This window comes from Zootoca vivipara, chromosome 13 (genome assembly GCF_965207765.1).
Source record: "Zootoca vivipara chromosome 13, rZooViv2.hap1.1, whole genome shotgun sequence".
NCBI classification, from domain to species: Eukaryota; Metazoa; Chordata; class Lepidosauria; order Squamata; family Lacertidae; genus Zootoca; species Zootoca vivipara.
This window is the reverse complement of record NC_142596.1, coordinates 44,936,947-45,079,382: the sequence shown is the minus strand read 5'-3', so window position 1 is coordinate 45,079,382 and position 142,436 is coordinate 44,936,947. Positions and strand designations below refer to the sequence as shown.

Genomic DNA, 142,436 nt, shown 5'->3' with positions numbered 1-142,436 from the left:
AAGTCAAACCATTGCGTTAGCAGCACAAAAGTGACTTTCCTATGGCACAAGCTTGGGCAGTGTGTATGGAAGTTCTGGACTGCCCAGACGATAAGACATCCCTCTTAGCCTCACTAAGAGAAAAGCGATGACAAACTTAGACAGCATCTTAAAAAGCAGAGACATCACCTTGCCGACAAAGGTCCATATTTTTCCCAGCAGTGATGTATGGAAGTGAGAGCTGGACCATAAAGAAGGCTGATCGCCGAAGAATTGATGCTTTTGAATTATGGTGCTGGAGAAGACTCTTGAGAGTCCCATGGACTGCAAGAAGATCAAACCTATCCATCCTGAAGGAAATAAGTCCTGAGTGCTCACTGGAAGGACAGATCCTGAAGCTGAGGCTCCAAGACTTTGGCCACCTCATGAGAAGAGAAGACTCCCTGGAAAAGACCCTGATGTTGGGAAAGATGGAGGGCGCAAGGAGAAGGGGACGACAGAGGACAAGACGGTTGGACAGTGTTCTCGAAGCTACCAACATGAGTTTGACCAATGTGCAAGAGGCCGTGGAAGACAGGAGTGCCTGGCGTTCTCTGGTCCATGGGGTCACGAAGAGTCGGACATGACTAAATGACTAAACAACAACTTAGCCTCACTCATGTGGTCCAAAGGAAAGCAGAGCAATACACTTGACACCAGCTTGGCTGCAGGAGTTGCAGGAAGGAGACGCACAATGCGCCATCCCACCGTCTTAGGCACTTCGCTCTGGATTTGTGTAGTTTATTCTCCCGAACACACCCCACGAAGCAGCAGAGGTTTTTTTTATCTTTAAGCAATTTATTGAATTTTCCAAATAAACACATTAAAAACGATACACAAAACAAACATTCAAAAAACAAATACCACACACACAATGATCTTTTTAGCAATTCTTCTCAATTCTCTCATTCCCAATGCTCTGCAGAGCTTGACTTCCCTCCCTCCCCTCATTTGGTTTTCTTTTCAACTCTTATCTCGCAGTTCCTTTATTCAATCTATTTAAAGTCAATTCGTAGGATTTATTTCAGTCCTGCAAGTGTCTTTAAACTTCTACAGTTCTTTTCCATATAGTCCACAAATTTACTCCAGTCTTTTTGGAACCTTGTTTCCCCCTGGTTCCGGATCCTGCTAGTCAGTCTTGCTAATTCCGCATAGTCTATCATTTTTGTCTGCCAACCTTCAATCGTTGGTAATTCTTGAGTTTTCCATTTTTGGGCTAACAAAGTCCTAGCCGTGGTTGTTGCATACAAGAATATTATATAGTCCTCCTTTGCAATCTCTTGTCCAATAAGTCCTAATAGGAATGCCTCAGATTTTTTTGGGAAAAGTATACCTAAGAATCCTTTTCAGTTCATTATATATCATTTCCCAAAATCTTTTAACTTTTTCGCATTTCCACCACATATGATAAAACTCTCCCTCCTTCTCATTACATTTCCAGCACATTTTATTACTCATCCTATACATTTTAGTCAAATTTGCTGGTGTTAAATACCATCTATACATCATCTTCCATACATTCTCTTTCAGGGCGGTACATGCAGTAAACTTCAATGTTTGATTCCATAATTTCAACCACGCATCATACTCAATATTATACCCGAAATCCTTTGCCCATTTTATCATCACATCCTTTGTCAATTCATCCTTTGTATACCATTCTAACACCAAATTATACATTTTTGACAACAATTTTGTTCTGCCTTCCAACAGTTCTATCTGGAATTTAGACCTTTTGTCGAAGCAGCAGGGGTTGAGGATCAGAGTTTTCCTTCTCCTACATGGGCTACCTTCCCAGGTTGATGAGCCCCACCTGCCCCTCACTCCCCTCTACAGCACGTGCAGAAACCATCCAAACGGAGGCAAAAAGGACATGGCTGGGAAACCCTATTGCAAAAATTCAGAGAAGTGTGAACTTCAAAGGAAGGCTTTCTTTCACTTGTGTCTTGCGTCTGAAAGTACAGATTTAAATGCAAACAGATTGGATTTCTCTCTGCACCCCGCCCCATTCCTACTTCTGAGTAGTCGTGGCTCAGGTGGTGTTGTTATATCAGGGCTGGAGAACCTGTGGGGTGCCAAATGTCACCAAACTACAACTCCCACCAGCTCCAGCAAGCATGACCAATGCCCAGGGATGATGGGGGTTGTAGTTCAGCCACCGGAGGGCCACAGGTCCACCACACCTGTTGTAGATGCACCTGTGGTCTGACTCAGTCTAAGGCAGCGCCCTGCGTTCCAACTATTGACTATTCTGCATACGTGACAAATTCACCTTTGCCCACGGCAGCAGCAGAGAAACAACATTTGTGTGCCCTGCCTTAATGCACATGTAGCCCCGCACCGTTAAACTTTCATGGCATCCGATGATTCTTCTTTAATGGAAGTTTAAATTATTTATCTTTTCCCCTCTTGGCAAGCCAGGCTGGGTCTCACTCCCCCTTCGAGTTCATCTGCCTCTCGCTGCTGGCGATGTAAGTTATATAGAGAGGTGCAGGGGGAATCTCTTGTCTGGGAAACCGATAAGCAAGAAAGCTCATGGGGTTTTTGTGGGGGTGGGGAGATCACAGAAGTTTGAATGGCTCCTTAACCAGAGACAGTCTTCTTCGGAGCTGATCCCCAGATTTGCTTTTCGAAGGCAAAATCCATCTGCCGAGAGCAGATTTCATGCACAGAAATGGGGATTCGGAATATTTTTAGAGCCTATTAATATGTAATGACTCTCACAGCCTAGACAACCTGTCTGAGCTTCTGCAAAGCAGAGCTTTCATTTCCTTTTGATGTGGAAAAAGTCTAGAGCAGGCAATGGCTTCCTTACATGCCTTGGCCTGGTCTGGGAGCTGGAAGGAAGCTTTTGCCTGCCTTTGTTTATTGGGCAAGTGTTTGCGTGGACCAAGGGTGGGAGAATTGGTCCATTTCGGGTTTTCTCTCCATGGCTCTTTCCCCCAATCTTAAATTCGGTTCTCCACATTTCCATGTCAGCTTGAAAATTTGTTTTTCTAAAAAGCCCCCGTGAAAATCCACCACCGTTTTGGTGCGAATGTCTCCTAAGAAACACGTTTTGGGCACGCGATTTCCCCCTGATGTGCATTTTGAAATTTATTCATCGCTAAGAGATGCAGTTCCCTAGATGCACACTTTAAACAACTTCAGTGCACAGTGCATGGCTGGAGAACGGCTTTGCAAAATTCAGAGAAGCGTGGGTTTTGAAGGATGGCTACGTTTCAGCTCATCCATTGTTTCTGCAAAGGCAGGTTTGCCTTCAATAACAAACTGACTTGAGTTTCTCCCCCACGCCTAGTATAGTCTTACTGAGCCCCTCCAGGCTGGTGTTTATTTGCAAGTGTATTCTGCCACATGCCACTTACACAATAGAAATAGAAAGCGGAATATAACCAAAACATTAAAAGGAGTGAGAGTGAGCAATGTACGGACTGTTAGGGGGGAAAGTGATTTGATCCGGGAGGCGTCTTCAGTCCCGTCAATAGTATCCAAACGCGATATCACTCGAGAAACCAAGAGACTAATACTTGAAGAGAGGGTATTGTGGAAGGAATTAGCGGAAGAGGGTGAAAACACCTCTAAAATACCTCTGGAATTTAAAAACCTCTGGAAAATAAAAAACGCTGTCTGTGACAACAGCAGAAAAACGAGGAAAGGATGGGTAAGAAGGTGAAGAATAGGTGAACCTCCCAATACAGCGACACCGGTGGTGACTAGAAGGAACGCACCCAAGATTAAATAAAATAAAATATCAACCAGAGAGTGCTAATTTCTACTGGATGAATAGAAAACAACTAAGGGTGAGAGTAAAATAAAATTAGCTAACATTTGGCGCCCTAACAGGTGCGATCAGTATTGAAAGTGGAATGGCATATAAATGGCCCAATAGCAGCCAGAATCTTAGTGGCAAGGAAATGGAAGAGCGAGAACTTGCCCACAGTAACAGAATGGCAAGTACTTGTGCTCGAATATTTGCAGCTGGCAAAATTAACCAACTCAATAAGGGAAGTACCACCACAAAAGATATCAAAAGAATGGAGTGCTTATAAAAGGTACCTAAACCTATACTATCCAAACAATTGTTTATTAGCAGAAATAGAGTGACGTTTGAAAAACAGAAAGAAGAAAGGAAAAAGGGAAAAGGAAATGGAAAAACTAGAACACCAACCCGTAGTACTGAAAAAATATGATACTGTATAATTAGGAGGTCTGGAAGTAGTTATGAAACAATAGGAAAAGAAATATCAGCTATAAGCTGTTCACGTTGCGAATACAGCTTTTTGTGTTGGATTATGCATTATTTATGTAAATTTTTCTTTTTGTAATTTCTTATGTAATTTTTGTTTTTGCTGTGAATTTGTAGAATGGGAAATCATTTCATACAATGCAAATCGAAGACATATTTGTACAGATTTGTTTTTAAACAATAAAGTTTATTTTAAAAATTTTAAAAAATAAAAAATAAATAAATGCCCCCAATAGCACCACGAGCACAAGTCATCCCAATTGCACCATAGAAAGGATGTCTGGAGGGGCCCATGACACGTCTCTGTTTACCTAACAACAGGGCTTTCAGGAGATCTACTCTAACTTAGACCACTAATAATAATACTGTAATAATAATAATAATAATAATAATAATAATAATAATAATAATAATATTTTATTTATACCCCGCCCATCTGGCTGGGTTTCCCCAGTCAGTCTGGGCGGCTTCCAACAGAAAAATGAAATAAAATAATCTATTAAACATTAAAAGCCTCCCTAAACAGGGCTGCCTTTGCCTTCCCCCAAAGCACCCTGGGAACTGCAGTTAAGAGTGCTGGGAATTGTAGGTCTATAAGGGGAAAGCTACAGCTCCCCGAATTCCTTGGGAGAAACCATGTGCTTTCAGCATGTGGTGCGGGTGTGATGGACATTGACCGTTGTCTATTGTGTATTAGGGTCACCGTGTACACCAGAAAGTGCTGCGAGTGCAAATCACGTACCTGAAATACTCTGTTTCCACAGTCAATAATTTGCCTTTCTGAACCAGACACAGGGAAATCTGAAAACAGAGGGAGTGTTTTGAACCCCTTTTTTGTCTTTGGTGTTCTCAGGTTGCCAACGACATCCTTCTTGAACCTTGGTTCCGAGATCGAAACGCACTCCAAGCTGCTCCGATGGCAGAGCATCTGTCTTGAATGCAGAAGGTCTCCGGTTCAGTACGTGGCAGCGTCTCCAGGCAGGATGGGGAAAACCTGTGTCTGAAAACTTTGACTCGGTATAACCCTGCATTCCTATGTCTCGCAAGCTCTGGGCAGACAGGAGAATGATCAGACTTCCCTAAGTTACTTATTGGCTTTTGGGGAGAGAGAAAAAATTCCGACAGAACATTTCAGCTTTAAAAATAAAAACGTCTGCACACCTAAGTTTGGAAGATGCTTCTTACTGAGTCACATTGCAACAGAAATCTGTAACTCAACGGGGACCGATTAACGTCACTGCTTTTGGCTGGCAGCGAGTCGCGCATCTGTCAGAGTATTGGAAAGCGATTGATTTTGCAACGTTAGAGGCCTGGAGGGACCAAAAGACTGTTATGTGATTGCGAAGCAAAAGTCAGCAGACGCCTTTGTGGAAGGAGGCGATGGATTTTTACCATGTTCAAAAGAGGGCATGTAGGACATGTTGCTGTAAGGGACATTGGTTTAATTATTAGCTCTCTTCCCCCTGCCTAGGATCAGGGGGCATAAGGGCTCTGTGCAGGTGGGACTCCTTGAGACATTGAAATGGAGCTGGCTCTTGGTGGCAAGCTAGGGGATTGCCAATGGGCATACCCAGTTATTTCAATAAAAGAGGGGTGAGAATCCTCAGTCCTGTGGACAAAATGCAGCCCTTGATCCCTTTCCATGCAGCCCAGGTGTCAGACGCAGGTCAGCACAAAAGACACAGGGCTCTGTTGTCAGTAAACAGGTAGGTAGCCGTGTTGGTCTGAGTCGAAGCAAAATAAAAAAATAGGCCAAACCCTACGCCAAAGGATAAATGGACATAAATCTGACATCAGGAACCACAAGACAGAGAAACCAGTGGGAGAACACTTCAATCTCCCAGGACATTCTATACAAGATCTCAAAGCAGCTGTTTTATTACAGAAAAATTTCAGAAACAGACTGGAAAGAGAAGTTTCTGAATTGGAACTCATTACCAAGCTTAAAACCATGGAGCCACCTGGGATGAACAAAGACATAGGATTCTTATCTCATTATGCATGATCAAGCTTTCTTTAGCACCTCAGCCCTTGTTTTTTCCCCGCAGGACCAATTGCAGCCATCATCAGTCGTTAACAGCCATCAACAGGTTTACCACTCCTATCAGCCCATCACCCATTCCCACCCCCCCACCACCCTCTGTATATACATAAGGGTCTGGCTCTTCTGTTTCAAGTGTATCTGAAGAAGTGTGCATGCACACGAAAGCTCATACCAAAATAAAAACTTAGTTGGTCTTTAAGGTGCTACTGAAGGAATTTTTTTATGTTGTCAGTAAAGTTAGTGCTGTGTTCAAGGACAGTAAAAGTAAAGGTAAAGGCCCGCTGGGTGGTTAAGCCCAGTTGAAACCGACTGTGGGGTGCAGCGCTCATCTCCGCTTTCAGGCCAAGGGAGCCGGCGTTTGTCCACAGACAGCTTTCTGGGTTAGGTGGCCGGCTTGTCTAAACCGCTTCTGGCACAACGGGACACCATGACGGAAACCAGAGTGCATGGGAACACAGTTACCTTCCTGCCGCCGCAGTACCTATTTATCTACTTGCGCTGATATGCTTTGAAACTGCTAGGTTGGCAGGAGCTGGGACAGAGCAACGGGAGCTCACCCCGTGGCAGGGATTCGAACCGCTGACCTTCCGATTGGCAAGCCCAAGAGGCTCAGTGGTTTAGACCACAGCGCCACCTGCGTCCCTGTTAAAGGAAACAGCATAGAACTAAGCAACACTCCCCAGCTGGTCATGTCCCTGTAGAGCAGATTAGGAGAAGCACCTGACCTCCGTCTGCCTTACCTCTTCTCCTTTCCCTCCCAGGAACCCCCAGTAGCCCACCTGCTGGTAAGCTAGCCTAGGGGCCCCAACCTATTTGGCGAGCCACTTATGATACCATTGGAGCAGGTGGGTGCCATTTGGGTTCTGTTCCGGGACCATAGCTGCCAAGTTTTTGCTTTTCTCGCGAGGAAGCCTATTCAGCATAAGGGAAAATCCCTGAAAAAAAGGGATAACTTGGCATCTATGGCCGGGACCCCGAACGAAACCTCTGGCATGACCTTCCCACAAAGTTCTCCCTCAACTCCATCCACTGTGGGAGTTTTCCCTGAGCCCAGGCATGATCTTCGTCCCTTATTATGGATTCCGAGGACGTCCCTCCTGCAGCTCCTTTTCTGCTAACTCACCCAAAGCAGCCGAGCTCAGGAACCTGAAGTGACCCCTCTCTCAAAACAAAAAGCTCCTCTAAGCAACTGTGGGCATCTGAAGAGCAGCCTTTCAACAAGGAACCAGATTCTTTTGGAAATTGCTCTCTGCCAAAGTCATCCTCTTCTGTTCCCTCTCCAGCCGCGTTTGCGTGTTAATTTATAAAGTGCAAAGGGAGTTCATCGTAACAAAAGCCCTCCCAAGTTTCCAGAACACAATCGTGCTTTTATAGTGGCGGCGCCTCTTCTTCTGGCGGGAGAGTGACGCCTTTTCCTCCCGTAGGAGTTTAAAATGGTGTCCTCGACCTTCATTCCTTCCCTTTCTCTGTGAGGTTTCCCCTCACGGTCTTCTTCAGAGGATCATAGAATCATAGAATTGTAGAGTTGGAAGAGACCACAAGGGCCATCCAGTCCAACCCCCTGCCGAGCAGGAAACACCACCAAAGCATTCTTGACATATGCCTGTCAAGCCTCTGCTTAAAGACCTCCAAAGAAGGAGACTCCACCACACTCCTTGGTAGCAAATTCCACTGCTGAACAGCTCTTACTGTCAGGAAGTTCTTCCTAATGTTTAGGTGGAATCTTCTTTCTTGTAGTTTGAATCCATTGCTCCGTGTCCGCTTCTCTGGAGCAGCAGAAAACAACCTTTCTCCCTCCTCTATATGACATCCTTTTATATATTTGAACATGGCTATCATATCACCCCTTAACCTTCTCTTCTCCAGGCTAAACATACCCAGCTCCCTAAGTCGTTCCTCATAAGGCATTGTTTCCAGGCCCTTGACCATTTTCGTTGCCCTCTTCTGGACACGTTCCAGCTTGTCAGTATCCTTCTTGAACTGTGGTGCCCAGAACTGGACACAGTACTCCAGGTGAGGTCTGACCAGAGCAGAATACAGTGGTACTTTTACTTCCCTAGATCTCCTATTGATGCAGCCCAGAATTGCATTGGCTTTTTTAGCTGCTGCATCACACTGCTGACTCATGTCAAGTTTGTGGTCTACCAGATCAAGGATTCTGAGTCAGAAGGAGAATTGAACTCAAGGCCAGCTCTGGATGTACTTCCACAGGCCAAGTCCATGGTAGTGGCGCCCCTTCAGCCTGAAGGTGTCAAACTGCCATGTTCTGACTCCAAGGACTCCATGGCAGAAGCAACACAACAAGTCTCTCCCACACTCCATTGGAGAAAAAGATGGCTGGAGCCCTTTGACTAAAAAGGCACCTTTCAGCTTGCAATTGGGACAGAGGAAGGAAGGAAGGAAGGAAGGAAGGAAGGAAGGAAGGAAGGAAGGAAGGAAGGAAGGAAGGAAGGAAGGAAGGAAGACTGTTGCTGAAGCAACGTCAGCACTCTGCTCACATTTAGTATTCAGCCTGAGTCAGGCACAAGGATGCTTTTTGAAATATACTCGGAGTCGAGAGTGAATTTCATGCTCTTTATTCAGCTTGTGGTAGCAATAGAGGAAGAAGAGAAGAATGACTCTTTCCCAAAAAACGTCTGCTTATATACATTATTTACACAAGGGGCCTTGCCTGATTGGCTACTTCAGGGCTGCACCTGTGGGCCAATCAGGTTCTGGATTGACTTCTGCCAGCAGCCTGATTGGCTGCTCCTGTAGGCCAATCAGGTCACGGATTGACTTCTGTCAGCAGCCTGATTGGCTGCTTCTGCAGGCCAATCAGGTTGCTGATTCACTTCCACCTGGAGCTGGATTGGGTGGCTCCTGCGGACCAATCAGACTGCTGCATTGTGGATCCTATTGTTCTAGGATTCAGTTCAGTACATAACACTTTTCCTCAGAGGAAGGCTCCAGAAGGACTGAGTTCTCTGCAGCTACATAATTTCATGTGCTGCATGTTGGTGTAATGTGAACAGTGCTTGGCTCATGTTTGAGCCAGCAACCCCCCACCCTCCCATGGAAGACCTCTGCCGGCGATTGCGTGATCACGCTGGCAAACGAGGGCACACACTACGGTACATCTCATGTGCGCATGTGGTTGTTGGAAGGTCAGACAAAAGAGCGCATGCACCTCAAGAGTCCTGCAGGGCGAGTGGCCAAGCTCAGCGGCGAAGCCTCTTGTCCCCGGGCCCAGCCCCCAAGCCAGCACCATCAGATCATGAGGACAGTTGCCTTCAGCTGAGATTTTCCTAAGCGTATCTGCATGCATCCATTTCGCAGAGGAGCAGAAATCCTCTGGCTGTCGCCTCCGTCAATCCTGTTCTGTTTGTAAAAGCAATACTCTTCAATGAGTGAGCTCCAGGCCTTTGATTGGCCTGCGGGAGACCCCCTGACTTTAGCAAAAGGGAAATGAGAATGAAGAGGAGCAACCTACTTCTAAATGTGACTTCAAGCCCCAAGGGAAACATTATGAACGCTCCAGTGAGAGGGCAATGCGGTGGCTTCTCCCCCCCTCCCCCTCCTGCTCCCATTCCTGATTTTTCATCTCAATTACAGCAGCCCCAGAAAACCACTGGAGGTTGCATCTCTAAGGGCCAAAAGCAGACGACAGTTTTTTAAAGCTGCAAAATGGTGCTTGGCGTGATGTGAATGTTCTCTTCCAAGAAAGATTTGAGGCTCAGAATAAAAGAGACCTGTTTTTAGGAATGGGTTGGGGAAACAGTCGGTTTCTTTTAATTTCTCATTTTCCCACTGTAAAGTTCAGTCTGCTACATCTCTGCAACAGTTTGTGAATTCTTATCTTTTTTTATGTCCTCACAAAGGTTTGTCAACATCTTAGTGCAATTTTCTCCCAATAGACACATTTTCGTATGCAGTTTTGCCTATTGTACACATTCCCCCAAATATAATGGGATTTTTGTGCATTGTTTTTCACTATTACCATATATGCGCTCCTATGCACAGACTACCCTAGTGTATGCACATTGTGTGAAATTATGTGGCTGGAGATATACATTGCAAAATTCAGAGAAGTGTGGATTTCAAAGGATAGCTTTGTTTCAGATTCCATGACATTTCAGAAAGTGCCAGTAGATAAGTCTGCCTTTAAATGAAAATAGAATCAAATTTCTCCTCCATCCCTAATTTGCTGCCTTACTCTGGTCTCTCCAACTGAGAAAAAACTAACTCAAAACACGTCCTGAACTTTTCTGAATAGCCTTGATTCCTCAGGCGGTGAAATTCAGAATGTGAATTGATTTTGTTCTTTTAATAGGACAGCTATTGTGTCACCTTAGAAACATCACATTAATTAAAAAAAGGCATATCAAAACAGTTGAAGGCATAAAGAGAAAAATAAAATAAACACATCAATGTTATCGATCCCGGAGAAGGGTGGTTGATGAGATGCCGTGTGTGTATGTTCTTCAAACGGATGACACCAGCATACAACTTTGAAAACGTTTGCCAAGAAAACCTCATTATGATTCCACCTCTCTCACACACTTTTAAAGCAGGGGTGGGGGAACCCGAGGCTCTCCAAATGAATATTGGTAAATACTTTGGATTCCGGTTCAGTTCACGCACATCCAACATGGCTGAGGGTCAGGAATAATGGGATCTGTAGTCGTTGGAGTACATGAACTGGTTGGGTGCAGAGGAACAGTGAGAGGAACCCATTGGGGAACCCACAAGGGAAGAAGGCTCAGAGCCCAAGGGATGGTGGTGGGATGATAATGACTGGTCAGAGGGAGAAGATTGGGAAGAGGTGTTGGAAACTAAAGATGTAACAGGGCTTAGTGAGCTGGGAGAGTCTGTGGCAGAGAGAAGAACTCCAGAAACAGAAGCAGGAGAGGGAGGCCAAGAGGCAGAGATGAGTCAGGCTGGTGAAAAGGCATGGGTGTCTCATCCTCCTGCTGTGACAAGCTCCCCTCTCCCTGATCTCCCAGAACCAGAAGAGGCATGAAAAGAGCAGAGAAGAAGTTGGCTGCACACAGGAACAGTCTCAGATTGCTTGGGGAAAGCCTTGGAGAGGAGGGGACCTAGGTGGCTGTGAGGACTTTCAGTCTCGGCAACTGACTTTTCATGGAGTAAGACCACAAGGAATGAGCTGCTCTGCTCCTTAGGTCTGACACTCAACCAAGTCTGCTTTTGCTAATAAAGAGTTAATTCAAACTCTGAATGGTGTGATCACTCCTGTGGCAACAGCCAAATCCAGAGGGTTCCCGGTCCCTGTTTTAAGGAAGTCCCCACACCTAGTTTAGTTGAATAGCGGTGTATTCAGCCCCAGGCTAAGGCATTTGTCCCATCAGCAGAAGCATTTCTCCTTGCCAATTTCCCTCTCCCTCCACTGTATTATGGGGGGTTCTCCTGACAACTCCACCATAGCTTTCCTTTTGGGGGGGGGGTTGTCACGTTGGGAGGAAGAGGCTTCCACTAGTGCAACAATTTAGATGAATCAGGCCCTAGAGATTTAATTCCTCTTTGCTTTTAAGGGAAGGAAGGAAGGAAGGAAGGAAGGAAGGAAGGAAGGAAGGAAGGAAGGAAGGAAGGAAGGAAGGAAGGAAGGAAGGAAGGAAGGAAGGAAGGAAGGGAGGGAGGGCCTTTCCTTAAAAGGAAGCCAAACTTCTTTAAGAGGAAATTTCAACGGCAATCCTAAATACCCTTCAAGAGGGAGTAAACCCCGACAAAGACAGGAGGACTTAAACCCTGCATTCTAGGCTTAGGCCATAAACAATTCAGTTACTGTCCCTCCATCTTCCCCAAAGAGGGCGACTTGCCAGCCGCCACCTGCCTCCCACTCCGAGCCCAATTAACTGCTGCGTAAGCAGAACTGCAGCCTTTTTCTTTCCCAGAGCACAGAACCAGCGCTTTGAGAATTAGGGTCACTGCTGTAATTAACAGCTGAGCTCATGGAAAAGGTGGCCAAGCGTTGCAGGCAGCTTTTGCAGGCTGCAAGCAAATGAAAAAGAAAAGCAGGTCACTTTTTTTTTTGCAGCTGTCAGGTGGCAGCCCTGATGGCACAAGGTACGTGCAACCCCTTTTGCCACCCCCTACCTCCCTCAGCAGCAGCAAAGGCTGCTCATTCTTTGGTCACAAGAAAGCGCCAGCAAGTGCCCATATTTTTTCCATTCAGCATTTGCATTTATGTTCATAGCTGGTGGCCAATGCCAAACGTCCATACCTTCCAAGTGTCCCTATTTCCCAGGGACAGTCCTGGAATTACAGAAGCCATCCCAGTTTCTGATTTGATCCCAGAATGTCCCGGTTTCCTTTTTTCCTCCTGTCCACATCCCAGAGAACAATTAAAAGTGATGTGTGTTTGTGTGTGCAAAAACAGAGTCCTGTTTATCCTGAAAATAAAAAACAAAATCCCTGCACCAAATGAAGGAGGCTGGCATATGAAGCCCTTCCTATGCTTTTGAATGAAAGCATCACCAATCCAATTCTTCCATTGCAATGCTTCTGCAGCCAGCAAGAAGTCGTTTTATATTTGTAAGAAGCTGAACCTACATTTGGACAAGCATATGATCGTGAGCCACTATTTGGGTGTAACATTTATTGTTTAAAGTCTGTTTGAAGAAAGGTCTGTTGTTAAAGCTTTGGAATATTTATTCCAAAAGGAGTTGGTTTTCATTCATCCTATTGTTTCAGGCTGTGCAATATTGATATCTGCACTAAGATCTACAGAAGGAACAAGGATGGGTCCTATTTTTATTTTTGACCTTTTAAAGCCCTATGCGGCTTGGGACCCTCGTACCGACGGGACCGCCTCTCCTGGTATGCCCCGCGGAGGACCTTAAGGTCGAGAAAAAACAACAATACTCTGGAGATCCCGAGCCATAAGGTGGCTAGATTGGCCTCTACTAGAGCCAGGGCCTTTTCAGTATTGGCCCCAACTTGGTTGAACGCTCTTTCCCAGGAGACCAGGGCCCTGTAGGATTTGTCATCTTTCCACAGGGCCTGCAAGACAGAGCTGTTCCGCCTGGCCTTTGGGTTGGACTTAGCCTGACCCCTGTGTTTTCCTCCCTCATGGCCTGGATTTATGGACTACTTGAAATGAGGCTGCATTTTAAATTTTAATACTGTATTTTAATCTGTATTTTAATTAATTGTTTTTATGTTTTATTGTGGTTTTGTTGGTGTGAGCCGCCCTGAGCCCGGTTTTTGACTGGGGAGGGCGGGGTATAAATAAAATTATTATTATTATTATTATTATTATTATTATTATTATTATTATTCGTCTCCTATTCGCTGAGAGTCCCGGCTGTAGAGGCTGCTTAGGAAGCAGCAGCATTGGGCAAGGCATTCCTTGGAGACCAGATCTGCTACCCCTGTAGATTCTGCCGCCGGAGGTGCTTGCTTCATAGGTGGGCCGGCCCTGCTGGGAGGCATAGCTGCCAAGTTTTCACTTTTCTCGCGAGGAAGCCTATTCAGCATAAGGGAAAATCCCTGTAAAAAAGGGATAACTTGGCAGCTATGCTGGGAGGGCACAGTTGTGTCTGGTGTAGGTGCTTCCATTGATGTTTCCATTGCTGGAGGAGGCAGTGAAACAGGCACATCTTCAGAACAGCTCGGTTCCCATTCAGAGAGAGCCCTATAGGGAAAAGGTATTCGTACATCCAAACAGAAAACACTTCTCCCTTTTCCTGCTATTTCAGCGCTTTCTCAAAATACCTTATGCACCCTCCGGCCCAAAAAAGGCTGGCGAGCCAAATAAATGCCCAAACCAATAACAGAACCTTGCGATCCACCAACCAGAGCCAGGTGCAAAATCATGGCTCGTCATTAAGGACCAGGGTGCCTCTGAACACAAGCTCGGTTTCAGATCCAACCTCACAAGTCTGTTCCTGCAAAAATCCGCTCCTGGTTTTCCCCATAACAAAGCATTATTTCCCCTGCAATCTAACTCACAGAGGGGAAGCCTGTCATCTGTTGTCATTGATTGCGTATGCACTGTACATTTAGTTCTTTTCCCAAATAATCCTGGGATTCATAGTTTGCTCAGGGTGCTGGGAATTGTAGCTCTATGAAGGGGGAGCTACAGTTCCCAGGATTCTTTGAGGGGTGTGTGCCAGGTGCTTTAAATATGCTGTGATGCCCATCCATTCTATTTAATCCACCTTTAAAGCACATGGCTTCCCCCACAAGAAACCTGGGACTTGTAGGGTGCTGGGAATTATAGCTCTATGAAGAGGAAACTGCAGTTTCCAGATGCTATAAATGCAGTGCTTTTTTTCGAGGGGGGACACAGGGGTACACATACTCCCAAATATTCCTTCCTCTGCGAGGAAGACCTTTCATTGCCTACAGACAGCCACCCAATCTTAAACAGCTCCTCACCCACAATAATACCACCACCAGACTTAACATGGACACTGGTACCAGAGCCTGCAATAAACCCAGATGCCAACTTTGCTGCCACATACACCCGGACAACACCATTACTGGCCCCAACAACATCAAACATACTACCTCAGGACTTTTTAATTGCTCATCTTCTAACATTGTGTATGCCATCAAATGCCAATGGTGCCCTTCAGCTCTCTATATTGGACAAACAGGCCAAACCCTACGCCAAAGGATAAATGGACATAAATCTGACATCAGGAACCATAAGACTGAAAAACCAGTAGGAAAACACTTCAATCTCCCAGGACATTCTATACAAGATCTCAAAGCAGCTGTTTTATTACAGAAAATTTCCAGAAACAGACTGGAAAGAGAAGTTGCTGAATTGCAACTCATTACCAAGCTTAAAACCATGGAGCCACCTGGTCTGAATAAGGACATTGGATTCTTATCTCATTATACATGAGAAAGCTTTCTTTAGCACCTCACCCCTTGCCTTTTCCTGCAAAACCAATTGCAGTCGTTAACAGTCGTCAACAGGTTTACCACTCCTAAGGGCCAATCACCCATTCCCACCACCCTTCTGAGTAATACCCCTCCCCACCCTCTGACTATACATAAGGGTCTGGTGACTTCCATTTCAGTGTATCTGAAGAAGTGTGCATGCACACGAAAGCTCATACCTATGACAAACTTAGTTGGTCTCTAAGGTGCTACTGGAAGGATTTTTGTTATTTTTGTTTTGTCCCTAATATTTTGCGAATCTCTGAATGTTTGTCCATTTACTGTATCTATTTTCCCCGATTTGAACTATAAAATGGTGATTTTCTTGAGTCAAAATGAGTCTAAACATTTTTTTAAAGAAAAAAGCACTGTATTGTGCATACACAGCCATTGGTAGACAATTGGGAGTCAGAAGCCTATCCCGGTTTGCTGCAAGACACTCAGAGATTTGACAATAGATACTGAAATCTACTAAAGAGGACAGCGGTTCTCCTCCCTTGTCATCCTGCCAGTTCCCCACGGGGCTTTGTCTAAATCCAGAGTGGCTTTCGGCAGAGCCAGCCAGTTTTCCCTCAGCCATGAGAGTCAGAGGTTGAAATATAGTTCATGTCCAGAATTAGGGACAATAAAGCAATCTATAATAGACTGATGTCAACATTACTAAAAGTTGTAAATCAAGCAGCGTGGATTAAGTACTGCTGCTATTAGCAAGCCTACAGTTAATAAATACCCCTGCAGATCCGGTAATTACTTCCAGCTCAGCGCCTTTACACTTGGTAGATTATTTCTACATCAGCTTCTCTTTGCTAAAGGACTTGCTTCTGTCCAGAGATAATGGGAAATGCAGAACGCAATAAGATGAGGGTGGGTGTGTTTGTGTGTGTGGCACGGTGCGTTGTGGTAGTGCTTGCAACAAAGTTTGTGAAGTTACACACAGGCAGAGGAATCGGGATTTCCACCAATTCCCAAAATTTACATCGTTTCCCATGGTGAAATTCACCTGCAGCCGATTCTGTGGTTTCTTCCATCCAAATCTTTGCCCATTCAAGAATTCGTTGTGTCACAATAAGTAGGGACTCGCCGACATTTGCATTTTGGTTTCTTTGTTTTCTAATCGTTTCCATTTTAAGTTCGGTTTCTGACATTTTCTGTATGTGTGCATTAAAGAAAACAACAACTCACCTTTTCCTAATATATGCATGTATGAATGAAGTTTTGCCTAATAGGCACATTTTTGCAAACAACTTTCCCTAAAATGCCACATTTTTTAGATGTCATTTTCCTCGATGGCCAGGGTTAATGGGAGTTCTAGTTCAATCACATCTGGAGGGCAACAGGTTCCCCACACCTGATTTTTATGACTGTGTTATGTCTTCTTGGGTGGAGGGGGGAATAATATGTATGAAAGTGTTCTGATCTATAGTAATTATGATGCATTATGATGTATCTTGACATATTTTTACCGTATGTTTTGCACATGATTAGTTTTTCTGATTTAGTTTTGCCAACGTAAACTGCTTAGAGAGATTTATTTAATTACCCAGAAGTTGGGATTGTAGTAGTAGTAGTATTTTTGTATGGTTTTGAATGCAGAGTTTGTGATGTATTTCTTTAGCCCAGACATCCCCAAACTTCTTCCCTCCAGATGTTTTGGACTACAATTCCCATCATCCCTGACCACTGGTCCTCTTAGCTAGGGATCATGGGAGTTGTAGGCCAAAACATCTGGAGGGCCGCAGTTTGGGGATGCCTGCTTTAGCCGATGTTATTTGAATGAGCATATGAAATCTCTGCTCAGTGATGAAACTCCCTGGGTGACCTTGGACCAGTCATTATCTGGGCCACACATTTACCACCCCTGATGCCATTGGCAAACTTCAATTTTCCTTTGAATACGCCCTCCCCCAGCACCCTGCAAGGAGTAGGGTTCTTCCGCTGTGTCCTTTTATAGGATCAGATCTCTTTGAAGGAACTAATGCCAGCTCTCCAAGATGCTGGACTCAAGACAGTTTCAACTTCAGACTGCCTTTTCCAACCTGGTTCTCTCCAGATGTTGTTGGATTCCAATTCCAGCATGTGGGGGGCGAAGAGGCAGATTTGGGACATCAAACGTCATCCCAGCTTGCATGGCACACAATACTAACTTTCTTGGGCCACATCTTTGCATTTCTGTAACCAGTTAATTCCCACCCACCCACCCAGAAGGAAAGCACCATATCAGCGCACAAAGCAAAAAGATTTATTTTTGAAATGTTAAGTGGCCTGCACCTGGTGAGAAATGCAAGTCTTTGCAATTTCCATCTCTATCCCAGGCTTTTCTTTATTTTGCCCTTCTTCCATTCTGCGGTTGTGCAGGGAAAGGGGAGCAGCCCACTTATTGGGAGAGAAATCGTTTGCAGCTTTGAAAGCATTGCCTGGTAAGGTAAACAGGAATTTTGCCATATGCAAAATCTGTTCAAGAGGCAGTTTTATACAGCTCTACTGGCAGCAGGATGAAAACTGTACAATAATGTTCTCCCGGGGGCATTTGGGTTCTACACAGTTACATACCTGACCTTCCTCAAAGATTGCTAGGGGTAAGGACAGGAGAAGGGAAGAAAACTAGATTCTTCATCGGGGATGAAGAAGAGAGAAGAAGAAGAAGAAGGAGGAGGAGGAGGAGGAGGAGGAGGAGGAGGAGGAGGAGGAGGAGGAGGAGGAGGAGGAGAAGAAGAAGAAGAAGAAGAAGAAGAAGAAGAAGAAGAAGAAGAAGAAGAAGAAGAAGAAGAAGAAGAAGAAGAAGAAGAAGAAGAAGAAGAAGAAGAAGAAGAAGAAGAAGAAGAAGAAGAAGAGTAGTTTGGATGTGATATCCCGCTTTATCACTACCCTAAGGAGTCTCAAAGCGGCTAACAATCTCCTTTTCCCTTCCTCCCCCACAACAAACACTCTGTGAGGTGAGTGGGGCTGAGAGACTTCAGAGAAGTGTGACTAGCCCAAGGTCACCCAGCAGCTGCATGTGGAGGAGCGGGGAAGTGAACCCGGTTCCCCAGATTACAAGTCTACCGCTCTTCACCACTACACCACACTGGCGTAGAGAGAAATTATCATAAACACACACCTGTGGGAGGCAGAAAAGGAAGCTAGCCGGGTTCCCAAGCGTCTACTTTCACTGTGCAAAGCACCAGAAATAAATTCTTTATCACTTTCCCCACAGCAGAAGTGGGCGTTTGGGAAACCTGAAACCAGTCTTTTTATATCCAGGTGGAAATCTTCTTTCTTTCCAGTTTGTGCAACATTTGGCAGGGAAGAACACCCCACTTAAGAGCGTATGCATTGCTGAAGAAAGAAACAGGGGTTCAAGGGCAGATGGAGAGTTGGAGGGAAGGGAAAAAGTGAGCGAAGAAGAAAACAACACCTGTGGTCCTGGAAGCCCTAACTCCAGGTTTCGAATATGTTGCAATTAATGTACAAAGCAGTCAGGTACGGACCTGCAGAGGTCAGCTGAGGACAAATAGAAAGCAGAGAACGTGGGTTGTCAGGTGTGGCGTGGGTGAGCCTTAAATCAACGTCACCTGTTTGTAAGTGAGGACCAGCTGGGTAGCTCAGTTGGTTGGAGCATTGTGTTGATAAAGCAAAGGTTGCAGGACTTAGGGCAGGCATCCCCAAACTGTGGCCCTCCAGATGTTTTAGCCTACAACTCCCATGATCCCTAGCTAAGAGGACCAGTGGTCAGGGATGATGGGAATTGTAGTCCAAAACATCTGGAGGGCCGAAGTTTGGGGATGCCTGCTCTATCACAATCAGTGTAGACCAGTGGTGGCCAAACGTGGCCCTCCAGCTGTTTTGGGACTACAACTCCCATCATCCCTAGCTAACAGGACCAGTGGTCAGGGATGATGGGAATTGTAGTCCCAAAACAGCTGGAGGGCCACGTTTGGCCACCACTAGTGTAGACAATACTGAGCTCTGTGGACCATTGGTCCAACACTATATAAGGCAACTTCCTATGTTCCTACCTTCAGTTAACCCAGGCACCCCCCCAAACTTCGGCCCTCCAGATGTTTTGGACTACAATTCCCATCATCCCTGACCACTGGTCCTCTTACCTAGGGATCATGGGAGTTGTAGGCCAAAACATCTGGAGGGCCGTAGTTTGGGGATGCCTGACTTCAAAAAATATTTCCTGTAGCACAAATGGATGAGCCTTTGCCTATTAATGACTAAAATGAGGTATATTCCATTGAAATATTTAAAAAGGTCACGCACAAACCGTTTTAAATTTTTTATATATATGCCGTTTTACCATTTCATAAAATTGTATTAACAATTCTATATATATTTCGTATCAAATTTGGACACACCACCACATTCCACAATGGGGAGTGTTCTTAGCAACATAGGGTATACAAATGTCACCCCTGCGCAAGGTAAAAGCCCCTTTTGGGGACCTCAAAACTCAGCCAGCAGACCCTGCCGGGCATGCTGGGAAAAGAACCTACAGGAGAGGTAGCAAAACATCGTCCTCTAGCGGCGTCTATACTGTTACTGCAGCTAAAAAAAAGCTTCCTTGTGTGTTTGATGACCCTATATATATAATGTTGTATATATGTGATTCTAAAGCTTGGGTTCAATTTTATATCTGCTTACAGTGACTTCAAAAATGGTCAAAAAACTGATAAATAAAATTTTTTAAATCATTTTTGCGTGAGGTTTTTAAAAATCAAATCTCTTTGAAAGTAAGATTTTATCTAATCTTTAATGAAAGCTCGTCAAATTATGATACAGGGAAATGAGGTTGTAAAAAAGTCACCATCCAGGTTCAATCCCTGTATGGCAGTGGTTTTTAACCAATGGCTTAAGTGCCAACGATTTCAGTGGGGTCACGGTACAATTTTAACTTAAGTCTGGATCTAGCCCACGGGGTTTCAATGCATGCCTAGGGTTGGTCTTTCTATATACCTGCCTGGGTTTCTGAGCTTGCCAGTAGCTCTGGGCTGGAGGACTTCTCCAAATCCAGACACTGAAGTATCCACACAGAAGGAAGACTAATAAGAATTGTGCTCCTTGCATAAACTCAGGAGGAAGCCGTTGAAATTCAGCCGGGCCTCCTCTGCCTCTCTCTTCACACCACTGTTTCTGGCTCTGGGTGAAATTACTCATCTCCACTCTGTAAGCAGATACTCAGCAACTAGCGGTGGAACCATAATTCTCTTCTTTAAAAGGTTTCCATTTCAAAGGATTCCAGGTGGCGGAGAATATACAGTACAGTGTCCTGAGAACACAGGAAGCCTCTCCAGATGACCTGTGTAGAGAACATTCCTCCCAATTTGCTCACACAAAAATTATATAGGGCACGACACTATAACCAGATTTTACTGAGCATTCGTTCTGATTTGTTGGTGGGACAGTTTTGTGACAATGAGCACTCATTCCGATTGGCTTGCTGGGTGTTTCCACATCTTCCCAGGAGTCATTTGTTCATCTTGCACTTTTCAATGCATATTCCCATCACTTTCCAAACTGCAACAAGTCGTTTCTTTAATTTTTAAAGTGGATTTGTTGTTGCCCTGGGGCAGGAGTGCGGAATCAGATGTTGCTGAACTAGAACGGTTAAACGATGTCCTGTCTTTTTTAAGCATTTGGCCAGTTGTTGTTGTTGTTTAAAAATACTTTTTAATGATTTTCAAAATTGAAAGGTTATACAGGATTATGCAAAATGCAATGTTATCAAACAGGATCTGGTGACAGAGCGCAGAGGAAATAAATGTCATTGTGCATCTGTAACAGTGAAACTGGACGCCTACATCTGCCCCAGCTGCAACAAAACATGTCTCTCCCATATCGGTCTCTACAGCCACAGCAGGTGCTGTCACTCTCCAACGGTTCGACTTTACCCACAAAGGCTCACTCCTCCATTGTCTCCCGAGACAGACGGATGCCAGCATATACAACTGACATTTGTTCTGATTTGTTAGCAGGGTGGTTCTATGACAAGGAGCAGTCATCCTGACTCGCTTGAAGGGCGCACACACATTAATTGTTTGTGAATTCCAAACTGCAGTGCATTTTTCTATTACATTCCTAATTGCAAAATGTCTGCTCAATGTGGCCAAATGCTGTCCTGCAGCGAGCAAAACCCACCAGGCCCTGATCCCAGACACTCAGTCCTGTTTCCCTCTCCAGAGTTTGTGGCAGGATCGCATCCTTTGTCTTGCTGGTGCCTCCCTTATTTTACTCCACGCTGCATTGTATCTAACTTATTTTGTTCTCTTTTGTTCTATTATAATGTGTTTTATGAGCTTCCTATTGTATCATGGACCATAACAAGAGAGATTTGGTTTGAAGTGAATTCGCTGCACTGCAGTAAAGACCATTACACTCATAGAGTGTAGTGGCATTTGCGGACGAGACCAAAAGAAATCCGGGTGGGTGGGTGGGCTGTTAGTTAGGCTGAGTCATGGGGCATGCCTTGAATTTGATTGACAGCCACTTCTTACTTACTGACCACGTTAGTTTCGCTTTTCCCCACTCTGGAAAAAGCTTGCGAATCTCCCGCCCGCCCTCTGCTGCCTTTAGGCTTAGTCGACACTGCTTGCCCGTTCGCGGGGGTCGCCTGTATTCAGGGGCCCAGTAGGAATTTTCCCACTTGGCTGATTGGCTGTTGCCATTTGGTTTTTGCCTACTGTCAAGTAATTTGTCACAACTTGTTAGGTTGGCCGTTAGGCTTTAGTTAAAATGGTATAGGAGGTGCATGGTATAAAATGCCTCCCCCCCCCCTACTTGCTCCTTATAGAAGTATTCTGTTAAAGGAATCCTGGGGCTCAGGGACTCTAGTCCATTCATCCTGCCATAGGCAAGGATGGTGCAGCCATTACAGAGCCGAGCCTTGGGGAACACTCCTTGGGGGAAGGAGAGTGCTTGTGAACCGTACCTCCAATCCCTTGGGGTGTTTACTTGACTTACCAACCACTAGGTAAGTCGGAGCTGGTCCTGACCCAAATGGTCAGATGGAATTGGTCCTGCCCAACAGGGCAGATGGTATGGTCCTGACCCAATGGGGGTCAGATGGAAATGGACCTGTCCCTTAGAGTGGACAGATGGATTAACCAAAGCCTAAGCCAACGCTCAGAATTAAAATGTATTTTGAATAAAGTTTGCGGAAACCTAAATTTCCAAGGATGGGCTTGAAACCGTCTGCAAAATGCTGACAGGCTGGAGGTGCCTGGAGGCTGCCTTTAAAAAAAAAAAAAATGTGTATATGCAACTATTCAGTTAACTAATCCCCAGGATGACTCATGGCAATTCAGAAGGGAGGAAAATTATTAGAAAACTCCATGGATGAGCAACAGACGTGAAACTCCAGGTTCAAAGGGAGCCTCTCTCCAAATACATGTTGCTAAGGGAAGAAGACCAAACTGCGGGAGGCAGTGCAAGACAGGAGTGCCTGGCGTGCTATGGTCCATGGGGTCACGAAGAGTCGGACACGACTAAACGACTAAACAACAACAACAAGGGAAGAAGAAGAAGAAGAAGAAGAAGAAGAAGAAGAAGAAGAAGAAGAAGAAGAAGAAGAAGAAGAAGAAGAAGAATTTGGATTTGATATCCCGCTTTATCACTACCTGAAGGAGTCTCAAAGCAGCTAACATTCTCCTTTCCCTTCCTCCCCCACAACAAACACTCTGTGGGGTGAGTGGGGCTGAGAAACTTCAAAGAAGTGTGACTAGCCCAAGGTCACCCAGCAGCTGCATGTGGAGGAGCGGAGACGTAAACCCGGTTCCCCAGATTATGACTCCACCGCTCTTAACCACTACACCACACTGACTAAGACAGGCATCCCAAACTGTGGCCCTCCAGATGTTTTGGCCTAGAACTCCCATGATCCCTCGCTAAGAGGACCAGTGGTCGGGGAAGAGGGGAATTGTAGTCCAAAATATCTGGAGGGCTGAAGCTTGGGGATGCCTGGACTAAGAGGAAGGGAGGCCTGTTTCCTTCAGACTCTGCCTGTGGTCTTCCTGGAGGCATCTGGCAGGCCCACGGTGTGATAGGAGGCCAGAGTAGATCACCCAATCTGCTCCTGGTGTTGGACCCCAACTCCCGTGAGTCCCAGCCAGCATGGTCAAAGGTCAGAGATGATGAGAATCCAACCTCATCAGGAAGGCATCAGGTTGAGGGCTGGATGGGAGGCTGGTCCCGTGACATGTTGCCGCCCGAGGTAAAGAACAAAATGGCGCCCACCTGCTTCCTCATTCCCCCAACAGAAACCAACCTAACTGGGAGGTAACTCTCGACACTGAGGTGTTTTAATGAGAATTGAGCGGAGGGAGCAGGGGTCCCAACTTGAATAAAACACCTTATTTTTCCATTTATTAGACGAGGTTTTTGGACTCAAAAATAGTGTAAAAAAAAAACTGGGGTTGTCCAATACACGGATAGTGCCATGCGGGGGGGGGGGGAGAGAGCTGGTTGGTGGGAGCACAATTTCCCGTGGTGCCGTAGCGAGCGGGAAACGATCTAGGGTAGGCATGTCCAACGTCTGTTTTGGGGGCCTAATCCAGCCCACCGGTCGGTTTAATCCGGCTCCTGTGGTAGTTTATTTCCTGGGGTAAAATCCTAAAAAAACCTCAACAACTTCAATCCCAAAAAAAAGCTCAACAAAAAAAGCTCAACAAATGTTGGCCCTTTGGTTGGCCCTCACGGCCCTTCACTTCATCAAATCTGCCCCTTTTTGAAAAAAGTTTGGACACCACTGATCTAGGGAGTGTTTTTTGCCCGCAGCTGCTTGGGGGGGGGGAGAAGCTCAACACCTTTGGGCCATCTCCCCTCATTTTCTTAAAATTGAGTCCCCAAAAATAGGGGGGGTGCTTATACATGGGGGCATCTTATAGATGGGAAAATATGGTATTGTGGAGGCCCATGTAAGCCGCGCCCCACATAATCGGCCACATGATGCACATCATTTGAATGGCAATGCCCATCAACTTTGTGGGAGCCCGGCCCCCTCAAATATGTTATGGTGGAGGCCGAAGCACCCCATGGTCCCTAGGAGTTGGCTCCTATGGGAGGGAGGGATGTGGTGGGCATACGGAGATTGCCGATTGGCTCCAACTCTCGTCTGTCCCAGCCAGCTTGGCCAATGGCCTGGGGCGATGATGGGAGTTGCAGTTCAGCAGCCTCGTTCTCGGCCAATCCCTCTCTCTTTGCCTAGCTGATCTCACAAGGTAAGGTGTGTCGTAGGAGCGGGGGAAACCTGAGAGGCTTGGCAATTTGAAAGAACCCTAATAAAAAAATTCCTTCAGTAGCACCTTAAAGACCAACTAAGTTTATATTTTGGTATGAGCTTTCGTGTGCATGCACACTTCTTCAGATACCCTGTGAGTGACATCACTTTTTCTAGCACAGAGAGGACATGAGACGCAGCAAAAGCTGGATTTTTAGAGACAGAGCCTCTGTCAGCAGTGGAAAGAGGCTTATTTGCCTTCCCTGCTGTCATTGCAGGAAAAGCAAGCGCGCTTCTCCCACCGAGCCGGAGATATTAAAAGGTCTTTATGAACCTGTCACAGTGTGTTACCGGGGAGATGCTGCTTTGTGACACAAAGTCCCCTTGCCTGCTTATCGGCCGGAGGCTCAAGGGGAGAAGATCTCTCGCTACTCCACAGCTCTCTGGAGTGATAGGGGAGAGCACCTGCATTATTGCCGGCGGTGGGGGGCTGCTTTGAATCTAGGAATCGCCCTCAACAACATTTTAAAAAAAAAACCTGGACAAATTTTGCAGCGGCCTCTGCCTTGAATTATCTCCTACATAATCTGAACAGGAGACTCTAAGGGTCTCAGCAGGATCTAGGGGTTCTAAGTGGACCAAAAGCTTAAAACGAGTCATCAACGTGACACAGCGGCAACAAAAGAACGCTGCACTAGGTTGCATCAACAGAAATTAGGACTCAGCTGCAAATAAAACGTTTTAAGTGTGCTGTAAAGTGCATTATACAAATGTGACACTAGATGGCGATAGTGAGCTATGGCAAATTCAATATATTTTTCAAAACTCCCCCCCCCCAAGAAAGCATTTTCACAATGTTTTTTTTTTATCCCACCATAGTGTCCCAATCAAAGGAAGTAATGGTATCACTCTCTTTGGGATTTCCTGGCATGTCTGCACCTGTTGAGCTTCTTCCCTCTCTCCATTAGCTGCAATAAAGAGGCCCCTCCCCAGTGGAGGCCGGTCAATCAGGCCAAATGAGACACTGCCCCACCAACCTCAGTCAGCCCTCACCTTCCTGCAGCCTTACTTCCAACCAGTTGAGGGGGTTGCCATGCCTTATTGAATATACAGTGGTACCTCAACTTACGAAGACGATCCGTTCCGTGGCGCTCTTCGGAAGTCGAATCCTTCGTAAGTCGAAGCGTCCATTTTGCGCATGTAAGGCGCAGAACGCGCGCGCGGCGAAAATACTTCTGGGTTTGCCACCTTCGGAAGTCGAGGCATTTGTAAGTCGAGGTACCACTGTGTTAATATTTCCCAGCTTGAAGTGATTGGATGCTGAAAAACTGACTCCTTTGGGAATGAAACATTGTCCAAACCCATTGGATATCATTCAAAACTTTACTTGCAGAGCTTTCCTCAAAACAGAACAAAAAACATAAAAAATACATCCAAATAATTCCATATAATATATCGTGCAAGTCCAGCACAGTTTCATCTTATTTGAAATAAAAGATAATTCCAAACACACCTACAGTGGAACCTTGGTTTATGAACACCTCGGTTTACGAATTTTCGGTTTATGAACGCCGCAGACCCATCTGGAACGGATTAATTCACTTTCCATTACTTTCAATGGGAAAGTTCGCTTCAGTTTATGAACGCTTCAGTTTATGAACAGACTTCCGGAACCAATTACACACATGCTTCGGGTTAAGTACGCTTCAGGTTGAGTACTCCGTGGACCCGTCTGGAACGGATTAATCCACTTTCCATTACTTTCAATGGGAAAGTTCGCTTCAGTTTATGAACGCTTCAGTTTAAGTACTCCACGGACCGTCTGGAACAGATTAATCCACTTTCCATTACTTTCAATGGGAAAGTTCGCTTCAGTTTATGAACGCTTCAGTTTAAGTACTCCGTGGACCCGTCTGGAACGGATTAATCCACTTTCCATTACTTTCAATGGGAAAGTTCGCTTCAGTTTATGAACGCTTCAGTTTATGAACAGACTTCCGGAACCAATTGTGTTCATAAACCGAGGTACCACTGTATAAGCAAAGGGCCCCTCTCCTTACAGCATCCTTTTTCTTCCCTGAAACTGTTTTCTCTCTCTTCAAGAGACTCATTTCACATCCGTACTTCCCCAGTGCCCAGGAACAAAGACTGCAGCCACCACCCTTCCAAGATGGCGCATTTGCAATTCAATACCTTTCATGTGATCTAAGGTTAAAGCACCACACCAGAGCTGCCAGACAATAACAGCTAATTATTGATGGTTCCACTCATCAAGGAGCTCAGAGAGCTCTTATTGCTTCTCTTTTTAGCTTCAGTGGAATCCTCCTGTTAAACGCTTTCCGCAATACACACAGGCATTCTCTATTTCAGTGTGAATTAAACAATTGTACTTAACATGCCTGCCAGCTTCCTCCTCAATCTCAGTGTTGCCCTTGTAGAACTCAGCAGGGTGGAAGAAAAGGGAGACAAAGAAAGCCAGAATCAATTCACTCTGCCTGCCATGGGCTCTGGCGCCACCTACTGTCAGGCTCCCTGGCTTCTGCCCTACCGGGACCAGCCACACCTGCCCTTCTCCTATTGACCACCTTTCAAATCCAGCCCCACTCTTTCAAAATGCATTGCAACCCTTTTTAATTTGGACCTGGTTTTCATACCTTAAAAGGAGGCCAGTTGGAAGTGGGTGGTCAACATCTGTTATGATTAAGCTCTTTTTGCATTGCCTGTTGCATCGGGGTCTCTTGTTAACCACCTGAGTAAGGTAAAGGTAAAGGACCCCTGACAGTTAAGTCCAGTCATAAATGACTCTGGGGTTACAGCGCTCATCTCACTTTACAGGCCAAGGGAGCTGGCGTTTGTCCGCTCCGCAGACAGTTTTTCCGGGTCATGTGGCCAGCATGACTAAGCCGCTTCTGGCGCAACGGAACACCGAAACCAGAGCAGCACACGGAAACGCTGTTTACCTTCTTGCCGGAGCAGTACCTATTTACCTACTTGCACTTTTTGGGGTGCTTTCGAGCTGCTAGGTTGGCAGGAGCTGGGACTGAGCAACGGGAGCTCACACAGTCGCAGGGAATTCGAACCGCCAACCTTCTGATCGGCAAGCCCAAGAGGCTTAGTGGTTTAGACCACAGCACTACCAGCGTCCCCTAACCACCTGAGTAGGTTGTTGTTTTTAAAAAAGGCAAATGCAAATTTGCCTAGAAACAAACAAACCCTCCTTATAAACACTCAGCTGTGTGGTTATTGGTCAAGGGCTGTTTTGGGGGAGAGCGAATAAATCTGCTTTTCTTTGCTTATGGATTGTGGGGACAGACGCCTCTCCATTCCCCCCCCCCCGGCATCTGTTCCTGGGGGCAATGCAAGCACCAGCCGGCTAATTACCCTTGTTAAGTACAATTTTGTTCCTGATTTGTTATTGTGCTGGCCTCTCCTTTATGCAGAAGCAATCAAGGATCTGCGTGATGATGATATGGAGCTATTTCTCCCATAATTGGTTTCCTGAAAATATATTAACTTGTTGCCTTTTGATGTGAAAGGAGACGTTGGGGGGGGGGGCTTATTTATTTTCCTCTCTTTAAGGCACTTTATATTTAAAGCAGTATTTAGACAGCCATTATAGTATGTTCATTATATTATATTATATTATATTATATTATATTATATTATATTAAACATTACATTGCATTGCATTACAAGCATATATATAGTGGCTGGTCCACTATCCCTCAGACCTTGTGGGGGGCCAGACTATATGGGGGGGGGGTTGAACGAATTCCTATGCCCCACAAATAACCCAGAGATGCATTTTAAATATAAGGACACATTCTATTCATGTAAAAACACGCTGATTCCCAGACCGTACATAATATCTAAAGTCCTAAATGGCCTCTGTCCTGTATACCTGAAGGAGCGTCTCCACGCCCGTCGTTCAGCCCAGACAGTGAGGTCCAGCTCCAAGGGCCTTCTGGCGGTTCCCTCACCGTGATTAGTGAAATTACAGTTTTATATTCTGTTTTTAATTCTGTGACTAAAATTCAGTAAACAAATAAATAAAAGAAAAACCAGGCAGCGGGCCTTCTTGGTAGTGGCAGCACCCACCCTGTGGAAAGCCCTCCCATGAGATGTCAAGGAGATGAGTAACTTATACGCTGACAGTATTAAGGTGAATTCCACAGTATAACATATTTAAAAGGGATATAAGATGGGAGAACTGAATTAGATGGAGATACAAAAATATGCAGGAATGATGGGTAGATTAAAAAAAAAACCTTGGATGGGGAGGGAACGCATTGGAAGGGTATAATGGAAGATATTTATTTTGAAAATGTAAAATTTGGAAATTAATGAAAATTATTATTATTATTATTATTATTATTATTATTATTATTATTATTATTATTAAAAACCCACTATATAACCTTTAGAAGGCATCTGAAGGCATTTTAAATACCCATAGCATTTAAGGAAAGATAACCAACAAGTGGAATCCACTTGTGGAATTTATTCAAAGCTACAGGCAGCGTTTGGGATACGCCCTGAGGCTCTCCTGAAATAAGGAATGAAAAAGTAGAAATAGACAATGTAGTTAAAACTGAGTCACATTTGGTAAGTGAAAAAGTGAATTTGACTTTTTTAAAAAATTCAAGATAGCTTGGTGAACTTGCTGGTTGGGAGGGCCATGTGGGCTTGCCTGTCATTGTTGCTATCTACCTGTTAATCTGAATGACACAATGCAATTTCCCTCCCCTGAATGAACCAAAATCTCCAGGTCCCCAGTTTTCAATTTTGAAAAAGAGAGCACAGCCCCATTAGCACTGTCCTTTTAAAGCAGCGACAAGCCACTTTAAACAGTCTTGGTTTCCCGCCAAATAATATTGGGAAATGTAGCTTGTTGAGGATGCTGAGACCCCAATATCTCCCCCCCCCCCGGAACTACAACTCCCAGAGTTCCCTGAGAAGGCAGATTGATTCTCAAACCACTCTGGAAACTGCAGCCCTGTGAGAGGAACAGGGGTTCCCTAACAAATCTTAGCACCTGCAACAAACTGCAGTTCCAACAATTCTTTTGGGTGAAGTTCACATGTGGCTGCACTGCACCATGGGCTTTGTAGTCTTCTAGACAGGGTTGCTTCGCTGCTGCCAAAGAGTCCACATATTGCCACCGTTGCAGAGATGGTGTGGTGCAATGCAGTTGAAACAATGTGGGAATACATAGGGACACAGGGACTGTCAACTGTACTTGGTGTTCTTTAGAAACCAGCTCCACCTGTCTTGTCAGATAAGCTTCATGCATAACCAGCTGCGGGAGAACCATCTCAAGCAGGATGATGTGACGCAGAGTGAGGCATCTCCTTGGCTATCCTTGATCTGGAAACCAAGCCTTATGAGGAAAGGTTGAAGGAGTTGGGTAGCTTGGAAAGCAAGATACTGAGAGGAGATATGAGAGACATATTCAGATATCTGAAGGGCTGTCACATGGAAGATGGAGCAAGCTTGTTTCCTCCTGCCCTGGAGGGTAGGACTCGAACCCATGGCTTCCAGTTTCAAGAAAGAAGATTCCGACTAAACAGCAGGAAGAACTTTCTGGCAGTAAGAGCTGTTTGACAGGGGAACAGCCTCCCCTGGCTCTCCTTCCTCGGAGGTGTTTTTTTAAAAAGCTTTATTTAAACATTTAAGTATTACAAAACAAAACAAGAGGAAAAAACCCAACAGTTCAAAACAAACAGTATATAATATATTCAAACTTAAAGAAAAAAGAAAAAGACCTTTCCTCCCTCCGATCCCTCAAGCTTCCCTCTATATGTGTCCGATCTTCTTTTACCTACTGTACTGTTTATTATTGTTGCCTTGTTCACTATATCTTTTTATTTATCCTATCATTCCTACTAAATTTTGTGTTACCTTGCGGCTATTAAGTTATACCATATTAATTTTCAGACTCTAGCACCCACTTTCGCCATGTATTCCTTAACACAATTCCATTCATTCTTAATTACTTGATTAGAACATCATCTGATTGATGCTGTTAATTGTGCCATCTCCGCAAATTCAAACATCTTTATTCTCCATTCTACTAATTCTGGTATTTTGTCAGATTTCCAGTTTTCCGCCAGTACAATTCTGGCTGCCGCGGTTGCATAAAGAAATACATTCCTGTTGTTCCTCGGAGGTTTTTAAGCAGAGGTTGGATAGCCATCTGTCATGGATGCTTTAGCTGAGATTCCAGCCTTGTAAGGGGGGGTGGACTAGAGGAACCTTGGAGTCCCTTCCACCTCTACAGTTCTAAAATTCTATGATTCCTCTTTCTCTCTCCTTTCATGGAGCTACAACAGAGATATGGAGGAGGGTGGTCTGCAACACAGAAGCTGGCTGAGCAAGAATGACACACGCCTGAAGCTTGTTCAAGGCCTCTGCCACTCTGGCTCCTGGCTCCTTGGGCAGTGAACCATGTTGATCTACTTAGTCAGCGGAGCCTGTTTGCAGAAGGCTAAATGGAGACTAGCAGTATGACGACGGCGGTGATGTTAAACTTGTTCAGCCGTTGGGAAAGGGAGAGAACTTGCGGGCCGACCCAAAGGAGGCGTGCTCAGCTGAGTTTTGTGTTTCTTCTTAAAAATGCAACACAACAACTCTTTCTTCTGTTGCAGAGAAGGTTAAAAGGCCTGGAAATCCTAAAGAGCGCTTACCAAATTATCACTTAATTGAAAGAGCGAGCTGCGTTGCTGCACAGCAACGAAGCCCACCAGAATGGGGAATGAAAAGCTGTAAAATCTCATCCACCAGCAGCAATTTGTCAGGCGAGCTGCTTTAATTAAAGGGCACATGTCTCAAAGCCTTATAGCAGGGTGGGGACACCCACCAGCTGCATAAGATCCGGGGATATGGCCCTGCCAGAGTGCTGGGCATCCCGTAATAGTGTGGCAGATCTGCAAAAGAGGACAAAATTTGAATGCCCTTTTAAACTGTGAGCTGGGATGGTTATTCCACTAGTTCGAATCAATCTATTGAGAGGTTCTGGTCAGGATAGGGCTTGAGCAACACCCTCAGATACCCGGTGGCAGATCACAAACACAGCACACAATTATACAATTGTAACAGTCCTGGAGAATCCTGGGAACTTTGGTTTGTTAAGAGTGCCAGGAACTGTAGCTATGTGAGATCAGCATCCTTAACAAAATACAGTGGTACCTTGGTTCCCAAATGCCAAAAACCCAGAAGTAAGTGTTCTGGTTTTTGGATGTTTTTCGGAAGCCGAACATCCGATGCAGCTGTTGGCAATTGTTTCCGGGGGCCCTGCACCAATCAGAAGCCGCATCTTGTTTTTTGAACGTTTCAGAAGTCAAAATGGACTTCCAGAACAAATTAAGTTTGGCTCTTTTGTTTTTGCTATTTATTTTGAGTTTTTGAGGCATTTTTGGTCAATTTCTTTTTGTGACTGTGTGGAACCCAGTTCAGCTTCTGAATGATTGATTGTGTGACTGCAGAAATGGATAAAAGCCCCCCATCCAAACAATGACTATCATCAGTGCAGGTAAGGTTATTTTTTTTAAAAAAATTATCTACAATACTGGCTTTTTTATTTTATACTACAGTACATTGTTTATTAGGGGACCCAGGTGGAGCTCCTGCCAACCTAGCAGTTCGAAAGCACGTCAAAATGCAAGTAGATAAATAGGTACCGCTCCAGCGGGAAGGTAAACGGCGTTTCCATGTGCTGCTCTGGTTTGCCAGAAGCGGCTTTGTCATGCTGGCCACATGACCTGGAAGTTATACGCCGGCTCCCTCGGCCAACAATGCAAGATGAGCGCGCAACCCCAGAGTCGGTCACGACTGGACCTAATGGCCAGGGGTCCCTTTAGCTTTACATTGTTTATTGCTTTCATTTTATGGATCAATGGTCTCGTTAGACAGTAAAATCCATGTTAAATTGCTGTTTTAGGGGTTGTTTTTATAAGTCTGGAACAGATTAATCCGTTTTGCATTACTTTCTATGGGAAAGCACGCCTTGGTTTTGGAACGCTTTGGTTTTGGAACGGACTTCCGGAACGGATTAAGTTTGAGAAGTTTAAGTTTGATACCACTGTATATTTTTAATACTATTAAGGATTAATTGCTTTTTAACTATTATTGTTTATATGGGTTTTTTTTAGCTTCCTGTGTCTCGATTGCTTTAATTTGCACGAGAAAAGCCGGGATATAAATAATGACAACTAATAATATCAGGGGAAATCGCTTTACGTGGCTAGCAATACTGCCTGCCAAAAGAATAGAAACAAAATGCGTTGTATTAAGTGAAATTCCCACTGAGACGCTGATTTGTTTATTTTTCCGGGGGGGGGGCTTTAAAAAGAGTGATAACCGGCAAGCCCATTTGGAAATGTGGAGAACTGGGGGTGGGAAGGAGGAACCCAAAGAGTAGCATTTCTGCATCCTTAACGCCAAAGACCTCCCAACCCCTCCTGGCTGGGGAGGTGCTGGGGGCGTGGCAGACAGGTGGGGGCTGTAAGTGGGTGCGGCCTGCTCCGCCCCCGCCCCCGCCCCCCCGGCCGTCAGCTGTTGCTAAGCGGGCCGGAGCTCTGCCCGCGGATTGGCCGCTGAGCCGCGGTATATAAAGCGGGCGCCGGCGCGGGCGGCAGCAGTTCGGGGCGCTCGGCGGCTCCGGGATGGTGGCTGCGCTGGCGGGTGGGCTGCAGCAGCAACATCGCCAGCAAGCGAGGGGCAGCGGCAGGCGGGCGTCGCGGCGGGGCGCCTTCCCGGTGAGCTCCGCGGGGGAAGGCGGGCGGGCGCTTGCTGAAAATCCGCGGGAGGGGGGGAAGCAATGCATGGGTGCGTGCTTGCTTGCATGTTTGCATACGGGGGGTGGGTGATAGGCCCGCACCCCAGATCCTTTTGCAAAAAAAGAGAGGCGCAGTTCAAAGGAGGGGGGCGCACGTGGGAAGCCCCGTCTCCAGCCCCCTGCCTCGGGTGGCTGTCTGGCTCTCCTGCCTCACCAACAAACCCGCTCTCTAGAGGAGCCTTGGTGGTTGCAGAAAAGTTGCGTAGGGCGCAGAGGGGGGAAAGTGCGGCGCCGAGATGCTCCCCACCCCTCGATCCGACGGGGGCGGTTGCCCGTTTTCTTCTTTCCCCTTCCCTCCCCCCTACCCGCGCCCCTCCTCCGCCACCGCGAACAAAGGAAGAGGCCAGCTCTGCGCACAGCCGAGCTGCTGCGGCTGCAGCCTGGTTGGTGGGGGGGAGAAAAGAGGGGCTGCTGAGGTTGCAAAAGCCTCGGCTGCGTTGCATGCATGCGTAGCAAACCCGGACCCCCCCCCATAAAAAATATGCACGCAGAACTCCAGTGCATGGGGCGCGGTTCGGGCAGCCTCGAGTGGAGGGGGAAGGGTCTTCGTCTTCTGTGTCCTCCCCCCCAATTGAGAGGCCTGGTATAGTTTGCTGAGGTTGAATTGCAAGCCCCCACCCTCGATCCCAGCCCCCCCAAGACTTGCGTGTTTCAGGCATCCTTCTCTCTTCCTCCTCCTCGTAAAATGTGTCTTTTAGCCGATTTTTTTTTGGGGGGGTGGGGGGGGTCCCTCCCCATGGCAGTGCATGCATGCACGCACGCACGCACACACCCCACCACATCCTGCGCCATGTGCCTCCGAACGCAGAGCCCACCCCCCTGCTCACGTCGCCATCCCAGCGCATGCAAAGACATGCAGGGCTAGGACACTCTCCTTGCGCCTCTTACTCAGTTGCGTCCAGCTCCCCCGGGAAAAATACATAATTGCTCCCAGAATATTTCCTTTTCCTCCTCCTCCAATAGCCCTGCTGCCATCACCCCAAACCAAACAGACCCTCTTGTTTGTGCAGAGATGAGGAGCCTGTCAAAGGGCAGACTGCTCTGTCCGGCTCGCTGCCTGTGCATTTTGCCCCCCCCCCCAATGTGGCGTCATGCACTGAAGGTTCACATTGCCCCACAGCTGTGGTTGCATTTGTGCAGGGTGTGGAGTGGACAGGAAAGTGGGGGGGGGCAGGATGCCTTCAGCAGACAACAACTGCTCCGGCAGCCGCTGGGAGTTGGGGGCAGCTGGCTGTGTTTATTTCTGGCCAAGGGGGCTGTGTTGCATTTCCTTGGGGGTCTAGAGAATTTGCAGAATCTGAAAGAAGCAGTGGGGAAACTGAATTGAATACCCCAGGGTTTGTTTGCGAGGGGAAAGGGGCTTCCCAGAGGGAGGAGAGAGAGCTTTTGATGCCTCCAGCCAGCAGAACATCATTGGCTGGGGGGAAATGCTCATTTTTTGCAGCCTTGGTTAACTGTCGGTTGGCGAGCATAATGAGCCATTGAGCACTTGCCCTGGCAGCAGGGGCGGTCTGTGTGTTGCTTGGTGCTACTCCTCGCTGTTTTTGTGTCCGACACTCCCCTTGGCGTTGATGTCCAAATGACCTGCCCTCTTGATTTCATTCTGGCCTATGGGGGTTTGCGTGGGGACTGCTTTGCTGCAGAGCGGTGCGAGAGAGCCCGGTTTCTCCTCCACCATCGAGGGCTTTTGGCGCAAATAGGATTATGTAACCCTCTTTGCCCAGAGACTGGAATGGACACTGGATTATAAACGCAGCTGGGACCCTTCTGGGAAGAGTTGTGTGTGGCTGAGCGGTGGGGCAACTGTTCTGCATGTAGAAGGTCCCACCTTGAGTCCCAGGCATCTCCAGGCACAGCTGGGAAAGCTGAGCCAATGCATAGAGCAGCTTCCTAGAGCTGTAGACCAGGAGACTTCCAGAGCAGTGCCTCAGCGAAATTCTGTGATGTAAAAACGGGCCTTTTTAAGTGAGTGTGGTTCTTTCTGCCCGGAGTAGCGGCCCAGCCCTCTCTTCCGAGCCAGAGAATTATTGTGGGACCAGATCCGCTCATAAGTGATAAAGCAACCTCAAATGTCCTGTAGTCCAACCCATTTGTGATGCTGAAGATTCCCACTGCTACAACATCCCTGATGGGTTGGCATCTGCATGAACAAGAGACTGCCGCTTTCCAAGGCAGCCTGTTCCGCTCTCGGGCATTGCAGGAAGTTGGACTTGATGAACCTTGGGGGTCCCTTTCAACTCTACAATACTATGACTCTTTATCATCGGGAAGTTCTTCAAGATGCCAAGTCCCCCATCCCCTATTGCTGGCTTTTTTTACTACGATTGTTTAGGGACAGTGTGTCTCCAAATACCAGTTGTCTGAGAGAGAGTTGTGGCATCCCTATGTTCTTAATCCAGAGAGGAAATTTGCGCAGTGATTTAAACTGTGGTTGTCCCTCCACCTGATTGAAGGCTTTGTTGGGATAACCCCCCACTTCCACCCCTCTCACTGTGGACCTAATGAACTGGCCAAGCGGCCTGTGGCCTCTTATCTTCTTTTCCATCTCTTTTTTTAAAAAAAATGCTTGCAGAAGCCTTGTGACTTTGTGCCACCGCTGGCTGGGTTGATGACTAGCTCTGTAATTTGTGTGAGTCGTTCTCCTGCCTTGACCTGGTGAGGTTCTGAGATTTATGCGCAGTGTCAGGAGAGACTGAGAAGATCCAGCTACCTGGCTTTTTTTTGGGGGGGGGGAACCACTGTTCCCCTGAGACAGGCTGGTGTTCAAAACATGCTTGGGATAAAAGACGCTTTGTCTAGACCCGATACGGGGTTCTTTCCCTCTTTTTTGCAGTGATTTCTTCAGAAGGACATTGCAAAATCGACATTGCAGAGCGGGAAGGAAGGATGACTTTGATACTAGCTGCATTCACATGGCGTTTCGTTTCCCCAACTGTTTTTTTCCTCGTTATATCTGAGCTGCCTTCACACGACTATGGAAATACATATAGCGGAATATGGCACTCATTTCCATGTTGTTTGCTTATTTTTTTTCCTGGAAGCAAGTAACATGGAAATGAGCTCCGTGGTATATTTCACTGTATTTCTGGAAGTGGTTTTTTTTATTGGTCTGTGTTGCCCAAGCTCAGATACAATGCCACAATTAGCAGGTAGGGAAACATCAGGAAAATTGAGTTAATGGTTGTGTGAGTCCAGCCACCATTGTGTCGTGGTTCTTAGTCTCTGGGGAACAACAGCAGGAGAGATGTTCTCTTGCACTCAAGCCCTGCTGGTGAGCTTCTGAAACCCTCCCACCTGGCTGCAGTGTTAGAAACTCAGATTTATAAGCTAATCACCAAATGTCACCATAAACCTACCCTGTTTCTCATATTTTAAGACATACCCATAAAATAAGCCATAGCAGGATTTTTAAGCATTCAAGAAATATAAGCCATACCCCGAAAATAAGACATAGTGATAGGCACAGCAGCAATGCTGGCCGTGGCAGGAGGATGAAGAAAAAAATAAGACATCCCTTGAAAATAAGCCATAGTGTGTTTTTTTGAGGAAAAAATAAATATAAGACATGTCTTATAATATGAGGAACACGGTAGGTTACGGTCACCACAACAGAATGTCTGGGCACCTTTACGAACTTTATTGCTGCTGCTATTAATTTAATTTCTATACCGTTTTATATTTTAAAGGGAAAAAATCCCAAAGCGGTTTACAGCACGTTAAAACATCAAAGGAAACGATCGGGAATAAAACAAATTCTAGCTTCCAGGAAAATACTTCCTTCTCTAAGTGACATTTTGTTTTCCCCATACAGTGATACCTTGACTTCCAAAGGTGATCCGTTCCGCGGCGCTCTTCAGAAGTCGAATTCTTCGGTTCTCGAAGCGCCCGTTCTGCGCATGCGCAAAGCGCGATCTTTGCGCACGCGCAGACTGTGCGCACACAGCGAAAACCAGGGGAAAGACTTCCGCGTAACCCGACTTCGGAAGTCGAAACTTTCGGAAGTCGAGTTACTCGTAAGTCGAGGTACCACTGTATTTATTTGCCTACTTAATTTATAGAGCTGCCCCATAGCAGAAGGTCTCTAGGGAGCCAGTGTGGTACAGTGGTTAGAGTGCCAGACTAGGACCTGGGAGATCAGGGTTCACGTCCCCACTTGGGCCTGAAGTTCACTGAGTGACTGTGGGCCAGTCACAGCCTCTTAACCTCCCTCACAGGGCTGTTGATAGACCACCATCTTCTGTTGGTGAACCCCACCAATTATGTGCTGCACACTGTTTGAATTTCGCCATGTGGCTTTTTGCTAGTGGAGATTTCTGGGCACCAGGTTGGCGGCCACAGTTTAAAAAACTCTGCCTTAGTCCATAGTTAATTCCATTTCCACGGTGTCTGTTTCTCCTCCTTTGCAAACTGGGACAAGCGAATTGTTTTAAGAGCAATCTACAGTCAAGCAGTGTAGCTGAGATCATAGAACTGTAGAATTTAGTCCAACCCCCTGGCGAACAAACATTCCGTTATGGTGACCATAGCCTAGATATAAGGTCATTTGGCACCTGGCTTATATATCTTGAGTTTCTAATACTGCTGTGCAAAGGGCTCTTTTCTCTGTCCTGACTTGGCTACCCCAGTTTCCCTGGGTGGCTCTGAGTTCTAGTCCTGTACAGGACGACGACATCCCCTTTTAACTGTGCTTACATTCAGAAACTGCAGTGTGGGTCAGAGAGCCCCCCCCCCCCCCGGCGGTACCCAGCGGCTATGAAGAGCAACATTCTGGAAACGTTAAAACGGAGCACCGGAAAATAGAGCTGGCAAGCAGCTAGCATCGATAATGACGGATCTGATTAAGGGATCCCACATTAAAAGCCTGTCAAAACCACAATGGTCTTAAAAATGTATAAACCTCTGGCATTTCCCTAACTTTAGTCACCTTATTTTTTTTCTAAATTAAAAAGCCCAAATGTAAGTCTCATAGGGGACTTGCCAGATTCTCTCCCCCCCCCCTTTTAGATAGGGCTACTATTAATGCCATCTTCAGTCTGGTCATGCCATAGATTTCTCCTAACTTGGGTCTCCCTGCTGTGGAATGAAGCCCAGAATGGTGAATCCAGAATGTTTGCTATCCTTTCTCTACCCACCTGTTAACTACTACTGCCCTGCCTCCAGCATTTGTTGGGATCTTGTGCCAAGCCTGCCCCGCCCCCTCCCGGTCCCATCTGTTATTCCATCTAAGCAGCTGAGAACTCCCATCTAAACAACCTTATTTAGCTAGTAAGGACACGATAAGCGCCCAACTGGCTCAGGCCAAAGGCAGTGTTGGAAACTCAGATATATAAGCTAGGGCTAAACAGCTCCTTAAACCAAGGTTTTAGAAGTCTTATTTTTCAAATGATCGACTGACTGTGATTGATTCTGCTCTGGTCAGACCTCACCTGGAGTACTGTGTCCAGTTCTGGGCACCACAGTTCAAGAAGGATACCGACAAGCTGGAACGTGTCCAGAGGAGGGCAACCAAAATGGTCAAAGGCCTGGAAACGGTGCCTTATGAGGAACGGCTTAGGGAGCTGGGTATGTTTAGCCTGGAGAAGAGAAGGTTAAGGGGTGATATGATAGCCATGTTCAAATATATAAAAGGATGTCATATAGAGGAGGGAGAAAGGTTGTTTTCTGCTGCTCCAGAGAAGCGGACACGGAGCAATGGATTCAAACTACAAGAAAGAAGATTCCACCTAAACATTGGGAAGAACTTCCTGACAGTAAGAGCTGTTCGGCAGTGGAATTTGCTGCCAAGGAGTGTGGTGGAGTCTCCTTCTTTGGAGGTCTTTAAGCAGAGGCTTGACAGGCATATGTCAAGGATGCTTTGATGGTGTTTCCTGCTCGGCAGGGGGTTGGACTGGATGGCCCTTGTGGTCTCTTCCAACTCTATGATTCTATGATTCTAAAGTCTTATTTTTCAAATGATGGACTGCCTGTGATTGATTCTCGGTTAATTATCTAGCTTGTTCAAGAGGACAGACATGAGCTAGATTAAGAGCGTTGAAAATTTAAAAGAAGAAAAGTCCATTGATCCGGGGACAGTCCACGTACCGGTATATATTGGCCTATTCCTTGGTGACAAGGACCATTCATAACATAGGAATATTCTTCACAGCTGTGAGCAGGGCAGGTAAATGAAGACAAGCGCTGACAGCAAGGAAGTGTAACGCCATTCACTGCTCCTGCTCAGGCTGCACAGGGGAAAAAAGCATTTTGGTTCCTGAAATTCATTCTGATTGCCTAGATCAGTGTTTCCCAACCTTGTGCCTCCAGATGTTTTGGGACTACAACTCCCATCATCCCTAGCTAGCAAGACCAGTGGTCAGGAATGATGGGAATTGTAGTCCGAAAACAGCTGGAGGCACAAGGTTGGGAAACACTGGCCTAGATAAAAGATAGCTGATAGAATTCTACTGGTTGGGGGATTAGTGCGTGAAAACAGTCCAGATCCAATGATCCCTAGTTGGTGGAGATGTCGGGCACCATCCTGGCACCCAGGCATCTTCGCTTGGTTGCAAGTGGCCGATAGCCAGGTGCAAAATGCCGAGGGGCACCGGATTGACAAAGGCTGAAATAAGAAGCTCCTTGAAGCAAAGCTGTCTGTGGCTTAAAATACTTTTCAGGACAGAATTACAGCTGCAAACACTGGAAGCACATTTTAAAGTTACGTGTCTGCATAGCGGTGGCTGGGAATTGTAAATGGGGAGAGCGCCGTTGCCCGCCGGTCCTGATTTCTGGCTTCCTGCGGGCATCTGGCTGGCTGCTGTGAGAAGACCTTTATGGAGTTGGGCGCGTTGGGCGCTATCCAGCAGCCTCTGCACCCTCAGGCAATTGCACCCTTCAGGCCAGAACACTGCAATGCGCTCTACGTGGGGCTACCTTTGAATGTGACCCGGAAACTACAACTAATCCAGAATGCGGCAGCTAGACTGGTGACTGGGAGCGACCGCCGAGACCACATAACACCATCGGTCTTGAAAGATCTACATCCAGTACGTTTCCAAGCACAGTTCAAAGTGTTGGTGCTGACTTTTAAAGCCCTAAATGGCCTCGGTCCAGTATACATGAAGGAGCATCTCCACCCCCATCGTTCTGCCCGGACACTGAGGTCCAGTACCAAGGGCTTTCTGGTGGTTCCCTCGTTGCGAGAAGCCAAGTTGCAGGGAACCAGGCAGAGGGCCTTCTTGGTAGTGGCGCCCTCCCTGTGGAACACCCTCCCATCAGATGTCAAAGAGAAAAACAGCTACCAGATTTATAGAAGACATCTGAAGGCAGCCCTGTTTAGGGAGGCTTTTAATGTTTAATAGTTTGTTTTATTTCATTTTTCTGTTGGAAGCCGCCCAGAGTGGCTGGGGAAACCCAGCCAGATGGGCGGGGTATAAATAATAATAATAATAATAATAATAATTATTATTATTATTATTATTATTATTATTATTATTATTTTACCCTCTCCCCTTGTATGGCAAGAACAGGCAATGCTTTCCAGGGTTCCCTTCCCTTTGTTGGCATGGATGTTGCAAACCAGCGGTACCTTCTCACCGCCATGCGCTTGTGGAGACACCGAACCTGTTGTGCGAGCTTTGAGGGTTTTGCGTTACAGTATTTGAAGCGGAAGATAACTACTGCTCTCTCTTTCTCCCTGGCTGTGGTGTGAGGAGGAGAACCCTGTGAGTCAGGATGAGGGAGGAATTGGGCTCGGTTTGCATTTAATGTGCATCTCCCTAATTCATGAGGTCACAGACTTGCTGGATCAGTGACCCACATCCTGTCCAGCTTGCCTGTGGGGAGACCAGCTGATACTCAAAAGCATTGCTGCCTGTGGAGCAAAGCCAAGATGGATTACAGCCTTTTCTCCATGACTTTTTCCTTTTTTATTATTATTAATTTTTTATTCCATTTTCTTTTTCAATTACAAACATCACATATCCATAACATTCATATTACATTCCCTCTTCCCACCCCTCCTGGGCTTCCCCCAATTTCCACTTCTGATTTATTTTTCCCCGTATTACACACGGTGCTTTACCTTTATCTCTAAAAATGTATATTATATTTCCTTGTTTACTACATATTTCTATTACTAAAGGGGGTGAGTGTTTATTTAAATCCTGCCATCAAGTCAATAGTCTTTCTTTGTTTCTGCAGGTATACAATAAATGGTTCCCATTCTCTTTCAAAGTCACTGTTGTCTTTTTCCCGTAGTCTGTCCGTCAGTTTTGCCATTTCTGCATAACTCATCAGTTTTTCTTGCCACATAACACCGGTCCTGAAAGACCGACATTGGCTCCCAGTACGGTTCCGAACACAATTCAAAGTGTTGGTGTTTACCTTTAAAGCCCTAAACTGCCTCGGTCCAGTATACCTGAAGGAGCATCTCCACCCCCATCGTTCTGCCCGGACACTGAGGTCCAGCGCCGAGGGTCTTCTGGTGGTTCCCTCGTTGCGAGAAGCCAAGTTGCAGGGAACTAGGCAGAGGGCCTTCTCGGTGGTGGCGCCCGCCCTGTGCAACGCCCTCCCACAGAGGTCAAAGAGAACAACAATTACCAGACCTTTAGAAGGCATCTTAAGGCAGCCCTGTTTAGGGAAGCTTTTAATGTTTGATGGATTTCTGTATTTTAATATTTTGTTGGAAGCCGCCCAGAGTGGCTGGGGGAACCTGGCCAGATGGGCGGGGTATAAATAATAAATTATTATTATTATTTATTTGGTAATTCTCCAGTCTTCCAATTTTTGCTATCAACATTTTCGCCGCTGTAGTAGCATACATGAATAGGGTCCTCTTCTCTTTCAGTATATCTTGGCCTAAAATGCCTAACAAAAAAGCTTCTGGTTGTTTAACAAATGTTATTTTCAACATTTTCTACAATTCATTATATATCATCCCCCGTACGATCTCCATGACTTTTTCCAATCCTCTTTTAAAGTCATTTTAAAGTACATATTGCAGGGGTTTGGACTAGATGAGCCTTGTGGCCCCTTCCAGCACTACAATTATATGATTTTAAGTTGGTGGCCTTCCCCGTGGGAGTGAATTGCATATTTTAACTATGTGCTGTGCGAACAAGAACTTAACTTCATCTGTCCTGAATCCATCCAGTTTCCTCTTACTCGCTTTCTCAATTTCACGCTTAATTTTATAACTTGAATTTTCTGAAATGGTACGGAATCCAAAACACCCCCCCCATCCTTCCAGATTTGCGCTTCTCAGACTTTTGCAATGCCAGGTGGCGCTGTGGGTTAAACCACAGAGTCTAGGGCTTGCTGATCAGAAGGTCGGCGATTCGAATCCCTGCGACGGGGTGAGCTCCCGTTGCTTGGTCCCAGCTCCTGCCAACCTAGCAGTTCGAAAGCACGTCAAAATGCAAGTAGATAAATAGGAACTGCTACAGCGGGAAGGTAAACGGCGTTTCCGTGCGCTGCTCTGGTTCGCCAGAAGTGGCTTTGTCATGCTGGCCACATGACCTAGAAGCTAAACGCTGGCTCCCTCGGCCAATAATGCAAGATGAGCGCGCAACCCCTGAGTCGGTCATGACTGGACCTAATGGTCAGGGGTCCCTTTACCTTTACCTATCTCTAGCCAAGTAATGTGCAAAGTGCATATACTGCAGTAACATGTTGCTAAAAAAATGTATGTGGTAGTGAAAATAAAATGCAGGAGTGTGTACATAAGAAATTCACATTCAAACGCAGGTGAATTTTCATAAGACCTTGGTATGTGGCCCTTGGGAGCCTGCCCAGATGGGATGTGGCCCTCTGGCTGAAAAAGATGTTCCCCACCCCAGCTGTAAGAGAGGCAGGGCACTTCGGACACAAGCAAGTGCATGCATGGAGTTTGGTTTATGCCTCTAGAAACTTGCTGGTCTCCCTGGTGCCATAGGACCGCCTTGAGCATCTGCACTCCACAGTTTTGACACCCAATGCTCAGAGAGCGTGGAGGATGCTGGCAAGGTTTCGAGCATCCTCTGGTAATTGCTTGGAATAGCTATAAACAGCAAACCCGAGATCTTGGAACGATTTTTAAAAGTCCAGCAGGAATGGGGCTGGGTGGTGAGCTGACATCGATATTGCGGTTGAGTCAGGATAAGCCCCTCGGGAACTACCTGCACCTTAGCAAATGAATGGGCAGCATCTTAGCTCCACTAAGGTCTACATCTCCTTGTAGAGACTTTTAGGTCTAAAGCACATTGGTCTGGGTTGGATGGCTCCCCCCCCCCAAGTAGGGCAGTGATGTACCAAATTCAGGCCCTGCCCCAAGGCCCTCTGTCGAGCTGACAGCACTCTTCCCAGGCCACACCTTTTCTTGGCCACACCCCTTTCCCCAGGCCACACACCCTCATCCTCCCTGCTTTGCATCTTTGAGTGTTTCTGCCTGGCTGGAATTTGTCCTTCAGCTGTGATGATGCCTCCGGCTTGCCTGGACCGAGGATATGTTGGACGGCAGGGACGTGGGTGGTGCTGTGGTCTAAAACACTGAGCCTCTTGGGCTTGCTGATCGGAAGGTCGGCAGTTCGAATCCCTGCGACGGTTGCTCTGTCCCAGCTCCTGCCAACCTTGCAGTTCGAAAGCACGCCAGTGCAAGTAGATAAATAGGTAGCGCTGCAGCGGGACTAAACAGCATTTCTGTGTGCTGTGGCACTCGTCACGGTGCTCCGTTCGCCAGTAACGGTTTAGCCATGCTGGCCACATGACCCAGAAAGCTGTCTGTGGACAAACGCCGGCTCCCTTGGCCTGAAAGCGAGTTGAGCGTGCAACCCCATAGTTGCCTTTGACTGGACTTAACCGTCCAGGGGTCCTTTACCTTTTACGTTGGACGACAACTCCCATCATCCCTCATGATAGGCCGTTCTGTTGGGGGCTGATGGAGGTTGGATTTTAAAACGTCAGCCGATAAAGCATGATACTCTTAGGGTCGTGGGTTCAAGCCTCACACTGGGTGAAAGAGTCCTGCATTGCCGGCGGCTAGACGCAGTGCCATGAGATATCAGGAATTATAGCTGTCACCTTCTGCCAGAAACGCAACAGCGCTTATCACCAAGCTGCAGCCCTTAGCCTGAGGCCTCCCAGGCCAGGACCCCAATTATAGTGTGTTTTAACACCTCCAACTTAATTAGCGCCTAGCTTATATATCTTGGGGATGCGGGTGGTGCTGTAATCTAAACCACAGAGCCTAGGGCTTGCTGATCAGAAGGTCGGTGGTTTGAATCCCCGCGACAGAGTAAGCTCCCGTTGCTCGGTCCCAGCTCTTGCCAACCTAGCAGTTCAAAAGCACGTCAGACTGCAAGTAGATAAATAGGTAAGGTAAACAGCGGGAAGGTAAACGGCGTTTCCGTGCACTGCTCTGGTTTTGCCAGAAGCAGCTTTGTCATAGAATCATAGAATCATAGAGTTGGAGGAGACCACAAGGGCCATCCAGTCCAACCCCCTGCCAAGCAGGAAACACCATCAAAGCATTCTTGACATATGGCTGTCAAGCCTCTGCTTAAAGACCTCCAAAGAAGGAGACTCCACCACACTCCTTGGTAGCAAATTCCACTGCCAAACAGCTCTTACTGTCAGGAAGTTCTTCCTAATGTTTAGGTGGAATCTTCTTTCTTGAAGTTTGAATCATGCTGGCCACATGACCTGGAAGCTGTGCGCCGGCTCCCTTGGCCAGTAAAGCAAGATGAGCGCCGCAACCCCAGAGTCATCCACAACTGGACCTAACGGTCAGGGGTACCTTTACCTGTATATCTTGAGTTTCTCACACTGCTTGGGACCCTCATGTGTGTAACAAGTAATCAATCAATCAATCAATCGGAAAACAAGAATTGAAATCTTCTGTTCTCATATTCCAGGGGCTAAGGAGCAGCTGAACGCCTCTTCCGACTGACCGGCTCCAAAGGGATAAAACGGCAGCCTGTGGTTGGTCTTCGTCAGGAGGCAGCCATGTCGATCATGGACCACAGCCCGACCACCGGCGTGGTGACGGTCATCGTCATCCTGATCGCTATTGCTGCTCTGGGCGCTCTGATCCTGGGCTGCTGGTGTTACCTGCGCCTGCAGAGGATCAGCCAGTCGGAGGACGAGGAGAGCATCGTCGGCGAGGGAGAGACCAAGGAGCCTTTCCTCCTGGTGCAGTACTCTGCCCGCGGGCCGGGCACGGAGAGGAAAGCCAAGCTGACGCCAAATGGCACCGAGGCTCACAGCTAACTGGCTGTCTGGGGAAAGGGAAGGGGGTCCGCGTGGCCGGGCCTGGGAACTGGTACTGTGAAGCAAACCTCGCCCCGGAATGAGAGGTTTGTCCTGTGGCTGTGTATGCACTGAGGACGATTTCCTCTCCGGCCCTTGCCGCATCGCCTCCTTTTTTGGCACAAGGTCCATTGCCGGCGATGGACAGTTGGGGGACACGGGGGTGCGTCGGGAAAGGGGAACGGCAAGCGCTCGGCCTGTTACTTGAATTATTCCACTGAGCCTCTTCGGAACGGAGCTACTGACGTAATGTGAACTTCCAACTGTGAACTGGGCGTGTACATAGGCAGCAACCTCTGCACGGAATGGGACGGATGCGCTTTTGCCGGGGGGGGCAGCACTCCCGGATTTCGGGAAGACGCATGGCCGCCGATGGGATTTCTCCAAAGCCAAACTGGGTGGGTGGGTGGGTGGGGGGAGGGTTGGGAAGCGGGGAGAGGGTTTCTTTTACACTTGCTGCTTTTGGGGGGGAGGAGGGTGTTGCAGCTGTGTTTTAAGTTGTTTTTTTTAAAAAAATGCTTCAATTTCCTTCAAAAAATATATATGCTAAAAAAAATCAACAATCCATTAAGGCCCAAGATTCCCTTTCCAAGCCTGCTTGCCACCCCCACCCCTCGGGTCTCAACAGTCTTCCGGTGATAAAAGGATGCTTCACTTCCTCCATCGTGGCTCCTGGTGGGACCTTGCTAGATTCTATGTTTCCCAGCACAAATAAGGAAGTGTTGTTCTCCTTGGCAGGCAGGATCTCCTGCTCAATTATTTCCCTCAAGGCCTTTGAGGGTAGGTGTGATAGGAAGAAGGTGTCTCCCTTAGTTAACTAGCGTTTGACCTTCAGGGTCAAAGAGGCCGTTCTTGGAATCGCCTGCTTGTTCATTGACGAGCATCCCTTCCGAGTCATAGTGCTTGTTGCAGCTGTTGTTGAAGTGGGAAGCGGGTTTTTGCTGGACTTGGGGGGGGGGGCTGCTCAAAAACTCCTGGAATGCAGGTTGGGTTTGCTTTTTTGTTTTGTTTTTTAAATGTGTTTTTAAGTAGGGGGCCAAAGCAAAAAGGTGCAAGGAAAGAAATGTGCTTTTTGGTGGCGCTGTGACCGATCGTGGTGACGTCGAGTGCTCTGCAAGCGTAGTGGCCGTCAGGAAGCTGCCATATCTAACCAAGTCCGAAGCAAGCAGCTAATGACAGCTGTGTTTTCTCCTCCCCCCCCAAAAAAAATATGGGTATATAGTTGGAAGGCTGCTGGTGGACTTGGTGGTTGGTGGCCGAGCAGGCCTGCTTTGGTAGTAAGCATTTGAGTACCAGAAATGCCCCCCCCCACAAGCTGAGGCTCCCACTTTTAAAAGCTGTGCTCATGTAACTAGCCCCTAATTTATCTCCTGGTGCACTGATGGTTTACATGCACTCCTGGCTGCCAGGACACTTGTAGACAACCTCTTGTTTTATCAAGATCCACATGACTTTTCGCTCAGCTGTATAGATATCGGGATCTGTGTATTTTGTAAATAAAATGCCATTTGCTTTCTTAAATAACTTGACAGAGCAGAGGAATGGGGCGTCCTTCCCGTGTTAATGTTTCTTTCATCTTTGCCGCTTTCCATCATAACCCAGTTGTGTTTCTTTGGTAAGGTTTCGTGGTAGAAGACAGTCTCTTTCTCCAGCTCCCTTATTTTTTTTCAAGCAAGACGGGAGCAGCGTGGAACCTTTTCCTGTAAACTACCCGGTATTTTTGTGTAGGAAACACACTCGCTCTAAAGCTCATTAAGTAATACTTAAAATATGGGTGCCAGCTGCAAATACACCACCAGGCACTTTCGAAGCGCTTGGTTACCTTTGTTTGCTAAACAGCAGTAAAATAAAACTTGCTATATTCGATCACCCTCCAAGGCAGAGATAGGCAAAGTGGTTCCCTCGAGGAGCTTTGGACTTTGGCTCCAACCATCCCAGCCCCCATGGTCGGCCGGCTGGGACGAAGGGAGCTGGAGTCTAGCAACATATTAAGGGCACCATATTGAGGGACCCAAGTGGCGCTGTGGGCTAAACCACTGAGCCTAGGGCTTGCTGATCAGAAGGTCAGCAGTTCGAATCCCTGTGACGGGGTGAGCTCCCGTTGCTTGGTCCCAGCTCCTGCCAACCTAGCAGTTTGAAAGCACATCAAAATGAAAGTAGATAAATAGGAACCACTATAGCGGGAAGGTAAACGGCGTTTCCATGTGCTGCTCTGGTTTGGGTCCCTTTACCTTTATTAAGGGCTACCCTTGTTCGAGGGCACCCGAAACATCTCTGAATTTTCAAAATGCAAATGACTGTGTGTGTAAATTTAGACTCATTTGCACAGAAAAAATTGAACTGACTTGCTTTTTCTGGGAAAGTCCCCGCACCCCCGTCACCAATGAGGCTCTCTGCAAAATCGGCTCACCCCCTACTTTTCGGGAACTTCCCCCCTCAAGCCGTTTTGCTGTAACTCGAATCGCCTAGCCAGGCCGAAAGAGGAACAGAGAGGGGCATGGGCCATTAACCTCGCTTTTTCCGGGGCTCTTCTGTTCCTCTGCCTGTAAGTTCTCTTGTAAGCTGAGGACGGCCAGCAATATGGCACAACGCCCAAGGTGGCAGACAAAGGCCGCTGCCCCATTGGGTTAGGAGGAGCCGTTTCCGAGAACCCAGCACAGAGCTCTTCCCCGCCGTCCTCTAAAATGGGACCGATTTGCAGCTCTGCTGGGAAACTTGTGTGTGTCGTAAACAGCAGAACGCAGGTCCCAGAGAGGAGTGGCGCTTGATAGCAGAGGGAATATTTGCAGGCCTCTTGTTACCTCCCTGCTTACCTTCCTTGGAAATGAAGGTGACTTGTCGCTCGCCAGGGAGGAAAACACAAGGCTGGAGCAGGCTGCAGAAGGGAAGCAAACTGCAAAGGACTGTTGCAGTGTTCACTACAAATAGTCTTTTGACTGCTGCTGTTGCTGAACCCAAATAATCGTGCTATCAGCTTCCAGCGAATAGTGCCACCCTTTCCCCCACGGGACTTCTGGTTTCTGGTCTACAGAGAGACTGGTAGCGGCTCTCCACTCTTATCAGCCCTTCCTGGAGCTCCCAGGCTGCTATCTGAGTTATATAGCCCTCTATACTCCCCCTTCTTTTGTTCCCCTTCTAGAATTTGGTGCCATGTGCCAGCTGCAGTAGGAAAGGGCTGCAGCAGGCATGTCGGGGAGGAGAATAGGCAAGCAAGGGTGGGGGACGGCGCTTCCTGGACCAGCAGCTCTGATTTTAGGCGACAGGTGCTTTGGCAGCCCAGGGTGTGCTCAAGAGTGGCTCAAGCAAAGGCCAACAGTCTCATTTTCAGCAAGCCTGCACTATTCCCTCACTCATAGGATACTCTAAGCTGCTTCTCGCCTGGGACAAGCTAACCGAGAGAGTAGTAATGCTTCTGAATGCCAAGGAGGATCCGCAGAAGGAAAGTGTGCTCTTGCGCTCGGATCCTCCTTGCGGGCGTCTGCGAGAACAGGATGCTGGATTTATTCGGGCTGTTGGCCTGATCCAGCAGGCTCTTCTTGTGTTCTAACCTCTCTGGTGCTGCCATTGCCAGATCCTCTCCCAGTTTCTGCTAAATGTGCCAGCTGCCTTTCTGAACGTTTTGAGCAAATGCGTGGATTCGGGGCGCTGTTCTCGAACGCGGCTCTCCCTTGTCCTCCCTGCCCAGATCAATGATTGCTCAACAGGTGCGTATTCTGTGAATCTAATGCACACCTGATGCCACATTGTAGGATTAGTGGAAGCGAGCACTGCTCAGCTGACACTGCAAAGGTGGTAGAGCATGAGACTCTAAATATCTGGGTCGTGGGTTCGAGCCCCACATTGGGCAAACGATTCCTGCATTGCAGGGGGGTTGGACTGGATGACCCTTGGGGATCCATTCAAACTCCACATTTCTATGTAGAAGAGTAACAGGGCAGGACCCAGCTCCGTCGACATTTTGTGCTCACTAGTAAAGGGTTTCCAAAACTCCCCCCTCCCACAGAACCACTTGAAAACTGCTGATTTTGGTGGATCACTTAATGATTTTCTTGCCTCTTGCAGCAATTGCAGTGTGCTGCACTAGATGTTTTCCTAATTGTATTAGTGCTTTTATTTCTTGCACTGTATTTTATCGCATTACAATTGACGTTCCATTGAATTAAAACTGCGGTGCAATAAAATACCATGCGAGAAATTTTTTAAAATGCAAGAGTAATTCAGTTTTGACTTGTGCAGGGCGCTGGTGGGTCTGTGGGAAGCCTTGCAGGGAGAGTTCCTGATTCACACACCTCTGCTTTTAATGAAGGAGGACCTTGCGTAAGGGAGTTGGGACTTTCTCCACCCGAGGCCTTGGGAAGTTGAGCTAGATAGACCAGTAGAACATGGGAAGGGCTGCTGGAAGATGCTTTCAACTTTGTCTCTTTTTCCTAAGTCATCGTGGAGCCATGGGGCAGTCGCACCCATTGAGATTGGCAGCAGAGGCCCTAAAATGCAGGCCCCTCTGTCAATTTGGGGCCATGGATGGGCATTTCTTAGTTCTTATTTGTTGCATTTATATCCCCTTTTTCTCCACGGAGCTCGGGGTTGGTCCTCCATAGCTCTTCTGCTTCTCATTTAATTCCCCACAACAACCCTGCGAGGTAGGTTAGGCTGAGAGGGAGTGGCCCGAGGTTTCACCCAGCGAGCTTCATGGCCAAGTGGGGATTCGAACCCTGGTCTCCCAGGTCAGTGTCCAACCCTCTTAACCACTGTTCCACCACTGGCTTCCCAGGCACAGCCGTCTGGCCCTGCACCCTCTTCAGTCCTATACCAAGAACTTCTCATAATTATTTGCCCAGATGTTTTAGGTATATGTTTGTCCTGGGGCTGGTGATTTTAAGCTGGCTTTTGGTCCCTGCTGCTGGCATCTCATCTGCTTTGTTGCCTCTTTTAATTCGTACTTTAACATTTCCGTGAACAGCTGAAGGAAGTTAATACCCCCAAATATAGAAAAATGCCAAAGAAAGTGCAAGGGCAGCCCTGTTTCAGGACGCTAAAGGTCCATTTAACCCAGCTTCCTGTCCCCAAGAACGGCCCCACTGGGTGTCTGCAGGAAATCTCACAAGCAGAGCGCAGACACCCCTTTCCCCTCGTTGCCCCCCAACAACTGGTCACTGTTGGTGCCATTTATCAGCCATGGCTAATGGCCACTGCCTTCTCTCCATGAATTTGTCTTGTTCCCCCTTTAAAACTATAGCCGTACATTGGAAGTTGAACAGGTTAGTTCCCGAATGTTTTGGATCCCAAACGTCACAAACCCAGAAGTGACACTTCTGGTTTGGGAACTATTTTTGGAAGCCAAATGTCCGACGGGGCCTCCGACTGGCTGCAAGAAGCTCATCATAAGCTGCGCTTTGGTTTTCAAACGTTTTGGAAGTTGAACGGACCAAGGTACAACTGTATAAGGCTGTGGCCATCACCATTCCTTCAGGCTGCAAATGTGACTTAGGGTTTTCTGCAAGGGAGCTTTAACATATATGCACAGGTCCTGGTAAGCAGGGAGAAAGAAGGCTCCATCAACTTTGAGATCATATGCATGCTTGGAGCTTTGCAGACTCAGTTCCCAAAACCCAGGGTTGCCCAGAAAACCACTGCTTTTATATCGAGTCTGTTTGTGAGTCAAGCAACAGGAAATTTAGAGCAGCACAAGTTGTAAGAACCCTCCTCCCCAAATGATATGGAAGTTGCTAACATCTCCAAACTAGAAAACAAGTTCTGAGGAGGAGGTTGAGCTAGTTTTCTTTTCTGCCTTTTATTTTTCAAGATCTCAATGGACTGTGTATTAAGGGCAATTGTGTTTTTGTTTTAAACGTCGGTAAAATTACCAAATCCAAAAGCTCAGAAAAGGGACTGGGGGGTGTCCCCTCCTTTTTTTTTGTAAAGTTGAATTTGCAGGGGATGGGGGAATTGCATGCACTTTTTAAATCCCGTCGATTCTGCAAACGAAAGTAGCGAAGGCGACCAATTTGGAAATTACCCAGGAAGCATAAATCAAAATTAATTTGAACTGTGGGGGTAAACCTGATGCAGCCAAAAGGGGTTCTGGCTTATAACTAAGGACAGCAGGGAGAAGAAGAGGATCTTTTACACTGCCATCCTCCAACCAAATTGTTTTAATTTAGGTTAAATTGATACAAAAGCTATCAAATTAGTGCAATTGTAAAGTGCAAAGAGTCAGTCCCCAGACTGTTGTCAACATCGCAGGCTTTGTCTAACTGGTTCAGTGACTCGTTATAAAAATATTCTTTGATTTTTATTTTCTAGTCCAGTCCCCCCACCCCCCACAAAAGTCTTTATAATGAAATTTCAATAGTTTCCATAAAGATGTTCTCAGTTGAGACTAAACTTGATTTGTGTGGGGTTCCCTCTGTGTGTGTGTCTTGCTTTACAAAAGCTATTCTGTCCAGTTTTCTTTGCTGTGCTCAGGAGCTATTCTGCCCTCGATCGTGTTCGCGTGCTGCTCTGCTTCGTGGGAAGTGTCCGTAGCTGGTTCAGCAGCCAAGCCAGCTTCCTCCTCCTCCTCCTCCTTGGGAAGGCTGAACTCCGGCTCAGTTTTGGTCCCCAGTTCTCTCTCCACCGAAGCCACCAGCACTTTGAGCAGCGTGTTCTCGGTGAGGAGGTTTTCGGAGGCGTCGGCCAGCTCTTGCAGCTTCTCAGCCATGTCTCCCAGCTCCCGGGTCTTCTGCTCGTACAGCCCCTGCAAATGTTCGCGCTGGCTCTGCAGGGCCCCGTGCTGCTTCCTCAGGATGCGTGTCTCCTGCTGGAGCCTCTGCCCTTCCCTCCTGGCTTCGGAGAGCTGGCCTTGGAGCTGAGCCTGTGCCTGGTGGAGGGCCTGGATCTCTGCTCTCAGCTTCTCCACCTCCCTCTGCAAGTGGGAGATGTGGCCTTGCTGCAGCATCGCCTCCCGTCGAAGGCAACCTTTGAGGCAGGGCTCTGGGCCGGATGCAGGGGACGGCTGGCTGGAGTGGCAGAGGATGAATTTGAGGAGGTTGGGAAGGGTGACCGGGAATTCTGCAGGGAACTTCACACTTTGCTCCTTCCTGGGAAAAGTTTAAAGAAAGAGAAATGGGTGAGATCTGCTACAGGGAAAGGGGCACGTGGTTTGAACACCAGGTTCCACCTGTGGCATTTCCAGTTTAAAAATTAGGGTCTGGGAAATTGTGTGTTGCTGTGTGGTGGTCCGGGGGGAGGAATTGTTGATGGCAACAGTCCATCTCCCAGGTTGCAAAACGAGGGTTGCTTTTTTTAAAAAAACCCACAAACTGATCCTACCCGTTGCCCTCGAAATGGTTCTACCAGTGACGAGGGGCCTTTTTAGTTCAGATGTAGCAGTGGCTAAGAGACGTAAGTTACAAGTCTCTGAGATAGCCACATAGCGGGAAGGATGGTGTAACACTAACAGAGTTGCTGGAGGGACTGCAACTAGATAAAATACATAAGCAGCTCACAGTGCTTCCAATCGGGCAGGAATGTGTTGGACGGAGAAACTGCCTGCCCTGCTATGCAAGAGGCATCCTAGGATACTATTTTGGAAGAGGTGTTCCTAAGCACTGGGATCCAGGAGGGAGATAAAAGTTGTGTGGCTCAAACATGCCACAACTGGAGCCTCTGGAAAATAGAGCTGGCGTCGCCTTACCAGGATGTCCACATACACAAAAACATTTTCCTAGATGGCTCACTTATCCACAGACCCCTGTTTCAGATGTGGTGAGAAGCCCCTGCTTGATTGCTTCGTGGTGGTTCACACGGCAGGCAACCTGATGCACTGTCTCTTGTGCCATCATGCCAAGCTGGTTCCTCTGGGTGTTCTGGACTACAGTTCCCATCAGCTGTGCCCGAGGGGAGCTGTAGTCCAAAGGGGGACCAGCTTGGCAGTGCAACAAACTGGTACAATATTTCCTTGAGAACTCTGTGAGAGATACTAAACTTAAGATAGCTTAATCAAATTGCCTGCAGCATCTGCCCAGGCAGTTTCCATCCCAGAAGCAAGAAGGGCAAGAAATACTGGCTGTGCTCAGCAGCAGCAGCAGAGCAGGCTGGCTTGCGAAATCTTGCTTGTGAAAAAGCTGCTGCAGGCTGCTGCTCCCCTCTTGCCTTGCCCTGCCTTGCTCCCCTGCAGTGAGAGGCTGGCAAGCTGAGGATCTTGGCCCTGACAAGCCCAGCCCAGCGGCTTTTGCCCTTGCTTGAAGACGTCCCAGTTGCAACTTTATGGGTCACCCAACTGTGAGCTTTGTTTTTCCTACAGGATTGAACTTCCCCTGACTCTGCAACCAGAGCGGGAAGAGGAGAAAAACAGCGCTGGGGCAAGAACATAAAACACGCTCATGAAAGCAGCTGCGTGAACTTTGGACAAGCACAGTGCAGGCTGCACATCTGTTGAGTCCCACATATACATTACATATCCCTCTGGCAACATCAAACTTCCCCGTGCAAATGAAATGAAATAAAATGTTCCTAATCGGCACAATGCTAGATTCACAGAAGCACGCGCACGGACAACGCAGAACGGACCTCTTGGGGTGTATATGAGCAATAGCAAATGACATTGTCAGCTGCACCTTAGATGCAAGGCACAAACTACCACTAAGAAGTTGGGAGTGGGGGAAATCCAAAACAACCACAAGCACAGACAAGGAAGGGGACCTGTGGCTAACTACATTCTTTCTCTTCCAAGGCAATAAAAGCAACAACAAAAAAATAGATTAACTTGTCATTGAACTAGAGTCAGCCTTCCCCGCCCACCTGGAACACTCCAGATTACAGAGCAGGGAAGGGCGCACGAGCAGCATGTCTATTTTTGCTCGCAGAACAAGGGGATAGCAGCGGGTTTTTGATCCTGCCGTCGAAACTGCAGCCTTTGCTCAGAAATCCTCCGGGGAAAATAAAAATAGCGGCTAAAAGGCTGAGAGGGCCCTGCTCCAGACCTCCCCTCTGCTATGACAAGGTACCCTCAGGCAGCTGCTGAGTCTCTGACATGGCTCTACCCTCTGGGCAGAGCGAAGAGAAGATAATACTGACCTACTTTGCAAGGGTGGTGGTGATGATAAGGCCGTCTGGAATAAGGTCAACGGAGCTTCCTGCAATCTTAGTGGCTGAGCGCCAGGAGGAAAGCGGCGGTGATGGAAATGGAGCCGCCTCAATTAGACTGGTTTGTTGCCTGTTTCAGGTTATGTATTGCAGAAATTTAAGCCCAGCCTTTGCAAATGATTGCTATCTGGTAGAGGCCTACATGGAGTGAGCTTGGTGTTTTGTTTTTCCACTGAGCAAGGACTTCTAAGCAGGATCTGCTGAGAATTGGCACGAGGCCCGCCTCCCTGAATGGAAAGTTAACACAGCATGCCTGTGGAAAGCCAAGAGAAGCCTTGACTGCTCTATTCTTTTTACAGCCGGGGAGGTTTGGGGCGGGGGATGCAATCTGTGCCCCATGGGCTGCATGCAGGCCTAATTTTTGAAAGCCCTTTGCAAGTGATTGGTTCAGACCAGTGGTGGCTGGTGCCCGCTGGGCGGAAGGCAGCAGAGAGATCAACAACAGGTGGAGCCAATGAAAGGCAGAGTCAACTAATTCTTCTTGTCCACTCAGCTACCTCCCTGCTGAGTTCTACAAGGGGGACTCCAAAGAGGAAGCTGGCAGGCAATGGCAACCCCTAGGCAGCCTCCATTGGCAAGCCACTGGTCAGGGTGGAGAGAGGAGGAGGACAGAAGAGAGTGTCCCTGCTTTAAGGCAACTGTCGATATAGATGATCCATTTTAACCTCAAAACACAGAAGAAAGAACCAGAAAAGGAAATTTACCGATCATGAGGGAAAAACAGAATGGTGGGTAGGCGGTCGGTCATGAATTCCCAAGGAAGGTCGTTCTGAGAAACATCAATCCTGTTACGAGAGCAAAACAAATACAAACACACTGATTATACAGGCCATAAACTCAGTGGCAGAGCACATACTTAAGCATGAGTATCATGCTCATCACATTGTCTTCCTGCATTGCCATTTTAACGTTCTGCTCCTGCAAGTATTTCTGCAGTGCAGAGAAGGGAAAGGCTAGAAGGAAGAGCCCTCAGAGCAGTGTCATACAGAGATGCAGCAGGTGACGCCTCCTATGAGCAGGGGCTTCGGGGCTCACCGGAACCTCTTGTCATTGATTCTATTCTTGGAAACAGAGAAGTTTGACTATGGTACGTGACCTTTGTTTTGACAGGGGAAGCCCCTCTCTACTGGCAAACTTCAAGATGCCAGTCACCCCCAAACTTCGGCCCTCCAGATGTTTTGGACTACAATTCCCATCATCCCTGACCGCTGGTCCTGTTAGCTAGGGATCATGGGAGTTGTAGGCCAAAACATCTGGAGGGTCGCAGTTTGGGGATGCCTGCCTTAAGGCATCTCTGTGTTAATTGGTTCCAAATTTACTCACTTGCCAACTGGTTATTAAGGATAAACGGTGCTCCATGCACCTTGAGAAGCCTTTGAAGATCTTAGGCCAGCTGCTAAGTGCCTTAAGGTGATGGTCTCTAAGGTGTATACACTTTTGCTGAATATTAAGTATGGGGATGGCTGCTGGCATGGGAATCTGATCCTGGCCGTACAATTCCAGAAACTCAATAGTCTGGCATGTGGTCTAGAGTTTATCTGTCAGCTACTCAGCACTCATTAAAGATGCTATGCTCAAACTGAGCCACCCCTGGCATTGGACACCAGGCGAGCTCATTTACATTACCTCTAACCTGTCCCCGCTTCACTAGAGGGAATATGAGACGTGGGTTTTATCTATGGTGGGTGTGTTTGGAAGTCTGAGACTCTTGGCTCTGCATTTTTTTTCTATACTTGGCTAATTAGACAAACGATTCTGCTTGGCGTTCCCCTCCATCTTTTCTCAGGAGACATTATTCCCCAGATACTGCAAACCATTAGTAATGATATGCTTAGTAGTGGTCAGAGTGGAAACTGGAAGGAAGTGGGCAATCTTTCTGTTAAAACTTGGTATGAGACGGTCTGGCAATTAGCACTTGATGATAAGCTTACTCAAGAATGCAGGGAAGCCAAGGGAGTGGCTCTGATGGATATTTTTGTTCAAACTTGGTACCTGCTCATCTGTTACACAAGGGGTGGGGAACACCCCACCCCCACCCCGGTCACAACTTTCTGCAGGGGTATTCCTGCAACCTCATTGCCAGAAGAGGGTATAATACTACACTGCACTATGGTGACATTGCAGTTTCTCATTTTTGTTGTTTCTTTTCTTGTTTAATTATGGGTTTTCTATAAGCAGTTAGCAAGTCAATAAAACAAAATATGGATTCAGTTCTCATGGCACACATTACTAGTCTAAAATAACGAATGCAGTACACACGGCCAACAATCATCACCAGAAGAGTCAGAAAGATTAAAGATACTATGGAAACTAGGGGAAGAGATTTAACTTCAAGCTACGAAAAGATGGAATATGCTTCCTTCAAGGGCAAGCAAGGGAGGAGTCTTGGATGCAGATCTAAAGTTTGAGAAAGCAAAAATAAATGAGTAAAATAAGAGAAGAGAGAGATGGCCTTGTTATTTATCTTGGAAATAAGGTGGGTGAACAAGCAAAACTTGCCAGGTGGGGTGGGGGTTTGCAGATCACGCATTTAATTAACTGTTGAGCAGTCTCTTCAAAGGGCAGAGCTTAAAATATACATCTGTATAATCTGCCCAGCAATTGTCCTTGAGTCATGCTGATGCATCTCTCTCTCTCTCTCTCTCTCTCTCTCTCACACACACACACACACACACAGAGAGAGAGAGAGAGAGAGACAGGCCCTGAGAGCTACTCCAGAAGACAAGAATCCCAGGGCCATCCTAAATGCAAGCTCTCATACATGGAGACAATTGAACCAACTAAGAGTGAATTACCAACAACCTTTTTAATATCAGAGTGATTTCATAGGGCAGGTTGTATAGAAGGAAATGTGTGCAGGCCACACAGAAAATAGGCCGAGCTTCACAGTGGCAGACAGAAACTGACCACACATGGTCCAAGGTGCCCAGGCAGCCTGGACTTTTTGCACCAGAAACTACTCTTCTTCCAACCCTCAGCTGGAACAGACCAAGACCACCTGCTTGACCACAACATATTCCACTTAGTGATTTGTTCAAGGCCTTGGGCACGTTTCTCCAAAGCTTGGCTTGTTTTCCACTGCTCTTGGCTCTGTAACTTAGGAAGGATCTGGGTCAGGGTGACCAAAGAAACCAGGCTAAGCAAGGCTGCTGGGTTCAGGCATAGTGCCAATCTGTAGTTACAACAAGCCATGGTTTCTAAGCCAATGAATCGAGGTTTGCTGACAAAAAACAAGCCAACTATGGTAAGTCTGGTGGGCTGCATTTGCATGTTCAAACAGCCCACATCTGTCTAAGCACATCATGACTTAGTATTATGTGTGAATCAATTCAAATGCCAGCTTTTCTCATTAAATTATCATTATTTGTGGGTCAGTTTCCTCTAGTTCAGCATCAGCATTTGAGCTTAAGCCTCTTGCCCCCACTTGCATGTGCCCAGTTCTTCCCTTTATCAAAAACTGGGGATGTTACTCAGCTTAACTGGGGTCTTGTGTTTTATGTTTGGCTTCCAGATAAAAAGCTAGAGGAGGACAGCTGTAGAATTCTCTTTCTTCTCATGGATGTGTTACATTCTGCAGCTTCGGTTTTTTGTACAGGCAGTGGCTTGGTAAACCCCCAAAAGCAGATGGGGCCGATGGAGGACTTCCCCAAACCCTGCCTAGCTCCACATACCCACTAAAGACTCTCAGAATAAAACACAATCCCCTAACCTGGACAGCTGATCAAGACATGGAAAGTCTGGGTTACACTTTGACTAAGAGCACACACCAGTCTTTCCCAACCTGGTGCCCTCCAGATGTTTTGGACTAAAGCTCCCATCGTCCCCAGGCTAGAGTTGATGGGAGTTGCAGCCTTAAACACCTGGAAGGTGCCAAGTTGGGGAAGGCTGGCATACATAGTCCCAAGAGTAACTTAATGTAATGGAAAGAGGGGAGATAAACTCACCTCGCCACAAGGAAGTTATCAGCAGGCAGGATCCGAGCGAGCTGGATGAAGATGTGATTGAGAGACATGCAGAAGCCACACCAAGGAGCATAGTAGACCAGCAAAATGTCCTGAGTTTGATGAAGGGAAGATTAGATGTTGTCGTTTTCTTTCACCGTGGCACCCCCACCTCCCGACATTTTTGTTAATGCCAATGAGCTATGTTTACAATGGCCCCTTTCTGGTTTTCCATGTGTGGACACAAATGCAGGAGGGAACTCCCCACTCCAACTCTCAGACAAAAGTTAAGTTGGATGGGGGGAAATAACCTTTTAGGGCTGGGGGTCAGCAACCTTTTTCAGCCGTGGGCCGGTCCACTGTCCCTCAGACCATATGGTGGGCCGGACTATATTTTGAAAAAAATATATGAACGAATTCCTATGTCCCACAAATAACCCAGAGATGTATTTTAAATAAAAGCACACATTCTACTCATGTAAAAACACCAGACAGGCCCCACAAATAACCTAGAGATACATTTTTAAATAAAAGCACACATTCTACTCATGTAAAAATATGCAGTTTGCGGGCCAGATTGAGAAGGCAATTGGGTGCATCTGGCCTTAGGTTGCCTACCCCTGTTTTAGGGCCTCTCAGGCTACCTCTGTTGTGGACCTAGAGCGGGGATCTGGGGCAGCTAAGCTGTGCTAAGTAAGCCTTTCTTTGCACCATGCCAGGTCAGATGAGATGGAAGTCATTTTCCAATTGCGTTTTAGGACATCATCAAGATGTGGCTGTTATTCCCCAGGGCATGGCCATGTCGTTCAGATGCAAAACACAGAATCAGCCACGGAGGCAGGCAGAGCAACCGACCGCTGGATAGAGCCTTACCTTTTCGCTCTTCAACGTGACCTCATGGAAAGTATCGGTGAAAATTTCTCTAAGGACATGTTGAGATCGAATGCGGCTGGGCCTCCTGTTGCCAACAAGGTGCCTTTTTAAAGGACTGTACAAAACACTGTAGTTTTGAATGAAGATTTCTAAAAAAATAAAAGAGTCAACGTTCAGGAGGTTATTTTGAGCTTCTAGGCATGACAATGTAACATGGAAGCAAGATTTAGGTCTGAGAAGCATCTTGGCAATAGGTCGCAGCAAAAAACAGAAATATCCCCCTCAACTGTTGTTAGGGTGGTGTTATATTTTGGGTTTCCACATGCATGGAATGTGGCATTAGGGTGAGTACCCTCAGAATCTGAGTTTAACGACAACAACAAGCCTAAGTATCTAGTCCTTAGGTTGTCATGCAAAACATGCCCAATGCGTAGAAAAATCTAAAGAGGTCAGAAAGGTACTGAGCACTGCACAGCACCCCCCTGAATCCATTTGCATGGATTGTTCAAATCAAGCTAGAATTCTGCTGAACTATCTTACTCAACTCGCAGGGTTTGGCTTCTTTTTGTCAAAAAATTCCGCTTCTGCCTCAAAAAACCCAATAGCGTGTCTTCTACTATTATCAAGCAGTTTCAAGGGGGTGGGAGTGTGCGAGTCTCTAGAACAGGTATAGGCAAACTCCGGCCCTCCAGATATTTGGGGCTACAATTCCCATCATCCTTGACCACTAGTCCTGTTAGCTAGGGATGATGGGAATTGTAGTCCCAAACATCTGGAGGGCCGGAGTTTGCCTATGCCTGTTCTAGGGTGAGCAGAGAACTGCATCTGATAGGGAAATCTCTTGTCGCGTCCGAGCATGCCCATGGGTGTATTGCACAACACACGGTAACAGCAGGGGCTCCTAAAAGTGAAGCATACCGTTGGCAACGTAAGCTGTAATTTAGGAACAGATTTCTATCCCACTTTCCTGTCCGGGGTTGGGAACCCTGCACCCCACCCCTACGAGGCATCTAGTACAATAAAAGGAAGTGGTGCAACGAAACAGATTTTCTGAAAGGCAACATTTCATGCAATGTTAAGAGCAGCCAAAACAGTGATGGCCAAACTTGGCCCTCCAGCTGTTTTTGGACTACAACTCCCATCACCCCTAGCTAACAGGACCAGTGGTCAGGGATGATGGGAACTGTAGTCCCAAGAGAGCTGGAGGGCCACGTTTGGCCATCACTGAGCCAAAATAAAAGCACAAGAGAGATGGACAGTAACTGCTGTGCATTGCACCAATGAGGAAAGAACTAAGTGGATCCTCCAGAAGGAATGAGTTCCAGAGCCTCAGCACCACCGCCAGAAAGGGCCTCCCTTGTATGTCCACCCATCAGGAAGTGAGACTCAGAGTAGGGTGGACAACCTGTTGGCCTCCAGATGTTGCTGGACCCTCATGATCCCTTTCAACTCTATGATTCTATAACACCAGGAGTGGGGGGCGGGGCGGACGGACAAGTTTCCCATCCCTGCCGCTGCCCTTTCCAGCCCTGGTTTAGCAGGCTGCATGCCTCTTTGGCTATTAAGGGACCCTCTTCACGGGGTCTGCTTCACAGAACAGCCTTGGCAGTGATGTTGGCCGAATATAAGTTTGAAGAGCAAGAAAAGTATATCCACCAGCAGGAAGGGAGGACCTCTATGTGTCGGGATTCCTGCATTGCAGGGTGTTGGACTAGAAGTCAGGTGCCAATATTACCGTATTTTCCCGTGTATAAGACGCCCCGTTTTGGGGGACTCCAAATTAAGAAAATGGGGGGTGATTGTCAAGAGTACATTGTAGAGTTGTTAAGCTTTTTTGGGGAGGATTGCCTAGACTTGTTGAGCTTTTTTTGGGGGGGGGGGGAGATTTCCAACAGTTGGGGAAAGGCCGCCAACCGCCCGCCCAATTGCCACAAGGGCAGCCAATCGACAACAGCCATTGCCACAGCCACCAATCAAACGCCCAAGAGCTGCTGACAATCTCCTGCTCGCGGCTGCAACCAATCGCCCGCCCACCCTCTGCACTATCCGTGTATAAGATGACCCCCAATTTTTAGCATAATTTTTAAAGAAAAAAAACCTTGACTCATACACGGAAATATACGGTAATTGCTTTTCTGTGCTAGACCAAAAAACAAATAAAATAGAGGTCTTTTATAGTACTTTTAACATACTTCTAAGAACCGCTGATTTCATCTTTTACTCGTGGTTTTATACATCTGATGCCTTTTAAAAACCGTTAAAAGCGTCCTGGAATCAAATCTTGATGACCAGTAATGTTAAAAATGAAGTAGGAGAAGTCAAACAGAAATCATTTTAAATCAGTAGTCTAATTTCCCTGCAAACTTGGGTCGTGCTTTTAGTAAAAGTGACAGCTGCACCCAAATTTTGAACTAATGAGGCAGTCGTACTGTACCTAGGTTGGATTTCAGCAGGGCCTGGTCCTGATCCAGGATATAGTGTGTCTCTTCCTTGAGGTCCACAATGGCAGCAAACTCCTTCACTGGAGTAGACCTTGATGCTCCCAGCCTCTCCGCGTACAACCAGAAGAGATTTGAATCCAGCAGGTATAGGTTCAAGGTCTTGTTAGTCCTACAACTCAGGCCGGTCACATAAGTGTCGCAGAGGGCATTTTCCGGGATAAGACCACTCCTGTCCTCAATGTGAGGAATAGAGCTTTGGGGATCGTCTTTCCATCTCTTCCCATGGGAAGCAAGAGCCACTTCCTCGGAGCCGGCGAAGCCCAGCGGGGTCCCGCTCACTGTCCTGCAGCACGCGGTGTAGTAGCTGAAAGGGCTGTAAAAGCTGAGAAAGTTGCTGCACAAGGAAACCGTCTTGGACATCACTTGGAAAAAGGTCCGCTCCTTGAGGTAGAACGAGTCCAAGGCTGCTTCTATCTCCAGGAAGTTGCAGTGCAGGCTGCCCAGGTGGCTGGGCCTGACCCCGACCGTCTGGTTGATGCACAGCTCGCAGACGTTGTGGGTCCGGGTGATAGAGTGCCACTGGGGAGGAAGCACCACTGTGTTGCAGCAAGGGGACTTGGCGATGGAGATGGCTTCGGCCAGAGGGAGGCGAATGCTAGCCGCTGAGGATGCTCCTCCTTGCAAATGCTCAGCATCCGCTTCCCCTGCATGGCTTCTGTTGCAGTTCTTGTATTCCAAAGCCAATTCCGAGATCTAGGAGGAGAGAAGAAAGCCGTATGGACATTACTCCTCATCTTACCAGGCCACCATTATAATATCAGGAGGAGGGAGGAAACCAAAGAAAACTGGCAAAGTTATCACCCTTTCCCTCTCAGTTTGTCCCTGGAAAAAACCCTGTGTGTTGCCATATTCTAGAATACACTCAAACCCACGGTTCTATGTTACAAGCCTCACAACACCCCATTATTCTCTCCATGGCTGTGCCTTCAATATCAATATTTACAAATTCTTGTAAATATTTACAAATATTTACAAATTCTTGGAAAGCATCCAAGGAATCTCAGTATTTGAAAACCACCGACTTTGAGCAATCTCTGCAACAATGCAGAGTTATTCACTCAAAGGCTGCTCTGCTTCAAATTTCGAGCACCACCTCAGCCCAGAAGCAGAAGGCAGGACACACTTTGGGAAGAGTAAATAGAATCAGCTGACCCAGGCAAGTGAGCTAACGTGTATATTACAGGCAAAGTTCCAGAACTGCCCGCTCCAAAAGTAGTTTTAGGGCTACTTAAATAATTAGCCACCTGACCCATTTAAGTGTTTGTGTGTGTGTGGTTTTTTTAAAAAGAAATAAGGAAATATTGAATTCCAGGGCTGAGCTGAAGAACGGTCACACAGAGACCACAAAAAATCTCTCTGCCCTTCAGGTTACAATGCATAGTGATTTCTGTCTATTTCTCTGAGCTTGTCAGTTCCAAAGCTGTTCGATCCTGCTTGTTTTTAAAGGTTTGTTGTTAAAAAGAAAAAAATACAGGCAAAGACCCAAAGAGCTCCTTTAGGCATGCCCAATGGGGTCTTTGCCCTGCATACCTGAACATCAGACCACCCTTTCCAGCCTGAGCGGGTGCTACCTGGGAGAAGGGCTGTTGGCGAAATGCAAGCCCCAATGAATGATGATGTGATGCCCGTCTCTTTGCTCACTCTCAATCCCACGCAAGAGGTGCTGCCGCTGTGCCACGAGGCAAGGGCTGGGTGATGCGCAAGCAGCATGTTGCCACATGCTGCTCCGTTTGAGAACGAGAAAGCAAAAGGAAGATATGGGGTGGTGTCTCTTACAGCATTTAGTTTGGCCCAGATGAAGCCAGTGCTGTGAAACAAGGAGGGATGGCGGAGCAACAATTCCAAGACGGCCTGTGCAGAGAGATGTGCAGGACCTTCTGAGCTGTGCTGGCAGAGATGCTGGAATGGAGAGTTTCTTGCCATGCGGCTGCCCGAGAAGCAAAGCTCTCCCCAAGCGGGAAGGAAAATCACAAAGCAACTCTTACTGTAAACAAATTACATAAGAGGCCCCCTGAAAGCGAAAGGAAGCTGTGCAAGGCAGCTGGAGTCATCTCTGGGCAGGAGAAGCACTTGGGCTTTTCAAGAACAGGATGAGGCCGGCGCAGGTTTTGTTTTTTTTTAAGTGGGTTTTTAAAAAAGTTTTAAAGGTGCTTATGTTACTCCCCACACTTGCATGTGGCAGGGAAGAGGAACTTGTGGCCCTCCAGAAGCTGTGGGACTACTGCTCCCATCAGTCAGCCTGGCCCAAGCTGAGGGATGATGGGAAATGTAGGCCAACAACTGTCTGGAGGGTCACCATCCTGGGGATACAGGGCAAAACATCGTCATAATGGATTTGATCACACGCGAGTCCTGTGAAATTATGTAAGCTTGCTGTGCATCTGAGGCAAGACAGGCAAAGATGCACATTTTCTGCTTGGTTTGTCAATAGCTTCTCACCTGGAGGGAGCTACGTCTGCCTCCAAGCAACCCAGGAAGGCAGTCTGTTCCTTTGCTTGTTCGTTCCAGGCTGTTGATTGTGCCAGAATTGATTTTTGGAGCTGTTTGAGGGCAGACTGGCTAATAACTATTCTGCTTACACCCCACCTTTCCTCCAAAGAGCTCAAGGTGCCTCAATTAAAAAGCACACACAGAGACAGGAACACACAACTGTCCTCACTTTGCCCTGCTTATGCCAAGGCCGCATCAGGACCTCCAGAAGATAGGCAGGCCGTTATCTCTAAGCTGCCCTGACAGCTTCATTCCTCTCTCCCTTAGTTCAGAAAGCCAATTAAACCAACTTCAGCATCAGCAACGCTTAAGGCAGCACAGGAGTGAGCAGAGAGGGAAATGGAAGCAAGGAATGCATGAGACCTTGTTCCGATTCTGAGGCTGACCTGCTGTGAGTTCTTTGCAAACCCGTTAACCTTTCCTTCCCTGCCTCCCAAAACAACACGCTTATTGCTCTTCCTTTGCTCTGCAAGAGGGCAACGTGAAGGAATTTGCTTTGGGGACAACCAACGTTATTAAATGTCCGTGGGCCAAAATCGCTCGACTTCTCTGAAGGTGATAAGCAGTGGCTTACCTTCGACCACAGCAAAGCAAAGAAAAACTTGTGTCTGTGTTGAAGTTCACCAATACCCCAAGTGTATTTAATTTGGTTTCCCTCTGCTAAAAGAGAACAGTCTCTCTCCTCCAGATAAAGCCTTGCCCAGAATCTCCTACACCTATTTCATAGGGATACCCTCGCCCACAAACACCAATGCCTTCTTTTGCAGGTTAGCCCCACTGAGAAAAACACGACTTTCCCTCCAGCTACATTTAGAGAGATCACCTATCAGAGCAAGGACTGGTTCAGAGCACCATCTGAGCTCCCTGGAACCAGGGGCCTGAAGCTCGCACCAAGTCCCATTTTCTGCCTGAGCAAGCCTACCTACATATGAGCAAATGATACCCCAGTGACTCTGTCATTGCACATGAACCTTCAGAGCTGCCTTGTGCCGAGTCAGGCAAGGCATCTCTCGAGCCCAGTCTTGCCTCTTCTGATGCACAGTAGCACATTGGCACTATAAACAGCTAAGCATCACTCCCATCACTTGACCCTTTTAAACAGGAGGTGCATCTTAAATGCAATCTCCCACCCCACTCCATTCTATCCATCAAAAGCTTATTGGTGGGGGAGGCACTTCTAGCTTTGCAGACTGACAAAAAAGAAAGCACTTCTTCACACAATTAAATTATGGAATTTGCTCCCACCTTACCTTCCAAGTCCCGGACTGCAGAATCTGGGACCGGCAGCCGTGTGACACTGGAAGTTGCGTCGATGTAACTTCCGGTGTCGCTTTGCCTTTCTATGGGCACCAATAATGGCCGCTGCTGGCGTCGAAAGTCGCTTGTACGCATGTCAGGAAGTGCGTCGATGCAACTTCCGGTGTCGCTCTGCCCATCTATGGGCACCAAAAATGGCCGCCGCCGACACCAGAAGTCGCGTCTATGCACTTCCGGACATGCGTAGATGCGACTTTTGAAGCCGGCGGCGGCCATTTTTTGTGCCCATAGAAGGGCAAATTGAAAAGAAAAAAAATGGCTGCCGGCAGGAGAAAATAATTGAGAAAACCGGGAGACGAAGTGATACGGGGGACCACCGGGAAAAGGTAAGTAAAATCGGGGTTTTCCCGGAGAAAACGGGGTACTTGGCAGCTATGGCTCCCACAAAAGGTAGTGAGAGTCATCAATTTAGGTGGCTTTAAAAGAGAATTAGCAAATTCACAGAAAAGGCTCTGAATAGCTACTAGCTGCGATGGCTACATTCTCCGAATGCTGTGGCCCCCCAGGTCCTGCTTTTGAATCTTCCATAGCTATCTGGCTGGACAATGATCCAGCAGGGTCCTTCTTACGCTCACCTCATCTACAAGGGGATGACTTTCTGCTAAGGGGTCGAATGGAAGAAACAGGAAGAGTGCCGGTCCCTTCTTCAGCTCGTTGTTCAGCAAAAGACTTTTCCCCCCATGGGGTCTCAGCCAGCGGATGAAGGTCTCGCGATTCTCCAGGGCCCACTTCCAAACATTTTCCGCTGTGTAGTTCATCGCTTCGTGTGGATAGAGCTGGAGAGAGGGAGAAGAGCACTCTCAGCATTTGTTATCAATCAGGGCAAGTTCAAAACTTGGCCACCCCTTAAGGAATGGCAGGCTGACAGGGACCCATCGCACAATTTGGTGGGAAAACGAGGCAGTTATGGACGGCACCCATTCCCACATCCTTTGTGGCTTAACTGTTTGGTCTTTGGCTGAAGACACTGGGAAAGCACCAGCGACGGACGCAGAACAAAGCTGAGCCAAGTCACCATGTAGGAAGCAGCCCTTGGGAGGACGTTCTTCCCCTATTGGCCACATACCCTGCTAGGCAATCTTCTGAGGGCCCACATGTCAGTGGTGTGTGGGGCCAGGAGCAAAAGTGGTTAGGACAATAAATATTGGTTCGCTCATACACTGCTCTCTATCTTGGCAAGCCAGGAGCATTATCAGGGTTCAAAAGCACACTCTAGCTGGGCAGATATCCTCAGGGAGAGTGCAAAGCAGGTTCGATGAGAGGTGTGACCAAGGGCCATACAGAGAGGGCTGCATTCAGCCCCTGGGCCTGAGGTTCCTCATCCCTTGTATTGTATGACTCAAGAAATTGGTAGGAAGTAAAGCTGCTTATGTCTGATGCCCAGCTGCAGAGTGGAAAGAGCAGGCAGAACTGTTCCCCCCACTCAGAGATACATTTTTGGTTTTGCTGAATTCATTCCTAAGATTGGAAGGAGGGCAAATCTTGCGCCGGGACTGCCATCTTTTATCTGCTCGGCAAAAACATGTTTACCCATCCAGGGATTTTGGCAGATTTTAGTTTCGGCAAATGTCAATCTGTTACACGATTCTTTTATCTGCTCCTTTTACCATTGCTCGTGTTTTATTCTATTGATTTAATAAATGTATAGAAATGTTTTAATGTTTTGGGGAGAAATGACGCGGACTGTGCATTTGGATATTGTGCCGTCTGTGTATGAATCTATATATGAAGGGACCATTTTCTCAAGGCATGATTTAGGATACTCTTTCAACCACGCAGGCTTTGAAGCCACTGGAATGTCTCTGCATGTTGTTAATGTGATCCTGAAGACACGGTAAAGTTCCGTTTTCTTAGTCTGCATGTGATGCTTCGGTGTTGCTTTACTGAAAAAGATGCTTTGAATGCACTTGGGTGGGCTTGCTTCTGAGAGGTTGGATTTAAGAGCCCACATCCTTGGAATCAGCAGGCCTCCCTCTATTTTATAAATTTTATGTTAGCGTGGATCATCCTTCCCACCCAGCCCAGCTTGAGCAAGCCTGGAGATAAAGGAGAGAGGACGAAAGGCTGGGGAGCAAAACACACTCAAGGAGTTTGCTCATGACACACAAACATTTCTGCAACATGGGATTTTGCTTACCTGAAATTAAAGGCGGGGGGGGGGGTGGAGGGGAGAGAAAACTACACACACACACATATAGTGCTGTACCATCTTCCAGATGGTTCATTAAATTATTTGGCATAAAAGGAGAAAACTGTCTCAGTAGCTCCAAACACGAAACAAATGCTGACCTTGGCCACTGTTACATAAGTCAGCTAATTTCCTTTATTAGACTCTACCTCTCTCCCCCCCCGCCCCCTCCACACACTTGGTTTTTGGATTACCCATTGTTCTGAGCCCTGGAGCATCTGCCTACCAATGCAACCCCAGATAACTGCATATGTGCCTGACTGCTGCACCTCTGCTTTATAAGATGGCCCTGCTCTGCAACCCCCTTGAGTGGTTTGGCTTGGCTGGAATCGATTCTTGAATGCTGATAATGTCTCTTACTTGCCTGAATGTAGGATGGAGATATGTGTGTGCACGCGCATCATCACCATTGTTAACAACAACAACAACAACAACAACAACAACAACAACATGCCTTTCACCCTTACAACAATTAAAATAAACATGTTAAAATTACAGAAATAAACTACGCCAAAATGGCGAAATTGACCGGGAAAATCAGAAACCAGGAAGAGAAGAACTTTAAGAAGTTATGGGAAAATTTTTACAATGTATTTAAGAGAACACTGTAAACAACTAAAAACTTTGGCAGAATTTGAATAATGCTTGTAATGTACTAAAAACTATGGTAAAAACGAATTATTTTTAAAAATAGAGGGGGGAAGTGAAGCAGTTGAAAAAGATTGATAATAGTAACCATTTTCAATGGCAGAGGGGAGTTGAAGGATTCAGGGAAATCTAAATGATGATTAAACATGTTTAATGTTTGAATTTAAATTTGCACTGTAAAACTCAATAAAAAAAGATCTGAAATTATTTTTTTACAGAAATAAGGTGGGTCTGAAAAATATACATTTCAGATGTCAAAAGCCAGAGTAAAGGACTGGGTCCTCAGCATTTGCCAGGAGCTGTCTAAGGAAGGAGCCAGGCGTACCTCTGTGGCAAGACAGTTCCACAACTTAGGGGCCAACACAGAGAAGGTCCTCTCCCAAGGTTCCACCCTCCAAGCTTCTGAAGGCTGTGGAACAAGCAAGAGGGACCCCTCTGCCATCTTTGCACCTGAGAGGATCTGTAGGGAGGGAGGCAGTTGTTCAGGAATTTGGGGGCTGAGTTATTTAGGGCTTTAAACACTAATGTGAGCACCTTAAATTGGGCCCGGAAACGAACTGGCAACCAGTGCAGCTGTTTTAAAACAGGGGTTACCGTATTTTTTGCTCCATAAGACCATAAGACGCACCTAGTTTTTTTAGAGGAGGAAAGGCCAGTTTTTTTGGAGATCAGCTCACTGTTGTGCAGCTTCTTTTGCAAAGGGGGAAACCCCATTTTTTTAGGAATCAGCTCACTGTTGTGCAGCTTCTTTTGCAAAGGGGAAAAGCCCCTTTTTTGAGGATCAGCTCAAAGTTGTTGAGCTTACTTTGCAAAGGGAAAAATCCTGTTTTTATGGGGTTTAACTCACAGTTCTGCAGCTTCTTTAGGAAAGGAAGGGGAGCCGTTTCTGCAGTTTCCAAACAGATAATCTAATAAGCCAGTCACATGTCGCTGGGGCAACAAACAGCCTCCACCTGCAGAACATTCAGCAATGGGGGCCTGGGCAAGTGGGCGGGGCCAGAAAGGGACCCAGTGATCGACCACACACTCGCACCATAAGACGCACAGACATTTATCTTTACTTTTTAAGAGGGGGGAAGTGCGTCTTATGGAGCGAAAACTACAGTATATGAGAGCTAAAGGAAGTCCTGGCCAGTAATCCTGCTGCTGCATTTTAGACATAGATTCTTCTAACTTTTGCTTGGCTAGAATGGAGCCTGGTGTACAAAGGTAAGAGTTACATCCACAGCTCCCCTCACTTTTGCAGCTGGCCCCGCCCACCATTAGAATGTGGCCCCCAGAAGGTTGCACACTAGTAACTGTGGGCTAAAATAGGCTCCCCAGTCCCGCTGCAGGCGACGCAGGTGTGCAAACGTGAAAATGCACTACTCACAAGAGAAGCGTTCACATGTCTGTGCAAGTAGACGCTGCCTGAGCTGGTCAGTGGGACTTCCTTCGCGATCAGCTTGTCTGTGATCACTCCGAAGTGGATCGTTCCAAGGTAATCTGAAAGCACATGTTACAAGCCTTGAGGAAAGAAAGGAAACAGGCCCAGCTGCCATAACTACACAGCCTCCTTTCTCCAGAAGCCGTGCCAAGGCATGCTGCTGGAAGAGAAGGCTCTGAAAAACAAACAAGTGTACACACACAGCTCAGCTTCCCTGCCGTTTTACACAGGAAATACAAGCAATATCCTTTTATTAATCCGCACTTTCCACCTGTGGGCATAATGCTTCAGGGTTGAAATTGTACCTCAACTTGCGTTTTAAGAAAAAGAACGATTATACAACAGGATTTCGGCTGAAAAACACACTGCAATACACACAAAATAATGAAATAAAAGATCCTCAATATGAGAAAACAAGAGAGGAGAGTTGGATCAGCACTTTTGGATTCTTTAGGCCAGTGTTTCCCAACCTTGTGCCTCCAGATGTTTTGAGGCTACGACTCCCATTATCCCTAGCTAGCAAGACCAGTGGTCAGGAATGATGGGAATTGTAGTCCGAAAACAGCTGGAGGCACAAGGTTGGGAAACACTGCTTTAGGCATTAAGAGGGGTGGGAACCTCCCAGAGTTGGAGTTTTCCTCCTTCGTTCTTCACATCCGGGATCTGAGGGAAGGGAAAGGGGTCTGTGACAACATTGAAGAGTAAAGCCCTCCTCAGAATTTATAAAAATAAGGTGTTAACAGGAGGGACTGACGCATGCGGTTTAAGACAAAGGCTCTCTCCACCACGTGCATGGCAGTGTCCTTTGTGGTGGTGATCTTGTTTCCAATGAGTCATGCGCTCAATGAGTTTCAACGAGGGGAAATATTGTGGGCGAAATTAAAAGGTGCCAATATGGCAAGCAGCCCACCAGCTCTGCTGTTCCAGAGGCTGTAAAGAAAAGCAAGCGGAACCCAGTCCCTTTCCACGTGCCACCAAATTGGTCCCTGTCACCCAGAGCTCTGCCCTGGCCCATCATTTAGAAATCGATGCGTGAGCAATTGCCCTCAAACAAAATGATGCTTAAGAGCATGGGTAGGCAAACGAAGGCCTGGGGGCCAGATCCGGCCCAATCGCCTTCTAAATCCGGCCTGCGGATGGTCCGGGAATCAGCATGTTTTTACATGAGTAGAATGTGGCCTTTTATTTAAAATGCATCTCTGGGTTATTTGTTGGGGCCTGCCTGGTGTTTTTACATGAGCAGAATGTGTGCTTTTATTTAAAATGCACCTCTGGGTTATTTGTAGGGCATAGGAATTCGTTCCATTTTTTTCCTCCAAAATATAGTTCGGCCCCCCACAAGGTCTGAGGGACAGTGGACCGGCCCCCTGCTGAAAAAGTTTGCTGACCCTTGCTTAAGAGCATCGCATTCATTCCCCAATGCTCTTCCTCTCCTCTCTCACCAAATACTTTTGCCTGCCTGGAAAGCGCCCTTGAACCCCTTAAGATATGAGTGTATAGAAACAAGCCTGCTGTACAAAGGGAACATTTACATCAATTGCTCCACCAACTTTTGCCTCTGGCCCCGCCTTTCCCTGGCATGTGGCCCTCGGAAGATTGCCCAGGTTGAAAAAGGATCCCTGGTCTGTAATCTCCAGGGTTTTCTTGGTGGGTAATTTTGGCGGTCAGCTCCTTTTAAAAGGAGGCTGCTGGACTTTAAACGATAGAAGCTTTCTAAGCAATTAGATGCTCCTTGGCTCAGGGGAGTGGGGGGAACGCAAGCCTTTTAATGTTTTTCACCATGTGGCTGATGAAACATCGCAGCAATTCCACATCAAGCCAGACAATAAACGGAAGCCTGCCCCACAGCAACCGCCTTTCTTATGAAGCAGTCCCACCCACCCCCACAAGAAATCCTTTCATATTCCTCAACGTGCAAAAAAATAATAATTCAGGTCACTTTAAAGCTTGGGGTGCGGAGGAGAGCACAAACACATCTCCGCTTTAAACAAAAACCAGCAGCCTTTAGAAATTCCAAATGGCTACAAGTTAGATCATGCATTACAACCACATTTTCTGCCGCCAGTGAGCATCTTTCAAAGAGCGCTGCTCCAGGTGATGTTGAGGATTTTTCCATGTGCATAAAATGGGCCTCACAGAGCTGCAAACTCAGCATGAAATGTGCCTAATTATCTGTTGCACTCAGTCCCAGAGAGGGCAAGACTCTATCCATTCACATTCTTTACAGGCCTGCAATCAAACATTTAAGCAGAAATGGGGCTGTGCCCCACAAGTGTCATGGATCCTCCTTCTTGGTTGGGCTGTCAGGGCTGGGCTACAAGGAACCACAAACTGCAAGGTGGTCAGTAGGCAAAACCAACCTGGGTCTCTACTTCCTAGAGGAGACCAAGAGATGGCAAAAGATGGGTTGCACTTAATAAGAAGTTGGCAAGAATGGTTTTGCTAAGAGTCTTGCGAAGCTGATCAGGAGAGCTTTATTATTATTATTATATGCAATGTCTTTCGTAACATTTTTACAAATCTGTTTCATTTGTTGAGACATTGGGAAGAAAGAGGGGGATAGAAGTAGATGGGGGGGTCAGGTGACGATGTTTCTATTTTACTTAATATATGGGGGGGGTTGTCAGCGTCGCTTGTGCAGGTTCTGTTGTTCCCTTGTGTTCCTTTGGTGGCGAGAGAGGTTGGGGTTGGCCTAGGGTATGGTTGTTCATTTGTGGTTGGCTGTAGTGGTCTTTGTTTTGTGTGTGAGTGGGGTGGGTGGGTGTTTTGGATCAGTTTAGCTATATTGATTTGTATGCTGTTGGTGGATTTTTGTCATTGTCTTGTTGTATGTGATAAAGGGGAGCCATACCGGGGTGAAGTCGTCTTCTTCTATTTGTCCCCGTGTCAGTTTCAGCTTATTGGTTACTTTTTCTAGTAGGGCTGTTTCCCATACTATTTGGTACCATTGGTCCATGCTTACTCCTGACAGGTCTTTCTAGTGTCTGGTTATGGTGCTTCTGGTTGCTGAGAGTAAGTAGGTTATGAGTTCTTTGTAGTGTACTTGGGTACTATTGTCTTGGAAAATGTTTAGTAAGGCCAATTCTGGGGTCATTTCTAATGTTTGCTTGGTTATTTTACTTATTTCCTGTATGGTTGTTGTCCAGAATAGTTGGATTTTGGGGCACTCCCACCACATGTGGAAATATGTGCCTGTTGGAGGGAGACAATAGTTCAGATGACAGGGGAACACCTGGCTTCAATTCTGTACAAAGGGAAGATGCACCTGAAATTGAGGTGGTGTTCCAGAAGCCTGCTACAGGGCAGGGAACTACAAGGAGGAAGAAGTTGGGAATGACTTGTGGTTTCAGTTGTCTCTATACTAATGCACAGAGTATGGGAAACAAATTCAGAGCTGTATTTGGTCCACACTAGCCTACGCACAGAGAGACTCACTTTCCAGCATGGAAATGGGCCCTACATTCTGAGAATCTCAATTTGCATTTAAAAAAAACAAAAGAAAAGAAAGCAGCAGGGTGGTTTTGAAATCATAATTGTTTGGAACTGTCTCATGTCCTCCTTACTCTCCTCTGAAAATCATTCCTACAGTGGGGGGGAGGGTGAGATGAGGACTATAGGAAGCAAACTAAACTGTGCATGCAGACACCTGGGAAACCCCCAGGAATCCTGTCTTGTTTGAAATTTAGAAGCCCTACTGCAGCCAGCAATGCTTCTGTATATGCTTACGACGGTTGCTTAACCTGCCAAGAGCAAGAGGCTTTAACCTGCTACAAGCACACATTACAAAGCTGGCAGGCTCACATTTCACTCTCCCTAACCAGTGTGGGACTCTATAATTAATGAAGCAATCAGAGAGAGTTTTGGCAACAAAGGAGGAATCGAATAAGCAGTTATTTGCTTTCCAGAAGATTACCTGGGGGGGGAGGGGTGCGGAAGGAAGGATGCACACTCTTACACGCACTCAAGGGTGCTGGTGACATCACTTTGGGAAAAGTCTGCACCTGAGGAATCTGAGCAGAGACAGCTGCCTACGGATCTGCTTTGCTACCAAGGAACAAGCATGGCCAACTGATCTGGGGAGTTTCCCCCAAAGAAGAGCATATTGGCAGCGAGGCATCAATCCATCTACCAAAGGCAACCAGGTGTCTCTCGATTGGCATTCTGCTGCCCCTTGTGGCCAGCCACTGAGAGAAGGCCCCACAGGTTGTCTTATCTGCCCAGGTTCCAGCCTGCCACCAAGCCAGCCTGGCAGTCTTGTGGGCTGCCTCTGGCTTGGCTGGCTGTAAATGTTTCCAAATCAAGCCTGGGTCTTTGCGCCTGAGCAAAGGCTCCCCCTTTGATGCTTTCAAAGTCAGAAGAGCCTTGCTAGATCAGAGGAAGGGTCCGTCTTGATGCTACAGATACTAGCCACTACCACCCCTGGAGACGTGCTATTTCTGGCTGAAGGAAAGGCATGGAGAAAGCTATGCATTCATTGGGTTCTGAATATTCACTACTCCACCCTGCAGCATTGAAGACCCCCTAAACAATGTAAGAATCTAAGAAGCGCCTACTGGACCATGGCAATGGCCCATCTAGTCTGGCATCCTGTTCTTACAGTGGTCAAACAGATGCCTGTGGTAAGCCTGAAAGCAGGACCTGAGCACAGGAGCCCTCTCCCCACCTGTGATTCCCAGCAACTGATATTCAGAGGCATTACCACCTCAGATAGTGGAACACAGTCATCATGGCTATTATCTAGAGAATCTGATTACCCAGGAAGCAAGTGTTCCCCTAACTCTGTTGCATGTTGAGTCAGGATGCAGCCCTAGGAAATGCAGAGTTATTTGAGGCCAGTTCCTTAGATTAAAGGAATTCAGTTCCTCACTTGTCCAAAATATCTAATTTAGAGTTTATTTTAAGTGCGCCACAACCCTATATTAATGACTCTTCTTTCTTTCAAGGCAATTTGGCACAGCTGCTTTGGAGAGCTGCAGGCATGGGCTCCATCTCTTAGCACACAGGTCAAGGCAGGAGTCAAACCCAAGGCTACTGCCACCAGGTACGATTTGGTGGGCTGGGGCTTTCGGCACAGTATCTGATGCATCCTTCTTTAATGCTCTCCTTTTCAAGAGCAAATGTCTTGCCCCTGTGTTTGCAGAAATAAAAATAAAAATGGATGAACCCCCACTTAAAGCTCCAAGATGGACAGCGCCTTTCCATCCTTCAGCTTTTCAGCGAAGCCAGTTCTACCCTTTTCTTTGCAAGTCATCAAGAGTTAAATAATCAAGTGTTGTATGTACATTTTTTAACATAATATTTGTGAAGAACTGGCTTAAGACAGTGGACCCTTCTCTCCCAACTCTTTGCCACAAAGATAAAAAAGGAGAATGCATAAGGAAGGGGGGGAAGGGAAATGTAGTATGCAGCTTGATTTCACCCTCCTTAGGACAGAAATACTAGTAGTAATAAGACTGCATAAAGGAGTTCATTGGGTTTTAGTTTGTTTGTTGGCCAAAGAAATGGCAAAAGAAACCAAGCCGAACTGGGGCCAAGATAAACAGCAAACGCAGATAAAGCAACTTGTTGACAGGATACAAAACCACGGAAACAGCATGTTGCAAGCGCGACCTCTGCTCTGCACTCAGAACATACATTTCAGCACTGAGTAGGAGGGCAGAGGGCCAGGACAAAAGGTTTGGATGCCCCAGATTGTCATTTAAAAAGCAAATTGCCCTTTCAGAATCTGGATGAGGTTGGGAAAGCGCTTCCTTTCCTAAAAGGCTCCTCCACTACCACTGGAGAACTTTAAGATTTCAGAGCACCAAGATGGCAGGATTTTTAATGCTTTGTGCCTGGACATGGAGGGCATGCCCTGCCCGCAACTGGTCTTCGGCAGGAGAGAGGGCGAGGCATAAAAGCAACCTGCAAACTTCTTCCTTTGCGTGTGCAATGGACTTTCGTAGTCCATGCGAATGCACAGAGCAAGCATTGAATTCAGAAGGGCTTGCTTGCAAGTGAAGAGCGTTTAGGACCAGACTTCCCGTCATATTGATGTGTGGCTGTCTCCTGAAAACATCCCCAAAGTGGTATAGACTGGGACGGGCTTAGTCTCCATCTGGGCAGGACCTCCATTCCACAGGACCAGTTTCTAGTATGTATGCTTAGGAATCCTGCAGCTACATCGTTCAAAGCCAAAGGACATGGCTGCAAGGAGCAGAATTTTGAGGAATGGTATAAACTGAAAGGCCATTTCACACATTACAGGGCAGTGGACCTGGGTTTTCCACAACGCACAACTCAGCAGATAGGTTTAGCCCAATCCCAGTTCCTCAGTGGATCTTTTTGATGCACAAAGCAGCAAACAGGTAACATGCATGAGTAAAACAGCTGAAAGCCACCAGGCCCCATGGTTTTCAGGAACTTTCCTGCCCCACAATTCTTCGACGTATAAGGCAGTTACAGTATTTTTCCATGTATAAGACACCCCCCCCTAGTTTTTTAAAACCCAAAATTAAGAAATTAAGTTGTTTAGCCTAGGGGGAGGGGGTCACCACGGCCAATCGCTCACCCGCCCATCACTCGCCGCAGCCACTGCCAATCACACACCTTACTGCAGTTGCCAATCGTCTGCTCACTCGCTGCCGCCAACAGCCCACCCACCCATCCAAACCACAGCTGATTGCCCGCATGCCTCGCCACAGCCGCGCATCACTAGCCCAATTGCCGCGGCCACAGCCAATCGAAAGAAAGCCTTGCCGCAGCCACCAATTACCCGCCCAATCGCCGCAGCCAATCTCCTGCTCGCTGCTGCCACCAATCGCCTGTCCCCACTCAGGGCCATCTTAATAATGTCGGGCGCCCTGGCACCGTGGTGCAGAGATGGCTCTGGCGCCCCCCCCCCCCGTTTCTCGCTGCAGCTGGTGGACGGGCGCAGCGCAGCGCCACCCTGGCGGCCCTGCGCCACCCAGCCTTCCCTTAGAGCCGGCCCTGTCCCCACTCTGCATTCACTATTCGTGTATAAGACAACCCCCAATTTTTGCCTTATTTTCCCCCCACAAAAACATTGTCTTATACACGGAAAATACGGTGTTTATAAGTGGAGAGATGAGAATAAAAGGCCAAGAGCTGGGTGGAATTAGTAGTAATATGGTCAGCTGGCAAATCTACTCCAGGCAGTACGATCAATACGTACTTTATTAGTGAGATAGTTCTTCCATTACTAGAATGTTTCATCTAATGCAGTAGGCTTGGCAAACGGCGCTCAATACTGATTTCAGTTCTCCCCCATCCTTGTAGTTTCACCACAGTGTACACTTTTACCTGGCACCAAACAATTCCTGCCAAGGTCTAACTGAGCTAATTGGGAGTATATATATAAAGAACGCTATTTCCCCAAAATAAGCCACCAGCCGAATTTTTTTTTTTTTTTGCAATCCTGCCCTCTTCTCAGGAGGATGCAAGGTGGCTGTTCCTGTTGTCATGGAAACAACAAAAAGACGTCTCCTTTGGAACAGCAGTTCAACTCCTCCACATCAGTTGCTAAACTCTCTCCGTTGCAGAAAGAGAAGCCTTGAGATGAAGATTTGCATCTTGTGCCCATGTGTCCAGTGCTGTAAACCTCAAGCGCTCCATCCTGTATTTTTATCTTGCGAACCACCACGAGATCTTCTGAGGAAGGGCGATATATATGAATTCAATAAATAAAATAAAAATAAATCAATCAAGAGCAGGAGAGGGCTGTAGCGCTCAGGCCCTGCTTGTGGGCTTCCCAGAGGCATCTGGTTAACAACCGTGGGAAACAGGATGCTTGACTAGATAAGCCCTTGATCTGATCCCGCAGGAATCTACTGATGTTCTTATATTCACAGCGGGGTGCGTTGCGTGGCTCGTTTTTGAGAAACTGCTGATGCGCAAGGAGAGTGTAGTAGCACAGACAACAATGAACAAACCCAGTCCAAATCTTCCCACTCTCTCTCTTCAGTTCCACGTTTTGCTTTTACAGCACATTTTAGAAGAGGTGGCTCCACCAGGAAGGTTGCTGCTTCATGCAGTAAAGTTGCTGGTGCCGTTACAGATCGTGTATCATCCATGCAGCCTGAAAACCTCCCCACTATCCAGACTGAAATGAACAGGAGCCATGCAAGAACTGCACCATTTCAAAGGGGCTTTCACAAGAGAACTTCCCTCAGGGGACTCTGCCCCATGTTAATTAGCGGAGGAGAGGACACCCTTTAGATTTTCCACCTCAGGTGCCTAAATGACGTGGGCAACCGTTCTTTTTAACTGCCATGTTTTGCTACTGAAGCCTGCTGGCTTTCGACAGAGAACAAAATGTGACAGGAAATTTTGTCAGCGTTCCTGGCTGAGAGCCCCCACCGAGATGTCTTGTGATATATTTAGTCCATTGTGTGCAAGAAGACAAAATACATTTTCAACATGCTCCTGCTCAGGAAGTTTTATCATGGCGAGGGCTCTGCAGCCTGTCAAAATCGGCCTGATAACATTGGGTATGGGATTAATAAATGTGATGGTGATGATTGTTTTGAAAACAGTGCTAAATATAAAGTCAAATGCTTTCTGTAGACAATGGAAAGAAAACCAATGTCATCCCATCATTCCCAACCACAAATTAGGCATGGTGACATTAAATCAAATGTAACATTAAACAGTGGTTTATATGGGTAATGAGTTTACCTTTATTTAATGAATGCAGTGCTGAAGTGAAGAATGTCAGATAACCAGGTGGTTGGGGCGAAGCGTTGAACTCGAAATATCCCAAAACTCCTGGCTGCAAAAACGAAACAAAAATACAAGAGAACACATGAGAGGTGCTGCATTTATTTGCCATTACGGGAAACAACAGCACAATGGACTTTGGTTTAATTATGTAAATATTTAATCCTTGGGCATTGCTCCCCCACTGCCAAAGCAGTCCTGTAGTTTGGAAGGATTGTTAACATTTCCCATTGAGCACATATTCCCAGATGGAGACACAGAGGGCTGTTCTCATCAGAGTAGCTGCAAACTCCAGGTACATTCAAAAAGTTGTTGGGGGGGGGGAATTCTGACCAACACCAACAATGGCACACACAGACAGAACTTCATCTCAGCTGGATCCCACCCCAACTTCTAAGATAATACCTAAATTCCACCCGATTTCACTCAATGGTATCACACCTTTGAGCCTTCACTGGGTTTTGCTCCCAGTAAGTTTCTGAACACAATTCAAAGTGTTGGCGCTGACCTTTAAAGCCCTAAATGGCCTCGGTCCAGTATACCTGAAAAAGCGTCTCCACCTCCATCGTTCAACCTGGACACTGAGGTCCAGCTCCGAGGACCTTCTGGCAGTTCAATCATTGCGAAAAGTGAGGTTACAGGGAACCAGGCAGATGGCCTTCTTGGTGGTGGTACCCGCCCTGTGGAACGCCCTCCCATCTGATGTCAAGGAAATAAGCAACTACAGTTGTACCTTGTTTTGCGTCTGGGATCCGTTCCGGAGCCCCGGATGCTAGATGAAAAGGACGCATGACGAAGTGCCACTCTGCACACGCATGCGGAGTGGTTTCCGCTTCTGCACATGCACGAAGTGCGATTTAGCGCTTCTGTGCATGCGTGAGTGGCAAACCCGGAAGTGGACTCAAAACGAGGTACCACTGTAGCTGACTTTTATAAGATATCTGAAGGCAGCCCTGTTTATGGAAATTTTTAATGTTTGATGTTTTATTGTATTTTTAATATTCTGTTGGAAGTAGCCCAGAGTGGCTGGGGAAACCCAGCCAGATGGGCGGGGTATACATAATAAATTATTATTATTATTATTATTATTATTATTATTATTATTATTATTATTATTATTGCACCACTTCAAGGAGAAAGGCCATAGGTCAGCAGGAAAACTGCATACCACACTGCATACCACAGCTCCCAACTTCAACTCCTGGAATTTCCAGGTAGAACTGGTCAATGGAACTAACTGAGATGGTAGAGAGTCCCTGCCAGTCACTGAAGACAACACTGATCTAGATTGATCATTGGTGTGATCTGGTATATGGTACTTTCCCATGTTCATAAATCACATTTCCTTAATAGATTTGTAACCCCACCTTCCAAGCAAAACACTTCCCAGGGTGGCTTACAAACTGAAGCCTTGTCCAGCTGCCTGAAACCAGAGTTTAATCTGTGTGTGAGATGCATGCCAGAGCACACAACCTGACTGCTCCTGTTTTGCTCCTCTCTTCCTCCAGCAGGGAAACAACTACGGATCAACTGGCTAAGAGTGACTGAACTGGCACTTGTTGTCTGTTTCTCTCCAGACAGCCACAATCTGAAAGCCAAAGTTTTTTTCTTGACTTCCCAACTGTGGTGTGTTTGCTGGTTTGGACACAACGCTCAGCCAGACACTCTGTGGCTTGACTCCCTACTGGAAGAAAGAAGGAGGAAAGGAGGAGGTGCTTGGAAGCAGACTCATTCACTACATGTGGCTTACGGCTTGGCTTTGTATTTGAATGCAGCCTAAGAATGGTATTTCAAAAAGAATGCAGACGTTCAATCTGCAAAAGGATAAAGAACAGTGCCGCATGTATGTTGAGATTCAAAGCACTCAGAACAGGCAAGGAAAGAAACTTCAAACCAGAAAGTAAAGCCACAAAAGTTTCTAAGAACAGAGCAGTTCTGCGGCTCATGAAAACACACAGTCAGCACTGAAAGCCTGTAGTCCCCCTTCCTACTGCAAGCCAAGCAAGCTGGTTGCATATGCACAGTGTTGGAATCTGCTCCAAAGGCAAACAAATATTATTATCACATGCTCCAGGACAAAGTACAGGTACTCAAAGCAACACAAATCCTGCTCAGGTGATAAGAAACCACCAGGTGACACAACCAACAGGAGATTCCATGCTGAAGCCACTTTCCAAAAAGGTGGCACCAGTTTTGTCTGTTTAAACATGTATAGGATGTTTACATATTTTTAACCCGAGTTAGAGACTAGGATCAGAGGGATAAAATGGGAATGAAAAGACACAGGAATGAGCTTTACTAGTTCCCAATTATTTGCTGGTGGGAAAGGCTTTAATACTCGCTGTGATCCAAGATCAACACAGAGGCCTTTAAATATTTCCTGCTGGTTCCCCCTTGTGGCTGTAGTCTAAACTTTATGTCCAACAACATTATCATGGGCAAACTTGAAAACAGTGACTTGGATTTCAAAGTGACGTGGAACTCTGCGCAGATATCTTGGGCCATCTGTGTAGGGGCATCAATCTTAAACCAGCTCATTTTTCAAAATTGACATTAAAAAAGGTCTATGGACTAGTAATTTGTGTGCAACTTCAGCTGGTATGCCCAAATGAAGTCACACAGAGTTCTGTGCTTTTCAGACACTGAAAAGGCTTTGGGGAATAGGCAAAGCTGGAATCACAGACAGGGACAGAGATAAGTAAAGACTACTGCACCTACTGAGGCCCTGTGAAGCAGAGAGAAGGTTTGCTCTAACAAGGGACTCCTTGAGCTTCCTGTAGTTCTCTGCTCTTCCTCCCTCTGATGCACCAGCCCCATCTCTAGTCCTGCTTCCCATTCTGTCCTCTGGGACACTATGGATCTATCCCTCCCTATGCTTATAGAAAGGCCTGAGCCTGCATGGCTGTTCACACCCCGATCCCTGAAAAGGCGGGGTGCAGGAAGCCAAGAGCCAAGGAGCTGACCCATCAGGCCTCAATTCTATTGGGCCAAAAATGCTTTTAGACAAGGCTGTGCTCCTATAGGGAAAGGCTTTCCTGGGGCTATCAGAAAGGAAAGCAGAACCTTTTGATACACTCACTGAAGGTTCGACACCCCTCCCCACACCTGACAAGACAGAGAAGAAAGCATCAACATTAGAGCTGTAGCTATGAATTGACCAGGGAGATAGATCAGGGGTGGCCTTGGGCTTCCAGGTGTTGTCAGACTCCAACTCAGCCCCGGTTGGCAATGACAGCAGCTGTAGCCCAACAACATCTGGAGGACCAAAGGTCCGTTACTCAGATTAATTGACTTAATTGATTAATTGACTAAGGCAGATTTGACCAATAATAATAACTACATCCTGGTTAACTGGGTAACTATTTTTAAATCTATTTTGAAAATGTCTATGAAAGCTGCAGGTATGAGGCACCATATCAGAAGAGGCCTTCCCCCTCTGCTCTCACTTTGGAGAAGGGAAGGCTTATTTTAAGATGACCAGATGCTGCAAAACAAGCATACATGTGACCACCTAACATCAAAGAAAATAATGCTTCCCCCCTTCAAAATGATTGTGTCCCACCCCCCCAAAAAAATTAATCAGTTGATGAAATTCATTTGATATCTTTGGAATGAACAGTTCTAAAGTTATGGGTCCTCTCTGACAACATGCTAGCACAACCAGACAGAAACACACATACTGCAGATGAGACTTCTTAACCCTGCTGCAGTCACCGCCAATCATCTTCAGAATTTCACCCAGGGATCAGCCAAACAGGAAGCACATGAACCAGCATGTCAAAAATACGGTTGGCAGAGAATACTGGTTCCCAGTAACCAGAAAGAAAACCAGAAAGAGTCCATTCTTTGTAACCAGAAGCAAGATCATCCTTGAAAGAAAAGCAAACCTTCCAGGAGTCATCAATGGCTAGATCAAAGAGCAGAGGCAAGTTACCTCATAATTGGAGAGAAACTGCTGAAGTTTCGATCGCGATGAGATGTAAAGCAGGGGAGTCATCACTCGGCGGACAAATTTTTCAATGTAAACAGCATTCATCGGGCCTTTGTATTCAATGGGCCCAAAGCTGGCATTAAAAAGAAAAGAAACCAAATTCTGTGTTAAAAGTTTGAAAAGTTAAAATTGCAATTCCTAACCTAATAAAGACAGACCTAGAGCTGGTCAAGGCTAAGAGTGAGCATTTAAGGCAAGCCTTTGCCAACCAGGTGCCTTCCAGATGTTTTGGCCTACTGTTTGCCCCAGCCAGCACAGCTGGAGCTGATGGGAGTTGTAGTCCGAGGGCACCAGGCTGGCAAAGGTTGATTTAAGAGCTGAAAGGTCTGAGGTAGAAGTTTTAACAATGAATGTGAAATGCAGCAATTACTGCCTGAAATGTGGGTAGTCAACACTGTGGCATGAACAGATGTTCTTTCTGCCTTGCCTGAACAGGAGTACGGGGGCATCAAGATCTGGCTGAATCCAGAGTCAGGCCTACATTCCTGCTTGCCTCTCAAATGTAGCACCGCTACTCCTCACAGCCTGACTCAAGAAGGTGGAGAGGGCAGGCAGAAGGAGCTGAACATGAACCATAATGCATAGTAGTATTGTACTTAGGCCTTTCAATTATGGCAAAAGGAACGGGCCATTACCAGCCAAGAATATGGTGGTACCTCGCTAGACGAATGTCTCACAAGATGAAAAACTCGCAAAACGAAAGCGTTTTGCGATTTCAATGGAGACTCACAAGATGAAGTTTCCTATGGCGTGCTTCGCAAGATGAATTTTTTTCGTCCCATAGGGTGCCTCGCAAGACGGAATTTTTCCCCCTGTCTTGCAAGGCACCCTATGGGGAACCGCACTTCAATGCGTTCCTATGGGAGCCGCTTCGCAAAACCAATTTTTCGCTATACGAAGTGACTCGCAGAATGAATTAAATTCGTCTAGCGAGGCACCACTGTACATTAATTGGGGAAAACCAGATAAGGCAACTCAAAAGACTCTTTAAACTGTAACAGAACACATTTCACTCACTCTGTGGCTTTTTCATCCTACTCCCAAACGGCAGTTTTATTCAACGTTTGTGCAAAGTGACTCAACACTTGCAGACATAAAGATAAATGCAAGGAATTCTAACCTGCTGTTCTAGGGCATTCTGCAACAGTTTTTGACTGACAATGCATATGGAGCAAATAGTTATAGCAAGGCACCCCCAGCTCTACTGTGTATTGTAGCACTTTGGAGAGAGAGCAGGGGAGAAACAGCAAATTGTAAGCAGCATGGACAAATCAGCCGTCACCAGCCTTCTGATTGTCTCATCAGATCCAGAAGCCTTCACTGCCCTTGTGCCAGCTTCCACTATAGCTTATCAGGCAACCATTTGAACCTAAATGCAACACAAGCTGCTCCACCGAGCAGCAACTTCACCAGGTCTGGAACCCTGGCAAAACATTGTTAATAAAAACATAAGAAAAGGCTGGTGGATCAGGCAAATGGCCCATCTAGTCCCGCATCCTGTTCTCACAGTGGCCAGCCAGTTGCCCTTGGGAAGCCCCAACTCTGCACTTGTGTTCCACAGTAACTGGTATTCAGAGGCAGCCTCCCTCCAGCCGTGGAGGTAGAACACAGTCATTGTGGCTGATAGACATCGATAGCCTTAGCCTCCATGACAATGCAGGCAATGGCAATTGCAAAACGTTTTGAAAGACCATGGCTCTCTGAGCATGCAATTGTTCTCTCGATAACCTCTCAAAGCTTCCATGTCTCAAATGGAACCATTCAGCTGCAGTTCTAGCTGACTGCTCTTCTAAGCTAAGCTAACCAAACTGCATGCTTGGAGGCAATAAATGCCAAAGAGCAAAGGGATAGGGAACTGATGGTGATAAGGAACTCGGATCTGTGCAGAGATCCTATTTCCTGCTGCTCCCCCCCCTTCCAATAGTATGTCTTCTGATCAACAGAAACAATCTCCATATCATTTCCCAAGTTTCCCACTGTACTCATAAGGCCTAATGGCACACTGTCTTTTTAAATTAGTGCTTAGATATTGGAAAGCCTTCCGATTATGAATTAGAAACCACAATTCCATCACCAGGGGTGCCTGATTATATGCCTCAGAGCAGAACACCACATTCTATTTAGCAAGAAACTGAATTACCAAATGAAAGGACTGTACAACCGTAACTTAGAACATATACACAGAAGGGAACTTTCCTGACTTAAGTGGCAAAATGACACACCCCAGCAAACCTGACAAACAAGAACATTCACACTAAGGTGCAAGAGGTTATGTCCTTTAACTCATGACGCAAAACAAGATTTCTTGACTCTCAGCAGCTGATTTTCATGAGGCATGAGGAAGGAGCAGACAGGATTTGGTCAGGGGTGCTAACCACGCTTAGCAGGAGACAGAGATCTGCTCTGAGCAGAACCTGCCGCCCCACCCCAGTGATTCCTATGAGCAATTTTAAGTTTGAATATTGGTTCTCAGAGGAACTTAACCGACAAGGCACACTGTTTGGGTAGGTGGATAGCCTTGTTCAGCTGATAAAAAGACTTGCCACAGTTAACAAGTTCTGACTTTCAAAGAGCACTTAAAAGCCTTACCTCCGATGGTACAAATATATAACCGGAAAGTAAAAGAAATGTTTCTGTTTCCTGCATTTCCCTTGGTTCCACCAGCAATTGATCGCCACAAACAGCACCTGCAAAAGGGCCAGGGTGGGGGGGATGGAGAGAGTAAATACGAATGTTTGGCACAACCCGTAAATCACTTCTTGAGGCAAGCACAGAAGTCAGCAAACTTTAAGGCCAGAGACTTGGTTGATACACTGCAAGAAGGACAAGTGCAACCCTGGAGAATGCAGCCCGATCACAAGTGGCTGAAGTCTTTCCCTAGCTGCCGGCTATACCTTTACTAGGAGGGTGGATAGCCATGTGATAGCAAACTACAATTCCCAAAATCTACCCAAGGATGGATTTGGGATATTTACTTCCATATTTATTGTTATAAAAGAGACCGTCATCTCTCCACTCTCTTTGCCATATTCAACCAAATCCCTGTCAGGGGCAACTTGTCTGTGAATCCCAGTTACTCACAAGTGACGAGAGTGCCGCTACGCTTAGGTTCTGCTTGTGGGCTTCCCATAGGCATCTAGTTGGCCACAGTGAGAACAGAATGCTGGACTAGAATGAATTTTGGTCTGACCAAGCAGAGCTCTGCATAGGTTCTTAAATTAGTGCATGGAAAAGGGCAGGTGCTTGGCACAAAAAAATGCACATCCTGCAGATCATTATGTAGGTCAAATAAAATATCAATTGCTTAGCCAAGCATTTTCTCCAAATCATACAGTAAAAATGGTACTCCTCTCAAAATTTAATTAAAAGAAACTGATAGCATAATCTGCTGTGGTATCGAATCCACTGGTGTATCTAATGTCTTTTACAATGATAAAATGAAAAACCGTAACACTATTAACTAGGACACTCACTACAAAAAAAGGGATCGTACTCGTTCACAATTCAACTCAGCACTTTAACCAGGTCAACAGCCTCCTGTCTTTGGTCTGCTTCATGTACTGCCATTCTTCATTTACCTGCAAGCCTAACAGATTTTAACTGAATCCTGATTTTACAGCTTTAACTGATTTTTTTTATTGTCGTTGTATTGTGCTCCATGTGCACCACTTAAGAGATGGAGTAATTAAGCAGTATATAAATGATATTAAATAAACACATCTAAATCATGCTAGGAAACAGTCCTATGGGAATACAGTCCATTCCTTCTTAATAAATGAAACCACAAACAGAACCCTAGTTGTGTCAGTCTCTTTTCTCCCCCAACCACTTTGCTATAAATTTCTGTCGAGGGCAATTCCAAATTGACAGGGTTTTGCAGAGTAGAGGAGTCATTGCTAGCATGCACAGCCCTGCCGTTTTCAGGGACCACATGCTCAGTTTGAAATTAGCAGAACATCAGGGTGCCTCTCTCCAAACTCTGATGAACAAGAAAAGTAACTTAAAGCAACAGCTGCATCCCTTCTTGCCCAATGCGCCTTACCTGGTCTGCCAAACTGCTTGCTACTTTCTCAATCTCTTCTCTCACTGCAACAGACTGCCCGCACCACGGAGCATAGAAAAAAACAAGGGTGATTTCCGAATCTTGGCGGATGTCCTCTGCACGATCCAGCTGCCCAAGGAAAAGATCGTAGACTGGAGACGTTGAAGAGAAGAAGCTGACTGGAAGCTTTGCTGGCATTGTCACATCTTTTGCGCGGCTATTTAGGAAAGGAAGAGAGATGCATGTGCATATGTCAGGTATCGTGGGCATGCGATCAACAGAACTCCACATTCTCTCACTTGGTTAGTTGGCAAAAGCTAAAAAGCAGCTTAGGGACATGTTTCCAGAACTGCAGAGCATAGACCAGTTAATCTGGATCAGCAGTTGCCTTCTTCAGCTGTTGCACCCAGCAGAACTAGTACTGTATTCTGAGCCATGACACCTCTGATTCTGAAGGAAGTATAGAGCCTCTGTGAATAGCAGCCATTGGTAGCTCTATCCTCTGTGACTCTAAAGGTAAAGGTACCCTGACCGTTAGGTCCAGCCACAGACGACTCTGGGGTTGCGCGCTCATCTCGCTTTACTGGCTGAGGGAGCTGGTGTACAGCTTCCAGGTCATGTGGCCACCATGACTAAGCCGCTTCTGGAGAACCAGAGCAGCACACGGAAACGCTGTTTACCTTCCCGCCAGAGAGGTACCTATTTATCTACTTGCACTTTGATGTGCTTTCGAACTGCTAGGTGGAGAGGAGCAGGGACCGAGCAATGGGAGCTCGAACCGCCGACCTTCTGATTGGCAAGCCCTAGGCTCTGTGGTTTAGACCACAGCACCACCCACGTCTCTACAGCACTCTTAAAACCACCATCACCTCATCTTGTGCCAGTGAATTCCATTATGTGCTACATGAAAAAGTACTTTCTTTCCCCTGTCCTTCCCATTCAAGCAAGCCTCTCAGTGATAGCACCCAGATTTTGGAATGCCCTTTCTCAGGTAATTCATGAGATGGAGACCATAAGGACCTTTAAATGCCTTTTAAAAACTTACATCCTGCACTCTTTGAAAATTATTATTCATTTTGTATACTGCTCAGTTTTATTTGTGAGATATAGCTGAGTTTTGCTTTTATCTTGTTTCTAGGAAATCTTATTGGATATTGTTACCGGTATGGTTTTTTTGCTTTTACGTAAACTGCATAGAGATTTTTACTATATTAAGCAGCATAATTTAGGAGGGGCAGACAAAAAAAGAAGAGTACTTCTTCATACTGGATTGCCCTCAGGCTCAGCATACGGGAATCCCAAAAGGATAAAGTTGACCACTTTGGAAAGCAGGATACTGAGCCAAATAAGCCTTTGGTCTGATCCAGCAGCATTCTCTTTGTTTACTGTAGTTCTACTTTATTCAGTGGGAATTTGAATTTAACTGAGTTTTGATGTTACAAGCTGTGGAAAAAGGGTTGACTTCCAGTTCTTCTGCACACTGCAGTTTGATGGGGAAAGGCTGCCCTTGCAAATCACTCACAGGCTCTTCTGAGGGTGAAGGGCTGAGTGGGAGATGCATACACAACCTCACAGCATGGCCGCACAGCAGCTCCCATTACCTTTAAGAGAAAAGTCCAGCTGTGTTTCTCAACCCTGAGGCTCCTACTGCATCACAACAATTAGAAACACATAATCATAGCACCTAATTGTTGTTGTCGCTCTTTTAAGTCCTCTGTTCTAGAGAACAGTATTACAGTATGTTTCTATGGATCACGTTTTTACCCAGTCCCATTTCTTGCTGTTCACTGGCATCAAATAAGCCCTTTCAAAATGCATTGTGGTTTTATTTTTATCCTACTGAAACCCCTTTCTGGGCAAAGTACATGTGTACAGTTCTCATGGCTGCAAACATGATTACGGAAAAAGATGCAGGGCCTGAACCAAGAGCTGCCAACATTTCCGTGCAGTCCTGGCTACCTGAAACCCTCTCGCCTGATGCCTTGTGCACTAGTCAAAATCAAAACTAGGGACACGTCAAGTGTTTCGTGGACACAAAACCGGACTTGCCACTTATATGTGCACTTGTTGTGGCTTCCTGTTCAAGGTTTCTGCACCATGCACTTGCTTGTAAACATTCTTTTGCCACATTCAGATGCTAGATGTTTACATGCACATGAAGATCAATTCACAAGCACATCTTAAAAATGTAAGGACTGAAACAGCCTTGAATAACATTACCAAACTTCCAAAATCCCAAGCAATAGCTTTTAATACGTGAACCAGATACCACAGATCACACACTGCAAGTTCCATAGCACTTCCAATGCAATAGGAGAAATTTCATGCAGCATGTGGCCAAATGTCAAGTGATGGCACAATGCGCAATGTAAATGCATCTATGAGTCGCAGAAGGGTTGGGGGAGGGAAGGAAAGACCCAACAAAGAGTACAAAAAGGCAGGTAGCAGTACTGTAGTAACTAATTCATTGTAGACAAATTACATGGTAGCTAATCCATGTCAAAGGAACTGGCTTGATGGAACCAACAGGACAGTTTTTTTTCCAAACAGGTGACAAACGAATGCAGGACAAACCTATCAACAGCTGCTAGCCATGACAGCTAAATGGAGCCCCCATGTACTCAGGCAGTATACCTCTCAATGCCAGATCCTGGGACCAATCAGTGAGGGAAGACCCTCCATGCTTTCTGGGGCAGGGGCTTGTCAAAGGCATCTGACTGACTAGCCTGTTGTTGCAAACCGGATACTGAATTAGATGCAATTAGATTTCATCAGGGCTCTTAAAAAAAAATAGATACAATCCTGGTGACCAGGTCAATCAGCAGCTGTTAACCATGATCCCTAAAGAAGGCAATCTATCCTGGGAGGAAACTCAAGGGGTGTTTTTTTTTGGGGGGGGGGACAGGACGACAAACAAAAGGAAAGGGCTATTGCCTTAAGCTCTACCTAGAAGATTATGTAGGAAGTGCCTTATACAGTCAGACTATTGGCCCCGTCTAGCTCAGTAACGTCCACATGGACTGGCAGAAGCTCTCCAGCATTTCAGACAAGGGGCCTTGACCTGCTTGGGCCAGGACCCAGGACCTTCTGCCTGCGAAACAGATGCCCTACCCACCAAGCTGCAGCATGGATGGTGCTCTGAATGGCCCCAACACCCCGCGCTCTGCTTATGCCCAGGGATGCTCTCGCAGTTGCTGCTTGGATGAGCAGGAGAAGAGAAGCGAGACCCGATCCCCTTCCTCCTCTTCCCCCCACGACCCTACTGCACTTCAACAACAACAACAACAATAATAAATAATAAATAAAAATACCACCCCTCTCTTTCCCAGGGAGAAGTTGCCACTCCCTTCCCCCCAACACCTCATTAGGTGGCTGAGGCAACTGATTCGGATTAAACCTGCTTGGACTCCTGCACGGGTTGATCGGGGCTCCTTTGTTGTGTAAGGGGAGGCTTTGCATTTTGCAGGGAGCACCCCCCCACGCGTTTCCAGGTGTGCCCCCCACCCACCTGGGCATATGCAGAAAGGCCCAACCTGAGCCCCCCCCCTCCTCAGGTGCGCCTTCGCTTACCTGCAGGTGACTTTGAGGGCGACCAGGAAAGCGCAGCTCAGCACCACCGCGGCGCCGCACAGCACCTCGGGCCGCCGGGCCATGCGGGAAGCGCCGAGCCACCGGGGCTGCGGCTTCTTCTCCTCCTTCTCTTCCTCCTCCTCCTGCTGGTGTTGCGGAGCCTCGGGAGGCGCTGAGGGAAGGCCGGAGTCAGGTCCGGGTCCTCCGCATGCCGACATGCCCTCCTCCCTTCCGCGCCGTCCCTCCCGGCCGGGGCCTGGCCTGCCCGCCCGCCCGGCCTAGGCGGGGCCCAGCGGAGCCCCTCACGCTCGCACACGTCGCTTGGCGGCCGGAGCGAGAGGCGCCTCCGCCGCCGCCACGTCTCCCCGCCCTGCCAACCAGCCGGCCGCGGAGGTGGAGACGGGGAGGAGGCGCGCGAGGCCTACGCTCCGGCCTCCCCCTCAGGCGGCGGAGCTCCTCGCGCAGGCCCGCCATGAGCCGCGGGGCGAGAGCGGGCTCCGTCGGCCCCGGGGGGGTTCGAAGCGAGGGCGGCGACGCGGCGGGGGTCTCCCGAGGCGGGCCATGGCGAGGAGGCCTGGCTTTTTCCTAGGCCTTGGGCTCTTCCAGGAAGGACTGCCGCCGCCGGCTGTTCCCTCACACGGCACAGGGCTACCCCCGTGTGGGAATTCGCTTCCACTTCAAATAAAAATAAATATATTGATCGTTCCGTTCCGTTTTTGGCCCGCCGGCTCTGGCCCGCAAAGGCCTCGCTGCCTGAGGATGGAGGGACAAGATGGCGTCGCTCTTGTTCGGCGCAGGCAGCAGCCCAACATGGCTGGCCCTTGAACCTCCCTTCAGTGCTGACCCCGGGATAAGTTAGGGGGCGCAGGGCAGGTACCATTTGGGCACGCCCAGGCCTGGTATCTAAGGGTGTAAGAGCAGCCTTCCTGGATCAGGTCCATCCAACCCAGCACCCTGTTCTCACAGGGGCCACCAAGGTGACCAAGATGTCTCTGGGAAGTCAGGATTCCAGCACAAGAGCTCCTTCCCTTTCCTGTGGTTTTGGAAACATTTATGGCCTCCAGCTGTTGGAGGCACAGCATAGCATCACAGCTAGTGGTAGCCATTAGTAGCCCTCTCCTCCATGAATCTGCGTGATCCTCTTTTAAAAGCCATCCCAAGTTGGTGACCGTCTCTGTCATCTGTGGGGAGTGAATTTTAATTCTGCTCTGCCTGAAAGACACTTATTCCTGTAGCAAGGGTATGTTATGCTGGCTGGCTATACTTGGACGAATCTGGTTTAACCATGAAGGAATTTTGTCGGTTCATGGCCTCTGGCAAATCTGCATTGGACGTTCCCCTACACAGGGATATGACACACACTAATAATAATAATAATAATAATAATAATAATAATATCCCAAGCTTCCCCCCCTGTTCACTATGCTTGATGTGGAAGTGGCTGCAGTAAGCACAGGCACGCATTGAGCTTTGTTGCTTTGCAAGGCTATTCTCGTTGCTTCCGTATTCTGCCCCACGCCCAGAGTGCTTTGTACAAATTCTAGAATGGCAGCAAAAGGAGCTAACCTATCTTTTACCAAATCAGACCATTGGGTCCATTTAACTCAGTATGGCCTACACCGGCCGCAGCTTTCTCCCATGCCGAAATCTGGAACCTCTAGGTCAAGTAGATGCTCTACCACTAAGCTATTACCCCCACCGTTCTAGCTACTGCATTAAAGGGTTTTCCTAGCTTATTTGATGGGGGCTTGTATCCTATAGCACTCTCGAGGCAAGTTGTAATAAAGATTACAACCCACCCCTATTAAAAACTTTCCCAAATGTTTTTAGTGCTGCTCAGATGTGCTTACAGGTGGGGGCGGTCTGAACACACACACACACCCCGGAAAGAAACCTAAAAATGCAGAGCAGGACAACCTTGAGATGCCATCAACAATCAAACATTGTGCATCAAGGGGACTTTTGGCCAGTACTGTATTGGGGATCGTAGGATGCCCAGGCCTCTGCTGCAAGGGTGCACAACTCACTACTTCACAAGCTATGTCTTGGTGTGAATTTAGCAGAAAGTCCATGGTAGAAAATGTTTCCCAGGTGGCGCTGTGCGTTAAACCACAGAGTCTAGGGCTTGCTGATCAGAAGGTCGGCGGTTCGAATCCCTGCAACAGGGTGAGCTCCCGTTGTTCGGTCCCAGCTCCTGCCCACCTAGCAGTTCAAAAGCACATCCAAGTGCAAGTAGATAAATAGGGACTGCTCTGGCGGGAAGGTAAACAGTGTTTCCGTGTGCTGCTCTGGTTCGCCAGAAGCAGCTTTGTCATGCTGGCCACATGACCCGGAAGCTGTCTGCGGACAAACGCTGGCTCCCTCGGCCTATAGAGCGAGATGAGCGCCGCAACCCCAGAGTCGGACACGACTGGACCTGATGGTCAGGGGCCCCTTTACCTTTACGCCTTTACCATGGTAGAAAATGTTCTATTTATGCTGCTGCTGTGGGAAGAAATGAGTTCATTTAGCAAACGTGCTTTGGATCAGGAACAGGGAATGTACTACAACTTCCATCACCTCTGACCACTGGTCATGCTGATTAAAGTGGGGAGTCTTGAGAGCATCTGGGAGGAACACAGGTTCTCCACCCCTGCTTTAATGTAGCCATGTGGGATTAAGAGCATGGAGATGGCAGCTCGCACTCTACCTCAGAAATGCACATACGCATATATTCTACTCTCTTAACATAAAACCAGGAAGTCTGTCTGTGTGTCCAGAATGGCCTCTCTTACCCCTTTTGCTATAGGGCTATTCAGGAGTCTGAAGATATGTTTAGGAAGAGACTTTATGTAAAGTTATCTTTATTACAGGCAATATTGGTCCATACAATACACAATACTGACATACAAGTGGAATCTTTCAAAATCATCATTTAAACAGCAAAGACCAAGAAACAGAATTTTTAACTACTTGATTTTCCAAAAAAAAGTAATACGTGTCTCTCTTCCAAGATCCTTTTCAGCAAGTTATATTGAAACATACAAATAGAGAAAAATACCCCATTCAACATATATTGTAGTTAAATGGTTATTTTGCTTTAAATCTTTTAATAAGAAAATCCTTTTATTATAGCAACCTACATAGAGATAAATAGCAAACTTGTTTTAAACAAATCCTCTCCATTAAAACATCTGAAGAATTTTATCCATCATTTTCTTCTGAGCCCAAAACATCTGTTTTTAGAAGCTTACCTTAAAAAGTTTTCAGCTGAAGGACCAACACTGGGGGCTTGCTAGGCATTACAATACCACCCTTCCCGTTATTTTCCAACTTTCTTCTGTCCAACAGAAGGCGAATAAGCACGTAAGACTTCAGGTTGTGTTTTTATTATAACTTCACCATTCTGTTTCATGAGAGCACAGACAGACCTGCCGACTCCCCCCCTACACATCTACTACATTTTGTTCTTCAGGAGGAACAATACAGGCCAATAAAAGCAGAAAAAATCTGCAGCTTCTGTCACATGCTTTTGATTATTGTCAAATTCTGATTTTATGCTTCCTTCTGGCAACACAAATGCATTGTTATAGTGTTAGTTTAAATCTTTAAACAAAAAACTATATTTTCCAAAGTCATTATCATTCGGAGCAATCAAGTGATCTTTTCTGGCTTTGCTCAGCTTCATTCTTAGAACGTGTCTCCGTTCTTCCCATTCACGGAGCTCAGCAGGTCCATGTGCAAATTTACAGTTGTTTCCCTCCACACAAGTACCAGCCATATACCTGTTTAAAAGAAAGAAGTGCAAAAGGTAAGGAGCAAAACACACTACACTCACAATGCTGGCTCAAGACACTTTGCAGCATAAACCAGAGCACTGGGTGTCCCTCCTCACCAGCAGGCGAGACGCAACCCCTCAAGAAGTCTTGGTGTTACCATCAATTCCCTTCTTCAACCAGCCGCCTAAATTATATCACATGAAGCACCCTGCTTCACAGCACAGCCACCCCTGTGCAAACATGCAATTTAAAAGACCGGGTGGGGTTGCATACTTGACCAGGATGGCAGTGATGGGGAGCCTGCAGCCTTCCAGAAGATGTCGGGACTCCAGATCCCACCAGCCCCAGCCAGCATGCCAGGGATGTCAGAAGCTATAATTCAGCCAATTATCTATCTGCAGAGCCACGGGTTCCCCAACTCCTGCTGAATGGGCCTTGGATTCTGAGATTATCAGCTTCCAACAGCATATAAAGCCCCTGTTCTTCTAGCGCTAGCTGCAGGTGTCAGCCCCACCCCCCCAACTAATCCAGATAACCTATGTGACCACAGGCACTTTTTGGTCTCTGCCAGTAACTAAATGGGGTGGGGGTGGGGTGGGGAGGACAAATGTCTTACATTTTGTCCATTAAAAATGGAGGGGGGGGGAAGGAATCCAAGACTAAGAGCAAGCATAGGCAAATTCGGCCCTCCAAATGTTTTGGGACTACAACTCCCATCATCCCTAGCTAACAGGACCAGGTATGATGGGAATTGTAGTCCCAAAACATCTGGAGGGCCGAGTTTGCCTATGCCTGACTAAGTATTCCTGCTACCAAAAAAAATTGTTGGAGAAACTGGACATCCAGGGAAAGGATTCAATTCTTTCATGAGCAGAAATCACCCAAAGTTTGAGATAAATAAACAGATGCAAGGTCAGCCAAGCCACTTGCCGAGGCAGCGGCCCAGCACTGACTACAGAAGTGATTAAGGCACACCAGCAAATTGGTGCCGGGGTCTTGTGCTCTGTGTCAGGGTCAGGGTCGGTCTTGAGAAGTGAGTTGGAGTCTGTTATGTCTTGAGTTGCTCAAGCAATCAGATTCCCAACAAAAATGTAACCCAGTGCACAAACTGGTAGGAGTGCTGATGAACAGAGAAGAGAGAGCCCTGCTAGGTACAGATTCTTGAATGCCTCAGTGTGAAGGCAGAAAGTGCTCATGTCACAGAGAAGGTGTCACCCACCTCACATGAAATACCCAACAGTGCAAGCTGCTCAGCTTCATTCCATATGCAAAGAGCAGCAATAAAAGCCTCCTCTCAGGTACAAAACATCACATTGAGAAATGGGCCTCTTCCCTCCTCTTTGGTTGTAGGGAAGGTGCTTATAACCGTGTAACAAAATGGATCAACAACTGGACATCTATTGTGTACAAAACTGGAAACTCTGACTCTACTGCAGTGGTGAGGAAGCTCCTAAGATACCAACTTCCATCATCGCCAACTATTGGCAATGCTGGTTGGATCAAACGGGAGTTGACGCCCAACAACATCTGGAGGGCTGCAGCTTCTCTGCCCCAATTAATAAATTATTATTATTATTATTATTATTATTATTATTATTATTATTATTATTTTATTATTTATGCCCCAGCCACTCTGGGCGGTTTTCAACAGAACATTAAAAACAGAACAAAACATCAAACATTAAAAACTTCCCCAAACAGGGCTGCCTTCAGATGTCTTCTAAATGTCATATAGTTGTTTATCTCTTTGACATCTGATGGGAGGGCGTTCCACAGGGCGGGTGCCACCACCGAGAAGACCCTCTGCCTGGTTCCTTGTAACCTCACTTCTCGCAGTGAGGGAACCGCCAGAAGGCCCTCGGAACTGGACCTCAGTTGAACGATGGGGTGGAACCCCAACTCAACTACTGGCTTTCTGTTGAGATGAATGCCAAGGAGTCAAAATGCACCTACCTATCGCAAATGCTGAAATAGCCAGTTGGAAAGCGATGCTGCCAGCAGTTTTGGTCATCTTCTGTGTGGAATACTTTCTCTTTATGCTTTTCTGAGGAGATGTGGCCTTGCCATTGTTTCTCACTGTTACAGTTCTTCCCACACATCCAGCAATGGAAGTCCACCTGGTTCACAAATGCAAGGATGAGACACCACAAGAGGACAAGGCACAGTATGCAAATCTGGTTAACCTGAACAACTGATGGCATTTCTCTGGGCATGACCCATGGGGCTTTGAAAGTGAGATTGTAGCAGGAAAGGAACATGGATTGCCCCCCTGACAGACTATTAGGCCTGTGCTTTGCCAGCTCCAGTCAAGGTGGGGCTGGTGGCAGGACAGGGAAAATGGAGCACACTGTCTAAACAAGCTTAGCAGTACACAATGGTGTCTAATGTTTTAAGCTTGCAGTGACATCTGAGGATATGTGTGTGTGCGGCTTCTCTCAACCCCAAATTAAATATACGATGGGCCTACTGTCACCTAAGGCCTAAGATTCCCCGTCTCTTACCGTAACTTCAGCATAATCTGTTGGCATGTGAATCTGCTTCCCGTTTTCCTTGTTTGCTTGAGCAGCTGGGTCCTCCCCTTTTTCCGGCTTTTGGCTCTTCAGCCACATTTCATACAACTGCTCCATGTCTTGAACTAAGTGAGAACAGAGCTAAAATAAGTTTGCAGCAATTAAGTTAAGAGTAGGTAAACTGAACAGGCCAATACTATGGATACATCATGGACTCACTCAAAAGGAACAAAGTCCAGATCTTTTATTATGGCGGCATACTTCTCAGGGGAGCAGATGTAGCTCAGTGGTACAGCATCTGCCCTGAATGCAGAAGATCCCAGGTTCAGTCCCTGGGATCTCCAGATAGGACTGGGAGAGACTCCAGCCTGAAATCCCAGAGAGTTGCTGCCAGTCAGAGCTAGATGGAGCAATGTTCTGACTCAAGACAACTTCCTGTGTTTTATGACTTATCTTCAGGGCAAATTTTGGTTTGGAAAACAAGTCACAGGGACTCGAACGTTCTCTAGGTCACCTACTGGAGGAGGTAGGAAGGAACAGGGAATGCCTGGCATGGCCATCTTGGAATGGAAGGAACTGAGGAACTTCCAGCTGCACTGTCTCTCTTTCAGCCCACTTTGCTCCCACCAAACACGCCTCACACTGGTAGGCACAGAGCAGCCCATTCATACAGAGGCGTTTTAATTTTACTTCCAAGTGAACTGACCCAATGCAAAACAAAAACAGAAAAACCACTTTCCGAAAACGTCTTACAAGGACACAGTCTTCTGGGATCCGAGCAAGAATGTCGTATATGCAGGGTTTGGCATGCTCTGCTCTTTGCTTAGTTAAAACACATGCACACAAGATGTGACTTATCTTCACATGGAAAAAGCGAGAGGTTATGCAAGAAACTGCAACCAACGCTCTTGAGAATCAGTTTTCACCAACTTTGTTTTTTTAAAATAAAAGATTTTAGTTCTCATGGATGTAAAATGGGTGCTGAGTGTACTCAACAGCATACTCAGAGATGGTCTGCATGGTTATCAAAGAGATTTGTGGAAGGGTTCACACAGAGATTGCAGAGCATCACTACTAAGTCAAAGTCTAACGCAGTCCCACTCAGATAAAATGGCAGAGAACATCTTTTCCCTGTCGTTTTGCTCCACTAGCTTGCCTCAACCTGAATTTGCATGCCTCAGTTTTGCATTGCTTGCTGAAACGTTCTGGGTTTTGAAAAAGTTAAAATACCAACAACATTAACGCAGCATGCCAATTAACTTACACAGAAGGTGTATAAGGCAAAACAACCTAAAACAGAGTGTGGAAACTGGGTTTATGGGGCATTGAATCGGGACTTATCCAGCCATGCTCGCAGACCGCCCTGATCTTGTGGCTCTGGGCACAGACATAATGAAATAAAGGCAGATAACAAGGAAAACCCATACCTGAGAGCAGGCAAAAGGGATCAAAATGCTAACAGGTTCACGGTGTGCTTTCCTGCATTGTTTAAAGTTTACTTACTGCCATTCTCCTTCATATAAGTCCACATTTCTCGCTCTTCATGACTGTGAGCAAAGGAACAGTTTCCGACATACTGACATTTCTTGCCCGATGCAATATGATTGCACAGCTAGATAAGGAAGAAATAAGCTGCTCTCAGAGAAGCTGCATTCTGCAGGAGGAACCATTTGAAGTCTCTCTCATTCTCTCTCTCTCTCTCTCTCTCTCTCACACACACACACACACACTTACACTTTGCAGAAGATGAAACTAGGTGCAACACCTATTTGCATAAATTGGTATTGGAGGAACATCTGAGTTTGGTGAGTTGTGTCCATTCCTTTTACTGATTTTTTAGAAAATCAACAGAGCAACCTTAACATAAAGTAATGTCTGGAATCTTCCAGTTCACTTTCTGCAGACAGCAAGTGTGGTGAAGGGGTTAAACAAATGCTACGCTTTGGGGAAACCTGGGTTCAACCGCCCACTTAGCCATAAAGCTGGTTGGAATGACCTGGCACCAGACACCAACCTCACAGCATTGTTGTAAAGATAAAATGGGACACACATCACCCCCTTGCATATCACCCTGAGCTTCTTGGAGGAAAGGTAGGATGAAAATGCTTGGCATGACCTTCGTGGTCCAGCATTTTATTTTATTTTTAATGCTTACAGCCATGGAACATTTTAACACAAAAGTACAAGATCAACTTCTTCCCACAGATTGTGTAAAAGAACCAACTCTGGATTTTCTGTCTCCAAACGAGTAATGCTAGCACTATGAGGAACACAAAAAAGCCAAACCCTGATTTTAAAGACATGCTCACATCAAACTGCAAAGGCACTTGCTTCTTTGTAGGAAGTGGGCGAATCGTATTCCACTTCTTACGCTCGTTTGACATCACCAGCATCACCCGCCGATCTTTGGTCCATCTGTAAAAGGACAAGGCTAATCAGGGGAGTAACTCAAATTGAACAGCATGGCTGTGGCAGAAGGAATCTCGCACCAGGACTTTAGACGCAAACCAGGCATCCCCAAACTGCGGCCCTCCAGATGTTGTGGCCTACAACTCCCATGATCCCTAGCTAACAGGACCAGTGGTCGGGGAAGATGGGAATTGTAGCCCAAAACATCTGGAGGGCTGACCCAAACAGTTCCTACAATACAGCTATCTTCAACCTTTGCAGACCCAGGACCCACTTATAAACTAAACATTCATCGGGGGACCCATTTCCTAATATTTTATCGTATATTTGCAAGGTGGTAGTGCTGCTATCGTGACCCACCGTGGATCAGGCTGCAACCCACCAGTTGAAGACCAGCTCTATAAAACATGCTTTTGTTTACACAAGGGATGAGGAATTGGTTTCCCAGACATTGTTCAATTCCCATCAGCCCCAGACAGCAGTCAATAGTCTGGGATTATGAGAGTTGTAATCCAGCAACATCTGCAGGGACAAAGGTTCCCAACCCCGGTTGACATGAAGCGCCACAAACATCACAGGATCAAACAGCTTCTAGTTCCCTTTTGGTGAGTGAACAAAGTGTGTCCAGAGGCCCAGCCTTCCGCTAAAGAAATTTTTAAGGTCATGCCTCTGCAAACAGGAACTGGCACAAACCAAAAAACCTGTGTTTTGCGCAAAAGGATTGAGACAGACCTAGCCGAGTTCTATGCAGCTTACGCCTAACAAAGATTCATTTAAGGGTCTTCTCCCAGGTTCCACCTTGAGACTCTTGAGCATATCGTGATGCCTGACCCACTTTTAGGGTGCAGCCAAGGTTAACAGGTCCAGGAACTCAAACAAAAGGCTGCTGTTCTTCATAAAAGCTTATTTTTTTAAAAAAAACAACAACAAACAAACAAGGATACCTGCTTTTATCTGCACTAAGACAAACCATTAGCCCAGGGTTCACAAAACACACTGAACCAGCAGGCACCAGAGGAGATGCAAAACAGCCTTAATCTAGGCTCCAGGAACTACATGTTCATACTAAGCCACTGTTTGGGCTTGATGTTACATGTGAACTAGGTCTGCATGTTAACAGTTTTAATATTAGCAACTCTCCAGCTTAGCTGGTGAGTGGAAGTTTTTATCTGGTAAGGACAGCATCGTTGTCATGTTCTGCAACAAGGCAAAATGTATCCTAAAATCCTAGCTAAAGGACATAATTCCCAACCTAGTGATTCCCTGCCGGCAACCACCCCAAGGGCATTCCAACAAGCATCCAACGCCAGCAACTTTGTGGGGCAGAAGGGAGCCACGTGACTTACGGATGCCTTGCCTTTGCGCTACAGTATTTCTTGTTTTTGTCTGGCTCACTAACTTGGCCATTTCTCCAGCACTGTGCGCACACAAACTTCATTTTCAGATTCAGAGATCCGTGCTTCACTTGGCTGCTGAGAACCTGGAAATGAAACGAAAAGCAAGACCATTTAGGTTTGCAAAAACAATCCAACACCCCATAAACACCCAAGAAGAAAGGAGATAACTGTAAGACTGTCTTTCCCTGTATCAACGCTGCCTGGAAAATCAACATCTACTTCAGAGTGGCTCTTCTGCACCAGGGAAGATTAGGAAAGGGGTGACGAGGGAAACTCCGTACCCAGGAAGCTGCCTAAGTCAGGCTTCCTCAACCTCGGCCCTCCAGATGTTTTTGGCCTACAACTCCCATGACCCCTAGCTAGCAGGACCAGTGGCCAGGGATGCTGGGAATTGTAGTCTCAAAAACATCTAGAGGGCTGCGGTTGAGGAAGCCTGGCCTAAGTAGCTTGTGACATTTGTCCATCTATCCCAATATGGACTTTCCAGGATCTCAGGCAGAGAAGGAACTTTCTTCAGTTCCTGCTATCTGGTTCTTTTTCAACTAGCAATGCAAAGAATGGAACCCAGACCTTTGCATCCCAATCCCTGAACTCCAATCCCTTGATTTCCGTGAGACAGTGTGCTGCTTGGGGCAATCTGAGAAAAATACCTGTGTTCCATGGGCATTAGACTCCATAGCCTGCCAATATTTTTTTGATTCTTGAACAATAGCCTCATGAGAAATACCTGTGGTGAGGAAGACATGCATTTTAGGCAATTTTGATGTTGCTAACCACTGCACAAGCACTACCAAGACCTCCAAGGCCGATATTATATTAACTTTTCAGAATCAGTGACTGGCATTTTTTATTAAAAAAAAGTTAAAAACAGTAATATAAAGATGTTGCCATATCCGATGTGCAGAACAACCTGCATGCATTTTTTTACTCCCAGATTAAGCGTCTGTAGGATTGCGGTTAACAGTTCAATCACAAAACGTAGCTTTCCACAAGCAGTTGATTTTGAATAGACTTTAACCTTATAAGAGACTGAATCATTTAAATACAGCTCTTCTGCTTGAGCACAATTGGTTTGGAGAAAGTTCACAGTCTTCAAGTATCAGGGCACACCTGAAATCTGGCAAGGATGTCTGCAGAAGGCACTGGCATTAGTTGAGTCTTAGCAAGGAACTGTGCTCTGGAATCTTCATTAATCAGAAAACCTTACTGACTAATAACACAAGCCTATGCATGTGTATTCAGAATAGAAATATGCCACAATATGTTCAGTGGGGCTAACTCCCAAGTAATTGCGCACATGACTGCAGTCTAAAAACACAAAAGCTGAAGCACTAAAAACATGCAGCAAGACTCAGCTCTTGCCTGCTTCTTGCTGAAATGCAATTACACTTCACAGACACATATTTAAGGGATGTAGCTGCAATGCACCCGTTTTCATTGTCAAGAAGGTGTGTCGTGTTTTACATCACCCGGGAGTTGGAGTGGGAAGACCTCTCTGAAGTTCCAGAGGGGTTAAGCAGTCTGTCAAAATGAACTCTACACAAATATGTTTTTAGCGCCCATTATTGCACCAGACCTACCTGTCTTACTCTGCATTATCCACACCTGGAGCTCTACAAGACTGTGAGCATAGAAACACTCGTCATCCCGTGAACAACCATAACGAACTTCATGCCGGCACAAATCTAGCTGACACTGAGCGTGAAAAGGTCGTATCTTTGAATACTTTACTGTCGTTTCCTGCAGAATGTGGACAAGGCACCTAGTTGTTGTTTTTTAGAAAAAGGTGAGTGTCAGTAAAAGGAAGTTTCGGAAAAGCTGCTTCAAAACATTTTTGGTTTAGGCAATGACTATTTAAGCCACCAACACCAGAAAGAGGTTTATATGCTCCACTTTAAATAAACAGGAGACTCCTGTCAACATTCACTGTGGTCTACCACGGTTTCCTCTTGCAATGTTACAGAACCTGCAAAACCCACCACCTTAACCAAGATGAATTTGATTAAATCTGCTTTAATCAGTAATACACACCAGGTGTGGGGAGCCTTTGGCTCTCCAGAGGTTGCTGCGCTATGGCTCCCATCATCTCTGGCTATCAGTCATGCTTGCTAGAGCAACATCTGGAGAGTCAAAAGTTCCCCACACCTACTTTAGAACAATTAATCCTACTTAGCATTTGTCTATTACAGAGACGGGGTGTTGAGACTGAGAGGGTGATTTATTTACTCATTTATAGGAATAATTATATACCACCCACTCATAAAACATCAGGGTACAATATAGCAATAAAAAACCCCATCAAGTCAGCCTGAAACAATCATTAAAATGACTAGCTGCTCAAAGAGAATTTGAGACAACTGCACAGGCCTGCCAGCATAAAAAATAATCTCCAGGAGACACGTGATAGCCAAAAGCAAGGATTTCTCTGCCAAATATCTTGTGGAAGAGTCTTCTACAGCGTGGGACTGGCGACGCTAAATGTATGCCTTCTGGCAGAGGCCAGTTGGGCCTCTGTATCACTGAGGGCAACCAACAGCACTCCTCCACATGATCTCCCTGACTGAGTTGGGACACAGTGTTTCAGGCAGTCCTCAAGGGACCCTGAACCCACATTGTTCAAGGGGTTTGCATAGCAAGACAAGAGCCTTGGGGCTGGGCAGCTTCCTTAAGGCCACCTAGTGCATTTATGGCTTTTCAGATGGGGGCTTCCTGATCTGTAGCTTAGTTACTATACTACTTCTGGTCCTGTTGTATCACTTGATTCAGGAATCTAAGAAGCAGGCCAGAGTATTTGGTCCATCAAACCCAATGCCAGATGGACCAGATGGACAGGTGCTCTCTCTCAGCAGAGCCCCCCCCCATCACCAGCTACCACGAGCCTTTATTTTAGCTGGGGATGCCAGGGATTGAGCCTGGCATGCAGAGCAGCTGCTCTACCACCGAGCCACAGCCCCCTCCCCCTGTATCTCCTGCTTCAGGCTCACCTGGTTGGGCAAACATCTGAAATGTGTTCCGGGTCTGTAACAGGTCTGTATCCACCTGTACAGCTGACAGAAATCACCCCTGTTCCCGCTGAATCCAAGGAAAGCTCAGATCAACACAAAATGTTAGAGGAGGGCCACGAGCCAACCACTGGGGGAACTAAACAGGCCTCGAAATAAGAATCAGTAGAATTTGGAACCTAAATGCAGCTGTTTTTCAACAGCACCATGTATCTATGTGACGAAATGCAGCAGACCCACAATGGCTCCTGAATACAATGCATTTACCTGGCTGCCACATATAAAGCAACGCTTTAGTTGTGCTGTTGCTATGGCTGAAACAATCTAGTTATGCATGGAGGAAGACCCAGATAGGAACATAGGAAGCTGCCTTATAGTCAGATCACTGGTCCATCTTGCTCTGTACATTCTACTCTGACTGGCAGCAGCTCTCTGGGGTTTCAGACAGGGCTCTCTCCCAGCCAAAACCAGGCGAGAGGTACCACTGGGGATTTGACCAGGGACCTTTCACATGCAAAGCAGAGCTACAGTCCACACAATTTATTTAACAGTTAAGGGAAACTAGAACATCCACATGCATCTATAATACACACAGAGAAGTATTTTAAAATACAAGAAAGACAAGATATAGGGATTATCGACGTACTTGTTGTCTTCAAAGTCGTGCATAGCAGGGTGAGAGCAATAAGAGGCGTTGTCCTTATTTTTGCTTATTATTCTTGGTTTATGCTCAAAACATTTCTGAAAAACAAAACCAAAGTGCTTTATAAGAAGAAGAGGGGGAAAGGCACCTGTCTGCTATCAGCAAACTCAGGTAGTAAGTGCCAACAGGACTAAAGCCATCAAAGAACTGGAGGGAGGAATGAGCAGACTCTAGAGAACCCTGGAGACCCTAACTACACTGCATTGCAGCGCCAACTTGTGCAAAGCCTAACAAGTAAGTCTTAACTACTAAAAGTGGGGATTAGAGGTGTAAGTCAGGACATTCCACTTCAAAAACCAAAGTTCACCTAGCACAGGGTTGGGGAAGAGGACCCACTGGCGGACGTTTTGATAGGCAGGTAGGGCAATCTAACTGTTTAATCACCTGAGGCTGCCAAGACATTAGGTGACCCACCTTGAAAAGAAAGAATCGGAAGCACATTTGAAGTATGCTCCAGATTTTTCAAATTCTTCTTTTGCAGCCTGGGCCTAGTTTAAGCAAAAGGTAGATTCCTGCAGCCAAGCTCAGTGGGTTTAAAAGGCATACAATGAGAGCCCCTTTGCACCTTCGTCTTTACCTGGACTATGCCTGGCCTCACAAATGATATGGGGCTGGGGCAGGTGGACATGGGTTGGGGGGGGGAATGGCCTCAGAGGCCAAATTAGGACCCCTGCAGATTCTAAGTAGGCCCCTGGGAGGGAGGTCCCTCAGTGCTGACACAGCACAACTGTGTTGCCTGGTTTCTGCTTAACATTTGTCGATACGCACCTCACAAAGAAACATGAACTGCCCGTGATGTTCCTGCAAGAGTCGGGACACGGTCAACCTGATCTCTCCACTGCCTTCAAAGAGAGCTTCGCGACTGAAGGCCCCTTTGCGTTCCAGAGTCCACACATCTATTTCTTCTTGGCAGTAAGCAAAGGTGCAATGGCCAGGATATCTGCACTCTTCTTCAGCAGCAACATCTGGGAAACGACAGGACATTAAAGTGAGCTTGGAAAGCCTTTATGCAGCATCGACCCTCCTTTCATCCTCACTCATGGCTGTACAGCCTCTGCTTCATTCTGGACCACTGGGTGGAAACAGGGAGGGGAGGATTTCTCTCTGTATTTCCAGCATCTGCCTAGCGATACAGACCCAGCCCTACATTTTCTTTTAGGCAAGAGTAAAGTTACAGAAAGGGGTTATGTTCTCCTTGCCAAACAGCTGGATGTCGCACCTGAATTCTCACCCACGCTTAACCACACACCTAATTTCAGAAGCAGCCAGACAGTGATAAGCCAGCTTTTCTTTAGCCACCCAAAGAAACGGATATGAGAGTGGCTGTGCTCTGCCTCCATACTTGGAGGCAGTAATGTTTCTGAATGCATTGCTGGAAGTTGCTGAAGGGGAAAGGGCTCTCATGCTCAAGTCCTACTTGTGCATTTCCCATAAACATCTGGTTGGCCAAGATGAGAACAGGGTGCTGGACTGGATGGGGCCATTGGCCTGATCCAGCAGGCTCTTCTTGTGTAGGCAATTGGCTAGCTCCTAGCTTCAGTTTCTCTTTTGAGAATAATAATAATAATAATAATAATAATAATAATAATAATAATATTTATACCCCGCCCTTCCCAGTCAAGACCGGGCTCAGGGTGGCTAACAACAAAAATATCAAAACAAGCATAAAAGAAACAATTCAATTAAAATACAGATTAAATACAATGTTAAAATTCAATTATAAAATGGGAATCTACAAGTGGAACCTCATTTAAATATCTGTAGGATAAAACCTTAGGGGAGGGTAACAACGGGGTCAGACTGAGTCAGTCCAAAGGCCAAGCGGAACAGCTCTGTCTTGCAGGCCCTACGAAAAGATGACAACTCCCGCTGAGCCCTAGTCTCCTGAGAGAGAGCGTTCCACCAGGTCGGGGCTAGTACTGAGAAGACCCTGGTCCTGGTCGAGGCCAGTCTAACCACCTTGTGAAGTGGAAATAACCACATCACTTCGCAGGGGTTGTCACAGAAATAATGGCGGAAATATTGCTACCCACATCGAGTCTTCAGGAAAGAATGGGCTACAAATGAATGAGCTTAAAATGCATATACCCACGAGTGAAAATCCTTACCTTTACATATATAATACGGTCCCACATACTGTGTTTTTGTTGGCCTCGGCCTAATTTTCTTCCATGATTTATCTTCAGAGTTCTTTATTCTACCTACTAAGATATCCTTCTTACACATGTGCTCTAGACTGGGAAGGTAAGTATAATCCAATACTTTTGGACCTAGAAGGAAAAAAAACAGGAAGGGCTTAAAAAGTTTGTCTAGTTATTCACAGCCATTAATTGTAGAACTGAAGGAAGTCAAACAGGAAGGTGACCAACCTCAGCTCAGCTTTTAACTTGCATCCATCTACCTAGAAAACTAGATCAATAGCTGTGCTTTTGCAAGGCTCCTGTTTTCGGATTCTCGCCGAACAAAGGGTAGCTCAGGCATCATGTCAAGCCAAGGTTTAGCATTAAGCATGCATGAGCTGTCAAGAGCTTTGGGATCTCATCCTCCTGGTCTCAGAAATTTCCCTTTTTGGCACAGAAATCCCTCTTTCAAACCATAGACTGATCAGCAAACTACACTTTGCCCAACACCAAGACAGGAGGGCAGGAACTGCTGTGTCCAAGGATAAAAGGTAAAGGTAAAGGGCCCCTGACCATTAGGTCCAGTCATGACCGACTCCGGGGTTGCGGCGTTCATCTCGCATTATTGGCCGAGGGAGCCGGTGTACAACTTCCAGGTCATGTGGCCAGCATGACTAAGCCCCTTCTGGCGAACCAGAACAGCACACGGAAACGCCGTTTACCTTCCCGCTAGGCGTGGTACCTATTTATCTACTTGCACTTTAGCGTACTTTCGAACTGCTAGGTTGGCAGGAGCTGAGACCAAGCAACGGGAGCTCACCACGTCGCAGGGATTCAAACCGCCGACCTTCTGATCGGCAAGCCCTAGGCTCTGTGGTTTAACCCACAGCGCCACCTGCATCCCGTGTCCAAGGGGAGGAAGTGTCAAATCCTGAGGATCGTGACTACTAATCCATCATACTGAGGTAGGGCACTATGTTTCAGCCACCTCTATGAAAAAAAGGAGCCATTTCAAGTGGAAAGCAAAAAACTTCCATCAAACCAAAACAAAGATATGCTGGCCTCAGGTCATGCACTGAGATTTCAATTCCTAGGCACCAGAATCTATTTTAGGTGCTTGTAACAAGTTTAGCGTAAAAAGAAAACGTTGCGCTACTGATTCACAGGAGAAGGCAAAGTTCTTAGGCACCATCAGCATCTTGAAAATGTCTAGACTAGAGCTTTTTGCAGAATGGTTATAAGATTAACATAAATTATTTTAAACCAAAGAATGGTTATTATTCATATGGAGGGCAATTATCATAAACCTAATTTAATTCACTCTAACCAAAGTAGCCTAGTCTGATTGAAGAAAATTTTAAATTTGTACTTTTTAAATTTAGGGCTACTCTGTTAGTCACTCTGAGAACATAAACTTATGACGAAGGTGCACAGTATAAATTGGCTTCCGCCTGCAGGTGTTGGACTACAGATGTTGTTGGACTACAACTCCCATCGGCTCCAGTCAGCACTGTAATGGGAGCTGTATGCCAACAACATCTGAAGGGCATGGAGAAGGCTGGTATAAATTATGTAAGTAAAAAAGTGACGCTCTTCAGGGTCACCAGTGCACAGAAGTGGTTAAATTATATTGTCCGTTCACAGCAGGTGCTTTAAAGATGCTTTTTAGCATCCGAACAAGCAATAAAAAGGTAAGCTAAGGTGATGGAAACAGCTGCAAGCCCTCGTCCATCTATCAAGTATTGTAGTCCTTATCCTAGTCAAGAGAAGCAGAAAAGCATTGATACAGACTCCTGCTATGGTCGCTTCAGCTTCCTCCCCACTCCCACCCCCAAAGTTAAGTCATCACCTGCTTTTGCTCCTTACCCTTTTTGATAAAGCACGACTGGCAGGCCTGTCTTAGCTCATGTGTGTTTTCCAGGGGATTTCTTGCAACTAGGGAGGGCGTTGTTGACACAGGTATACTAGGGGGTCCACTGCCAAACACGCTAGAATAGTCATTTCGACCCGGACTGGAAATCCCAATGTAGTTCTCGGACCCAAACAAACTCGTAGGCCCATTCATCTGCCAGAAGGAACAAAACGGGTTTTTTTTTTTTTTTAAAAAGCATTCCATCATCCTCATTGTCACTACATTTTTATCCCAACGACCCTCCAAGCAGCTCAGGGCAGTGTACATGGCTCTCCCCCCCCCCCCGAGAGAGAAAGCAGTTGGCTCAAGGCCACCCAGTGAGTTTTGAATCTAAGTGGGAATTTGAACCCAGGTCCCCCATGGTCTCAAGCTCATTTGCTAAAAGGAGAATGAACAAACCAGCGACTCAAATGGATGAATATGGGAACTTCAAAGCATTTAGAAAGTTTGTAAAGGTACTTACAAGTCGAAGCGGAGAATTACTGTTTAACGCTGACGTGACATCTCTAGGAACAGAATTGGATATATCTGTTGGGATCAAGAAAGTCACAGTTTGGGCACACATTTCACTGCTGGGGGAAGTGCAATGGGCAATGCCAATTGATCAGATGAAGCAGACATGCTCCATCCTTGCACAGAACCCCACCAACTCAACCAGGTGTCTTGGCAAGGAGATCCCCAAATTAGTGTGCTACAAGGGGGCAAACTGTGTCTTGCAGAATTAGGCCACTCTGCTCCAAACCATTAAAGAGAGGATGAGCCCCACCTCTCAGCCGATACAGGGATAGTATCTTGTGCTGCAGCAAACAGGAATGAAAAGAGTATGGAAGACTTGCCACTGCTCAGGAACAACAGTCCCTTCCATCATTAGGTACAGAGGAAGGCAGGACAATGGGAGAGATATTCATTAAGCTCTCCTGCAGTTGCAAGTAAGATGCCCACTCATTGTTCTGGGTAAGTAAACTGAGTGTGTGTGTGTGTGTGTGTGTGTCCCTGTCGTTGAATCCAACAATAACATTGAGAGTGGGAAGAGAAACAGAAAACAGAAATTACTGCGAGCATTCCTTCTCCTTGGAGATGTAAGGGTATCCTGTGAAGTGAGTTACTCTACCTGTTACAGGGTGCCCTTCCAAGTCCACAGAGGCTATCAGAAGTTTAAGAAGCACTGAAGTCAGCAGCTACCTCCACGCAAAAGTATGAGGCCCCTTACACGGAAGCAGCCAATTTTTTTACTTTAGTTTCTTTAATGGGAAAGATTGTAACTCAGCGGTGAAGCATCTGCCTAGCATGCAGAAAGTCCCGGGGTTCAATCCCTGGCATCTCCGGGTAGGGCTGGGAGAGACCTCAACCTGAACTGCTGCCAGTCAGGGTAGAGAATACAGAGCTGCTAGATGGGCCAATGGTCTAAATCAGTAAAAGGCAGATTCCTCTCCTCCCAATCCAAAATGGCAACAACAGTGAACTACTTCACAATTCTGTTAAGAAGAGGAGATTGCAAAGCATTCTGCTACATTAGAAATTATGGACACTGGATCCAATGTTCTACTATTTCTTAGTAAGACAAAGGCTGCTTGGATTATACAGGCTTCACCTAACAGCATTTGGTTAGTTAAGCCTAGCCTTACCTCTTTTGGAATCACTGATTGAGAAAGTAGTTAAAGAGGAACAAAAGCTGTCCAGGCCAGAAACCAAAGGCTGGGAATACATTTCTGAAAAAGAGGCAGCAGGAACAAATCCAGGCCCAACTGACAATGTCCCGAGCAAAGGGGTAGAGAAAGGTATGCTGGGAGCCATGGTGGCTGTTGGGATGGCTCCTCGGACAACCGTGTTGGGCTAGGAAGAGAGAAGAAAGTTATTTGCTACTAAATGCAGGTAGCCGATCTTCCACTTTTAGTGATCTGGTTGTTGTTTTAAGCTTTCTCTACTGAAGTGGTCCTAGAGCTGGCCTATACATGGAATTATTTTCATCATGGGAATCGGCATCTGCTGGCTGCCATGGCTGGGAGTGAGGAAGTTGACAACAGGAGTGGCACCAACTCGAGTTCCCGTTCATGATATCACAGGGCAGAGCACTTGCTTCACATGCAGAGAGTCCAAAGCTCAATCTCTAGCATACTCCAATTTGAAAAAAGACAGGTAGCAGAATTTGTAGAAGATCCTCCTCTGCCAGAGGCCTAGGAGAACTGCTGCCAATCAGTAGAAAGCTTTAGGTTGAAAACATCAAAGCCCTGACTCCGTATAAACCAGATTCTTACACCCATATTCCAGGGGAGGTGGTAGAACTCTTCCCTTTCCCACAGTGACAAAGGACCTGTCCCTGAAATCATCTGCTTAGAAGATTCCGAATAGCATATTCTATAAAAGATCTGTGACCCCAGAGAGCTGCTGCCAGTTAGAGCAGACAATTCTGGGCTAGATCATCCAGCAGTATGATTAAATTTAATGCAGTTTCAAGGAGGGAATGCCCTGTGGCAAAACTGAAAAGCAGGCCGGCTCCAACAAACCAATGTTTGTTGCCAACTTGCAAATATTTATGAATTCATGCTTCAATAAACGGCAACAGCAGCAACAGGACTAGGTGGAGTCAGCAGCACTACTTTAAAATATGCTTTAAAACACTGTAACTTTGTACAAAGCAGCCTCGAAATACAGCAAGATTAATACTTAAGCTTAAGTAATTTTTAATACCAAACCTCTTGCTCTACTGACACACTTAAAGGGACATCAGTCTGAAGGTATCACAATTTAAGGCTGCAGTCCTGGAAACAGCAACACATGCGTATAACACTGTGTTCCTTCCGTTGTTTTTATAAGAATAAATGGAAGCCGACTCACCATGACACTTTCCCCAGAATCAGAAACGGAATCAAGCAACTCATCTAGCTCATCTCCAATGATATCATCTCCATCCATGCAGTCTAAACAGACTTCAGGTACAATGAAAGACCCTCCATTTGCCAGCGAGGTGGCAGCGAGTGAACTCTTCTCGGCTGGAAGGGTGATCAGAGACGCCATTGGCAATGGAGACAGGTCGCTTGACACTTCAGGTGTAAAACTGGAAGGGGAGGAGGAGGAAGAAAGAATCTTTTCCTTCCAATTGGAAAAATCTGAAACAGATTTCGATCAGGGAAGAGAGGCATCTTAGAACAGGGATTCTCAGGGATGGAGGCAAACCTCCCAAAGGAGGCACAGAAAAGAAAAAGCTTTGGAAGCTGTCTACCAATGGAAGCTGGTCCATGAGAGCAAATGGGTCACTGTCCCACCAACCTCAACCTGCCCTCTCCTGTATGCCTTCGATGAAGAATCCATGGGTGGTGCTGACTGTCCGCTTCCTCCTCCTTAGTCTCAGTGTTGCCCTGGGAGTACTAAGGGGGAAGGGCAAAGCTAAAATTAACTGACTCTGCCTGTCATTAACTCTGGCTCCACCTAATGTTTTCCTCCCTGCCTTCTGCCATAGCCAATGGGCACAAGACACCATTGCTACCGTCTCCTTCCTGGACCCTCATGACATGGCATGGCCTAACCTGTGGGCTAAAGGCCAGCCTGGCCCCAGGCTGCTTCTCTCTCTGCCTCCAGCAACAATCAAAGCGACCCAGGAGTCTGTACACCCCACTTGTCATGCCAATTTTCAACCATTCACGGAAAACGGGCCACTGGCAATCATCAAACACGCATAGAGCTTAAATTGCAAAACTCTTCTGAACCCCTCTGCCTCAGCTAGGGACTAATTTCCAAGGTCCTAAAAGAGGAAAAGAGGGTGACGTTTTATGAATGGGAAAGAAGTGCAGCATGTGAATGTCTTCCCTCAGAACAGAGGCACGGCCATATTGTTTAGGTCAGGCACCCCCAAACTGCGGCCCTCCAGATGTTTTGGCCTACAACTCCCATGATCCCTAGCTAAGAGGACCAGTGGTCAGGGATGATGGGAATTGTAGTCCAAAACATCTGGAGGACCGAAGTTTGGGGATGCCTGGTTTAGGTGGCCAGGCTCACGGGCAAGCTTGGCTAGCACTTAAGAGAACACAGACATTTGAGCAACGCATGTCAAGGGGGAACATCTCAAGGAACACATCCACAGGGAGCCTATGCATTTGGCAGGTGCATTCAGAGACAGATAACGTCTCGTATATTTCAGCCAATCATCAGGGGATCAGGAGCAATCTGCTTGCCTATCTGGAAGACAATGTACAGTATCAGCAATCTACAAGCTGGGAGGATGTAAGGGTTTCTCCCTCACAGTGGAAAAAGCGAAAAAGCGAGACTAACTACCATGGAGATTCCCCAAATGAAGAAAAAGCAGGCAGGACACAGCTCCTGAGAGCTGTCTGAAACGGAATGCGACCACGTTGAAAGCAGAACTTTTATATAACATTCCCCTTTAAATCCAGGAAGCCTCACCTGATTCAATATCTTCTATAGAAGTATTTGAACTCTGCAAGCAAGCAAAATATCTGTCATCAGGAAGTTTGCACAGCAAATGCCTCAGGCAGGCATTTTTCTTTTAAAACGCAAGCACACAGGCTACTAGGAACCCAAAGGCCACTTACTCTGCATGCTTACACCAAATCAAAGCTTACATCAAAATAATTTTTGCACTGTTCTATAACCTTGGTTCCAACCCAAATACTTGTAAGATTAAAGGGAATCATCAATCTCTTTTTAAGAGTTGCATTTTCAATGTACGGACAGGAAAACGAATTCCAGCAAAAGAACTCACTTCACACATGGAAAGCACAATGCCTTACCTTACTGGATACTTCTCCAGAAACAGGGTTTGGGGAAGGCTGCAATTAAGCATACCACCATAAATTACCAACACAGAAGAGAAAGCTTACAAAACCAGTATGTAAAAAATGCTTCTACTTACTTTTGCTCTAACGTAGGCTTTTCTTATTTTTAATCCAAGTTTCTGAGCAAGTTCTTGGGTTAATTTTATTACACTTTCGTCCTGTTTTTTTTAAAAAAAGATAATCCAGTCTAAGGAACTTCTGCATAGAAAGGTTCTCAAGTTTTTCATGCAGCAGTGTAACCCACAAATACCCCCACCCTTACTCACTAGCACGTGATCCAAGACTTTGCCTGCAACCTCTGTCTCAGGATTCTACAGGGGTGGAAAGGGTGGGGGAAAGTGCCACATGACATCATACACTCGCCAAAGGCTAAGTGTGAGGTGCTTGATAGCCAGACATACTTACTGGATTACTGCTACGCTAAAAGTCTATGAACAAACTCCCAAGTTTCCCTAATAGGGCAACACCCAGGAAAAATATTCCACTGCACATTGTTCCCACAACACAGGCAATGACCATTGAATGCCATTTCATTTGCCAACACAGTACCGGTACGTGATCTGCTTACTTGCGGCACTGCGAGAGAGCACTTAGCCACTGCATCATAGGCCTCCTTGTATCTTCCCAGTTCTTTTAAGGCTTTAGATTTCCGGTAGAGAGCTCTGAAATTGTTTTCGTTCAGTTTTAAAACTATCCCACAATCTTCCAAAACTTTATCATGCAAGCCCTGCAACAAACAAACAGGCTTATATTCACTACTAGAATTAAAGACTGAAGAAATGCAATTGCGTCTGGGGCGGCATTGGGGGGGGGGAGAAACACAATATACCACATACTATTTTCCAGACCAGGGCTGGGGAACCTCTGGCTCTCTGGGTGATGCTGAACTACAACTCCCATCAGCCAATGGCCAAGAGTGATGGGAGTTGTAGTTTTTGAGAACATCTGGAGGACCAATGGTTCCCCACGCCTGTTTTAGGTGGTGCATAGGGTGGCAACATGTGGAAGACCAGGGAGGGAAATGAACCATAGAAATGCTGGATGTCTGAGTTCTTCTGATCTCAAAAAGATAAGTGGTATTTCATGTTGTGAAACCCCAGCTAAGCTTTCTACCTCCATCACTTAGCAGTTAAGTATGAAGCAAGAATCTGACAGCTTTCAGGAGATCAAAGTTATATTCCTGGGCTGGATCATAAATTAAAATCCAGCTCCATGAGAGGTACCACGGGGTCCCCAAGAGGCTAAACTAGGTGCAATTTTTTAAAAAATAAAATAAACTTTCTTGTTTTCAAAAAGCAATAGTTACAATCAATTAAAAAATAGAGCCATAACATCGTTCCAGTTGTCTTATTCCCCTCCCCCGCCACCCTCCCCCCTCCCCCCTTTGACTTCTCAACCTTTTCTGAGCTTATCCGTTTTTCTCCGTCTATTATCTACATACCTTACTCTTATGTTTACAATAATTTCATATAAATTTTTTAACATCTATCAATTTCCTACATTCTATCACCTCTATACATTACTTCGATTTGCTATTTCTATATAGAACCTTTAAGTATCTGAAATGAGATTTGGTTTTTCTAGTTTGTCTTGTACATAGTCTGTGAATGGTTTCCAATTATTTTTTTATTCTTCTATTTTTATTCCTTTAATTTCTTCATATTTTATCACCAGATTATAATAACTAAATAATTTTTGTTGCCATTCTTCTTTACTCGGAACGTTTATGGCCTTCCAATTTTTTGCGATCAGTACTCTTGCGGCAGCTACAGCGTAACTTATGCAACATCTATCCCTGGGTTTGACATTGTCTGGTAACATTCCTAAGAGGAATAATTTGGGGCATTTCTTGAATGAATATTTCAAAATTTTCTTTAGCTCTTTATAGCTCATTTCCCAAAACACCCTGATTTTATTACAATTCCACCATATATGTATGTATGATCCAATTTCCTGATTGCATTTAGATGCAATTTTTTTTAAAAAAGCCTCTGCGACAACATAGCTGGCCAGTCTACCCTTCAAGGTGTTCCTTAAGCTGCTGACCAACCATCCCTCAATAGCTTTTCAGAAAGGAAATTCAGCTCTTGATCAAGCTTGGAAACATCCACCCAGTTTCTTAAGACTGCACTTATTAATATAAAAAATTCTTTTCCACCCTTCTGGTGTCCACACACCACTCACCTTCTTTGAATAACATGCTATGCGATTAACATGCAGCTTCTCTAATATTTCATCAGAAATGTGAATCCCTTCAGAATTGGCATAATCTGCTATGTTTAAGGCTTCTGAGTAATGGTTCAGCGATCCTTCCCACTTGCCTTCACGGTACTCATCGTTCCCTTCGTTAAACAGATTTTTAACAAGCTCTCGTATAAATATCTGAAACACATTTTAAAAAATAAAATAAATTTATTCGATTTCTTACTTGCCCTGCACTGTGAGGTCCCAGGGGCAGGTTACAACAGTACAATAATACAATTATAAAAATAATAATAATCAAGACAATTCCAAACAAAAACAAGACAAAATTATACAGATTATACAAGGGAGGTTGGTCCCCAAAACAAAACATTTTAACTATCAAAGGTGAGGTTAAAGAGGTGCGTCTTCATCAGAAGCTGTAGAATAAAGATGCTACTCGCCTCTGCAAAGAGAACATTTCACAATTTTGTGTTATGTGCTCCTAGGCAGATTCATACCTTCAAAAATGCAATAGTCACCTTCTAAAGTAGCACTAGCTGTCTTTCCCCCCCAAACAGCACCAGCTGTTTACCAGCCCCTTCTGATGCAATTATGACTGAAGTCCCTTAGCAGGAACTGCTGACAAAGCAGTCGAGCAAAAAAAAAAGGAGATAAAAAAGGTAAAAACAACCGCACAGGCTCAGGCTCAGGGCCTCTGCCATGGTTTAGGTTTACCTTGCCTGGGCCGGTTCACTCCAGTGGGAAGCCCTCCATTGGTTGGATCGAGCACGTGCGTGAGCGCACATGGCTGCGGTTTCTGGCGTCTGCGTATGCACAGACGCGGTTTTTGGCACCGCGGAAGCGAGTCCCTGCACCGTGCCGGTTTAGCACAGAGATTCATTGAGCGGGCAGCTCAATTCGGGGGCGGCTTGTGGGCTGGTTAAACAACCCCCGTGGGCCACTTGTGGCCCATGGGCCTTAGATTGCCTACCCCTGGTTTAGGAGAAGTGACTTGAGGTTCTAGGACAGAAGAAAGGCAATACACTAGGAAGGGAACCTTTTATAGAACAAGGCCAAATTCCCTGCAATACACCAAACCTTTGACATTTGTTGCCTATTTTCTACATCACAGCAAGAGGCACATTGCTATCCTCACAGTCGTGCTCTGGATTACATCTCTCCCAGTGAGCTGCCTCACATCAAACTGGGACAGTGATGTTTTTCACCAAGCATGACCAAACAATAAAGGACTAATTTAAATCATGTTTTACAAGTCCAAAGAAAGTAATGACTCCCACCCACTGCAGAGTCCCCTATGTCTCTGGTAGAGAAGTTCATAAACGAACAGCATTACCTCATATTGTTCTTGAGTCCCTGGGTAAGGTAAAGTAGACCTGGGGGGGGGGGGTAAAACACAAACAGAGCGTCAGATCTTACCCAGGTCTTGTTCAAAGACCTAAAAACTTGCCAGTCATAGCAATGGTAATACATAAATGTTTCCATTCTTAAAGGTAATGCATTTCTCATCAACTGACTTTCCAGTCTCTGCAACTTAAATCATCTTCTGGGCTCGAATTCCTGCAATCTACAGAGTCCAGAGTTTATCCTTCAACTGATCAGTTAGGCTTTAATACAGGCATACGCAACCTTCAGTCCTCCCAGATGTTTTCGACTACAATTCCCATCATCCCTGACCACTGGTCCTGTTAGCTAGGATCATGGGAGTTATAGGCCAAAACATCTGGCGGGCCAAAGGTTGCCTATGCCTGCTTTAATGGGTCAGAAGACTGTGGAGCTTTTAAAATGCAATCAATTATCATAGCTACACTCTGGAATCCACTGCAATAGTAACCTAAGTTCTTGCCAGTGGCAAAATGGGTCCTGAAGTAGCACTGGGTCTGACAGGTATATTCCCAAGTAAGTGAGCACATGATTGCAACCTAAGGGACATTCTTCTCAAAGGCACATGGGACACAGACAGTTTCAAGCATTGCGCTGCTCATGTGTTTATTCTAAAAGGGCAAAGCTCGCTAATTGTTTGATATGACAACCCCCCCCCCTTTTCTAAAGCATCATGTTAATTTAAACCAGGGGTCAGTAAACTTTTTCAGCAGGGGGCTGGTCCACTGTCCCTCAGACCTTGTGGGGGGCCGGACTATTTTTTTTGGGGGGGGGGGGAATGAACGAATTCCTATGCCCCACAAATAACCCAGAGATGCATTTTAAATAAAATGGCACATTCTACTCATGTGAAAACATGCTGATTCCCGGACCGTCCGTGGGTCGTATTTAGAAGGCGATTGGGCCGCATCTGGCCCCCGGGCCTTAGTTTGGGAACCCCTTATTTAAACCAATGCTATCAACCAAACATAACCCATCCACCACACAGGTTTCCAGTCACCAAGGTCTTACTGTATAAACTGCAGCCCTTTCTTAATCTCCTGCAGTCTGATGCTTCTATCCACGGAAACATTGGACATGTTATCATGAACACCCAATTCTTCAGCGTGCAGCTTCTGCAACAGAAATGACAGCGGGTCATTGGCTTGTATATCAAGCTGTTGGGAGTAATTTATGGACGAGAAGTACAATTTTAATCTCTGAAAAATACAGGCTATAGGTTAGTCCACTAAACCAAAGCTTGGTGTTACAGGAATTAGCCTAGCCCAGGCATCCCCAAACTGCGGCCCTCCAGATGCTTTGGCCTACAACTCCCATGATCCCTAGCTAACAGGACCAGTGGTCAGGGAAGATGGGAATTGTAGTCCAAAACATCTGGAGGGCCGAAGTTTGGGGATGCCTGGCCTAGCCTCTCTCCTGAGCTTGTGTGCTTCCCCCCACGCCCTTCCTCTTCAGGCACAGCCGCAAGAAGGAATGTGGAAGCTTTCGCTGCAATTTCTGAGTGACCACAGTTTGCCATGTTGCTCAAATTCTGAAGAACTGTGGTTAGTTTAACTGCAATTAGTAAAAAGAATGCAACTTCAAACCATTAATACAATTCATTAACCATAGTTAGGGGTCAGAAGATAATGTTCAACTGCAGTTAATCTCCTCCCTGCAGAAAGCCTAGGCTTGTTGTGACACTAAACCATGGTTTACCTTTACATGTGAAGACAGCCTATGTGTTCACAAAATATAAGTACAGTAGATAACTTTTAAAAGGAATTCGGCTTAACACATGACACCACCCAAAAGCACAGAGATACAGATACACCAAACAGATTTTAAAAAAAGACTCCAGAACTGTCCATTGGACAAAAATCAATTAAATCTCATGTAATTAATTTCTTCCCAATGCACGAAAGCAACAACATAGCAGACAGTTCCAGAATGATCAACAAGAGATTGGTATGGTCTCCTTGCACATCACAATACAACCAAGTTAATGACAACTTTGGTCTCTTTGTTCCTCCTTACAAGTTACACAAGAGAAACAACCCGCAATCCATGGCTTATCATTATATCAAACCAGGGATCATGATTTGTTTCATTCTAAACAAACTACATTAGTAAGCAGACTCAGAATGCACCCCAACTGCCTCTACCCAAGCATGCTCTTCAGTAGTACCTGGAAAGGTGGGGAAGGAAAAATACCTCTCAGTGTAGAAACAGGTAGAAACAGTAAACTGTCCCCAGCAGACTCAGACTCTCCCCATTAGCAAAGAAAGAACCATTAAATTTGGTGTACATGAAAACTGGGCCAATGAAATATTTCTGAAGTGCAACCATAAGTAGTAGCACAATGGAATGAATCATTATAAAGCAGTGTTTCTAAATCGGTCGGTGTATGAAGATCATGGGGAGAGGGGTGTTTATGTTTCTAAAAATATGTGCAATATAAATAAAAAATTAAGTCACAAGATTTAAATCCATTTCATAAAATAAAATAAAATAGGTGAGCCAGGTTTAAAAGGGTGTGTGGGATTTTTTATGATAGCTAAAGGGGAGGCAAGGGGTAGAAACACTGATTTTAGAGAGAACAAATTATCTGCAATTATACATATCTGGTTTGGATAGAAATTCTGACTTTCAAGCTTAGGGTAAGAACTGACTTGTCAGGAATTGACAGCAGTCTCAGTTCCAAATTAAATTCCAAAGCAGTCTCTACCACATGGAGCCATCAATGCCAACTGATTGAATTAGCAATGATTAGTAGATACCGGTACTCAGAAATCCTACACCTGCTTTTCTGCACACATCACAAGAATTCTGAGTTGTTTCTTAGAATTGCACTGGAATTCCTCATGCTGAGAGACTTCATGGAAGAAGGCAGGCAACAGTAAACACCAGACCCTCAACCACTAGATGGGCTGCTACAATCCCCTGTATAGAATTATTGTGCTTGTAATTATAAAATCATTGACAATTCCTAGGCAAACAATCACAAGAAAGAGCAGCACCAAAAAAATTAAGAGTATCAGAAAGCAGCACATTGAGAAGAGTCACTTTTTATTCCATTATTGCAAAAACAAATTTTTTTGGGGGGGGGGCCTGCATAACCCTGTTAACTATCAAGAGAGAGGAACTATGCCTGACAACGGGAATGTTTTGATGCAAGCAACCTGTTACCCATTTTGAGATAGGAAAATAATAATAATAATCCCATGAAAGGTCTGCCCCTGCATATATTCAGTTTTAATGGAGAACAGCAGCATCAAAAAAATGAGCTGAAAGAGAAGCCTGAGAGATGGGCAAAGTATATTTTTTACAGCTTCAGTTTATTGTGCGGCAATTGCTAAAGCAGTTTCTATTTCAGTTTTGCTTCCTATACAATTCAGTATGCTTTTGTTGTCAACATATGGACAATCCAGAGCACATGACGTATGCTGGCCTCATTTTACTTAAGTTTATAAGTTGCCTTGCTGCCAAAAGGTGCCCACACAGCAGTATACAACATGACATAAATACACTTATTTCACTTCTACCTCACATTTAAGGCAATACAACAATGGAATAAGGAAACATGTCAGGCAAAATTATATGGAAGAGGCCAGCAATAAAACAAATAAAAAGCTTGGTGGAATAAAATAGTATTTCCCTATGAGAAAGGGAGTAAAATGAAATACTTGGGGATGGAAGTCCACTTGTGGGGCCACCAATGAAACCTAATCAACATCAGAGGAAGGCCAAACAGTACATGAAGTGTCACAATAAAAAAATTGCAATTACAAAATATTTTAGTTTACATACAGTGGCACCTCTACTTACAAATAACTCTACTTACGAATTTTTCTACTTACAAATGGAGCTCCGTCCGCCATCTTGGATGCAGTTTAGATAGGATTTTTTCTACTTACGAATTTTTAGATAGGGTTGCTTCGACTTATGAATTTTTTCTCCCAATGCATTCCTATGGGATTCGACTTACAATTTTTTTCGACTTACAAATGTGTGTTCGGAACGCATTAAATTCGTAAGTAGAGGTACCACTGTACATGCTAAAAATAAACAGAACCTGAGCAGCAAAAGTAAGCCTGCTGAACAAAGTAACAACCAGTCAAGAGGGAATTAAATTATTCCAAACAATGGAAGTGGGTTTTAACTGATTATCAAAATGACAACAAATGGGAGGTGGGATGGAGAGGCAGGTGCATCTCACAGGACACGGAGCTGAAGCTTGGGTGCCACAACCCAAAGGGTCCCCATGAACACAGATCTCTCTTCAATCTAATCTTACAGGAGGGAATTGGTTCCAGTAACAAGGTAATGAAAATGGGATCAGCAAGGTCAAAAGAATAACAAGCAAGCAGTAAAGGTACAGTAAGAATGAGAAGAATTGGGCCATCAGCTAACACCTTTCTTTCTAATGGGGAATACAGATACGGAAATGCTGCGGAAGGGACTCAGACATCTCAGATCTCCCCACAATTTAAGCCACAGCTACCTTTCTAGGCCAGGCATCCCCAAACTGCGGCCCTCCAGATGTTTTGGCCTACAACTCCCATGATCCCTAGCTAACAGGACCATTGGTCAGGGAAATTGGGAATTGTAGTCCCAAACATCTGGAGGGCCAAAGTTTGGGGATGCCTGTTCTAGGCCATAAAATCATGAAAACTGAACTGGTGGGAGAAACAGAGGGGTTGGATGGAAGCCACAACAACAGAGAGTAGACCTACAGAAACTTCAAAGCTCACTGTGAGCACCTGCATATTGGTTGTAGAAAGTCTCTGTGCCTGCTATTAAATGTAGCAGTTTTGAGCTACTGATGAAAACTCAAGCATTCAACCAAATTCTATTATGTTGGTCTCTTTTATGCCAGTCACTCAGGTAGAAGTTTCGGGAACTTAAAAGTTCATCCTCTTTGAAGATCCAGAGCCTCCATGGGCTGCTATTCCCACCACTTCCATCTGGGAGGAGTAACATACAAGCACCTAGTACCCTAGTAGGCATAGGCAAACTCCGGGACTACAATTCCCATCACTGGTCCTGTTGACTAGGGATGGTGGGAATTGTAGTCCCAAACATCTGGAGAGCTGGAGTTTGCTTGTGCCTGCCCTAGTACGGTACTGTATTTATCTTTCTGCCAAACAGCCCTGCAAACTCCTACTAGTGTTCTTCCACACGGTGTACACCCCTTTTAATAAATTTCCTTTCTGCATCTCCAGCCTCCAGAATAACTTTGCGGACAAGGCGCGGGCATTCAGCTCATTCAACCAAACGCCCTCCTGGCACCTTCAAGGAAGGCGGAGAGGAGGTTTGGCAGCAAACATAGCTCCCGCTACACTTATTAAGGACGCGCGCCCGGAAACAAATCTGCCATCGCCTCCAAGGTGCCAACTAGACCTCGGGGCGGTTCTTCTTCTTCGGCCTCGCCCGGATTTGAGCTTCCGCGCGGGAATGCCAAGCACCATCCCGGCTCCCTCCCCCAAACCAACAGATCCTCTTGACCCGTCAAACCAAGGAGCACCATGTCGCGCGCGCCTCCGGAAGGGCAAGATCCAGGCTCAGGAAGGCTTGTGCCGCTGCTATTATTATTATTATTATTATTATTATATATATATATATATATATATATATATATATATATATATATATATATATATAGTGTGTGTGTGTGTCCCTCCCCACTAAATCTGGACATTATTTAAGGCCTGTCTCCTCCTCCTCCTGCCCCCTTCCTCTTTCCTTGGGGCCACAGACACCCCTTTCCCTTCCCAAAGAGCGACAAGGGGGCAGCTCATGAGCCTCGTCCACCTCCCCGCCCCCAGCCCCGGCCCGAGGCGGAGCCGCGCCACCATCCCGCTCCCTCGCAGGCCTTGCCGGGTGATGAAGGCCTCCCCTTGCCTCGGGGCGCGGGCCTCACCTGCTCCCTCAGGCCAGGAGGCCGTGTAGCTGCTCCTGCTACTGCTGCTGAGGAGGCGAAGACAGCGCGGCGGAGGCACGACGAGCCAGGCCCCTTTCTCTGCCTCTCCGTCTCTCTCTCTCTCTCCGCGCTTCCTTCCTCTGGCGTGCCTTTCCGGCCTAGGGCCCCCGGCTCCTCTCGCCCGCAGCGCCCTCTACCGCTCGGAGGCCGCTTGGCGGCGCCACAATGAGGGAGCCTCCTCCAAGCGCGGCTTCGGCTGATTGGACGAGGCGGTGAGCGACGTAGACCTCTATGGGAGGCGGGGCCTCGGACGCCGCTCTCTCTTTCCCCTCACAGAGATGCTGCCGCTTCCCATTGGCTGCCGTTCGCTCCCCAGGGCACGCCTCCGCTGCCTCGTTCGCTGCCTCCTCATTGGTCGAACCGACAGGAGCCCTCCCGCCGTTGGCTGCCGTGCTATGCGTCGGCGCCGCTGATAGGGCGTGTGCGTCCGGCCAACCGCCGATCTCTGTGAGTCCCGCCCTTCCCCTGACCGGGAATTAGAGTTGCTCTGTGTTCCTGAGGAAAGGCGGGTAAATGAGGCAGGGGTGCGGGAGGCTTTCCAGGGGGCGCCGCTGGTAGATGGGGTGCGGGCGTCGCCTGCCATCCTTTTTTACCCGAAGCGTTAGTCACCGGCGCTTGTCTCAGGAGGGGAACGTGACCGGCTGTGAGGATGAGAAAAGAGAGCCGGCTGTACTGCGCATGCGGGCTGAGGTGGCCTCGCGTACTCTCCCGCCTTCAACCCACCAGGGACAGTGCGCCTGCGCACGACCCTCCTGGAACATGGGAGGGGCTTTTCCGAGGGGGCGTGTTTTAAAGGGCCCTTGATGATAAGTGGAGGAGTTTTCTTTCTCCGGCTGATGTCACAGTCAGCCCTTGTGACGTCACTCAGATGACACTCGAAAAGGTCATTCAAAACCCTAAATACAGTGAGGGGTATCGCACAGAGAAGGGGTAAAATGGCTCCCTACCCATTAATAATAATAATAATAAAACAATACGGAAATTCATAAACTCCTTAAAGGCCATAATTCTGGCACCTTTGAAACCTGTTTTAGTCATCAAACTTGCTCACTTTTGCAGCCAAATGTAGCAAGTGGCCTTATCCAGACAAGGGCACAGTACCAGGGGAGCCATCGCTGAGAGACTTCCCAGTGTGCAATGACATCAGCTCAAAATTGTGTTTTGTTGCATACTGTTTTTGGTGGCATGCTTATAATATATGGAAAGCGTGTGAATGCACTTTAGTGGCCAGGATTACCTAACCTGATGGGTAGGCAGGGAGGTGGAGGAATTCCTGCAGAAAACTTAGTTCAGGGATTTAAGCAGTAATTCATGCCACAAGCATAAATGACTTTTGGGGGGATATACACTGGATGAGATTGTCTCATCACTTATGTACCCAACCCCTCATTGTGTTCTGCGTGAGAAGGCATTCAGCAGATAACCATCCTATCGGGGTCCATTCAGCACAATGTTGGAATCAGGCCTTTAGTGTGGTGACACTTGCCCTTTGGCAATCTTTGGGTTTTCCAGTGCCATCTGGGTGCTCACCATGAGAACAGGATGCTGGACTAGATGGCCATTAACCTGATCCAGCAGGTTCTTGTGTCCTTAACTCTCACTAGTTATATATCAGACAGGTGCCTTCTCTGTTATTTTGGTGCCTATTGAATATGTTCTTAAAGTCTCTCCTAAATGGAGATCTCACTCTCCAAGAGACAGTGGTGTTATTCACTGAGTCCAGAAAATAGGAAGATAGGAAGGAGCTGGTTCATAGCTTGGGGGTACTCCTGGATCCAACCAACATTGTTACTTGAGGCCCTGATGGCCTCAGTGGCTATGATTGCCTGTGTCCTACTATACCTGATTCACCAGCTACAGACCCTTCCAGGGTGGATTATTGTGATACACTGTATCTAGAGCTGTCATTGAAAACAACTTGGAAACTTCAATTGGTCCAAAATGCAGTGGCCAGATTACAGTACTAATTGGAGTTCCATTTAGAACCCATGTAACTCCTGTTCTAAAACAGCTGCATTGCTTGCCAGTCCCAATTCAGGGTTCTCACCCTTGTATTTAAAGCACTAAATGGCTTAGGCATCAAGGATCCAAGAGACCACTTCCTTCCTTGGGTGTTAAGGTAAACAGAGGGAGCCATCTTGATTGTTCCACCACCCTTGGAAGTTTGGGGGTGGAGGTGGCCCAGAAGAGGGCATTCTGTGTGGTTGCCCCTAAGTTGCAGAAATCCCTCCCTGCAGAGGTGGGTGTGTCATCTTCGATATACAGTATAGTGTTAAAACTACCTTTGACACCTGAGATCTGTATGTGTTTTCAGGACCACCCCATCTCTTGTGAATGTAATCTGTTTAAAATGTATCTAATTCAAATTTTAAATGATTGTAACCTGTCCTGGGACCTGCTGGTGAAGGGTGGGTAATAATAATAATAATTGTAATTATGTCGGTAGGTATGAGTTCTGAATTTGAATTTATTTTATATGTGCTTTTGTGTGTATATGTACCTGTATATGTTTTTGTATGTGTGTGTGTGTGTATATATATATATATATATATATATATATATGTATGTATATATGAAACTACTTTAATTGGTTTTTATGCATGCAATTGCTTGACATATATTTTTATTCTACTGTTAATTGCTCCATGATGCCTCCTGGAAGTGAGTCAAAAATAGAATAATAAATAAATGTTGTACTAGAGGTGCCCATTGCTTAGTAAAACAACCTGGAATTGGAAAATGGGGCATGGTAACTCTTCTTTTGCTTCCCATTTGCTTACTGTCTTTCCTGTGGTGACCAAAGATGCATATAAGGTGCCTCAAACATTAGAAATTATTTGAAACCACTGAAATGAAGTAATATGTTGCATTATTATAGATTCATATAATCGTACAGTTGGAAGACACTCTTGAGTGTCATCTAGTCCAACCCTCTGCAATGCAATAATCTCATATAAAGCATCCAGGACAGATGACCATCCAACCTCTGCTTAAAAGCCTCCAGTGAAGTTTCCACCTTCCGAGGGAGTCTGTTCCACTATTGAACAGCTCTTGCTATCAGAATGTTCTTCCTGGTGTTTAGTCAGAACCTTATTTCTAGTAACGTGAAGCCATTGGTTCAGGTTCTACCCTCCGGAGAAGGAGAAAACAACCTTGCTCCATCTTCCATGATCAGATGTGCCCTCTTCTGATTTTTACAGGGGGTGGTGTCTGAATCATGTTGCACTTTTCCCTGGGGATATTGCTGGGCCTTGCAGCCTGCTGTGCTTCCCTGGATAACGGACTGCTGAAGACTCCGCCAATGGGCTGGGTGCCTTGGGAACGTTTTAGATGTAACACAGACTGCAAAAATGATCCTGACAACTGCATCAGGTGGGGGAAATGTGCTGCAAGTTGTACTGAAGCTGTTGACTTGGATGCTGTTATTAAAACAATAGTTTTTTGGGGGGAGGGAATTGCGGGGAGGGGGGGAATGGTCATAAAGTGAGGAATTCCACTGGTTTGGTTTGTTCTTTACATCCTATCGAACCGTTAATGCAATAGTAGGGATTGTCTGCCTGTGGTTTTTACCTTAAGTCTGCATCAACTGAAGGTGCATGAAACACAAATGCTACTGTTTGTGGCTTGAACCTTAAGTTTTTTTGTAACCTATCATTCTTATGAGGAGAAAACTGCACCAGTATCCTAAGGAAATTTTTCCTTACTTGAACAGATGCACTTGCAGGCTTCTTTCCGCTCCCCACACTTATAACCCTTTGAAACCAAGATCACAGCAATGAGATCTGGCACAGTCTTCTCTTTTCCCCTGCCTAAGAGCCCCCCCCCCCCCAATACCTTCAGTGATGCTTCAGGGAAGTCTCGTACCACACCTCTTAGATCACATCAGTGTAGCCACAAGGACAGGTGGAAAATAAAGTATTGGACCAGCCATGTCTCATCCCACAATGAGGCAACAAAACATTTTTCAGATGGTGGGCATTGCTTTGCTGAGACTAACTTTAAACAAGTTGTTTCCACTCTTTTAAATAGAGATTGTGAGACTATTCCATTGCCATACCTAAACAGGCCTAGGCTTCAAGTGTACTGTTGCAATTTGCAGCCTGTTTAATCAGTGCCTTAGTTGCCCCAATGTTAATAATGTAAGGTTACCAGATGCCCCCGTTTCCCGGGGACAGTCCCCGGATTTACAAATCGCCCCCCCCATGCAAAACCCATTGAAGTTGAAAAGTGTCCCTGGATTCATTGAAAAAAATCTGGTAACCTTATAATAATGTCTCCTGAAGATTCCATTTTATCAAAAGGCTTTTTATAACCAACCCTCTTTTAAAGGGGTTGCCTGAGAATTCTCTGTTCATCTCTACGCAGCTAAGCTCCAGCATCATATAGATCATCTCTGAAAATCTTGGTTTTTTTTCGTTTTTATTTTCAACATGTTATGTGTTAGTCTAGGCTGATGTTTGTCAAATTCAATCACTTTAGGCAGAGCAGCTCCAGAAAGAGTTGATAAAGGGTGGCTTTTCAAACCGGCCATCTAACATAGCAAGGCCCTGTTCACACTAGCTTTCTAACTCTTGTTCATTAACAGTGAACACTTGATCAAGGCTATGGCAGACAGGCTGGCTGGCGACGGATGGTTGCAGCTCGGCTACAGGTATATCAACCTGGATGATTGCTGGGCAGCAACTAAAAGAGACGCGCAAGGCAGGTTGCAGCCAAACCCCGAAAGGTTCCCCAGTGGCATTAAAGCCCTTGCCGATTATGTAAGTTAAATAAAATGCATTTGTTCTGAACACTTTCAGATTTCTCTAAAAGCTGCAAGAAAAAAGCTACTTAAGATTAAGCTTCTGCTGTAGTTTACAGAGGGGGTAGCTTTGTGTATTACGCACTTCGTATGTGATTTTGTGTAAAAGTGCTTCTACATATGCTATTTTTGTGTGACAATTGGTTAACCAATTTAATTAATAGTATTAAGGTAGTCATGGTTTCTTCTTGGCTTGCTAGTTGTACTCTAATGGAGCAAAACAAGCCACGATGCCTAATTCAGACACAGTGAGCCAGGATCATGGTTTGTTTCCTTTTGGCACAAACAAGAAGGCATGAAAGAGCTCTCTTGTGTACTGGTTTTTATTTATTTCAACAGTTTATATGCCACTTAATTGCAGTGTACGAGAAAGTCAATACAATGAAAATAGTTAAAATGATAAAATCAGTATTCAGTTACAATGCCTGCTAGAATAAGATTCTTCAGCAGGCACCAGATGCCTACTGACTCTGGCATGTCCTGAATAGGATTGCACAACTTTCTGTGCTGTGCAAATTGGGCCATAAAGAAGCACACTTTTCATTTGCTTTCAGCCAAAACATTTTAACCAGAGCCATACGGAAAGCATAACGCTACCATCGAACTCTGGACCCTCCTGTAAGTCTTTTTCTGCCCTTGAGGAGGAGCCCACATGGCACAACGAGGCAAGTTAGTTGTCTCAGCACCAAGGAGAGCTCCCAGAGAGCAGTGTGTTCCAGCGGGTGCACTGGAATGGGTCCTTGAACTCTGGGAACACCTCTTACTTGTCTCGATGGAGGTTAGAGAGGGGTGTGTTAATATGTATAGAAACTGTATAAAGGTCAAAACTGAACTTGCCTCAAAACAGACTTTTGCAGGGTGACCCTTAATTCAGATGCAGCATATTTAGCAAACTAAACGATTCTGTCTCCTTTGCATTATTTGAAATGCAATGAAGCCTTAACAGTTGTGTTTGCTCTCTGGGAAATTTGCGCATGTGCGAATTTTTGTTTTGTAGTCTGTTGGGCTGATACCTGTGTGCAAAGTAAGCTGATGCGTACGACGAAAGCAAATAAGAGAGTTAACAAAAAAGTTAAAATTTGTATTCTTTGCTCCACCCAGTTTTGCCTCTGGCTCCACCAACCAGTGGCACGTGGCCTTTGGAAGTCTGCCCAGAAGAAAATGCGGACCTCGGGCTGAAAAAGGTTCATTAACTGTAGGAGATTGCTGAGCCTGCCAGCCTCAGGATCCCCGGCATCATGCTCAGAGTCAGAAACATGGCCCATTTCTTGAGCTGGTATTGCTGTAACCTCTGACTCTGTGTCATGGTCCCCACTGGACTCTAGGGTCATGGCGCTCCCTCTTGCCTCTTCTCACGCAGGTTCACTCCAAAGGCCTGAAGTTTGGCATCTACAGTGACCTGGGCAGCAAGACCTGCTCAGGCTACCCTGGGACGACCCTGGATACTATTGAGACGGATGCAAAGACCTTTGCCGAGTGGGGGGTTGACATGCTGAAGCTGGATGGCTGCTTCTCCAATTCTTCCGTCAAGGCAGCAGGTTCGTGCCCGTCAATAAACAGGAAGGATCACAGCATGGAGAGGATTTTCAATTGATGCCGGCAAATCCCAGGTTGTCCTTTTTTAAAATGGAGTAATCCACAAAGGTAGTGGATACATTAAATGGTTTTGATTTGTAGTCCTTTTTAGCACTAGCAGTCCTGTTCAGTTGTTCATTGCATAAGATTGATTGAAAAATGAAACAAAACTCAAAGCGGTTTACAAAAATAGAGTTAGATGCTAGTGTTGAGCTACATGTACCAATGTCTGTGGAAATCAGTGGGCTTCAGCATGCCTGCATAGACATTGTGTCGTTTTAACAGTGGAGGCTGGTTCATTTGGGCAAATGGGGCACAGGCCCATCAAGCTCTGTCTGACCTCAGTCAACCCCCACCTCCCTCCTTCCCTCCTTACTTCGAGCCAGTGGGGGGGGGCACTGCCTGTCACCTTCCTCCTCCTCCTTAGGCTCCCTGTTGTGTTTGTAGAACTTAGCAGGGAAGAGGATGAGAACGATACCATTTGCTCTGGCGCCACCTGCTCTTGGCCTCCCTGCTTTCCACCCCACCGGTTCCAGCGAACCAGCTGCCACTGCTTTTGTCGGTATTAAAAACTGAGCCCGCTGCCAGCCCTGTCTTTCTTTATTGCCCAGGCTATCCGAAGATGAGTGCGGCATTGAACAGAACAGGACGGCCCATTGCCTTTTCTTGCAGCTGGCCTGCCTACGAGGGGGGCCTTCCACCGAAGGTAATTTCTGCACCTGTTTCTGTGTCTCTGCCTTTGCCCTGGGATAGGCAACATTATCAAGACCATGGGACCGTTTATTTCATGGGTAGAGATAGGAGACAAGACATGTTTCATAAATGGGCTTTCTCTGTCTGGCTAGAACCCTGGTCAGCAAGTGCTTTTGTCAGTCTGGGAGAAGGGGGTACAGGGTGATGGCAAACACCACTCCATTGCTGCCCACCAACCAGCCTGGCATTTTCCTCTCTTCACCTTCAGGCTGTGAATGGGGATGGATGACCACCTTCAAGGGGTGTCAGGGATGGGCAGGAGCCTGAGGTGTGGGGGAATGTGTTGACAGAGTAGGAGGAGGAAGATCCAGGGAAAGGGTCTGGCAGTCTGTGTGGTTCTGTGCCACCTGTGAAGTGGCTGCTGGTAGAGGAGGAGTCCGGAGCATGAGACCAGGCAGCCAGAGCAAGGGGGGAAAGAGCAGGAGTCAAGAGAAGAGCTGCAAGGGGGCCTGCAGAGTTCCCAGAGGGCGTCATGTCTTTGGAAAACCCCTGGGCATTCCCTCTTCTGTTGTTTCCCCATTAAAGGAAGGGCTTAAGGCAAGCATCCCCAAACTCAGCCCTCCAGATGTTTTGGGACTACAATTCCCATCACCCCTGACCCCTGGTCCTGTTAGCTAGGGATGATGGGAGTTGTAGTCCCAAAACATCTGGAGGGCCGAGTTTGGGGTTGCCTGGCTTAAGGCAATGGGACTGCATCAGCCAAGGGGGGGAGTTAAGAAGGGACAGGGGATGGATTACACTGTTGCTCCAACCGTCTGAGACAGAGCACAGGTCTGCGGTCATAGTTTGCCTAGACAGCTACCGTGTTTTTCCGAAAATAAGACACCGTCTTATATTTATTTTTCCTTAAAAAAACCCACGGTGGCTTATTTTCAGGGGATGTCTTATTTTTTAATTACATGTCCAGCCTAGCCTCTTCCTTGGCGCCCTCCAGAACTGCGCCTATCACTATGTCTTATTTTCGGGGTGTGGCTTATATTGCACAAATGCTTAGAAATCCTGCTATGGCTTATTTTATGGGTATGTCTTATTTTTTGGAGAAACTGGGTAGATAGCGAGGAGTGTTATTGTATATCACTTGTATGTGCTTCACCAGTCGCTTTTCCTCATTGTTCCAGGTGTGGTCGGGACAAGGGGCTGTACTTGACCCAACAGCTGTTAGTTATAATATTTGTATCTGTTTATTTGCTCAGCCTGTGAACTTGTATTGCTTGAGTGCAGAAGCAAGTGCACAGGCAGCACCAGATTCCTAGCAACGTCTGTGCCGTTGAGTCCCTCTTGTTTTTGTCCAGGTGAATTATACCTTACTTGGCCAAATATGTAACCTGTGGAGAAATTTTGGAGATATTGAAGACTCTTGGGACAGCCTCTTCCACATCATCGAGTGGTACGGAAATCATCAGGACATAATTCAGCCTGCTGCAGGACCGGGAAGGTGGAATGATCCCGATACGGTAAAGCCAACTCTTCCCATACTGCTGTCCCTTCTGCTTAGAATTCTTGTAGGCTCTAAGAGAAACACTAAGGGCAGTGCTAGGACTGTAGACCAGGCACCCCCAAACTTCGGCCCTCCAGATGTTTTGGACTACAATTCCCATCTTCCCTGACCACTGGTCCTGTTAGCTAGGGATCATGGGAGTTGTAGGCCAAAACATCTGGAGGGCCGCAGTTTGGGGGTGCCTGCTGTAGACCGTTGCTTTTAGGGCGAAGACAAAAACAAGATAACAGCATCAATGCACAGAAGAGACTGCAGAAGGCAGACATCCAAAGGTGTTCTGGAAAAAATTTCTGTCCTGGGGCAGAAAATATTAGACATAGGAAAATATTTTTCTGTTTGGATTTACCCGGAGGTGTGGGGGCAGGGTTCTAACCCCCGTGGGGTGCATGTTGCAGGCACAGAGGCCAGGAGTAGTCAGGTTACAGATTGCCATCACCAGTTCCAGAAAGTCAGGTCAAACCAGGATCAAGCCCCCAGCGAGGCCACGCTGGGTGGGCACCGTAGTGCAGCGCACCACTAAACCTAAGGGACAAGACTGCTCTGGTGCTGCACTCACGAATTTCCCAGAGATATCTTGAGTGGTTGCTCTGGAGACAGGATGGTCAGTGAGAAGGGCTTCAGTCTGATCCAGAAACTGCACTTCTTATAATAGCTCCAAAGCAATACGAGAAAAGAAGACCGTAGATCCGATTTAGGAGGACATTTGGACTGCAAAGGATAAGAGAGGCAGGGCAATCCCTGAACCAAATCTGACAACCTGCACACTCCAAGTAACCACTAGAGGGTGTTTTCCTTCCTCTGTTCTGCAGAGCTTCCTTTTAATTTCCAGCGCTTTTAATTCCTATACAGTCATACCTCGGAAGTTGAACGGAATCCGTTCCGGAAGTCTGTTCAGCTCCAAATGTTCGAAAACCATTTTCAAACTGCAGGAAGCTTCCTGCAGCTAATCGGAAGCTGCATAAGCCCCACTGGACGTTCAGGTTCCAAAAATATTTCGCAAACCGGAACACTCACTTCCAGGTTTGCGGCATTCGGGAGCCAAAATGTTCAAGAACTAAACTGTTCGAAAACCAAGGTACGGCTGTACTGCCTTTCAAGTTTTTCTGCCCACAGGGAGAAATTTATTTATTTATTTATTTGACACTATTTTTTTATATACCGCTTGACTGCAAGAAAAACCTCAAAGGCTTACAAAAAGGATCAACATGAATTTGATAGGGATCTACCTGTCCAAAGAGGACATTGACACAGATCCTAAGAAAGGGGTCTATCATTGCTGGAAGATGCTGTCTTAAGCAGGGATGGGGAAAGTGTGCCTCTGCAATTGTGGCAGGGCTCCCAAGCTGCAGCTACCATGGCCAGCAGCCAGGGATGATGGGAGCTGATCACTTCATTCAACGGAACTCGTCCTTGGCAGCTGGTAGTTGTAATAACTCACTCGGAAAGGTGCCCTATGAATATTTAAAATAAGATGTGGTTGTTATTGATGTATATGCCACTTGTTTGCCAAAATGGCTTCCAAGTGCTTTACAACTATTAAAATCAGTACATAATTAAAATGCACAATTAACAAATCCATTAAGGCATTAAAACATAACAATCAACCATTAAAAAGTGTGATAATACCGTTGAACAGTTAAAGCAATAAAACTGCATGTTCCGTTCAGGGGAACACTTACCTAAACAGGGGTGTCTTCAGTGGCTGGAGGAACTCCAGCACATATGGGGGGGCTGTGATATTTCATCAGAGAGGGCATTCCACAACACTGGCACCAAAACCTACCTCTGTGTTACCACAAGGTAATAACCATCAGGCCATGGCAAACCTACCGTAATCAGGGATAAACTTGTTCCAATTTGTCTTTATATTCAGGATGCGGTTTTGAAGCTTTACATATTTTCCCCCTTTCCTTTTGTGTTGTTCTTTCTCTAGAAGATGACACACTACTGAATAAAATGTTCTTGTCTTGTGTGTCCCCCCCAGCTGATCATTGGTGACTTTGGCCTGAGCTATGAGCAGTCAAAAGTGCAGGTGGCCCTGTGGGCGGTGCTGGCGGCCCCTTTCTTCATGTCCTGTAACTTACGGACTATCTCGACCGAGGCCAAGAACCTCTTGCAGAACCCACTGCTCATCTACATAAACCAAGACTATCTAGGGATTCAAGGGAAGCGTATTGCGAAGGTACAGTTAAAGCTAAAGGGACCCCTGACCATTAGGTCCAGTTGCGGACGACTCGGGGGTTGCAGCGCTCATTTCGCTTTATTGGCTGAGGGAGCCGGCGTACAGCCGGCCAGCATGACTAAGCCGCTTCTGGTGAACCAGAGCAGCACACAGAAACGTCGCTTACCTTCCCGCTTGAAGTACTACCTATTTATCTACTTGTACTTTGACGTGCTTTCAAACTGCTAGGTTGGCAGGAGCAGGGACCGAGCAACGGGAGCTCACTCCGTCGTGGGGATTTGAACCGCTGACCTTCTAATCAGCAAGCCCTAGGCTCTGTGGTTTAACCACAGCGCCACCTGCGGTCCCTAAAGGGTACAGTTACTGAGTCACTAAGACGGGGACCTGAGCAATAATGCTCTTTATGCTCAGGGTGGTTGCAAGAGCCTGAAAACATGTCATCCATGGAATGGGTCATCCATACAGCTAAGATGCATAGGGACATACAAGGCCACCTTTTGCCAGGGCCAGACTTAGTCCATCTACCTCAGCATCCCCTATTCTGATTGGCAGCAGCTCTCCAAGGTCTCAAGTCCCCCTGTTCACAATTCCCTGTCCCCCAAGATCCTTCAACCCAGGTGCAGGGAACCTCTTTGCAGTCTGAAAGCTGTGTGCCAGTGGTGGGTAGGGCCAAAGGCAAAATGGGTGTGGCCAATGGGAAAGTGGGTGGAGCCAGGGGGAAGTGAGTGAAGCAAGTTATTTGACGGAAGTGTAAGAGTCTGAGGTTACTGTACACACACCTCTCCAGCCAGGCAAGCATGAGGCATTCTCCTAGTTCAGGAAGGCGTTCCAACCAAGCAGAATCACTTGAGGGGAGATGGAAGGGAGTGTTATTATTATTATTATTATTATTATTATTATTATTATTCTCATTATTCTCATCATTTAATTAAAATTATATCCCTGCCTTTTCCCCATCCACCCCAGGGCTGCAAAAAGATATACAATTAAGAATCAAAGCAGAAACGTTCCAAAACAGATTGAAACATTCTAAACGCCAGCCACAGTAAAAAGCATACTGTATTGGCCTGAATATAAGCCTCACTTTCCCCCCAAATTCCGACCATGAAAAGTTACAAGTGCACGCACCAGGCTCCCGGCTCCTTCCTTCCGCAATTGTCCTCGCACGCACTCATCCCTTGTGGCATGTAAACTCGGATCAACATTGCGAATTAGCGCTTTGCCCTCCCGCTCCTTCCTGCAACCAGCAGGCGATTTGTTTTCTTACCTTCTTGGTCATTAATATTACTCCGGCAACACCCTCCTTCCCCGGATATCTGCCCCTCCCACACACGGTCCACCCTTCCACCTGATCCCAAATCAATGGGAGCCACACCCCATTTCGTAATGAGGCTCCGGCTGTGAGTGTGATACCTGCTGACAGTCACGGCCTGCAGGTTCCCACACACACATCACCAATTCTTGGGTTTGATAGGCACAGCAAAGTAATAATTAAGCAGAGTATCGAACCGAATAATAGCTCTGTTTGCACTCTCTCTGTCACACCCCAGGTTGTGCAAATATTGGGAATTTGGTGGCCACAGCCAGAACTCCGCTAGCCATTTTGAGCAGGGTTGGGCAGCCTGTGGGCCTCCAGATGTTGTCAGACTCCCAGCACCCTTCAGCCCCTGCCAGCGGGAGCAGTGTTCGGGGATGATGGGAGTTGTAGTCCAGCAGCTTCTGGAGAGCTACAGGTTTCCTGTCCCCAACTTGAAAGAAGCCCATGTTGTAACTATTCACCGCAGTCCTGTGCTGTCAAGCAAGCACTGGCTGGGTGCAGAGGAATGGTCGGAGGAACCAGCTGGGAAGAAGACACAGAGCCCAGGGAGTGGTGGTGGGATGATGATGATGAGCGGTCAGAGGGAGAAGACTGGGAAGAGGAGGTGTTGTAAGCTGAATGGATAACAGGACTTAGTGAGCGGGGAGAGTCTGGGGCAGAGAGAAGTCCAGAATCAGAGGCAGAAGCTGAAGCGGGGGGGGGGGGGCTAAGAGGCAGAGATGAATGAGTCATGAGTTTCTTCCCTGCCTGCTGTGACAAACTCCACTCCCCGCTTGTCCCCCAGAACTAGCATGAAAGACAGGCCTGCAAGCACAGTTGCTTAGGAAAAAATCCCTGCAGAGGAGGGGGACTTAGATGCTGTGGGGTGGCAACTGCTTCATGGGGGCAAGACCTGAGTTGCTCATTAGGCCTGACACTCCTGTGCAGGTGCTGTTTTGCTAATAAAGAGTTACATGTCACTTCCTATGCTACAGCGCTGGCCACAGTCATTTTCCTATCGGGGTAAAGGTAAAGGGACCCCCCTGACCGTTAGGTCCAGTCGCGGATGACTCGGGCTTCGGCACTCATCTCACTCTATAGGCCGAGGGAGCCGGCGTACAGCTTCCGGGTCATGTGGCCAGCATGACAAAGCCGCTTCTGGCGAACCAGAGCAGCGCACGGAAACGCCGTTTACCTTCCCGCTGGCATGGTACCTATTTATCTACTTGCACTGCATGCTTTCGAACCACTAGGTTGGCAGGAGCAGGGACCAAGCAACGGGAGCTCACCCCGTCGCGAACCCCCGACCTTCTGATCAGCAAGCCCTAGGCTCTGTGGTTTAACCCACAGCGCCACCTGCGTCTCTATCGGAGGCAGGCCAGCAAATGCTGACCATCAGCAGTAACACCATCACTGCCTCCCCCACACTCCTCCACTTCTGTAGGTGTCACATCCCTGCAGAGCTGCATGGACAGTGACCTCAAGCAGGAGCGGAAGTCTGCATAGCTCTGCCTCTCATGCAAATAGCTTCAGGTTCCATTCCCACCATCTCCAGGTAGACTTCTTGCCTGAAACCCTGAAGAGCCTTTGCCAGTCAGTGAGTATGACCCAGTATAAGGCAACTACGAATTTTGTTCGTAGGCACAGCGCAGAGGTTGTGTGCATTGTGGGTCACCAGACCCTTTGACAAAGCAGTCCGGTGCCAGATGGCTTGGGCGGAATCGCTGCCATTTCCTGTACACAGTGTCAAGGCAGCAACTTACGAATGAATGGTAATTGTAGCGATGGCAATGCCCAGTGCTAAATATTTATCCAATGTCCAAATGACTGGGCGCTGTACAAAAGTCAATTATAATGCAGATTGTGAGCTGCAGCCATAAAAAAGAAAGGCGTAAACACGTCTAAAACCAGTTCCACAAATAAACACAATGCAAACATTTAAAAACAATTCCATGTTCAAAAACAGCTCTGATGCTGAGTGGCAGAAAGATCTCCACTTGAAAGGTTTGTTGAAAGAGAAAAGTATTCAGCAGGTGCCAAAAAGATGACAAAGATGGCGCCTGACTAGTATGCAACGTGGGGGGGGGGTGGACCTATGGCCTTCCAGATGTTGCCAAACATCAACTCCCATCAGCCCCAGCAAACATAGTCAGTGACCAGGGACGGTGGGAGTTGTTGTTCATCAACACCTGGAGGGCCAAAGCTCCCTCACACCTGGTGTAAAGGGAGGGAATTCAAAAGAGTAGGCTGGATTCCTACATCATACGTGTCAGGACCCAGAGTCGAGCGAAAGAAAACACGGTGTCAGCGCAGTTAGCTCTTTATTCAAAGAAACCAAAACAGTGCAGGCCTAGTGATCACAGCAACTCTTCAATGAGGCAGTTGCAAGGCTGAAGGTCCCCACCTTGCCACCACTCTCTAAGGCTTCTCTCCAGGGGTTTTCCAAAGCAGTCGCAACTGTGTCTATGCACAACCCACCTCTGCTCTGCTCTTTTCCTTTCTCTGCGTGTTCTAGGACAGTGTTTCCCAACCAGTGTGCCTCCAGATGTTTTGGGACTCCAACTCCCATCATCCCTAGCTAGCAAGACCAGTGGTCAGGAATGATGGGAGTTGTAGTCCCAAAACATCTGGAGGCACACTGGTTGGGAAACACTGTTCTAGGAGACCAGGAGGGAGGGGAGCTGGTCGCAGCAGGAGGGGGAGACTCCCTGGCTTCTTCAGCAGCCTGTCTCAACTCTGCCTCTTGACCCCCCCCCCCCCCGCTTCTGCTTTTGCCTCTGGACTGCTCTCTGGCACAGACTCTCCCTTCTCACTAAACCCTGTTGCCTCTTCTGCTTCTGACACCTGCTCCTCCCAGTCTGCTCTCTTTTCTCTCTGACTGCTCATCGTCATCCCACCATTAATCCCCGAGCTCTGAGCCTTCTTCCCCTGGGGGTTCCCCAGTTGGTGTCTCCCACCATTCCTCTGCAGCCAGTCCATGACAGACACATTTGACCTTCTGATAAGGTGGTGCCTGCAGGAGGCCTTTGATTGCGTCTATAACGGGTGAGGCATTATTTTAGATCTTTAAGGTGTGAGTTACCCAATAGTTTCCCAGCATAAAGCTACATGTCAGTAACCAAGCCTCTCCCCATCTCTGCCTGACAGAGCCATCACTTGGAAGTATGGAAGAGGCCCCTTGTCAATGGCCAGTTTGCGATAGCGGTGATGAACAACGGCACTGATGGGGCACCGAAGCCTATTGTGACGAGTCTGGGACTTCTGGGCATCTTGGACTGCAAGGGAGGCTACAAGGTCTATGAAGTGCTGGAGAAGGTGTTCATGGGGACCTACAAGCTCAACGATCCCATTCGCACCAAGGTCCCTCCGACCGGCGTGGTCCTGTTCTTCCTCAGGCCTTTGTGCTGATCTTCCCTTTCACCAAGGAGGCAGCATGCTTCAAATGTCACAAGGGAAGCCGGCAGCTAAAGAAATCAGCAGCCAAGGCACAAAAGCTTCTTCTTCCTCCTTGTGGAGGGCTTTGGCACCGAGCACAGGGGATAAACAGAACCATGGAAAAGCTGGACCCTCCGCCCCTTTCTCTGGGCATTTTGGGGATATTTAGAAAACTCTCCTGAGAAGTATGTACCTACCTTTGTGGAAGAGAGTTGCAGGACCCCAAAGGAGCTGCCTCCACACAAACTACCTTTTCTGGATTAACCTCACAAAACTGCACACAAGGGAGGATGCAATTCCCACAGCTGCACAGAGAGTTTCCACCAAAGCTTATGCGCATGGCGCAGAACGGCCCATGTCCATCCATTGGCACCTTCGGCCATGCAGAAAAACAACTGCTGCAAAAATGTTGCGTGTGGCACAGCCCTTGAAGGTAGCAGGAACCAGGGGCAGTTTGGAAGCTAAGCGCATATCCCTCCCTCCATCCTCATTAGGATTACCTGGAAAATCATGGAAGTGCCCTGCCCTTTGTTGCTCAGGTCTCCAGTCCCTCTCCGAAATCAATGAAGTCGTACTGGTTTTAATGGTGTGGTTGTGTCCTCGGTTGGCCTGGCTCTCTTTCCATTTCTTTCCGTTCAGAGAGAAGGGGTTCCCCCGTCTCCTGGGCTGCAGAAGCACAGCTTCTCTTTCTTACAAACCCTCTTTGTCTCCCTTACTGCAAGACAGCCCAACCCACACTGTGCTGCGCATGGAATTCTGCAGCTAAACATGTCTGCTCTTCTCTGTGGAGGGGGAAAGGGGTATCTTAACTATAGCTTGACACTTGAAAGTAGCTCTCCTAGGTAAGTAAAGGAATGCTTTCTGGTATCTGCTGGTTTGATATGGGCTGCATACGCACCATGTATTTAAAAACATACCCCCCCTCCACATGCAAACAAAGAATCCTGGGAACTGTAGTTTATCCCTTACAGAGCTGTAGTTCCTAGTACCCTTAACAAACGACAGTTTCCCCCAGGATTCTTTGGAGAAAGCTGTGTGCTTTAAATGTACAGTATGCTGTGTTTGCAGCCTTAATCTGGCAGAAGAGCCTCTTTCACAGCAACGTCCCATCACCGAAAAGCCCCTTCAGTCAGTTTTAACTATCTTTCCACCCAACTTCAGGCAGTTGGTAGTAGGGGAATTAATTTACGCAATCTGTAGAACCGGGGGGGGGGGGAGTGTTCTTCAGTGGCAGAGGTTTGTGCCTTCATAATTTCAGAAGCAAACAGTTGCCCGTTTAAGAACTGCAACAAACATAGCATTTTATTTTGTTGTAAGCGGAGCATGTTATTTTGCATTGAAATGTATGGAGCGGTCAAAAACCTAAGAGTCTGGGAGCTGGATCTGCAATGCAATCTTCTCCTTCATGAGTCCTAGAGGGAGTAACGGGAGTTGTGCAGAATGCAGGTTCACATCTAAACAGAAGTGGCTACAGGGCTGCGTGTGATCATCAGACACAGCCCAGATTTTTGGTGCCCTGAAGGGCTGGAGACAGACAGGCCTGACCTCTCTGGGGGCACGCTCCCATTTCTTTCGTTGGGCTGATTCGGTTGCTGTGGAGATACAGATAATGAACCCCTAGGGTCCAGTTCAAGTGAGGCAGACTCACCTGTCCGTTGCATTCCTTCCTGTATGCTTTATGGCTGTCCCCAAAGCCGCAGCAATTAACCTGCAGTAAAACATAGGTTAATAATAGTTGCACAGGAGCAATTAACATCACCAGGAAGTACCGCTGACCTGCTAATAAAGCTGCTTCACAGAGTGCTTAAGTTCAACATACTCCCTGAAACTAAAGCAGGACGACACAGATAATGTGCCACTTTTTTTTTTACAGTTGTTGATATCAATCCTAACCTCTATGGGCCACCTTTTCCCAGGTGTGACCTGTTGTATGCACCAGTGTCTGAGGCTCTGCTCTGGGTTTCCCAATCCTCTGAGGTTTGACTAGGTGGAGCAGGGACTTTTTGGTTGTGGTGTCAACTGGAATTTGCACTGTTTGGAGCCCTGTATGCCTTCTGGCTCCTGGTGGAAGACTTTGCTCTTTAAGTGTCCTTTGGGGGAAGCTGAAGCAAGGACTCTTTTTTCCCCTCTCTCTCTCTTTTTAAACTTATCCATGAGCTGAAATTTCTTGGGTGGCATGACCTGTTCTGACTGCTGATTGCCTTATTTCAGTGTTGCATTTTGATATTCTTTTGATAGTTTTGCATTTCAGTGGTGTTTGTTGCTTTTGGTTCCCTAGTGAGAAAAACAACAACACAGACATTTTTAAAAACCCACAAATAAATTTATAAGATCTCCCAGTCCCAAGTTTCACATGGGCTGCCATTTTACTGGATAAGTGTCCACTTCATACTGTAAATGTGTCACCTTATAGTGGTTAAGTGTTGGAGAGAGATGTATGGAAGAGAGATTTCTTACACTCTCATAGCAGAGTTAGCACAGTGGTGATGGCTCCAAGCCCAGAATCCTTTGCCGCACACAAGGATTCCATGGGAGATGCCCAGGGGATTCCACAGCTGGTGAAGGGGGATCCGTGTGGAAAACCCTGCTTCAAAGAGAATCTCCCGCATGTCAGAAAGCTTGCAGTTAAGTAGCAATGAGCGAATTCAGCAACGAGGCTGTCCTCCTTATTGAGATCTTCCGGTTCATTGTGAAAGGCTTAAGACTATGCCAAATTATAGGCTTGTCCCCACTCAGCCAACCCAGACACATATTAATTCAGCAATTATGCTCAGAGCGAGAAGTTACATATGCATATCTCTTGGAGTCGGAAATGATGACACATATCTTTGATTTCATATCTGAGTAATTTCGTTGTTCCCGCAAGGGGACAATGACAATAAAGATATCTTACCTTATAATATCCAGATAGATGTAATTGCAAAAACACCAAGGGGAATACCTTAGCGGCTCAGGGTGCATTATTAACCAAGACAGGTATGTGGCTACGATAATGAAATTAGCAGTTATATTTTGAAATGAGTGAATTGCAAGAAGTAGCAAGTCTCCTGAACTGATATATGCAACGTACATGAATGTAAATATGAACAAAAGGCCATCTAGAGCACAGGCTTGGGGGGGGGGACGGCACCTGTCCTCCTCCTCCTGATGTTGCAGAACCACAAAGCTCATCAGTCCTGACTGTGCCTCTACACGCACCATACATTTAAAGCATTTGAACCCCTCCTGCCTCCCCAAAAAAGAATCCTGGGAGCTGTAGTTTATTTAGGGTACCTTAAGGAGCCTCTAGGGGACCCAGGTGGCACTGTGGTTAAACCACTGAGCCTAGGGCTTGCTGATCAGAAGGTTGGCGGTTCGAATCCCTGTGATGGGGTGAGCTCCCGTTGCTTGGTCCCAGCTCCTGCCAACCTAGCACTTTGAAAGCATGTCAAAATGCAAGTAGATAAATAGGAACCGCTACAGCGGGAAGGGAAACGGCGTTTCCATGTGCTGCTCTGGTTTGCCAGAAGCGGCTTTGTCATGCTGGCCACATGACCTGGAAGCTATACGCCGGCTCCCTCGGCCAATAATGCGAGATGAGCGTGCAACCCTAGAGTCGGTCACGACTGGACCTAATGGTCAGGGGTCCCTTTACCTTTACCTCTAATTCCTTATGCTTCACCTCGATCCTTGAGATCCTCTGATGGGGCACTTCTGGTGGTTCTCCACACCCCCATGGTTTGGTCAGGCTTTATTGGAGACGGAGCCTGTGGTGTGGCAGGCCCTGCCTTCTGGAACTCCCTGCCAGTAGAGGTTCAGCAGGAATCATCCTTGCCTTCTTTTAGACGCCTCCTAAAAACATCCTATTCTGACAGGCTTTGGCAATGTGGTTTTGTTTGTTTTTAACCAACTAGTATTTACTGATGTTTTTCTTCCTCTTGCTGTAATTTTGTATGACGTACAATGCCTTGCTGTGCTGTTATGAAAGTGCCTAAATAAGGAAGGGTGCTGGGAGTTGTAGCTCTGTGGTGGGTGAGCTACAGTTCCCAGATTTTTTTGTATGTGTGTCAGGGTGTGATTTAAATGTATGGTGTGTACAAAGCCTATTAACTGTGCTGGCTGGGACTAATGAGAGTCAAGAGTCTCGCATCTGGAATGTTACAGATTAGATAAAGGCAAAGGGACCCCTGACTGTTAAGTCCAGTCGTGGACGACTGTGGGGTTGCGGCGCTCATCTCGCTTTACTGGCCAAGGGAGCCGGCGTTTGTCTGCAGACAGCTTCCGGGTCATGTGGCCAGATTAAAGGTAAAGGTACCCCTGACCATTAGGTCCAGTCGTGACCAACTCTGGGGTTGCGCGCTCATCTCGCATTATTGGCCGAGGAAGCCGGCGTACAGCTTCCAGGTCATGTGGCCAGCATGACAAAGCCGCTTCTGGCGAACTA

The 142,436-nt window shown here is 46.5% G+C and overlaps 4 protein-coding genes and 1 long non-coding RNA gene across 6 annotated transcripts; 2 read left to right on the top strand and 3 right to left on the bottom strand.

The window, feature by feature from the left end:
• Positions 1-33,011: 33,011 nt before the first annotated feature.
• On the top strand, positions 33,012-46,682 carry SNN (stannin). The gene is made up of 2 exons (XM_035132170.3): positions 33,012-33,152; positions 45,100-46,682. Exon 2 carries the CDS (start codon positions 45,191-45,193, stop codon positions 45,452-45,454), a length of 264 nt encoding a protein of 87 aa, XP_034988061.1. The 5' UTR covers positions 33,012-33,152; positions 45,100-45,190; the 3' UTR covers positions 45,455-46,682.
• Positions 46,683-51,627: 4,945 nt separating this feature from the next.
• TXNDC11 (thioredoxin domain containing 11) lies at positions 51,628-90,984 on the bottom strand. The gene is made up of 12 exons (XM_035130815.3): positions 90,325-90,984; positions 86,755-86,971; positions 85,302-85,399; positions 82,656-82,785; positions 78,680-78,773; positions 69,950-70,062; positions 66,317-66,517; positions 61,868-62,627; positions 59,434-59,582; positions 58,564-58,673; positions 55,324-55,404; positions 51,628-52,572 (listed from the first exon to the last, which is right to left on the bottom strand). Exons 1-12 carry the CDS (start codon positions 90,540-90,542, stop codon positions 51,927-51,929), a joined length of 2,817 nt encoding a protein of 938 aa, XP_034986706.3. The 5' UTR covers positions 90,543-90,984; the 3' UTR covers positions 51,628-51,926.
• A 2,166-nt stretch (positions 90,985-93,150) lies between these two features.
• Positions 93,151-122,572, bottom strand: ZC3H7A (zinc finger CCCH-type containing 7A). 2 transcript variants are annotated; one of them, XM_035131160.3, is made up of 23 exons: positions 122,413-122,572; positions 117,522-117,625; positions 116,464-116,503; positions 115,110-115,307; positions 113,494-113,652; positions 113,003-113,083; positions 112,881-112,919; positions 112,534-112,567; positions 110,971-111,242; positions 109,761-109,968; positions 108,599-108,663; positions 108,090-108,288; positions 106,212-106,373; positions 104,872-105,068; positions 104,047-104,141; positions 101,979-102,160; positions 101,049-101,125; positions 100,348-100,481; positions 98,902-99,007; positions 98,096-98,204; positions 96,584-96,717; positions 96,036-96,199; positions 93,151-94,088 (listed from the first exon to the last, which is right to left on the bottom strand). In XM_035131160.3, exons 2-23 carry the CDS (start codon positions 117,587-117,589, stop codon positions 93,899-93,901), a joined length of 2,913 nt encoding a protein of 970 aa, XP_034987051.1. In that variant the 5' UTR covers positions 117,590-117,625; positions 122,413-122,572; the 3' UTR covers positions 93,151-93,898. The 2 variants fall into 2 exon arrangements, with proteins under 2 accessions (XP_034987051.1, XP_088513200.1); XM_088657074.1 differs by lacking the exon at positions 112,881-112,919.
• A 308-nt stretch (positions 122,573-122,880) lies between these two features.
• LOC118092720 (alpha-N-acetylgalactosaminidase-like) lies at positions 122,881-140,913 on the top strand. Its single transcript, XM_035131161.3, has 8 exons — positions 122,881-122,981; positions 125,673-125,844; positions 127,058-127,232; positions 128,634-128,811; positions 129,460-129,554; positions 130,894-131,055; positions 133,084-133,281; positions 137,726-140,913. The coding sequence occupies exons 2-8, from the start codon at positions 125,690-125,692 to the stop codon at positions 137,984-137,986; spliced, it is 1,224 nt and encodes a 407-aa protein (XP_034987052.1). The 5' UTR covers positions 122,881-122,981; positions 125,673-125,689; the 3' UTR covers positions 137,987-140,913.
• On the bottom strand, positions 132,415-139,718 carry LOC148683713 (uncharacterized). Its single transcript, XR_015946869.1, has 3 exons — positions 139,662-139,718; positions 134,061-134,126; positions 132,415-132,550 (listed from the first exon to the last, which is right to left on the bottom strand). It is a non-coding gene; the product is annotated as an uncharacterized LOC148683713 (long non-coding RNA).
• Positions 140,914-142,436: the final 1,523 nt, after the last annotated feature.

Coding starts and splice junctions, on each gene's coding strand:
- SNN (XM_035132170.3), top strand. CDS start 45,191: ATGTCGATCATGGACCACAGCCCGACCACCGGCGTGGTGACGGTCATC.
- TXNDC11 (XM_035130815.3), bottom strand. CDS start 90,542: ATGTCGGCATGCGGAGGACCCGGACCTGACTCCGGCCTTCCCTCAGCG. Junction 78,774..82,655: donor AGTTTCTCTCCAATTATGAG/GTAACTTGCCTC, acceptor TCGTTTTTGCAG/CCAGGAGTTTTGGGATATTT. Junction 70,063..78,679: donor ACTGCATTCATTAAATAAAG/GTAAACTCATTA, acceptor ATGTGCTTTCAG/ATTACCTTGGAACGATCCAC.
- ZC3H7A (XM_035131160.3), bottom strand. CDS start 117,589: ATGTCCAATGTTTCCGTGGATAGAAGCATCAGACTGCAGGAGATTAAG. Junction 112,568..112,880: donor CTGGAGAAGTATCCAGTAAG/GTAAGGCATTGT, acceptor GCTTGCTTGCAG/AGTTCAAATACTTCTATAGA. Junction 96,718..98,095: donor TTATATGAAGGAGAATGGCA/GTAAGTAAACTT, acceptor GTTCTCACTTAG/TTCAAGACATGGAGCAGTTG.
- LOC118092720 (XM_035131161.3), top strand. CDS start 125,690: ATGTTGCACTTTTCCCTGGGGATATTGCTGGGCCTTGCAGCCTGCTGT. Junction 125,845..127,057: donor GATCCTGACAACTGCATCAG/GTGGGGGAAATG, acceptor GTTCATTAACAG/TGAACACTTGATCAAGGCTA. Junction 131,056..133,083: donor GGTGGAATGATCCCGATACG/GTAAAGCCAACT, acceptor TGTCCCCCCCAG/CTGATCATTGGTGACTTTGG.